General features: G+C 44.1%; 5 protein-coding genes across 5 annotated transcripts; 2 read left to right on the top strand and 3 right to left on the bottom strand.

Moving 5' to 3' along the window:
* Window positions 1–28,709: 28,709 nt before the first annotated feature.
* Window positions 28,710–29,855, bottom strand: LOC132473878 (olfactory receptor 51E1-like). The gene has a single exon (XM_060074162.1). The coding sequence runs from the start codon at window positions 29,853–29,855 to the stop codon at window positions 28,938–28,940; it is 918 nt and encodes a 305-aa protein (XP_059930145.1). The 3' UTR covers window positions 28,710–28,937.
* Window positions 29,856–44,920: 15,065 nt separating this feature from the next.
* On the bottom strand, window positions 44,921–50,095 carry LOC132474846 (uncharacterized). Its single transcript, XM_060075732.1, has one exon. It carries the CDS (start codon window positions 49,954–49,956, stop codon window positions 45,400–45,402), a length of 4,557 nt encoding a protein of 1,518 aa, XP_059931715.1. The 5' UTR covers window positions 49,957–50,095; the 3' UTR covers window positions 44,921–45,399.
* A 2,574-nt stretch (window positions 50,096–52,669) lies between these two features.
* LOC132474141 (uncharacterized) lies at window positions 52,670–54,837 on the top strand. Its single transcript, XM_060074690.1, has 2 exons — window positions 52,670–53,801; window positions 54,017–54,837. Exons 1-2 carry the CDS (start codon window positions 53,520–53,522, stop codon window positions 54,659–54,661), a joined length of 927 nt encoding a protein of 308 aa, XP_059930673.1. The 5' UTR covers window positions 52,670–53,519; the 3' UTR covers window positions 54,662–54,837.
* Window positions 54,838–57,281: 2,444 nt separating this feature from the next.
* LOC132474666 (putative nuclease HARBI1) lies at window positions 57,282–58,922 on the top strand. Its single transcript, XM_060075490.1, is given in 5 exon segments — window positions 57,282–57,683; window positions 57,685–57,905; window positions 57,987–58,099; window positions 58,180–58,291; window positions 58,404–58,922. Coding segments are annotated over 5 exon segments (936 nt in total). The 5' UTR covers window positions 57,282–57,564; the 3' UTR covers window positions 58,775–58,922.
* A 2,736-nt stretch (window positions 58,923–61,658) lies between these two features.
* mylkb (myosin light chain kinase b) lies at window positions 61,659–143,282 on the bottom strand. The gene is made up of 19 exons (XM_060074660.1): window positions 142,502–143,282; window positions 141,660–141,776; window positions 140,801–140,857; window positions 136,151–136,198; window positions 134,740–134,867; window positions 134,143–134,299; window positions 127,705–127,895; window positions 126,906–127,020; window positions 104,680–104,715; window positions 103,931–104,021; window positions 95,864–96,067; window positions 71,271–71,488; window positions 70,799–70,922; window positions 67,452–67,604; window positions 67,233–67,356; window positions 66,740–66,830; window positions 66,337–66,465; window positions 64,329–64,441; window positions 61,659–63,998 (listed from the first exon to the last, which is right to left on the bottom strand). Exons 1-19 carry the CDS (start codon window positions 142,917–142,919, stop codon window positions 63,873–63,875), a joined length of 2,640 nt encoding a protein of 879 aa, XP_059930643.1. The 5' UTR covers window positions 142,920–143,282; the 3' UTR covers window positions 61,659–63,872.
* Window positions 143,283–144,179: the final 897 nt, after the last annotated feature.

The raw sequence follows: 144,179 nt of genomic DNA, 5'->3' as shown, positions 1-144,179 counted from the left end.
GCCAAGAAGGCGAACACACGTCACCAAGACGGGGAGAGAGCGCCGGGCGACTTACGCCACTATCTGCCGATGGATCGTGGATGTCTGGGCTGATATAACAGTCTCAATTGTGGTCCAAGCTTTCACGAAGGCAGGAATAATCACTGAACTGCCAGGCAACAGCAGCGACACTGACTCGGATAATGACGAGAGGGATCCGGGCATGTTGGATGCTGTACTCGCCCAGCTGTTCAATTCGGACACACAAGAATTCGAGGGATTCGTAGACGGGGAATGAACTGAAAAAGTGAGCTTATTGTTAAGCGATATTGATATTGATCAGATATTGATGAGATATTGTTAATATGCACATTAACGTTTGAACATCGTTACCATGGGAGTGACCGGAGTTGTCAGAACGCTTAATAAAGTTTGACTTTATCTGACTGTTTTGTTGACATTCCCTTTAGCACAGCATGGTCTAGTCGATGCATAACGCAACCCCAGTCAAACGTTTGACTGCTGTATCTTCTATTCTATGCGATTTATAATTCGGTGCGCCCTATAAATGAAAACAGTTCTAAAATAGGCCATTCATTAAAGGTGGGCCTTATAATCCGGTGTGCCTTATAGTGCGGAAAATACGGTAGTCCTCGTTTGTATTTCTTTCGAAATGGTGAACTTTTGCATGGAGCCATCTTCTATGTCAGATCCAGTACCCTCCGCCATTGTACTTCAGTTTTATCAACAGCCTCTGTTATCTTAGCTTCAGGCGCTGTGGATGTTATGGTGCGTTTTAATATCCATCCGTCTCGGAGGTCCGAGGACGTTGCCTAGCGACACGCACAAACACGCCCCTTTTCCTCGGACGGCGATCTCGCCATCTCGGTTGAACTCAGTGGTGACCGAGCGAAATTCCAAGACAGAATTCAAGATGGCTGCGTCCATTGTGACTTGAAGTATGAACTGTTTTCATTGTGCTTGGACCACTTTGGTGGTTTAAATGGTAATTTCAATCACTCGTATTACTGCAATACCTTACTGCGTCCGTATCTCTGCCTATGTACACAAATATATTGTATTTGTGTACAGCACTTTGGTCAACTACTGTTGTTTTAAATGTGCTATATAAATAAACTTGACTGCACCTCACCCAGCGAGCCGCTGGGTGAGGTGCAACGAGATGGAGCACTTGCTGAGTCATTTCCTGTATGGCTGGAGCCACGGGTTGAAGCGTATATGCGTCCTTTGAGACCCCCTTTGATATATAAGAGATCCCAAGGTACAGCTTACTTAAATGTTGTCACCTATTGCATCACTTCCTTTAGGGCTTCGGCCTCCTAATTGATCATAATTGAATGCCCTCTTTCATATATATGATACCACCACCACTGGGACGTGGCAAAAATTATCCAAATCCATATGGGGAGGGGGGGGGGGGGGTACTTGTGGACAGTAGGGGTGTACACTAGACATAATTAGGAAGCAAACTCAGGAGATGGAATGACCTCTCGCAAATATTTACTTGATAAATTGTTTCAAATAACCCTGCCTCGTTAAATCAATGAGTTTGGTGTTTTGCTTTAAAAAATAGATTATCGAAGAAGTCTAAACTGCAGAAAATAAAAACATCCAAGGTGCCTTTTAAGGATACCTTGGAATATCTGTCATTTTTCACCGGACCCTAGTTTACGACAAAAACAATACAATTGACGGCAGCTCCTTTGCCGCGTGGTTTTTGGAGCCATAAGGATTAGAGGGGGCGGTCGATAGCAACCACCATAGCAACCATGACGGTCAAGTGACTGGATGCAGCCCCGTTGAAAGAAATAGAATACCACCCTACACACTCAGGAGATTAATGATTTTTAAATGATTATGACCATGAAGTCTTTATTTGTATGGGTTTACATTTCGTTCTGTGTAGCATGGAAAAATTTGAGAAACACTCCCATTCAGAATGCATTGGTTTACATTTCGTTCTTTGGAGCATGGTTATTTTTATTTATTTATTTATTTTCAGTTTTTGTGGAGGTGCTGCAAAGATGCTAATTTTTCTGCAATAATCCAAAATCTTATGGAAAAACCCGTTGGCTTTTTGTCAAGGGAAACCCAGGTCGACGCTCACTTCCGGGTTGGCCAACATACGTCATCCCTCCACCACTCTATACTCTATAAACACATGTTCAAGTTGAATGATAATGCATGAATTTATTCTTTATTCTGCCATAGTATTTAAGGGGGGGGGGGGGGGGGGGGCATGCAATTATTTTGGCCATGGTGGATCCAGATCTGTTCCGGAGCATTTTAGCACCTCAGGCAACAGCGCAGGGTTCCCAGGTCCTGCCTGCGAAAAACGTCCTGCCCACATACCGTTCAAAATCCACCCAAAATGTCCTAGAAGCAGCCCAAGTTGTTGTTTTAGCAGCGAAATGCATTGTGTGTGTGTGTGTGTGTGTGTGTGTGTGTGTGTGTGTGTGTGTGTGTGTGTGTGTGTGTGTGTGTGTGTGTGTGTGTGTGTGTGTGTGTGTGTGTGTGTGTGTGTGTGTGTGCTTAACACGCGATTTTATGTTGAAATGCGACGTAATCCAGTGTTCATGTAGCAGGTACATAAGATGTATGTATGCATTCCACCAAAATTCCCTCATGTTTTATTTATTACTTTTATTTCGTGATATTCTCTGTAAATAGATCGTTTGGGAGCTTTTGTTATTTTATTTTGAAGTTTCGATCGTGACGTCATTTTCTTCCGTTGCGCTCGCCATTCCTCACTTGTTGTTTTAATGCTGTGAGGAGGTGAGTGTTTTTCCTCTGCTCTGTGCAGCTTTCTGTTCTAAAATTGTTAATGAGAAAATAACCAGTGTAAACGGTGAGATAGAGTTATGGTGTGATTCTGTGCTTGTTGGTGTTGTTCATGTGTTCCTGTGTATTTGTTTAGCAAGAGTTTTGAGTGTTTTAGCGAACTATTTAGCTAGCGCACTGTTTAGCAGCACTTGAGGATACACACACAGTGACGGCAGCCTGTTCATTGTTCGTTTCCCGCCATTTCAGATTGACGTGCTGCAGTGTCCTGTGTACTAATGCTGCTGCATTATTTGTGCATTTATTTCATTCAGAAATAAATACGCCACTGTCGCTACAGTTCGGCTAAAGTGACACACCAAGTCCCTGTGTCCTACTCCATTTCACAACACACAACGCAGAGCCAGACCGGTTACATTGGTGCCGTGACCCGGATTGACGTCGTGGACCAACACCAGCTTGGTCACCGGAGGTTGTTGGACGACAGAACAACGACGAACGAAAAAAAAGGTTTCCTTAAGAGGGTTACATTAGAGTGACTTTGTCACGGTTCAAGGACATTAGGGGGATTTGGTTTATTTTATTTTTTTGTTTCATTTTCTTATAAAGAAAAGAAATGTACAGTGTCAAATGAAGGAAAGGAATACAGTACTTTCCGTGGTTTATTGAGTCAGTATTTTCATTGTTTTTTTTTACTTTCCAATGTTGAAAATGGGACTGCTATTCGTACTGTTGATTCTATTTCCGGGAGGGGGGCACAGATGTTCACCTCTCCAGTTGCTGATTCGGGGAGGAGAACACAGCTATTGAGCTCTTTTGGGAGGGGAACACAGCTATTGAACTCTTTTGGGAGGGGGGTACAGTTGTTTAACTCTCCAGTTGCAAGTCCAGGTGACGTGAGGTCACCAGCGTTCAGCTCCATCCGTCGAGTTGATGTCCCAGACAATGTGGCTTCCTCAGTTTTCACCTCCACCCATCTACCTAGTCACACACCACTTACTCACAGACCTACTCTTTCACTTTCGGCCATCCCAGACAGGAGTGACCCAGCTTTGAGTGATCTCATCACGCATATCGCCCAGCAAGTAGGACAGTCTATATCAGCTCAGTTGAAGGGAGTGAGTCAGGCGAATGAAGGTGCTCAAGCACAAGTTGAGAACTCAGGTGCAGGCCAGTCGTTCGTTGACTCCACACTTAACCTGACTGGTGTGAAGTTAGTCATGCAGTCCGATGTGAGAGAGCCTCCTGTGTACAGAGGGGATGGGTCCGACAAGCTTTCGGTACATGAGTGGGAAGAGCTCATGTTCACCTACTTGAGAAGAAGACATGTGGAGCTGGGAGAGCAGCACCAGGAGATGTTGTCTAGATTAATGGGGAAAGCCAGGGACATTGTGAAGATAACACTCCGTAGCAATCCTTCACTGAAGCCTCATGAGAACCCAAAAGTAATTATCAACATACTGAAACAGCATTTCAGTGGTGTGGCGTGTTCCAGTATGCCTCTTGCAGACTTCTATAGCACTGTGCCTGTAGCAGGAGAGAACCCAGTCGAGTACTGGATCCGCCTTAACAAGGCTGTTGATGCAGCTGAGGAGGGTTTGAGCAGACAGGGGCGGCATATTGATGATCTCAGTCGAGAGGTAACCATGATGTTTGTCAAGTACTGTCCCGATCCCTCCCTTGCTGCAGTGCTACGGTTCAAGGCGCCAGAGAAATGGACAGCTGGTGAAATACAGGAGCACGTTGACCGTTATCAGATTGACATGAGAGAACAGCTGAATACCAGACCAAACCTTCATGTCCCAGCAAGACATGTGGCAGTTCATATTCAAACACCTGTGTCTGAGGAGGTGTTGTTGGCCAGCCATCCGGAGGTACCCCCTGTGCAGGCCGAAGTGAGTGCCACGTCTACCACTCAGTTTGATGAAAACTGCCTAAAGACCCTGATTGGCCTGCTTGACCGCACACTTTCTCAGAACAGCCAGGTGATGGCTCAGAATAACAGGCCGATGTATAGACAGCACCCGTCTGACCAGTCACAGAGAAGATACTGCAAGGTTTGCAAGTCTGCAGAACACACTACCCTAATGCACTGCCGGCGAGATCGCCTGTGTTTGTCTTGCTTCAAGCCGGGTCATATCAAGAGAGAATGCTCAAGTTACACTCCCGGACGGGAGGACCAGGCCACACATCTACCTCAAGAGCAACAGCATTTAAACTGATTGGCCCGCATTGGGAGAGGGGATGTGCGGGTGAGGACAATCAAACCTTCAGAAGTGGGAGTGAATTTGAACAGTGTTATGTGAAAGTGTGCAGTGCAGCACCGGCTGGTGTGAAGATAATAGCACAGAACACACACAGAGTTGAGCCATATGATGAGCTATTCTATGCTCCAGTCGATGTGAATAATGTGTTCCAGATGCAAGGAATGCTTGATTCAGGTTCCATGGCCTGTACTTTCAGTGTAGAAGCAGAGGAGAGGATGCTGAGTGAGAAAGTGCTGTCAGATCCAAGACCGATGACACAGGAAGTGGTTTTAGTGGGCTGTGGAGGGAAGCTCACCAAACCAAAGTGTATGCATGAGGTTGAACTGAAGGTGTATGGGTTGAGCTGTATCGTTCCAGTTTTGGTGGTGCCAGGCCAGCGAGATGATCTCATCATTGGCATGAATGTGATCAAGTTTCTCATGCGCCAGTTGAAGAACAGTGATGATTACTGGCGGCTTATCTCTGTTCGCAGTCTTTCTTTATCCCCTGAGTGTGAACAGTTCTTGGATCTCATGGCGAACACGTCTCGTTGGAGGGGTGAGGAGCTACCGGACAAGATTGGCACAGTCAAGCTCCAACAGTCAGTTACTCTTCTAGCGATGCAAGAGCACCTGGTCTGGGGTAAGCTGCCTAACAATGCGCCCATGTCACCGGGAAGCACTGTGCTGGTTGAACCAACCTCATCCAAGTCCATGCCACGTAACATCATGGTTGGCCGTGTCGTGACACCTCTGTGGGGTGATAGGTGGGTCCCCATGAAGGTCACCAATCTGTCTGATAGACCAGTCACACAGAAGAGGAACTGTAAGCTGGCAGATGTGTCCCCTTGTCTAGCTCTGGAAGATTTTGAACTCCTCCAAGGCTATAGCCAGATCGACACAGCTGTTCCAGGCAAGCGTCATACACCACTCAGTCCTTCAGGTCTCGAACAGAGATTGCGAGATGTTGGCCTTGACAAACTTGACATACAGCCTTGTCAGACTAGCCCCGCAGGAACTGTGAAGTTAGTCCAGCTGCTCGAATGCTACAACGATGTCTTTTCCAAGCACGAAATGGATTGCGGTGAGGCAAAGGGCTTTGTCCACCGCATTCGACTAACAGATGATCGTCCATTCCGCCTCCCCTACCGGAGAGTACCGCCTGCTCACTACCAGAAGCTACGCCAAGTGTTGACAGATATGGAGGAGCAAGGGATAATTCGGAAGTCAGTGAGTGATTATGCATCACCGCTAGTGATGGTATGGAAAAAGGATGGAAACTTGAGGATCTGCACCGACTTTCGGTGGTTGAATGCGAGAACACTCAAGGACGCCCATCCCCTTCCACACCAGTCGGACTGCTTGGCTGCCTTGGGAGGGAACACCTACTTCAGCACAATGGATTTAACGTCCGGTTTCTACAACATTCCCATGGCAGAAGAGGACAAAAAATACACTGCCTTCACCACACCGCTAGGCCTGCATGAGTATAATAGGATGCCGCAGGGACTGTGCAATAGTCCGGCCTCATTTATGCGCATGATGCTCAGTATATTTGGGGATTTGAACTTCAGCAGCCTTTTATGCTATTTAGACGATTTGCTCGTCTTCGCATCAACTGAAGAGGAGGCTCTATGGAGACTGGAGGGCGTGTTCCAGCGCCTGCGAGAGAACAACCTGAAGTTGAGTCCTAAGAAGTGTCATCTGATGCGATCGTCTGTCAAGTTTCTGGGTCACATTATAGATGGAAACGGGGTGGCTGTGGATCCTGCGAAGGTGGATGTCATATCCAGTATGTCGAGGTCTGATCTTATGGAGGATGACGGATGTACACCTTCAGTGCGGAGGATCAAATCCTTTTTGGGCATGGTTTTCTTCTACCAGCACTTCATCCCCAACTGCTCTTCCATTGCCAAGCCACTCTTTGCTCTGACTGCTGTGCAGAAGAGAAGAGGAAGGAAAAAAATGAATGTGAAGGCAGGAACATTCAGGAAACTCAAGCCTGATGACTGGATTCCAGAGTGTGACATTGCCTTTGCCGGTCTTAAAGAACGTCTGCTGAACTGTGCGGTCCTTGCACATCCTGACTTTTCACGTCCTCTGATCCTGTCGACTGATGCTTCCTTGGATGGGCTCGGTGCAGTGTTGTCACAAGTCCCTGCTGGTGAAAGTAAAGCACGACCCATAGCGTTTGCGAGTAAGACCCTCAGCAGCTCTCAGAAGGACTACCCAGCTCATCGGCTCGAGTTTCTGGCATTGAAGTGGAGTGTCTGTGACAAATTCAGCCATTGGCTGAAGGGCAATTCCTTCACAGTATGGACGGACAACAATCCACTCACATATATAATGACTAAGCCAAAACTCGACGCCTGCGAACAGCGATGGGTTGCGAAGCTCGCTCCCTACACATTTAGTCTAAAGCACATTGCGGGAACCAAGAACATAGTGGCTGACGCTCTCAGCCGGGACCCGTTTGCGAAGACTGCTGGGCGTAGACTTGTCTCAGAGTCCTACAACGATCTGCTTGCCGAATCTGATGGGGTTGGAGAAGATGGAGTTCAGAATGTCTTTCGTTTAAAAGTCCAGTATCAGGCGATGGGGACGGAACAAGATACTGCGACTCAGTCCTGTTGTCCCCCACTTCTCTGTGACAGCATTGTAGAAGCTGTCCTTGATTCTCACAACAACTGGGATGCGGCTGCAGAGTCCAGGGCGACAGGGTTGATCCAGTCTGTTCAGCACTTCCTTCCACCAGGGCAAGACCTGCTGCCTGCCTTCTCCGTAGAAGAGCTCCAGCGAAACCAAGAGCTTGACCCTGGCATCTCTACGGTTATGCCATTTCTGAATCGGCGGAGGAGGCCCTCAAGGCGGGAGAGGGATGGTTTGGACTCAAGTGCCTTGGTCCTTATCAGACAGTGGGAGAGACTTAAAGTCGTGGATGGAGTGCTCTACAGAGTCGTTAAGGATTCCATGAGCAAGCAGAAGAGACACCAGTTTGTCTTGCCCCGGAGCCTGGTGGAGAAGGCCTTGCGTGGTGTGCATGACTTGGCCGGTCATCAGGGGCAGGCGAGAACAATTCACCTCGCGAGACAGCGCTTCTTTTGGCCTGGAATGGAGCGTCAGATTAAAGGCTATGTCAAATGCTGTCAGAGGTGCATCCTGGCCAAGACCCCAGATCCTTCTGCCAGAGCTCCGCTTGAAAGTATCAGGACATCTAATCCTATGGAGCTGGTGTGTTTGGATTTCTGGAGTGCAGAAGATAGCAAGCAGTGCTCCGTGGATGTTCTTGTCTTGACAGATCATTTCACAAAGTTGGCCCACGCCTTTCCCTGCACAACCCAACAGGCGAAGCAGGTTGCTAAGAAGTTATGGGACAATGTTTTCTGTGTGTATGGGTTTCCAGAGCGCATCCACACAGATCAAGGAGCCAACTTTGAGAGTGAGCTCATTGCAGAGTTGCTTCGGCTATCGGGAGTCTCCAAGTCGCACACTACAGCTTATCACCCCATGGGGAACGGAGGAACTGAGAGATTTAACAGGACTCTGGGGAATATGCTCCGTTCGCTGCCGCTGAGAGAGAAGGCCAAGTGGCCCCAGCAAATCCAGACCCTGACATTTGCATATAATGCGACGGTGCATGAGACAACTGGGTACGCGCCTTTTTACCTCATGTTTGGTCGGGTCCCAAGACTCCCTGGTGATGTGAGGTCCTGCACGACCCAGTGGTTGTTGACTACGGCAGCTATGTGACATCGCTTATGTCTCACCTCCATGAGGCAGCAGGCATCGCTCAAAGGCATGCCATCAAGGAGCAAGACAAGCAAGCGAGAGGTTACAATCGAAGGGTCAAGGGGACTTACCTGAACGTGGGAGATAGAGTACTGCTCGCCAATAAAGGCGAAAGGGGAAAGAAGAAACTTGCGGATAAGTGGGAACCGACTGTTTATACTGTCATGGACAGCAAACCGCAGACTCATATCTACAAGTTGGTAGATGACAAGGGGAACGCAAAGGTGGTACATCGCAACCTTATCATGGATATCAGTTTCTTACCTGTGGAGTCTGCTGATGGAGGATTGTCAGGATCGGAGGACAGTCTTGGTGATTCTGAGGACAAGTCCCACATGGAGGATCTCATCGACTCTTTGAATGAGGAGGGTTCGATGGATAGGGCAAGCGCATGGGTTCTGAGTGGGGCGGAGGAAGCTGCCAGCCTCCGGTCCTGTAGCGAAGCTGATGCGGATGAAGATCAGTCTGATGCGGGGCACGATCCGTCTGATGCGGGGTCGGAACAGTCGGCTGCACCAGATACAGCGTCAGTGATTGACGCGAGTAGTATCCAGTCGTTTCACCCAGTCACAGTGCCAGCAGTTGACACATCAGACACAGTGCCGATGGTTGCCGCAGGCCATGTCCCAGCAGTTATCCCTGACGCAATGTCACCGGTTGGGGAATGGGGCAGAGTAGGCCAGGCACCACCTATGCAGGGAGACGGTGTGGTCAGGACACGTGTTGGCAGGGTTGTTGGGAAAGTCAACCGTCTGATCGAAACGATGGCTCAAAAGCCGTGTGACATGACTACCTCATTTGGTTAAAGATCAAGGACTCTTTTTGCCCTGTTCTGTTCAAAAGGGGTTGATTTGTGTCTTTTCCACTGTTGTTTTGAGTATTTGCTTTACACTGTGTCTCACTAAGATGGTGTGCTTATGTATGCTTACGACTATGGTTTGGGACTTGGGTAGGCCGGGTGGTTTGGTGTACACGGCACCAGACAATTCTAGGAGGGACTAAGGCTTGCACGCCCTTTGATTTCTCTGAACCTGTTTCCCAGGTAGCTTTTGAGCTGGATGTGAAGATTAGATCTTTATGTGAACCCGTGCCAGTAAACCAGTATTGTTTGTCCCTGTAAGTTTTATGTCCTGGCAGCCACTCAGGATTTTGGTGTAATTCAGGAGGGGTGAATGTAGCAGGTACATAAGATGTATGTATGCATTCCACCAAAATTCCCTCATGTTTTATTTATTACTTTTATTTCGTGATATTCTCTGTAAATAGATCGTTTGGGAGCTTTTGTTATTTTATTTTGAAGTTTCGATCGTGACGTCATTTTCTTCCGTTGCGCTCGCCATTCCTCACTTGTTGTTTTAATGCTGTGAGGAGGTGAGTGTTTTTCCTCTGCTCTGTGCAGCTTTCTGTTCTAAAATTGTTAATGAGAAAATAACCAGTGTAAACGGTGAGATAGAGTTATGGTGTGATTCTGTGCTTGTTGGTGTTGTTCATGTGTTCCTGTGTATTTGTTTAGCAAGAGTTTTGAGTGTTTTAGCGAACTATTTAGCTAGCGCACTGTTTAGCAGCACTTGAGGATACACACACAGTGACGGCAGCCTGTTCATTGTTCGTTTCCCGCCATTTCAGATTGACGTGCTGCAGTGTCCTGTGTACTAATGCTGCTGCATTATTTGTGCATTTATTTCATTCAGGTATGTTAATGTTGCTCCCTTGTTGTACTTTATTTTAATATAAAATATTAATTAGCCGGTGGTGTATAGTTTTCAGGTGGATTTGAATGTGTGTCTGTATTGTGAACTTTTGTGACTTCATATATTTGAATATATGTATTGTAAGGCACTTCTGGCCAAGCTCACTTGTTGTTTTAATGCTGTGAGGAGATTGACGTGCTGCAGTGTCCTGTGTACTAATGCTGCTGCATTATTTGTGCATTTATTTCATTCAGAAATAAATACGCCACTGTCGCTACAGTTCGGCTAAAGTGACACACCAAGTCCCTGTGTCCTACTCCATTTCACAACACACAACGCAGAGCCAGACCGGTTACATTCACGAAAACGTACACTGTCAACGTATGCTTTTGCCGACTGGGTTGGCTCTCAGATAAACGTGTTTCTCAGATGATATTGTAGCGTCACAGGGTTTGGGAGGAAGGGGCGGGCCTTCTGAGAGGGGGTTCCGGGGGTTTCCTTCCGTGCGGGAGTTTTGGTTGTTGTAGTTTTCCGGTGGAGCTGTGCCTGCCTGTCCGATTGTGGAATACAATAAACCTGCTATCAAGCTTACTTAACTCACAACCTCGCCTGTGGTTATTACAATATCATTAAAAGTTACATAAAGTAACGGTTTAATAACACAAACGCAGGAAACACGTGAGCTGCTAGTTTAGCGAAAGCAGCGTCCATAGCAACCTGACATCGTTGAAACATGCGAGCGAGCCGATAAAATCTTCCGAATAACTATAAAACTAAAGATCAGACACAATCACTGACTGAAGATTATGCAAGTAAGAAATTATATTTCTTGCTAGAAATGTTATTAGAAACACGTTAAACGGTGAATCGGTCCTAAAATATTGCATTTCCCATTCAGATAATAAAGATTAATAAAGATCATACACATTCACTGACTGAAGATTATTCAAGGAAAAAGTACATTTCTCACTAGAAATGTCATCAGAAACACGTTTAATGGTGAATCCGTCAAACAAATCAATCGACAATAGTTGCATAACGTGACGGCTTCACCGTTGATAGACATTGATTTCCTTTCGTCCATATCCGACGGTGAGGGATTAACATGAATGTCTACCTGGCGTTGAAAAACGACGAAAAAGGTACCCATTTTTCGTCGGAAATTGACGCCAGGGATCCTTGGCCATGCGTCACACATTTGACGAGTAGGGAGTGAGACTGTGTTGTCCAAATCAGCACGCTTGAGCCTCCGTTTTTTCAAAGGCGAGCAGAACACCTAGTGCACGTTTTAAACCGAACGCAAGTTTTAGCCAATTGGGGACCGTAGGCAGGCTAGGGGAACTCATATTTATGTTAGAAAACCTCATAAAGTGAGATTGTCATGCCATGGCACCTTTTTAAGGATTTTAAAAACTGATTCTTATTCTTTTTTTTCAAAAATGCATTCGGCAGAGAACGGAGACTAGCGTTGCTCACGGGTTGTAATGAAAGGGAGAAAAGGGGACAGAGTTGCCTGCGGATGCGATGTCTGAGATGCAGAGACAGCTTCACGCTACCAGTGTCTGTCTCGTACGCTGTGGAATAAGAGATTGTGAAGGTTCTATTGCGCAAGTACGCCTGCGTGCTTGTGCAATAGCATACTGCCCGAGAATGCAGTATCGCTGTCAAATCTGTCCCTGGGAAAAGTAACGTTGGGTTGCCGCGGTATACGGTATTGCCGGTGTTACCGGTGTTGAGGACACACCGGCAACACAGAGGGCCCTATTTTAATGGTCTGAAACGCAAGTGGGAAGCGCAAAGCGCAAGTAGCTTTGTGGGTGGTTCTACGGCGCTATCGCTATTTTACAGGCGGATAAATGACACTTGCGTCGCGGCGCAAGTGTCAAAAGGGTTGGTCTGAAGCAGCCTAGTTACCCGTAGGTGTGGTTTGGGCGTAACGTCCAACAAACCAATGAGTGTGCCAGCTCCCATCCCCTTTAAGAGCCATGAGCGCATTTGAATCGGACGAGTGGATATTTTGACAGCGCGTCTGCAGTCTCCGATGAGACAGATGCACATGCATTTCAAACTGCAAATGGCTCAGTTTATTGCCAAATAATATGGCCTAATTCACACATGGAATAAGGGGTTTTCTTCCACAACTTCAGAAATACTGAGTCCTCAAATAAATTTCGGCAAAGAAAACGTATATGATATAACATATGATATGCGGTAACTGTGGTTCTATTTAATGATATACGCAATACATTATAAACATTGTTTCTTATCAGTATTGTATGCTATCCTAATATGCATGTGTCCCCGCGGTAATAGACATTGCCATTGATTGTATTATGCGTTACGTGTTTAGTTTGCGTGTGTTTAAACAGAGCACACACGCGCGCCCGCATTCATTCATTCTTTTTAACACTCACTCGCGGTAAAACAATGTTTTTCACTATCAAATACTCATCAATCCTAAAAGTTACGGGCATGTAGGCCTACACGATGTCTGTGTCAAGAAAATATGTGTTTGCTGTACGGTGTTTGCAGATGCATTGATTTGAAAGTACAACTTATTACCGCTGCATCAGCTGTTCTTTCCCAAATAATTTACCAAGAATGTGCGGCTAGGTAGATGGGAGAAGCAAAGTGTATGCGCGAGGTGCACAAGCAATCCGTATGCATCGCATGCGCATGTATGCATCGCATGCGCATGTATGCATGCGCCCTTAAAATAGCATCTGAACAACGCGCCACTGACTTTAAACCAGGTATTTCCTGGTCAGTAGCGCAATGGTATTCAGAAACGGCAAAATACCGTTTGTGCCAGAACATGCCTCCTCCTTCCGCCGAACCGCCCCTTGGGGCGCATGATCAATCCCTAATTTACCGGCGAGTGGCGGTGGTAGGAAAAGAACGCTCGGCGCCAGTTGTAAACTAGCAACGACACATGCGCCAGTGACTAAGTCACTTGCGCCGGATGCAAGATAGGGCCCAGAGTTTTTATTATTTTTTTCCAGTAATAAAAAAAAAAATCAGAAGAAATTAATAATATAATTATAATTAAGAAAATAAAAATATAATAATAAAAGATAGAAATAGATAGGCTACCTAATGAAGCGTTGGACCACACATGACTGGTAACCATAGCAACGCCAGTAAACAAACCCCGCGAAGCCCAATCCCTATGAGAGCTCTACGGCCATCCGGAGGCGCACAGAGCTTTTGGCCGTGATCAGGAATGTAGTGGAGGGTAAACGCACGTAAACGCCATTAACGCACCTCTGGAATTTAGGAAATAGCGTTTACGCACCTCTAAATAGCGTTTACGCACCTCAAAGTTCCATGTGCCTTGTATTCTGCCGTTGGAATAATCGGAAATAAATTTGGTAAGACAAAGTTTCATATTGTTGAACAAATAAACGCTGTAATCGGAATCATTTTCATCTGCGCTGTAGGCCTATACTATTATGGTCTGTGACCCTCCAATCAGTGCCTTGCGGCTGCGGCGGCGACACCAATCAGGATCCAGGAAAATATGTAAACAGGAAGTATGTAAACACATGGCCCTACGCGTTGTGGATTATCATGCCTGCCTACCTGTCATTAATTAGCCATGGATATCAGGCGATTTTTGAAGAGACCTTTGAGTGCTCCCACTCCAACAGATGCCCGAAAAAGGCCTCAAGTACAAAGTAAGACTGAAGTTGATCAATTCACATGAGTTGTTTTTATGATTTATAAATCAATTTTACTTGACAAACTATTAAATGACTACGAGCATTCAGATTGGCCAATGCGTAGTCATGCTATCTGTGTACTGCCCATGTCAAAATAAGCGAAAGTAAGTCAGAGTTTTACTATCCATATCAAACTTCGGTTTTGGCGTATCAACTTCTCTATAGCTCGGTCGCTATGTTAAAGCCTCAATGCGGTACGGTACCTCAATGATGCAAGGTTGGCGGTTGCAGCCGTGGACTCCGCGGCTGAACCGTGGATCGGGCGGATGACGCGACAAAAATATATATTTGAATTAAATTCGGGTGGTTGGCGGTTAAACCAATAAAAATAAATATATTTATTAATATTTTTATTTTATATATTAAAATATATTTATTTTATTATTTATTTTCTTCAAAGTTATTATCCGAGCAAACTGGCCTGTTCCCCTAGAGCAGGGGTTCTCAAAGTTTTGACAACTGAGGGCCAATTTAGGAACCCAAAATTTGACTGAGGGCCGCCAAAGGAAAAAAATAATTGTCGGGAAACGCCGTCAGCATCCCAGTGGTAAAAAAAACATTGTACCGTGGACCTCCGGGTGTGAGGTCAAGTGAGGTCTAAATCACGAAACTGAGGTTCAGCCCTTTCAAAGTAATGTACAGTCGGATTAAAACTAACAAATTTAAAAGGATTTAATTGAAAGCTAGAGAGAGTCGACTTTTCTCTTTATATTTATTTATATTGTTTAAATTAATATTGATATAATAATAAAAATCTCATGGGCCCACCACCTGTGGGAAGACCCGTTGGGGTCGGGTGCGCAGCCACATGGGTGGCAGCGAAGGTCAGGGGTCTCGACGGACCAGACCCGGGCGGCAGAAGCTGGCTCTGGGGACGTGGAACGTCACCTCGCTGTGGGGAAAGGAACCAGAGCTTGTGAGGGAGGTGGAGCGCTATCAGTTAGATCTGGTGGGGCTTACCTCCACGCACAGTCTCAGCTCTGGTACCGTACTCCTGGATAAGGGTTGGACTCTATTCTTCTCCGGAGTTGCCAAGGGCGTGAGGCGCCGGGCGGGTGTGGGGATACTCATAAATCCCCGGCTGAGCGCCGCAGTGTTGGAGTTTACCCCGGTATACGAGAGGGTCGCCTCCCTGCGCCTAAGGGTTGTAGGGGGGAAAACTCTGACTGTTGTTTGTGCGTATGCACCAAACAGCAGCTCAGAGTACTCGGCCTTCTTGGAGACCCTGAATGGAGTCCTGTATGGGGCTCCAGTAGGGGACTCCGTAGTTCTGCTGGGTGACTTCAACGCCCACGTGGGCAACGATGGAGACACCTGGAGAGGCGTGGTGGGGAGGAACGGCCTCCCTGATCTAAACCCGAGCGGTCGTTTGTTATTGGACTTCTGTGCTAGTCATGGATTATCCATAACAAACACCATGTTCGAACATAAGGGTGCTCATAAGTGTACCTGGTACCAGAGTACCCTAGGCCGAAGATCAATGATCGATTTTGTGATCGTGTCATCTGATCTGAGGCCGCATGTTTTGGACACTCGGGTAAAGAGAGGGGCGGAACTGTCAACCGACCACCATCTGGTTGTGAGTTGGATCAGGGAATGGGGGAAATTTCCGGATGGACCTGGTAAGCCCAAACGCGTAGTGCGGGTGAACTGGGAACGTCTGGAGGAGGCCCCCGTCCTAGGTATCTTCAACTCACACCTCCGGCGGAGTTTTTCTAGCATTCCTGTGGAGGTTGGGGGCATTGAGCCGGAGTGGGCGGTGTTCAAAGCCTCCATTGCTGAAGCTGTGGTGGCTAGCTGTGGCCTCAGGGTCTTAGGCTCCTCAAGGGGCGGTAACCCTCGGACACCGTGGTGGACACCGGTGGTCAGGGAAGCCGTCCGATTGAAGAAGGAGGCCTTCCGGGATATGATATCCTGGAGGACTCCTGACTCGGTTGCAGGGTACCGACAGGCCCGAAGGGCTGCAGCTGCTGCCGTGTCGGAGGCTAAGCAGCGGGTGTGGGAGAAGTTCGGAGAGGCCATGGAGAAGGACTTTCGGTCGGCACCAAAGTGTTTCTGGAAGACTATCCGGCACCTCAGGAGGGGGAAACGGGGAACCGTCCAAGCTGTGTACAGTAAGGATGGGACTCTGTTGACCTCAACTGAGGAGGTCGTCGGACGTTGGAAGGAACACTTTGAGGAACTCCTGAATCCGAATAACACGCCCTCTATGTTGGAGGCAGAGCTCGAGGTTGATGGTGTTTCGTCGTCAATTTCCCTGGTGGAGGTCACTGAGGTAGTCAAACATCTCCGCAGTGGCAAAGCCCCAGGGATTGATGAGATCCAGCCAGAAATGCTAAAGGCTCTGGGTGTTGAGGGGCTGTCATGGTTGACACGCCTATTCAACATCGCGTGGGAGTCGGGTACAGTGCCAAAGGAGTGGCAAACCGGGGTGGTGGTTCCCCTGTTCAAAAAGGGGGACCAGAGAGTGTGTGCCAATTACCGGGGTATCACACTTCTCAGCCTCCCTGGTAAAGTCTACTCCAAGGTGCTGGAAAGGAGGGTTCGGCCGATCGTCGAACCTCAGATTGAAGAGGAACAATGCGGTTTTCGCCCCGGACGTGGAACTACGGACCAGCTGTTCACTCTCGCAAGGAAGAAAATGAGATGAGGAGATAATAATAAAAATAGATATTTTAATTTTTTCATTTTTTTTTTTTTCATCTCATCTCATTTTCGTCCGCTTATCCGGGGTCGGGTCGCGGGGGGAGCAGCTCAAGCAGGGGGCCCCAGACTTCCCTTTCCCGGGCCACATTGACCACCTCTGACGGGGGGATCCCGAGGCGTTCCCAGGCCAGTGTTGAGATATAATCTCTCCACCTAGTCCTGGGTCTTCCCCGAGGTCTCCTCCCCACTGGACATGCCTGAAACACCTCCCAAGGAAGGCGCCCAGTGGGCATCCTTGCCAGATGCCCGAACCACCTCAGCTGACTCCTTTCTAAGTAAAGGATCAGCGGCTCTAATCCGAGTTCCTCACGGATGGCTGAGCTTCTCACCCTATCCCTAAGGGAGACGCCAGCCACCCTTCTGAGAAAACTCATCTCGGCCGCTTGTACCCGCAATCTCGTCCTTTCGGTCATCACCCAGCCCTCACGACAATAGGTGAGGATAGGAACGAAGATCGACCGGTAGATCGAGAGCTTTGCCTTGCGGCTCAGCTCTCTTTCCGTTACAACGGTGAGGTAAAGCGAACGCAATACCGCCCCCGCTGCTCAGATTCTCCGGCCAATCTCACACTCGATAGTACCCTCACTCGCGAACAAGACCCTGAGGTACTTGAACTCCTTCACTTGGGCTAAGGACTCATTTCCTACCCGGAGTAAGCAATGCACCGGTTTCCTGCTAAGAGTCATGGCCTCAGATTTAGCGGTGCTGATCCTCATCCCAGCCGCTTCACACTCGGCCGCCAGCCGATCCAGTGAGTGCTGAAGGTCACAGGCCGATGATCCAATGAGGACCACATCATCTGCAAAAAGCAGTGACGAGATCCTCAGACCACCGAACTGCAACCCCTCCCGACTACGCCTCGATATCCTGTCCATGTATGTCACAAACAGGATTGGTGACAAGGCGCAGCCCTGGCGGAGACCAGCACCCACTGAGAACGAAACTGACTGGCTGCCGAGGACGCGAACACAGCTCTCGCTTTGGGAGTACAGAGATTGGATGGCCCTGAGGATAGACCCCCTTTACCCATACTCCCGCAGCTCCTCCCACAGTTTCTCCCGGGGGACCCGGTCATACGCCTTCTCCAGATCCACAAAACACATGTAAACCGGATGGGCATACTCCCAGGCCCCCTCCAGGATCCTTGCAAGAGTGAAAAGCTGGTCCGTAGTTCCACGTCCGGGGCGAAAACTGTTCCTCTTCAATCTGAGGTTCGACGATCGGCCGAACCCTCCTTTCCAGCACCTTGGAGTAGACTTTACCAGGGAGGCTGAGAAGTGTGATACCCCGGTTCCTCAAAGTGTTCCTTCCAACGTCCGGCGACCTCCTCAGTTGAGGTCAACAGAGTCCCATCCTTACTGTACACAGCTTGGATGGTTCCCCGTTTCCCCCTCCTGAGGTGCCGGATAGTCTTCCAGAAACACTTTGGTGCTGACCGAAAGTCCTTCTCCATGGCCTCTCCGAACTTCTCCCACACCCGCTGCTTAGCCTCCGACACGGCAGCAGCTGCAGCCCTTCGAGCCTGTTGGTACCCTGCAACCGAGTCAGGAGTCCTCCAGGATATCATATCCCGGAAGGCCTCCTTCTTCAATCGGACGGCTTCCCTGACCACCGGTGTCCACCACGGTGTCCGAGGGTTACCGCCCCTTGAGGAGCCTAAGACCCTGAGGCCACAGCTAGCCACCGCAGCTTCAGCAATGGAGGCTTTGAACACCGCCCACTCCGGCTCAATGCCCCCAACCTCCACAGGAATGCCAGAAAAACTCCGCTGGAGGTGTGAGTTGAAGATACCTAGGACGGGGGCCTCCTCCAGACGTTCCCAGTTCACCCGCACTACTCGTTTGGGCTTACCAGGTATATCTGGAAAATTCCCCCATTCCCTGATCCAACTCACAACCAGATGGTGGTCGGTTGACAGTTCCGCCCCTCTCTTAACCCGAGTGTCCAAAATATGCGGCCTCAGATCAGATGACACGATCACGAAATCGATCATCGATCTTCGGCCTAGGGTACTCTGGTACCAGGTACACTTATGAGCACCCTTATGTTCGAACATGGTGTTTGTTATGGATAATCCATGACTAGCACAGAAGTCCAATAACAAACGACCGCTCGGGTTTAGATCAGGGAGGCCGTTCCTCCCCACCACGCCTCTCCAGGTGTCTCCATCGTTGCCCACGTGGGCGTTGAAGTCACCCAGCAGAACTACGGAGTCCCCTACTGGAGCCCCATACAGGACTCCATTCAGGGTCTCCAAGAAGGCTGAGTACGCTGAGCTGCTGTTTGGTGCATACGCACAAACAACAGTCAGAGTTTTCCCCCCTACAACCCTTAGGCGCAGGGAGGCGACCCTCTCGTCTACCGGGGTAAACTCCAACACCGCGGCGCTCAGCCGGGGATTTATGAGTATCCCCACACCCGCCCGGCGCCTCACGCCCTTGGCAACTCCGGAGAAGAATAGAGTCCAACCCTTATCCAGGAGTATGGTACCAGAGCTGAGACTGTGCGTGGAGGTAAGCCCCACCAGATCTAACTGATAGCGCTCCACCTCCCTCACAAGCTCCGGTTCCTTTCCCCACAGCGAGGTGACGTTCCACGTCCCCAGAGCCTGCTCTGCCGCCCGGGTCTGGTCCGTCGAGACCCCTGACCTTCACTTTTTACAACTTACATAATTATGTATGTCATTGCGGGCCGCCAGAAATGATTCCGCGGGCCGCACTTTGAGAACCAATGCCCTAGAGGAACCGTATGTGGAATCCAAGTTGAAACAACTTGCCCAAAGGTTCAGACTTGAGACTGAAGGCTGTATAGGGATTTTAAGGATAACTCAAGCATCATTCCAGAAAACCTTGCACCACTCCTGAATATCGACCATCTCATTCCAGTTAGCACTGCTGAGTGTGAGAGGGGGTTCAGCTTAATGAACATCATAGTTTGCCCCCTGAGATGCAGTCTGCACTTGGTCACAGCGTCGTCCTTGATGTTTATTCAACTGAAAGGCCCACCACTCACAAAGTTCAATCCAACACGTATGTGAAGTCCTGGCTGGTGAAGCACAGGGGAGCCATGAACCCCAGAACACGCCCCTGCAAGGCAGGACCTGACGTGGAGGACAAGGAGGCCCTCTGGGCCTACTGTGAAAAGCATGCATACTAATACACACACATGTCACATGCCATAGATAGATAGTTCTTAATCTACACATGCTTGTCTTTACTGTTGAAATTTGAATTACTTGAATAAACTACAAACACATTCATTGACTGTCATTGATTGATTTAATATGACTTTAATTGATAACATAATGGAATATAGCCAGGCTAGCCTTACAGAGTCGCAAAACTTTGCGTTGCGTTGCGCTGCGTTGTGTCGAGGTCGGTCTGATCACAAAATTCATAGTTTACCCACCTCTAATTTGACCACTACAGCCCTGGCCGTGATAATATAAATTATATTATACTATTATGTAGAGAACGTTATAAGACGCTGTCTCCGAGAATTGGCGCGCTGCCAGACGCTGTCACCGAGTGTGAGAGGAGGGTTGGAGAGGAGAGTTGACGCAGAAGATGGTGGTTGACCTAGTTTCAAAGTTTATACCGTTTATACTCGGTAATACCGGTGTTGACACGAGTGTATTGCTCGTTGTGAAAATGTCCACACCGCGGCAACCCATTGCGCTGCTACGTAGTTCTTCAGGGAAAGAGGGGTCGAATCCAAAGGAATAGCTTTAAAGAGACTTTATTTGTATAAAGTATTTTCGGTATGGTAAACTGATACTCTGAAGCAAAGAGAGATTGAAGATGTGCCTTAGCACGTGCGAGCGTTCTCCCAGCTGAAAAATAGACCTTTAACCCATGTCCAATCGCTACCAAGAGAATTCTGGCTTGCTCTGGCTCCTACCGTCTGTTATGGTATGGATCCACAAGCCCGGAAGTAGTGGGAGGAGCCGGGGTGACTATTACCCTCGGCCTCCTTACCTGTCTGGTGCTGCCCTCTGTGGATGGAGCTGTTATTGCAGCCTTCAGTAAGGTCCCGTTTCCCTGTGGCTATGTATGGTATATGTATGGTCTATGTGTGGGTAGCTTAGATTCTTTAAAATACGTAACAATCCCTCCTTGGTCATCTTAGATGACCATACAATAATATTTTAAAACATAAACACCATTTACCACACCGAAAATATAGTCAAAGTAGGATAATTCATCAACACCACCAACCGAGTGGGAAAACTCGGTATTTACCGAGCAAAAACCATCACGGATTACCATAACACTGTAACGGCATTCACCTTGTGGGTCTCATTGGAAATACAGGTCATTATTAAACAACACAACAATGAACATATATCTTGTTATCATACTATCACATGGCCAAACAGCACACAACTATCCATAGAAATCCTGAGCTAATACTTTTGGTTATGTGCAACAAGGTCATAAAATATTCAACAGGTGCAAAAGTAACGTAAAAATTGGTGGTCATAATACAATTTTAAAATTTCAAAATGATTGATAGGCTAGCATGGATTTGGGGGGTTCAGGTGATCTTCGTGTAATGGTGCGCCGGTTCATGTGGGTGGTTTGGGCATGGATTTGGGGGGTTCAGGTGATCTTCGTGTATTGGTGCGCCGGTTCATGTGGGTGGTTTGGGCATTGTTATTATCATAGTCATTGTTTTTATTTATTTTTTTTCTGTCGTCGTCGGGCCTGTGATTCATGAATCCAAGACTCGTCCCTCCTTGTCAAGGGCTCAACTCAGAGAGGTTACTCCTACATCATGGGAGCCTCCAAACAGGTTCTCCGTCTTCGTCGTGTCAGTAACAGGTGGCCTGTAAAACAACCGTCTCAAGGAAGATCAACAGTACCATTATCAATGCAGCGATTCAGAAATAACGGGTTGCACTCGCAACCAAACAATACTATATAATAACAAAGACAACTCGTCTTGGTGGTTCAATAATTAATTATTCAAGTAAATCCAGGATATTGATTATCTTAAATACAGTAGATTCTACTAGAATAGTATAGGTGTGACTATTCTAGATATTACAGCTGGATAGGGTCGGGCCCCTCAGGTAATGTAAGCCTGGATGGCACTTGGCACTTCTGTAGCGCCCACTGCTGTGGTGGTCAGCAGATGCAGTAGCCCTCGTGCGCAGGGAATACAACGGCAGCCGGTGACAATTAACACGGTCTCTGCATTTATTCCCGCGACGGGCACTTACTGCATCAAGTCTTTCCACTTCCCAAACATATTCTCCATCCATCCTGTGAAAGGGTCATTAATGCCGGAGTTCTCTGCCAATTCTAACCTGAGGGATTGTAATCATACCAGCGCCCTGGCCACCAACCCATCCGGAGCGATTCAAATCCTGCTGTTATTTGATCTCCTCATGTGACTGTTGGTCCTTGCTCGGCGGTGGTAGTTTGTAGGCTCCAGGTGTGTCTGCATCTGGTTCTGGAACTTTTGTTTCTATTGCAGAAATACAAACTCATGTAGGCCTACAGCAGTTAGTTGTTCAAAAACATATTTCCATGAATTCTAATTTTAATTGTTTTACAGTATCTACTTTGATTTAATTTCACACTACATCCCTCCTTGCGCATGCTTCAGCCATGCGCATTGAAAGATGTAAAAGGGAAATAACAATGTTAAAATTTGCATGTTCAATATCACTTCTGTGTTAACCGTATCTCATAATAACAGTTACCTTCATCATACTACCTGATTGTCCTACACTAACTATGTATATTGGATGACCTAATCTTCATTTATTCTACCTATTGCTCGCATTTGATGTTGTCCACACTTTTGATTCACTCCTATGTACATCGCATACCACATCAAACGTGAATACGCCTTATTCTCCGACATTCACCATATAACAATTAAACCGCAGGTAATTCGTCTCCCACGCGGTACAAACATTAGATGGCTTAACATCCGTTCTGCATACCACATCAAACGTGAATATGTCTTAGCAAAGTGAAGTAAAGTAAAACCCAGTTTTGTCTTTACTTATTTTATAGCTATACATGTCCCTGACACGTTCATTACTATTTCCAAAACAGTTTTTTTTAGCTACGCAGGTCCCAGACCTAACTATACCATTACATGAACAGTATTTATTATTATAATTATCTAGTTTTTTGTTGGTCAACATCAAATCGATACATTAATTCATCTAAACTAGGCAGAACAAAGAGTCATCCAAACCTACAACAATTATGCACATCTGGGTATTAAATATATGGTGATATTCTATAAACAAAACAAAAACTGAACCTAAAAGAAAAATTCTGAAGTTATTGGATAAAGCAAAGTTATTGAAAGTTAATTATAATGAACCATTTTCTAATTATCTTAGTTTTATATGTGGTATGCTTTCAATATCCCCTCGTGTATGTAACAGTCGAGTAACCTCCATTATTTTGGTGGCTCTGGCACACACAAGAGGACATTCACACATGGTATATGAATCCACCATTTGTTTTCATTTTATATTTTATCTCTATATACACATTCTTAAGAAAAGCACGAACGCAGATTAATCATAATATGCATCAACAGACCTAAAAATAAGCATATTATTCAACAATTTGAGACCTCAGATGCGATTTCTTCCTGCGGAGCCCTTCATTTTCTAAAGGGTCCGCAGAAAGGTCCGCTGAGTGGCCAGGAGTTCTTACACCTTCAGAAGTGTTGCTGAGGACAGCTGCCTCACAACAAACCAAAAGCCTTTGTTAACCACATGGTCATCTAAGTCATCATTCCTTAAGATGTCATAAATATGGGGTTGGCCGTTCCTTATCACTTGCGTCTCTGCGCTTCTCTGGGGATCAAGGATAACGGGCCCAAACCAACACAGGACAACATAGGAACAGAGTGAGAACTGATTTCCACTAACCTAAAAGGATTTTGAACGACCCTGCAGAATAACAGGGTGACAAGACCACATGGGAAAATACAAACATACAAAACTTAAATTTGAACATTATCAAAATATCTTAACATTAAAAATCTGCATTTCAATATTAGGCATCATACTTCTGTTGTTACCGTAACGTTTTTTATAGTTTGAAATATATATTTTAATCTTTCTTATTTTGGTATTTTGGACCTCGTCAGGTCTGTTGAACTATGCATTTCTACCGCTTGTCCTCAGGATCCTCTATTGGGGGGGACTCTTCTGCTCTCCTATGAGGCAGGTTATCCCAAAATTCTTCTAATAAGAATTCCCAGGCCTGGTTAATCCCCGGACTTCTGTGGACGAGCGGTATGCATGCTATGGACAACTTTAAAGGCTAACCGTTCATGATGCGGAGTTTAGATAATTATTTCTATTTTAAGATTATCGTGTAACTGTCGTATAGGGATCTGGTTTGATGCAAGACCCCTGGGTTGGTGTCCTTTTGTAGGACTTCTTTCGGTTCTGGAATCCGGCATTCCTAATTGTTGAATACAAGATATTGCATGCATATTGGTGGTATGATATTATATCTATTGCAATCGCTCCAATGGAAGCAATAGTTGGCCTTTGAACATTTCACGCAGTGTTTATTCGTATTTAGTAGCTGATTATAGTAGAATTTAACCCATGTAGATTTAATATTCGCAAAAAACGTATTGTAATTGTGTCTACAGCAGTTGAGCTAACTCCCTCCTTGGGCACTGTTTAAAACCATGTGCACCATTTATCAATTCGACATATTATTCTAGCAGTTGAACCCCGTGTCTATTTGAACCAGCCTGGTTCTCTACCTGTCTTGCTACACAAAACGCATGTTGAATAGACAGAAGGGCTCAGCAACCTGAAAAAACTAATTACTGTCAGTGTTTGGCATTCGTTCTTATACTGTCATTTCCTGGAGAGAGAAAGAATTAAGATCAATGCAGAGAAGTAAAAAGATGAGTGTTTGGCAACTATAATGCTTGTGTTGCCACCTCCTAAAGAGAAAAGAGAATTAATATTTTATGCACAGAAGTAAAATGATGATCGTGGGCAACTGATCGTTGTGTTGCCACTCCCTGATTAGAAAAGAGAATATTTGTAGTAATGTTAACGATTAAAAATGATGAATGTCGGGCATCCATTACTGCTCGGGTTGCCAAGGCCTGACGAGAAAAGAGAACAAATTTAGTACAAATGCAAGAGATCGGCTACTTGGAAAGCTGGGGGTCGTGTAGTTGGGACTTATAATAGTACATTTGGAGATGTTGAGATGTAATTGGGAATAATCTCGTGTTAACGAGTAGGGGGCACTACCAAGAACTACAAATATGGCTGCGGTGCATACTACATACGTATCAGCCGACTACAGAAACTTCTCTGAGTTCTATCTGTCCGGCTGAAAACGGTGGTATCTTATGGCATAAGGCTACCACTTAACCGCAATTTGTGTTCTTAATACACTCTGTTCCTGTGTTTTGTGTACATTTATATGTACACAGATAGCCCTATGAGATCCTTGGATGATAAGGGGAACTACAAATAGAAGTTATCATTGTTAAAAATAGCGACAGAGAGAGAGAGATAGAGAGAGGTGATGTGGGAAGGGTCGGGGTTCATTCTATTCTCTGGGGAAGAGGGGGGGTCTTTATGAGGGGGGTCTTTATGAGGGGGGGTGGGAGATTGGGACTAAAGGATGGGGAATGAATTTAAGGGGTGAGGGAGGGCCTATCTTTAGACAGGCAGGCAGACAGAGAGAAAGAGCGAGGAATTGGGAGTTACAAGATTGTACAACGTTAATTACTTTTCAATATTCCATATTGAAACTGTGGAACAACCTTCCTGGTTGCCCAAAAGCAATATGTCTGTACAAACAAAGTGGATTTACAGATTTATCACATGTATACATAAATATTGTTCTCCCATAGATGTTGAATTCTATTAGTTACAAAATTATAGCCAAAATATTATGCGTCAGAAACTATTGCTTTACCGATGGTTTTCAACTTATTGCTATGGATTTATTGATTTGTAGAGGATGAGGATGAGGGCACTTAATGAGCGTGCGGAAACTGTAGTTATGAACTAGATATTGATATTTAAATCAAAATCAAACTAAATACCTCAAATATTGGAATGAAATATACAATATAATACTTCCAGCTATTGACTAGTGAAATGTGACAATGATACACATTTGCTGAATAAGTAACTGCCAAAACATTGTTATCATTTGAAACAGATGGATTTTTAAGGGAATATTTTTATGGAGAGAGAACATATTTCTAGAGGCAGATAGACAGATAGAGGGGGGGGGGGAGAGGAGAGAGAGAGGGGGGGGAGGAGAGAGAGAGGGGGGGGGAGAGGAGAGAGAGAGGGGGGGGAGGGGAGAAGAGAGAGAGAGAGAGAGGGGGGGGGGGGAGAGGAGAGAGAGAGAGAGGGGGGGGGAGGAGAGAGAGAGGGGGGGGGAGGAGAGAGAGATGGGGGGGAGAGGAGAGAGAGAGGGGGGGGGAGGAGAGAGAGAGAGAGAGAGAAGGAGAGAGTGTGGGCTCTAGCCTTTGGCCCCCTACATAGCGCAAGATGGCGCCTGTTTTCACCAAAGGCAGTGACTACTGGTGAGGGTTGATAACAAAAGAAACCGACGTCATGAAGACGTGCCGTCTCTTTAAACCGTACACTCGTAGTTACACTCAAGACTCGCGGAAGAAGCAAAATATAAGCAATTTGACCCTGATTATTGGTCAAACGCCTTCATGGATCTCTATAAGAATATTGAGATTGCGGTAAATCTGCTTCCACGGCGGGTTAGCGAGGCACTCACAGCAATTGGGTTAAAACTGCCCGAGTGTATAATTACCTCTACGGCTGCGTTTTACACTATGCGAAATTGCACATTTGATTTTCTCATGAACTGGGCCGAGAGGAATGAATCCCATTCTAACTCCAGGTCAAACAAAGGCCTAGCCTTCGGTCCAATATGCAATTAAGCTAGATTAACGTTAAAAACCTGACCTTTCCTCCCCCCACCGATCTAGAGTTTGGAAGTTTATGGTCGGTAATAAATATACCTTATGGTGGCCCGGCTGAACTCGAAGCTTATCACCATACAACACTTAATACCACAGGTAGTACGTCTCCCACGTTGGTACAAACATTTAGATCTAATCAGGATTGGATACAGTCTATCGACAAACCCATATAAAACACACTCCTAGCTCTTTGCTTCGTGAGCTAGATTTAATTTCAATCTGTTAGCGTATCCGAGGCCGTTTATCTAACCGGCTGTATGAATTTAAACCAGTCCGAGATTACACGTCCCCGCAGCCTGACGGAGGCAGTACAAGCTATTCACCTAATGTTACTAATCTAACTATACAGAGTTTAGTCATTGACAACAGGTTCTGTTTACCTTTCTTGTGGCGCCTGTAAGTAGCTTGTACTGTTCCCGACGGCCTCGCGGTCGCTAGGCTCGGTCCGGGACTTTCCAAGAACGTCGGGGTCACCAATTGCTACGTAGTTCTTCAGGGAAAGAGGGGTCGAATCCAAAGGAATAGCTTTAAAGAGACTTTATTTGTATAAAGTATTTTCGGTATGGTAAACTGATACTCTGAAGCAAAGAGAGATTGAAGATGTGCCTTAGCACGTGCGAGCGTTCTCCCAGCTGAAAAATAGACCTTTAACCCATGTCCAATCGCTACCAAGAGAATTCTGGCTTGCTCTGGCTCCAACCGTCTGTTATGGTATGGATCCACAAGCCCGGAAGTAGTGGGAGGAGCCGGGATGACTATTACCCTCGGCCTCCTTACTTGTCTGGTGCTGCCCTCTGTGGATGGAGCTGTTATTGCAGCCTTCAGTAAGGTCCCGTTTCCCTGTGGCTATGTATGGTATTTACGGCTAATATGTTTGGTCCTGCATCATTGAGTCTATGTGTGGGTAGCTTAGATTCTTTAAAATACGTAACAGCGCCAAATTGAAAAAGGAAACCGCTATAATGAAATAGCGACACGAGTGTATTGCTAGTTGTGAAAATGTCCACACCGCGGCAACCCATTGCGCCAAATTGAAAAAGGAAACCGCTATAATGAAATAGCGACACGAGTGTATTGCTCGTTGTGAAAATGTCCACACCGCGGCAACCCATTGCGCCAAATTGAAAAAGGAAACCGCTATAATGAAATAGCGGTAATATTTCAACATGAATTGATAAAATAACAGGGGATGGGAAAGGGGTATGGCTGTTTCAGAAGGGGGATGATTTTGATCATTTAAATTCCAAAGGGGGATGCCATCCCCCCTCAACTTGAGTGCTGAGTATAATAGTTATTAGTACAGTATATGTTTGTATAATACTTATTCCAGTGTTTCAGTTCACCCGGACGTTGTAGTTTTCCATTACAAAAGGCCTGACTATTCAATTTTAGTCTTTCCGAGGTAGAGAAAGATGCGTTTTATTATGTGCAGTATAACACAGATAAAGATCTGTTTCATAATCAGATATCAGTAGGCCTATAAATCATTATTGCCATTTTTTACATTGACAAGTAACACAACTTTGCTATGAAGCAAATGCATAGAGTAAACAACATGCTTCATACTAACTAATACAAGCTTAATTACATAAACGGGTGGAGTCTAATAACCTCCCCTGGTCTCTCTTAACCCTCAAACCTACAGCAGCCTTAAGTTCATTAGTTGGTATTCAATAATCATATATCATTGAATGTGCGGGAACACAACACTGATGATTGGTGGAATTAACTGAATTAAACAAAATAAGAAATCAGTCAGACAGCAGCTCAGTAGCTCATTTACTGCTGGTTCATTACACACACACACACACACACACACACACACACACACACACACACACACACACACACACACACACACACACACACACACACACACACACACACACACACACACACTCTGTGAAAACAATGGCTGGACCAGGGAGGCTCAGAGTGGGAATGTTAAGCTAAAAACATGACAACATAGATGCTTGAATACATGCATCATGTTTGGAAGCAGCAGGGTGAATAATGTGCGAACGGTCAATGTGTGTTCTGCAGTCTATGCAGCCGTTTGATTTGCCTCGAGATGTCCTTCATCTTCAAGCCATAGATGATTGGGTTACACATGGTGGGGATGATGATGACGAGCAGGGACACCAGGGTGGGGGCCATGCTGCGAGGGTCGGCCTCCGTTCTGCTGCCGATGATCTCGTAGGAGGTGGTGATGAAGTAGTTGATGAAGACCAGCAGGTGAGGAAGGCAGGTCTGAAGGGCCTTGCCAATGAAGACTCTGGAGCTCTTCATGCAGACGGCCAGGATGCAGGCGTAGGAGTAGAAGACGAAGAGGCTGGGCAGGTACACGGTGAGGAAAACGCCCAGCATGCCGTAGACATTGCTTAGCAGGATGTCCCCGCAGCCCTGCTTGGCGAGTGAGTAGATGTTACAGTACAGTCGCTCCATGCCCAGCCTGCACAGCGGCACCCTGCTGGTCAGCAGAGTGGCTCCACCGATCAGACAGCCAGGGGCCAGCCACGCCCCCACCAGCATAACCCTCACCCGGGCCATGGTGATGAGGGTGTGGTACTGCAGCGGCCGGCAGATGGAGACGTATCGGTCGTAGGCCATGAGGGACAGCAGGGTGAACCCCGAGGCGCCGATGAAGTAGATGACAAAGGCCTGCAGGATGCACATGGAGAGGGAGATGGTGGGGTCCGAGGCGGAGAGCAGGTCCACAAGGAGCTTGGGCAGGATGGTGCTGCTGCCCACCAGGGAGTTGAGCAGCAACGCAGCGATGAATATGAACATGGGCTGGTGGTGGAGGCTGCTCTGGGAGCAGATCACATACAGGACCACCAGGTCGCTCAGCAGGATGAAGCTGTACACTAACAGCAGGATGAAGAAACACACAGAGTTATACCGCCCTATTCCCCGGAACCCCAGCAGCGTTATGAGTGTCATGTTGGGACTGTGGCCCACAAGCTGGGACGCATTTAAGGCCATCAGAAGTGGGCTGTGCCCGCCTCCAGCATTTATGATGGGAGATGGACGTCTCTCTGGAGTTCAGATGTTTTGATGACCTCATCACCAATCAGTCCCGCCCCCAGGGAGGGTCGGACCGGTCAGGGACACCTGGTACCCTGATCAAAACATCTTCTGAGTGGAACTCAAAGAGAGCTTTAATAACTCAATAATTGGATATTTGCCATGTCTCTCTCTTTCTCCTGCTGCCCAACCATTTACATAATGAAGATGGCAAACAACTTACACACATGTGACCCCCAGGGGTACTTGAATCTATAGTTTAGAGAATGATTAAACTAGACTATCAAACTATATCCAGGTGTGTCCAATGAAGGCACAGAAATGGGACTGATGCAATCAATAAACATTTATTATACAATAATCAATGAACATGCTGGTTAGCAACAAGTGCAAATAAAACCCATGCAGTTAGCAGCAAATGAAAATCAAACACTAAAACACTGAAGACAAATACTGTTCCCACAAGAGATGACGTAAAAAGGCCCATGGGCCACAAAAGAAAGATATAATAAACAAAACAAACAAAAGACAAAACAATTTGGGTTAAAGGGCTACCACTAGCCGGCCTTCCCCCTAGTCTCCCAATTAGCCCACGATACGGGTGACAGATGTTTATAGCACTCGTAGGTTACATTCAAATAGATACAAGTAGACAAATTCGGTCCTGGGAAAAACAGTGGCTGGTCGAACAGACGACGGCAATCCTCGTGTTTGGGCCAGCCTAGATGAACTAGACCTACAACTCCAGTACCAATGCGTTCACGTGTGGATGACGCGAAGCAGTGCACTCTCACCTGACGTGAGCTTTCTGTCCCTACACAAATAGCGAACATGAAATGATGAATGCTAAAAACACTACTCCATACATTTGTATTAGAACGGGAGCCAGCACACTTACTTGCTGCTACCCCGTGTGACTCACAAATCGCTGTTATGCGATCACGCGTCAGTAGACTCGTGGTTGTGTGCACCATTTACTGGTCACCATATGAAAAGACTCCAAGCCAGGGTTACGTGCAGACACCAGGCTGAAGCTACAAACAGACAGTAGACTGTGTTAGGCGCTGCTTAATAAGAATAAGTTTGCATAAAAGGATAAAACGAACATTTCAAAAAGACTCACGTTCTGTTTAAGCAGCTGCTACGGAGGCTTTTACTTCCACCGTCTTTGCACTAATACTGAGTTCGCACCTCTTTTAGGTGCGAACTCAGTACCTAAAAGAGGTGCCACATGTGCCACCTGATCTAGATTATTGCCAGTGGGAGGGGCCAAGGTGCATTACCCATCACTACCGTCCTACCTGCTACACACACATCAATTTATCTTTATTAACACATTTTTAAACTACATACATACACAAGTGAACATTTAAACTTCATGCACACCAAGTTAAATTACACATATATCCTGTATCTATTCTCATATGGGTTAATGCTCGTCTTAGTCAACATTCTGATTTATATAATAAACAACCCAACAAACATATATATTATATTTTGACATCGTTTTGTTGGATCCCGCATAGATTATGGTGCTTCTCCTGTATGTATCCTTTTGTTTGTATGTCTGCAGAAGATACCTGCTGAAGCTGCTGTCAGACCTTCAGATGGTGGAGATATCACTAATACTACCGTAGTACTGTAGTACTAGGACCTTTCATGTGTAACATGCAGTCTGCCCTGGTCCTTTGGCAGTGATGAAGCAGGTGGGGAAAATTCAATGACGCAGGTGTAGAAATGCACGATCATTTGTTAGGCAGATTGAATTTCCTCAGCTGCCTCAGGAAGCATAACCAATAAAAGTTTATATTTATGTTTACATGAACATTTAGTAATCAAGTCGTCCAATTGCTGCGATCACAACTTCAAATATAGCTGCGAGCAGCAATGTGGGGGTCAAGCAGAATGGGACTCAGTAAACTGATTTTGCTGGACAGACGTAATCGGTTAGGTGGCTACATGATGATATTGACAAATTGTTATCACAATGAAATTACATTGAAGTTGCTTTGTAAGGGCCGGAATAGACTTGCTGCTAACGCAACCCTAGGCGTTGATGATGCCCAATTATTTGGGCATCATCAGGATAGGGTCAGAAGACTATGACCAAGTTTGGTTTGGATGCATGAAGGCCTTGCAGAGAAATTAGCTCACATCCTATTTGACGTCCCGCTGAGGACAAAGGTCACCAAATTGTTTGGATGTCCCAAGAATGATTTCATGAGTCTATGTACCAAGTTTGGCTATGAGATGCTGAGAACAGGCTTACTTCCTGTTTGCCGGCTTTGCCGTGAAGTTGGATTGGCTGTCACGGCAAAACGGTTTTGAATTTGAAAAAGCTGTTTGGCATCTTTGTTCAGCTCGGTCTGAAAATCATATTTGGCAAATTTCATGATGATTGAACATAATTTGTTTCCTGTGGATATGTACTATTGATTTGGACAACTTTCAACATGGCGGCCAAATGCTGATGTTGCCATTGGAAATATTTTATTAGCTACATGGGGCGGTCTGATAGTATCACCAGACATTGGACATTTGTTCGAAATATACTCATGTGAAGAGAGAAGAGTTAAAACACATCTTCGTTAATTACAGCACCCCCTAGAGGTCGACGGTCACTAAATTCATAGAGTGTCTCCATAATGATGTCATGGGTGTATGTACTAAGTTTGGCTATGATATGTCAAAGGGCTGCTGAGATATTGGCTTACTTCCTGTTTGGCAGCTTCACGGTCAAATTTGATTGGCTGTTAGGGATGTTATCTTTCGATGTTTTTTATCAAGCATGGCCTGACGGTCATGCGTTCCAAATTTCGAGATGATTGGACAAAATCTGTGACAGGAGATGCATTTTGAAGGTTTTTGACATAAACCAAGATGGCGGAAAATCCAGCGTGGCGCAAATCGACGACATAGAGTGCGTTGAACTCGGCTTGGATCAAGGAATCCAATGATACCTTGTTTGTGAATATTGAATGAATGGGTTGAAATTTATAAACCTGAATGCATGTCCAACTTTGACCTGTTGGTGGCGCTAGAGCTGATGAGCTAGCGACCTCAAATTTAAGGTTAAACAAATTTAAGGTAAAATAATAACAATAGGAATTCATACGAAAACAATAGGTAGTCTCGCAGCTTCGCTGCTTCACCCCCAATAACTGGTTGTAGCAAGTACAAGCAGGTTTGCATAGTTGTTTGAATCAGAGTGAGAAGTGAGTCCTTTTTAATTGATATAGAAAACAGTCTGGTTGACCACAGCCGCACTCTCTCCTGCCACGATGCCATCTGGGGGGTTCAGGGTCAGCTCTGAGGAACACAAAGAACACAAGATGAGGACTCATCAAGTAGACTGAAGAGTCTACTTGATGAGTCATGCAAACTATCTCAGAAGTTTGTATGGAGAAAAAAATCGTGCTATTTTTTCTGAATGAACGAGATACCTCCAAACGCCAAGGGCAGCTCTAACCTCAGGGAGCAGGTCGCTCATCATTCTGAACCCCGAAGGTCTTTCCAATAGGGGATGGAACTGGAGACCTGAGCTATAACATGTCACATGTTACATGTCAAATTAGGATTCACCACTTGCTTGGCTAGATGATCTATGTTCAAACCTCTGCCCTTCTATTTCAGTTTATAGCAGTTTATAATATCTGAGGCATAGTGCTTAAGGTCTGACGTTAGCAGAGAATTATGTGGAATCTTAATCCTCAACTGTCAGCGTACCTGAAATACACACGTTTCCATTTACAATTACCACTGTTGAGGTGCTCAATGTGTTTTATAATGAGAGTGGATCAGACTCAATGTTGTCAGAGTTGGTACAGATAAAGGAATAGCACATCAGCAGGGGTCTCATTTATAAAACTGTGCGTGGGATCGTTAATAAAAGTGTATGTACGCCCAAAAGCCAAGTTTTGCGTGCGGCAAAAAATATTCTGACTCATAAAACCCTGCGTACGCACACCTCTAAGAAATCTTTGCTTTATAAATCACAGAGTGCCTAAGTGTGCGCAGCTGAATCGGCTTCACGTTCCGCCCTGTACACGCCCCTTTTTAACCATAAATGGTCAATGCAAACGACCTCATGAATGCGATCTGCATATGAAACAGACTATGATGTCTTGTCGGAAACAATGGCAGAAGGACTGAGAAAAACAAAAGAGCGCAATTTCACGGAGGTTGAAGTGGAGACACGTGTGGGTGAGGTGGAGGCCTGAAAAGTAGTTTCGTTCGGCGGTCACGGGATTAGGATCACTAACAACAAAAAGCAGAGTGAGTAGCAACATGTTGCTGCAGCAGTGAACTCTGTCAGTAGCACGGAGCGTACAGTTCCAGAATTAAAAAAGAAGTGGTCTGACATAAAGGTACATATTTTTATGCACCAATAAATCGTTATGGTCCCTGAAGACCCTCTCCCTCCGAATCCTGCCATTTGCATGGTCCTCCAGCAGTGCCAGCAGTGCCATGGTGCAGCATTATGTACGGGGCTCACCGCTGTATTTATAGGGTTACGGTAATAACACAGACCGAGAACACCTTAGATAATCAGTTTGTAATTACCCACGTAAAATGTTCTTGAACATAACCCCTTTTTAATGCCTGATTTGTCATGAAAAGCATCAAGAGGAACGGACAATAATATAACGATTGTGATGAGGAGTATGTGGCTTGGCTTTCCACACTTGGGATTTAATTGACATTTGATTACATGTTTACTATGTGTTTACTAGCTCAGGAGGTAGAGCGGCTTGGCTGGTAACCGCAAGGTTGCTAGTTCGATCCCCGGCTCCTCCTAGCTGAGTGTCGAGGTATCCCTGAGCAAGGCCCCTAACCCTAACTCCTACCGACGAACTGCTGTCGCCTTTGCATGGCTGACTCCGCCGTCGTTGTATGAATGGGTGATTGTGTGGCAATATTGTAAAGCGCTTTGGGTGGCCACATGGTTACAGATAAAGCGCTATATAAATGCAGACCATTTACAGTGACACATACATATATTATGTTATTGACACATGTTGGACAGATGTTTTATTCCATGAAGTCGTGCTGTCAGTGGACAGTATGGAGTGACGGGATTAAATATAGAGGATTTTGAATAGGTATGAAATAACGCAGTTGACTTAAATTATTCCGATTACATAGATTTAACGCATGATACGGGTTGAAATTAAACTTATGAAGGCCGATGATAAAACATAATTGTTCTTCTCACTCTACATTTCTTCAGTCTGACTTCAGTTCACCACCACACCGTCTGTGTCGCCAATTCTCCTATTCACACAAACCATGTGTACGCATGGGTCAGAGTTTGCTTAGGGCTGCGCACATTCTCCCGTCAAGTTCGTTTTTTATAGATCACAACCTTGGCGTGGAAAGTCACGTACGCCACTTTCAGCCCCGTTATGTGCGTACGCAACGGTTATAAATGAGTCCCCAGGGGCTGGATTCACAAAAGTGTTCTTAAGATAAAACTTAAGATAAAAGTGTTCTTAAGATAAAACTAAGATAAAAGTGTTCTTAAGATAAAACTAAAATATAAGAAGTTCCTAAGAATCTTCTTGAACACTATTCACTAATTTTTTCTTAAGAATTGTCGATTGTCTTTCGAACTTGAGAAGGTCTTAGATTGTTAACGTAGTAGAGGAATGCATGTAATGCCATGTTTCCACTGCAGGGTGCGGAACGGTTCGGTTCGCAAAGGTGCGGTAGGGAGGGGGCGGTATAGCCCAGCTCAGTTCCGAGGTCGCGTTTCCACCGCCGACAGTACCCTTTAAGGTAGGCCGGATGTCGATCGCCGCGGCAGCTACGTAAACATCGTAAACAACGTCTTCCTCCCCAAGAATGCAGAGGAACTTCTCCACCTCCTTGATCGCGCAAGCAAGCGTTTTACGCGACATGTTAATTGTAAAGAATAATACCTCGAGGCTACTGTTTGTTTGTTTTTATCCCCACGTCGCCCCGAAGTGATGATTATGTCGACCAAACAACGGAGGGGATGTGCAGCTAGAGCGTCTCGTCTCGTTTTCAGTACCCCAACGGAGGAGTACTGAAAACTAGGCCAAAACGAGTACAGCTAAGTCCGGGTCACGCCCACTTTTGGCGGTGGAAACGCAACCCGTACAGCACCTTTGCGAACCGATCCGTTCCGCACCCTGCAGTGGAAACGCGGCATAATGTTCATCCTTGCGCGCTCTTGTTGTTGCTGGAGCAGCGGAGGGGGCCGGCCCCTTTGCTATGTTACCTGTACTTTGTTGATGTTTATGGTTTGGGTTTCACGGAGAATAAACAGTTAATTAATTGAATAAATAAATTAATGGAGGACAACAGTGCCAAGCGCAGCAAGAACTTCTCAATGCAGGAGTTGCTGCTGTTGGTGGAGGAGGTGGTTTCAAGGCGAAAAATATTGATGGGGAAGTTGGATAACGTAGTCACGGCAGATAATAAGAAGAAGGCGTGGGCGAAAGTTGCCCAATCGGTGTCCGCAGTGGGGGAGACGGAGCGCGATGCGATTGCAATAAAAAAATAATGGGAAGACGTTAAATCCCTCGTAAAGTAAAAGGCTGCTGAGAGGGCGAGGGAGACGAGGAAGACAGGAGGAGGGACGTCCTCTGTTAAACTCAACCCTTTGGAGGAGAACATTTTGGGGATGATAGGGGAATCTCTGGTAGGAGGCGTTCAAGGAAGGGTGGACACTGGAGACCACAGCTGTATGCAGCTGCTACAGCAGACACAAACGGGTAAGCTCACAAGCGACTCTGTATACGGGAGTAACATGTAGGGTACATCGTATGTACACTCAAATTTTGGGCATTTTAAGTGCATTATATAGTGCATGAAATTAACCACTGAGAATTCGAACACCACTACAAAATGGCGAGCACCCTATATAGTACACTATATCCGTGATAGGGAACGATTTCGAACACAGCTTATGGCTGCTTTCGATGCTTCCCCTGCTTCCCCTCCTTTTCCTCCTCTTCTTTTCCTTCTCCTTCTTTAGGTTCTGGCAGGCTAGATGTAGCAAAGGCGCATTACTGCCTCCACAGGCAACAAATAGAAGTTTGGATAAATCACAAATCTCGCGAGACAGATTTTTAACGCGACGGGTAATATCGTCGAGGTTAATCTCGCGAGATCTCGTGGCACGAGATCTCGTCACACCCCTATCCAGTGTTGGGCATAATGTGTTACAAAAGTAGTGTAATTACAGTTATGTATTGCTGTTTGCTGTAACGCAGTAAACCAGTAGCCTAGGCTGTTACTGGAATTTGATTTCCTAGAGGAGATGACTGAAGAGATGGAAATCTCAGTTCTCACCATCATTGAAAGGCTTTCTTTGACCTCCTCTTCACAATCTAAGTCCTAACATTTACCCCTGTTGGTTTTTACAATTGAATTGAACCTTCTGCTGTTCTTTTTTTTCTTACAGAATTCTGAAGAAGGTCTTACTCTGTCACAACTCATTTCAGAGTCCATCCTCCAGCCAACACCAGTGACGACACACAGCATGGAGGACATGATCTTTATTCAAGGAGACCTTTTGGAGGAAGTGCGGCAACTTAGAAGAGTCCAAGAGCAACTTCTACTGGTGGAGAGAGAGAGACTGCTCTTGGCCAAAGCCAAATTATTAGTAATGTATTAGTATTAATAATAATATATTAGTATTTTAGAGTATTATAGAGTATATTAGAGTATTATATTATATATATATATATTAGAGTATAATATTATATTAGAGTATTATAGAGTATAATAGAGTATTATAGTATTATATTAGATATATATATAGAGTATTAGAGTATTGTATTATATTATATTATAGTATTATAGAGTATATTAGAGTATTCAAGTATTGTAATTGTATTATATTATATTAGAGTATTATAGAGTATATTAGAGTAATATATTATATATTAGTATTAGTAATGAATATTAGTAATATTAATAATAAAAGAAATTGCTCATAGAATTTCAGGTGTTGTTTATTATTTATTTACATGAATCTCCTCCTTACAAGCTCTTGTCTCACTTGAATGCCGGTATTACATGGAGCGGGGACGGGGCCATCTCCCTCTGGTTCATGGTTGTCTGGAACATCTGGAAGAGGCAGCCGGTACATCATGCAGAAGTTGTGCAGGATGAAGGCACAGGTGATGATTTTACACCCCTTTTCAGGGGTGTATTGGAGCACTCCACCAGAGCAGTCAATGCATCAAAATCTGGATTTGACAACCCAAAGGCACCTCTCCACAACACATTTTTTGTTTTGCGTTGTGCACGGCTGTAGCGCTGTTCAGGCTCTGTTGCTGGGTGGAGGATTGGAGTCATCAGCCATGGTCGTAGAGCGTAGCCACTATCACCTTTTATTGGTTAGGAAAGTAGTTAGGTAAATTATTGAAGTATTATACAGTGAATGATTTTGTGTAGTCTAAATTAAAATTCATCACTATTTACTCACCTAACAACCATCCATCTGGCATTTCTCCTTCATTAAATTTTATGCCTGTTCCCGAATTCATCGATATGAAGGAGTCGTGGGTAATACCTGGCCACCTTGCCACAAGGTCAGTAACCCTTTGTGTTGCATCACAGATCACCACTCCAGTGTTAATTGAGTGGAAGTTCTTTCTATTGACAAAGCCATCCTCCTCATCACTTGGTGCCAAATGAATATAAGTTAGTTAGCACATTAATCCCCACGTAACACACACACACACACACACACACATATATATATATATATATATATATATATATATATATGAGGAGCTCTTTTCCAAAACGCTATAGATCCATTTGAATAGTTTTTAGGATAATTACATTTTTTACCTAGACCCAGATATTTTGTTAATATTCAATTTATCCTGTTAAAATGGTTTGTTGACTCAGTCTGAACATGTTGTACAATGATTTTTAAATCAAACCACAACATTGTTGATTATAAATTCAAATATATATTTATTTTTTTCAAAACGCTTTAAATCCAAATAAGAGAAAATACAACATACGATATCATCATCTCATACTATAAATTAATATAAATAAATAAATAACCGCCAAATAAAATAAATAGTAACATAAACTAAATAGTAAAATAAATACAATTTCACGTTTATTGTCCACCACATATAATAAAAAAACAACACACATACAAATACCACTAATTAATAAAAATACAACAATGTTAACAATAAATTCATATCATTTAGTAACGCATTTAGGCTAATAGTCATTCAGTGCCGAACCTGTAAAAAGTAATGATAGTATTGATAATAAATAGGCAAGTTATTTAGTACATTCATAGTTCTTTTTTTTTTTGTAAAAGTATCAAACCTGTAACAAGTGGGACCAATTTCTCCAATACATGAAAACCAGTAAAATTTAAAGCAAGTCAATCAATAATACATTGACATTAATTTAAGTGTTGAACCCGTAAAAAGTAGGACCATCGTCCGCTATACATAAAACAAATCACATGTGTGAGAGATGTTCTTTGAGTCTGTGAGAGGACACAGAGTGAGAGAGTGAGAGACAGAGAGATTCATCACTTTAGCATGAATCACTCTGTATCTTCATCACTCTGGCCAGCATTGTCAGTCACCTGATACAGTGCATCGTCATAAAAAGCCCTCACCACATCAGACACACCTATTGCTCCTAATAGTGCCAGCACATCGCACTTCTTTGCGCCTTTCACAGAGGTCTGCTTTGGAAGTAACGCAGGTTTCAGGCAGCCCATCGCTTGCCCCGCTTTAATACGCTATGGCAACAATGCTCCCCATTGTAAGCCATCTTTAAACCAACCTTGTTGGTACTCAAATCAAGCATGCGTGCTTCGCTGATTTTAAAGCTCCTCTGTGACTTAACACACACTTTTGTGGCTGACCTGTAATCAAACGCCTTCCAGTCTGTGCCATAAATGTGAACTTTGCCGAATTGCTGCAGGATGGCATGGTATTCCTGTGGTAGCAGAATTGTGTAAATTTTCCTGATCTTCTGCTCAATTCTGCCAAAGACTCGGTCTGCTGGGAGATAGCTGTGACCCCTTACTGGAAAAGTGTACTCTATGCCAAGGTTGGGAAAAGACTGGCGAAGTTCCCTGAGCATGGACACCATGTTCATGTTTTTGTTTTGCCCGTAACATGAGTCACTGAACAGCCGAAGTCCCCTTGATCTGCTGACTTTGTGCCGAAGTCGAACCTTGAGGCAGTCACTCAGCGCGGATGCAATCATATTACTGTCCTTTCTACCCTAATTTTCCTGCCACACATAGAGATGGACATCATCTTTTATCTGGTGACTATTCTCTCTGTGGTGCACAACCACACCAAACAGATACAGATACATCTGCTGTGAGTAATAGGCCTGTCCTATTGAGGTTTTTGGAAGGACCATGTTTTGCATCATATCGAAACAGAGGGTCACATGATCTTCAGCAACCCTGCCTAACAGGTCATAAAACACACGAGCTCTGCGACGATGCAAGATGAATGATGCAGATTCCATCCTCCGTTAGGTTTGGATCTGTCATCCTGATCTTAAACTTGGCACAATCAGAGCATGCATCTGTAGCTGGGTGACCGAAGCCAAGATTGAAATCCTTGGAGAACACTGAGTAATAGAGGGAGTAGCTGGTCTGAGCATGGTTCTGAGCCTCAAAGAGCTTATGCATCTTGTGCACATTCTGGTCACTGGGGAGATACTTGCGGCCTGGTGCTCCTCTCCGCCCATAATGGCTGGCCCTGCAGGTAAAAGACTGGATGTGCTCAACAATGAGTTGCCTTCTCCTGCTGTGCTCCTCACTGTGCCGTGCACCACCTCTTCTCTCTGGGCGAGCCTCAGCAGTCTCGGCATAATATTGGGCCACCCGGGACACACGGTCTTTGCTGATGCCTGTGAAAGTAATTATTTAGATTGTTAATACAATGAATGGAGCCAGTGGCGGTTTTAGGTACGGGCGAACCAGGCAGCCGCCCGGGGCGTCATATTTGTGGGGGGCGCCAAGTAACATGGGGGGCGCCAAGAACAGTAAAAAAAAAAATCCGCTGCGTAGCGGTTATCAATGAAGCACTACATAACATTGTGTTGGGAATAGGTATTTTGGCGCCCCCTCTGGCTGCAGGCGCACACCTGCTCGTTGAGAAGGTGCCGTGCGCAGACGGAATGAAACCCCCACTGAAGTCCGTAGGTTCACGATACAAACTTGCTGGAAACTTGATGAACTGCCGTGCTCTTCTACAGAGTGCATTTGTAACATCACTGACCACTCGGCTAACGGATGATTGACTCACACCCAGGGTGCCCCGGAAGGTTCAAGAACATTCGCAAACTCGTTCATTGAGCGCGACAAGACAGATAACACTTATTTTACAAATTACATTTATTAGCATTCCTAACTTTATATTTGTATTGTATTGTATTGTATTTATCTATTTCCCTACACATTAATAGCTAAATGTTATGGCGATAACGTAAATAATAATAATAAAAAACATTTACCAGTTAGTAAATGCCTGCTCACCTATCTACCCATCTATCTATCTAATATCTATCCATCTATCTATCTATAACCTATTATCTATTCTCTAAATAAAGGAAATTAAATTAACACAAGCTAGCTAGGCTATGATACACTTTAAACACTCAGTTTACTAGCTAAATTCGATTAAACAATTAAATGCAATACAAATATAAAGTAAAAACAAGTGTTATGTAGCGATCCGTTATCTGTATTATGTTATTTCGTCTTTGGCAACATGAGCGGGAATGTTTTTTTAAACCTGCCTGGCAACGGACAACCCCTTACGTAATATGTTGTTCATTGCCTGGCAACGGACAACTGATTATGTACCCGGTAAAAATTTGGCACCCGGTACAAATTTGGTGTGACAGCAGCACTGTCACTTTAAAATAGTACCGGGGGCGAAAATTTTTACCAGCCTACGTCATCAGTTTTCCGTTGCCAGGCAATGGACAACAGATAACGTAAGGGGTTGTCCGTTGCCAGGCAGGTTTCAATCGCGCTCATGTTGCCGAAGACTAAATAATATAATACAGATAACGGATCGCTAGATAACACTTGTTTTTACTTTATATTTGTATTGCATTTAATTGTTTAATCGAATTTAGCTAGTAAACTGAGTGTTTAATGTGTATCATAGTCTAGCTTGTTTTAATTCAATTTCCTTTATTTTATTTAGAGAATAGATTATAGGTAATAGATAGATAGATAGATAGATAGATAGATAGATAGATAGATAGATAGATAGATAGATAGATAGATAGATAGATAGATAGATAGATAGATAGATAGATAGATAGATAGATAGATAGATAGATAGATAGATAGATAGATAGATAGATAGATAGATAATAGATGGGTAGATAGGTGAGCAGGCATTTACTAACTGGTAAATGTTTATTATTATTATTATTCACGTTATGCCCATAACATTGAGCTATTACTGTGTAGGGAAATAGATAAATACAATGCAATACAATACAAATATAAAGTTAGGAACGCTAATAAATGTAATTTGTAAAATAAGTGTTATCTGTCTTGTCGCGCTCAATGAACGAGTTCACGAATGTTCAAGAACCTTCCCACGTCATTCGACGCCAACGGGCGACGCGATCGTCTGTTGCCAGGCAGGCCTACTATGGATGACGTAGGCCGGTACAATTTTCGCCCCCGGTACAATTTTAACGTGACAGCCCCGCTTCTCGTCAGTGCCAGTAGGCAGTGGCATGATATCACCCCTTTAACTCTGACTGCTGTTGGTGGCGCTGTCACACCAAATTTGTACCGGGTGCCAAATTTGTACCGGGTACGTAATCAGTTGTCCGTTGCCAGGCAACGAACAACAGATTACGTAAAGGGTTGTCCGTTGCCAGGCAGGTTTAAAAAAACATTCCCGCTCAAGTTGCCAAAGACGAAATAACATAACACAGATAACGGATCGCTAGATAACACTTGTTTTTAATTTATATTTTAATTGCATTTAATTGTTTAATCGAATTTAGCTAGTAAACTGAGTGTTTAAAGTGTATCATAGTCTAGCTAGCTTGTGTTAATCTAATTTCCATAATTTAGAGAATAGATTATAGATAATAGATAGATAGATAGATAGATAATAGATAGATGGGTAGATAGGTGAGCAGGCATTTACTAACTCGTAAATGTTTTTTATTATTATTATTCACGTTATCCCCATGACATTTAGCTATTACTGTGTAGGGAAAAAGATAAATACAATACAATACAAATATAAAGTTAGGAACGCTAATAAATGTAATTTGTAAAGTGTTATCTGTCTTGTCGCGCTCAATGAACGAGTTTGTGAATGTTCTTGAACCTTCCCACGTCATTCGACGCGATCGTCCGTTGCCAGGCAACGGACGACGCGATCGTCTGTTGCCAGGCAGGTGTGGAATGGATCACGTAAGGATGACGACCCGGTACAAATTTGGTGTGACACCGCCATCTTGGAATGGTGATCCGCTCCACCCAGTAGCCGCGTTTACATGGACACATCTGTTCCGCATAGATTTCTATGCGGAACAGAAAATTATGATATATACGCCTGATCTGGAATACAATTATCTGTTCGGAATAGATTCTATGCCGAATTTTAATCGGCATGTATACACTTATTCCGAATAGATTGGGGTGCAGCCGCAGTAGTTCGCAATTGGTCCACTGAGGCATGTATACACTTATTCTGAATAGATTGGGGTGCAGCCGCAGTAGTTCGCAATTGGTCCACTGAGCTCCGTCTGTACTTTTAAGCACACCGAACTTGACTGCTGTCAAGGAAAGTGGATTTATTGCCTGATTCACGTCTTTGTTGCCACTCCGTAATAGTAGTCCGGTAAGCGTGTCCGGTTGCCAAGCGACGGGACATGGGTATTTATTATTGACGTGTTTGCGTATCGTAGTGTCCACGCGCGTCCGGGATAACTGTAAATGAGTAGGCTACTACTAGTAATTTTGCAGGCTGAACGTTAAAATACTTCTTAACTTAGAGAGACCGCTCTCTCTCACCAGTCTTGGCTGCGGACTCGCATCCAAATTCCTCTTGTTTGCGGCGGAGCTGGGGGTAAATATAAAGATCTGACGAGAAATTGACGTAGCTGCGCTGTCCTCCTCCTTAATTGAAGGAGCATGCAGAGAAAAGCTCTCTCCCGCTGTGCTTTCATTAAAATCAAATTTAAAATCCCCGATAGCGATAAGACATCCATTATGTCGCCGCCAGTCCAGAGATGTGTCAGGTGTGCACGAGAGACATAACGGACACTTTTGTTACTGCCATGTACATTCGGATCACATTTTAGGAACAGATCTATGCCGCATAGAAATCTATGCGGATCAGATGTGCCATGTAAACGCGGCTATTGTAATCCGTTTGGCAGGAGTCTGTAACAGTCTACTGAGTCTGACACGGTGCTTAAATGGGCTCTGGAGACGCAGGAATGTTGTTGGATTCAACTATTTGTGCATGGAAGCAAAAAAATATCTCCCCATCAAGGCCAACAGCAGAGTAGCCTACGAAAAGAATAGACTGATATGAATGCTTCAAATATTAAAACCCGATTGATTAGGCCTATGCCGACATAATATCAGTCCTAATCCTGAACGCACCGTGCGTACATTTTTCACGGCATTTTCCCCCAGACAGACAGACAGACACTTTATTTACCCAAAGCTAACTTTCATAATCCAGCAGGTTACACAATACAAATAACTCTTACACAAATACAAACAGCCTATACAGTAGGCTAATACAGCGCCCACCTCAGCAAAAGGTAAAATGTAAAAAGAAGATATAAGCTACATTTAAAATACAGATGCTGTAGCCTACATAAAAATACAGATGCCACATTGTGAAAATGAGCCTCCCGACTCACTTCCACTTCGGGACGTAGCGGTTTAGGACGCAATGAAGGTCTTTGAGTAGGCCGCAAAAATTTAGCCAGCAGCATAAATTAGTTGAAAAACTGTGATTTATTTTCCACGCTTGAAAAGTGAAATGGCAAAGCCAAACAAAATACTTGATAAACAAAACAAACAAGCAAAGTTCCATTAACCTGAACATTAACCAGCCTCACAGCAAGCGGTCTCTCTATCCTCCACCAACCTTGAACGTAGAAAATACCGGGCTTAAATAAAGCCAACCAATTACACAAAATGGTAGATACCAACTGCCATGGGGGTTCACCGACCCAAGTACCACAATACATTTATATTTTATAACGAAATCATAATCAACCAGACACTTCATTGCATATCTTAACAGTTTGCATCTTGATCATAAAGTTCACTGTTGCAAAAATGCAACATAGCACAATAATTAAACATAGAAAAATAACGTCCCCCCCCCTTTACAACCAGTCATGTTACTGCATCCCAATCAGGCAATGATTAAATCCCAGGTGCTCATGTTCGTGAAAAGGAGGGCTACCTTTTCACATTTCCCTCCACCTCACGAGGCTCGACACTGGGGTGGCGAGACAAGAAATCGGCCACCATGTTTTGCTTACCCGCCCTATACTGTACATGAAACTTAAAAGGTTGCAAAGCCAAAAACCAACGAGTTATGCGCGCATTAGTGTCCTTCATTGTACCAAGCCATTTCAAGGCTCTATGGTCTGTTTCTAGCACAAAGTCCCGACCCAAAAGGTCGTAACGAAAAGTGTCCAACGCCCACTTCACAGCAAGGCACTCCAGCTCAATGGCTGAGTACCGTGTCTCTCGGGGAAACAGCTTACGGCTGATGTAGGCCACCGGCCGCTGCTGTTCTCCCTCCCCCTGAAGTAGGACTGCCCCCAGCCCAACTCCAGAGGCATCAGTCTGTACAGTCCATGGCTTTTCAAAGTCCGGGCTCTGGAGCACTGGACCGCTGCAGAGCGCTTCCTTAATGTCCATGAAGGCTTTCTGATGTCGCTCCTCCCACGGAACATTCACCGACCCTGACTTCCTAGTCAGGTCCGTGAGTGGCGCTGCTCTGGTGGCAAAGTCCGGCACAAAGCGCCGGTACCACCCAGCTAACCCCAAGAAGGACCGGATATCCTTTTTTGTCTGGGGCTGTGGACAGTTGCGGACGGCCTCAATCTTGTCCCTCTGAGGCTGGATCACCCCACACCCGACCACATGCCCCAGGTAGCACACCTCCTGCTGAGCGAAGGCACACTTCTTGGGCTGGACAGTCAGCCCCGCCTGATGGATGCGCTGGAACACCTCAGCAAGATGCTGCAGGTGCTCTGCCCAGGTGGTGCTGTAGACAACAATGTCGTCCAGGTATGCCCCCGCGAAGGCACCAGTCCCCTCCAGCACACGGTCCATTAGCCGCTGGAATGTGGCTGGCGCCCCATGCAGGCCAAAGGGCATCACCGTAAACTGGAACAGTCCATGCGGTGTTCTGAAGGCTGAGTAGGGTTTGGCCTCCTTAGCCAGAGGCACCTGCCAGTAGCCTTTGCTAAGATCCAGAGTGGAGATAAAATGCGCCTTCCCCACACTCTCAATGAGGTCCTCCAGTCTGGGCATGGGGTAGGCGTCAAAGTGCGACTGAGCATTGACCCAGCGGAAGTCGATGCAAAAACGCATGCTGCCGTCCTTCTTTGGCACCATGACCACAGGGCTACTCCAGGCACTACTGGACCGCTCAATCACACCCAGACTCTGCATCACCTGCAGCTCCTCCTGGAGAGCAGGTAGCAGACGCTCCGGGACCCGGTACATCCGCTGCCGGACTGGAGTGAAGTCCTTCAGGCGGATGGGATGTTCTGCCAGGGAAGTTTTCCCGGGCTGTTCACTGAACAGACCATCAGGGATGATGGCCCGTAACTCCCGCTGCTGTTGTGAGGTGAGGTGGGTAAAATCCAGCTCCCCAGCTGGACGGTCAGTTGGGAAGAACTGCTCCGGGGTGTCTTCCTCCTCCCTCACGGCTTGCACCAGCAGCTGCTGAATGGGCGGCCGCTCCCTCTCGTGCCACTCTTTCAGCAGGTTTACATGGAACGTCTGCCGCTGTTTCCTCTTGTCAGTCATTTCCAGCTCGTAGGTTGTGGGCCCCAACTTCCTGCTGATGCAGTAGGGTCCCTGCCATTTGGCCAGCAACTTGTTCTCCTCTGTAGGCAGGAGCAGAAGAACTCTCTGGCCGGGCTGGAAGGTCCGCCGCCTTGCTGACTTGTCATACCAGCGGGTCTGGGTGTCCTGGGCGTCCTGAAGGTTGTCCCGGACTAGGCTGGACATCTCCTCCATCTTCTCCCGCATGGCCATGACGTAGGTGAGAATGTCGGTGGTGGTGGACTTTGGTGACTCCCAGGCATCTCTGAGGAGATCAAGAGGCCCTCGGACCTGCCTGCCATACAGGAGTTCGAAAGGCGAGAACCCTGTAGAGGCTTGAGGAACCTCCCGGTAGGCAAACATCAGGTAGGGAAGCCACCGGTCCCAGTCCTTGCCATTAGCAGCCACAAACTTCCTCAGCATCCCCTTCAGTGTCTGGTTGTACCGCTCAACCAGGCCATCGGTCTGGGGGTGGTAGGGAGTGGTCCTAATTCCCTTTATACCTAGCAGCCTATATACCTGCTTAAGGGTGTTGGAGAGGAAAACTGTTCCCTGATCAGTTAAAATCTCCTGGGGAATCCCTACTCTGGAGAATAACTGTAGGAGTGCAGGGGCAATCGTTCTGGCTGTGACCTTACGTAAGGGAAAGGCTTCAGGGTAGCGGGTAGCGTAATCACAAATTACCAATATGTATTGGTGGCCTGTCTGTGTGCGCTCTAGGGGTCCAACAATGTCCATACCTATCCTGGTGAATGGCACCTCTATGATGGGGAGGGGCTGAAGTGGAAAAGGTCTAACCTTGTGTTTGCTGAAGAGCTGACAGGTAGGGCATGTTCGACAGTGTTTATGTACATCAGTATACAAGCCTGGCCAATAAAATCTGCTGGCTATCCTCTGCAAGGTTTTCACATTACCCAGATGACCAGACCACGGAAGATCATGTCCTAAACTCAGGATCCTTGACCTTAAGCCACAGGGAACCACTAGCTGCTCAGTACTATCACCCTCAGGTTGATGATATAGCAAGCTCCCACGCACAAAGTAATACTCCCCACTAAGTGCTTTTGCCAGGCCTGTGCTTACTCCCTCAACCTCAGTAGCCTTCCCAAACAGCTCTTTAAGGGACTCATCCTGCTGCTGTAGCTCTCTTAGATCACCCGGGATATCCCATATATCCTCCCCCGTGCTAGGAATAGCTTGGTCGTCTACCCTAGACATTGCTTCAACTGTGCCAAACAGCTTCTCCCGTCTGCGTTGACTGCGACTCTTTGGCTCCCTGACTATCTCAGGTGGACTAATCTCTTCTTGTCTAAAAGGCATGACATCTAAAAGTGTCTGGGGGTCTGACTCATCACCCAACGCCCTCTTAGTCTGAGCTCTCGTAGCAACCATACTAACAGGCCGCGTAGACCGTACTAGTTCAGGCAAGATTGCGACATCCTGACCTAATACCACTGAATGGCTCAACCCTTTAACTATCCCAGCTTTAAGCCTATAGGTTTGGTCATGCACTTTTACACATATATCCGCTGTGGGATACTCATGCTCATCACCATTGACACAGCATACCCTGACTCGCCCACCTTTCAGCATGTCTGGCTGACCCACCAGGAAGGGCCGCACCAGGGTCTGGGTGCTGCCAGTGTCAAGAAGAGCCCTGACTGGTCTGCCATTAACCGTAATGTCAATTATCTGCACTCTACCAGCACACACAGTTTCTTTCCCAAGCTCAGGCACAACACATACACCAGCAAATTTACCTCTCTTCCCTGGGCAATCCCTGGCTAGGTGACCTGGCTTACCACAAGTGTAACACACAAAACTGTCTCGGTTGGTGAGGGTTCGGGTTGTAGCGGTGTCTGTGGGTCGAGGTGTTGTGGAGTGTGGTGTGTTCGGTTGAGGCTGATGTTGTCTGTGGCTTGGGCCCCTACTCTGCTCGCTATTTCTAGGACTAGCTCCACTCCCATAACCCCCAGACATACCCGTCACCACAGGTCTGCTGGAGCCTTGCACGCGGAAGTCCTTTGGTCCCAGGCGGGCAGCCAGAAAAGTGTCGACCAGCTCTGCGGCTCGGTGTCCTGTTTGCGGGTCGTGCTCCTTGACCCACACCCGCACTTCTGTGGACAATGAGCGCATGAACTGCTCCAAGATGAGGATCTCCTTGATCTCTTCAACTGTCTTGCCAGCCGGTTTAATCCATTTGTGGAATAAATCCTTAAGTCGGTTGTAGAACTCTCTCGGGGTCTCCCCTCTCTCCATGTTTGGATCCCGGAATCTTTGACGGTAGACTTCGGCATTTATTGCATACTTCGCCAAGATGGCTTCTTTGACCTGGAAGTAGTCCATCGCATCATATGGATCCATGGCCACATATGCGGACCGCGCTCTGCCCGTCAGATAGGGCACAAGGAAGACAGCCCAGTCAGCTGGAGGCCATCTGTAGGCTGTAGCCAGCCTCTCGAACGTGGTCAGGTACTGCTCCACATCATCCCCTTCGGCCAATTTGGGCACGGCTGCCCTGGTCCAGGATACTGGGGACGGTGCTGCTGGGTGCAGTGGAGCTGCCGGCGGCTCGTCGGATGGTGCTGCAGGCGGCTCGGCGGGTGGCGCTGCAGGCGGCCTGGCTGGTGGCGCTGCAGGCAGCCTGGCTGGTGGTGCTGCTAGCGCTGCAGGGCCCGCTCCAGCCCCATCACCGCTTCTCCGGTCCCGCCCCAGCTCATCATGAACGTTGTTGAGCTGCATTTGGACACTCTGCCACCTCTGCTCTTGCTTGAACGCCTCACGCTCCTGGGTCTGCAGGGTCTTCTGTAGGAGGCTATACAGAGATGATAGGTCCAGCAACCCGGGGTCTCTTCCTGTGCCAGCATCCTCCTCTGGCTCACCTCCCACAGCTCCTTCTTCCTGCTCACCCGGCTGGACTAGGTCATCCAGTGCGCGCCGTCTGACTGGCATCGCTCGTCGAATCAGAGCCCGTCTCGTCGGCTTCCTCTTCACTGCTCCAGGGGGCGCCACGATCCCACCACTGCCACCACATGTGAAAATGAGCCTCCCGACTCACTTCCACTTCGGGACGTAGCGGTTTAGGACGCAATGAAGGTCTTTGAGTAGGCCGCAAAAATTTAGCCAGCAGCATAAATTAGTTGAAAAACTGTGATTTATTTTCCACGCTTGAAAAGTGAAATGGCAAAGCCAAACAAAATACTTGATAAACAAAACAAACAAGCAAAGTTCCATTAACCTGAACATTAACCAGCCTCACAGCAAGCGGTCTCTCTATCCTCCACCAACCTTGAACGTAGAAAATACCGGGCTTAAATAAAGCCAACCAATTACACAAAATGGTAGATACCAACTGCCATGGGGGTTCACCGACCCAAGTACCACAATACATTTATATTTTATAACGAAATCATAATCAACCAGACACTTCATTGCATATCTTCACAGTTTGCATCTTGATCATAAAGTTCACTGTTGCAAAAATGCAACATAGCACAATAATTAAACATAGAAAAATAACGTCCCCCCCCCTTTACAACCAGTCATGTTACTGCATCCCAATCAGGCAATGATTAAATCCCAGGTGCTCATGTTCGTGAAAAGGAGGGCTACCTTTTCACACACATGAAATATGAAAATAGGATGCAATGTATAAATATGCAAAACTAGGATATAACTAGGCTATAATGAGAATACTTGGTTAACTTACATCTGTGCAATGACTATCCTCCTAAATTAAATTAGTTAGATGGTAAGATTTTTGTCTATGGAATGATCCTGTCACTTTACTGCCACACATTGTGTGTGTCAGTAATGTGATGAGGTAGGAGAATCCGGGTATGGTTCGTTCTTTGAATATTCCGATTTATAACAAAATCAGAAAAAACAATTAACAGGATCGTTTTTTGGTTTTTCTGATTTGGTTTCGAGACTGAAAAAGGGCTAAAGGAATAAACAAATAAACGGCATTTGATTTTGTGTTTGTGTGTTGGTTTTTAAAACCCGAAACAGAAAAACAAATAGGGTCTACAAAAATAGATACATTTATAGTTATAGGCTACACCAGAAGGCAGAACGCAGCGAAGAAAAAAGAGCCAACCACCTAAACCAACAATAGACTGTCTAATTATATTTAGCCTTAGTTATGGCCGCACTTGAACCTTATGGTGATTTTTTTCGTGAACTATTTGACACTGGAAAGACACGACGCGATCAGTACCGCTCTAAAGCATTCTGGTGCCCCGAAGTACTCCGTTATGATGGTGAGGAGGTTCTGTGTGGAGCACAACCTTCGAAGAAGAAATCTAGTTTTGCCGGCTCCCATGGGAAACAATAAAGCTGCCCATTGTAGAATGCGAGAGACTCGATGGAACGTTTGAAACGTCTATGTATTATTATTATTTATTTTTAAACAACCTCTTGCCTACAGAGCAAGCGTCTCTATCGATTGGGCCACGGCCACGGTGACCACACTGTAGGAACTGGATTTACTAATATATATCGATATGACGCTACAACTAACAACAAATGAGAGGAGAACTCCTCAAATTGGGCGCAAACACTTCAAATGCATTGGCTGAGAGAAAAGAAGGGCAGAGATTATTAGCATACTAGAGAGACGCCGTATTTTACAGCGTTGTGATGTGCACAAAAGCGCCGTATTTTACGCACGCTCTTGAAAGGATTAATTGTGGCCTAAAAAGCGGGGCTTTTTTACGCATGACGGCGTAAAATACGGCGTTTTTCTACATTTTCCGGCGTTTTTTCCGGCGTAATGAAGGTGATATGCGTCTAAATGATGCCGTTTTCTGGCGGGGATGGCTTGCCATACTAGAGTGGAGGTAGCGCGTCAGTCTTGAATTTCTGCGCGGGGGGTTCGACTCCCAAGTGACACAAATTTATGTGAAGCTTAAAAAGTCCCAATTCTCATGCATATGGAATACTTATTCACTAAAGCTTATGGAATTATATTTTTGTGCTTATTTCGAACTTGAACCCATATTTTCAAGGCCGTGCAGGCATGGGGTAAAATGCATGATGATAGACCGGCGAATTTGAACCCCGGTCGCTTGTGTTCGCGCTACAGCAGCTACCTCTCAGTGGTTGAAAACATGCAATACATACATACATGCAAACTTACATAGGGTGTATTTAAAGTGAATTCCCTAAATGATAGAATGAGGCAGGATGGACGTTGCTTATGCATTTATAAATCATCATCATTCTATTTGGATTAATGGCGAACAATTCTGCATTTGGCATAGTTATTTTATAGACAATATGCAGAATCTTTCTTTTCACACACCTAGGTGGCACTAGGTCAAAGGTAAAGGCATATTTTCAAACGGCTTGTAACGGCTAATCAAACTCACACCTGGTGGCATGATATCACCCCTTTAAACAATCAGCCCCAGTATTCAATCAATTTCAGATCAAACCCTGGACCCTGTACACTAGCCCTCTGAGGGCCTCTCTCAATCAATCAAGAGTCACACATCTGAACAGATAAACAACCCAACATATTACTCCATTATACTACTACTATCGTACTACGATGTACTATATGTACGATATGTGCTTCTGACAGCACTCTGCAGTCTTTACGATGATAGAAACCATATTATTACTGTGTAAAATGTGTTTGAGGTCTTGCCTTAGTATACAGTTTTTTTCAATTGCTTGAACACTATCGACACATGCTTAGACCAAAGCAACACAACTTGAAGTTTTTGTTTCTATACCTTAAACACATGTAACCATTCCTTAAACAAAAGCGCTGCTTTGCACTTTAGTTGCAATTGTGCAACACACTTGCTCCTTTCTGCAACACACTTGCTCCTGCACACTACACAGTATTTCATACATAAGACACTTAATTCAAAAAATGACGTCTCATTGTACCATTGGGAAAACACATCTATTCAAAATCCTAAACACATTGGTTAATTGAGAATACTTACTTACACACCTGAAAACACTTTCTTCCAAAACTGAACACCAATCAGCCACCTACAAAAAGGCCTCAGTTAAGCCATTTTGAGAACTTTGCAAGCATGGATGCAGCAAGAGCAAGAGGCAGAGGAAGAGGAGGAAGAGGAGGACGTGGTGGAAGAGGCCGTGCACGGAACATTATTTCAGATGATATAAGAGCAACTTTGGTGGACCATGTCATCAACCATGGCCTGACTAATGAGGGAAGCTGGGCAGAGAGTCCACCCTCATCTAAGCCGTTTCACAGTTTCATCCATAATAAGGACATTCCGACTGGAAAACAGGTATGTCTTCAACTCTCTACTTTCTACTCTACTCAGACTGTATCTAGAGTATTTGCAGTACTGTACCATATGTATCACATGTACTGTATTGCAGGGTGGCTAATGCTCCTTTTTGAACGAAAGTGGTAGTTTTGTGATAACCTACATTGAGATGTTTCAGTAATTTCTATGGTATATACAGTACTGTAAAAAATAAGCAATCCAATACAGTAACATTTCGTGGTTGCTTTTTTCTATAGAATGACTAGAAGACATTCTGGGGGCGGACGCCAACGCCTGTTCACCCAACAGCAGGAACTTGCCATTGTGGACCTGGTCAGAGCAAACAATGCAATCCGTCTCAACCAGCTAAAGGAACAAATACTTGCAGATAGAGAAATGTTCAATAACATAGAGCGAGTGAGCATTGCCACTATCAGACGCATCTTGGTAAAGCACCAAATTACCATGAAGCAATTGTACAGGGTCCCATTTGAGAGAAACAGTGTCAGGGTCAAAGGACTTCGACGTGAATATGTACAGGTAAGTGTTACAGTCCTTCACATTTACAATACAGTATTGGTGTCATCCAGTTACAGCTGAATATGTGCCATTGGATCAGTACCACATAGATACATTCAGAGAGGTACCAGGTACCTGTTCGATGGGGTGGGGGTTCTGTATGTGTAGTACTGTAGTTGAGTGTTTTGAGTAATGCCATCTAAAATATGTATTGCATGTATTTTGTTTTGTTACAGCGCATCTTGGAGATGGATGGAGCTGCACAGCCTCATGAATTTATTTACATTGATGAGGCTGGATTCAACCTCAGCAAAACAAGACGACGGGGTCGTAACATAATTGGCCAAAGGGCAATCGTGCAAGTCCCGGGGCAGTGCGGGGGAAATATTTCATTGTGTGCTGCCATAAGCCTTCAAGGGCTACTGCACCATCAAACAAAACTAGGTCCCTTCAATACGGAACATATACTAACATTTCTGGATGCACTTCACGATGCAGCTGTACAGGACAGACCAGAGCAGCCCAGGTTTGTTGTTGTCTGGGATAATGTTAGTTTCCATCGGACTGCTCTTGTCCGCAACTGGTTCACCAACCATCCTCAATTTGAAGTCCTCTACTTGCCCCCTTACACACCATTTCTAAACCCCATAGAAGAATTATTTTCGGCTTGGAGATGGTGCGTATATGACCGCCAACCTCATGCTCGCATGCCTCTTCTGCAGGCAATGGAACAGGCCTGCGGAGACATCAACATGGGGTCAATCCATGGATGGATTCGGCACACAAGGCAATATTTTCCCCGATGCTTAGCGGAAGAAAATATTGCTTGTGATGTTGATGAGATCCTATGGCCAGACCCCAACAGACGGCAGGATCCATAAGCCCACCCATGCACAATTGCCATGTTTTTCTGTGTTCACAGTACAGTAGGGTTTATTTATTTATTTTTGCTCAAACTGTATTTACTGCACTGTAATGTACAGTACTGCAATGTACAGTATTTAGTATTTCTTTTGGTTGTGGTGAAAACGTGCCCTCTGTGAACTGAATAAAAACAGTGAACATGAAAGACTGCAGTGTTTTATATAAAGTAGACCAGTGTGTTGCTGCTGATCTGAAAGTGTATTCATACGATGCAAGTGTGTTTCATTTTGACATCAGAGTGCCATTTTCACAAAGAATTGTTAGGTTTCGATAGCCGAGTTTCAATTTGACATAGATGTGAATGGTTTATTTCCCAGTGTTGTTGTCTTATTTGCTTGTGTGTTGAGTTTTGACACAATGAGCCAAATTTTGCAAAACGTGTTCAAGCAATTGAAAAAAACTGTAAATACTCTTTTATAATTTATAATTAGTAATCTTGCTTTTTTTTTATTAATGGATTAGTCATTCTCCAGGAGTAAATTACAGCGAATAGCCATATGTTAGAAATACCCCGTACTATTCTCACACTGTTCAATTCTGAAAACCATTTCAGAGTCTTTCAAAAACAGTCTGTATTGTATCATTCCACTTTAAGGCCCCCCTTCCGAGTAGACCAGCTGCCGTGATTAGTCCAACGCTTTGCGCGTGCGTCGGCAAATTCACACCCCCGAGAGGTTGTGAACTTGCAGGTAGCCAAGAGGTGGGACTTCTGCACTTCAGCACCGCCCACAACTTTACGTAAGTAAAGTTTGACCTCAAACGAGCCGTTTCACACACTTATTGTGGGGCGTTCTCGGTGGGTGGGAGTACTCCCCCTGGCCCGGAATTAGATTGTTGGCAGAAGCTAGCTTAGCAGAGGTAAATCATGTAAACCTACGTCAAATAACAGTAAAGCAAAGGGAAAAGTTGAAAAAGCATGATATCACCCCTTTAAAGGTGGTCTGATGTAGAGGTGTGGTTTCCATTATTAGCGGGCTCTGGCAGGATACAACAACCAGCCCGTCCTGCTGCATGGTGGACTATTTTGCTCTCTCTCTCTTTCTTTAGTACATAAAACAGTAAAACAAAACACATGACAGGGACGGTCCCCTTTAACAGCCACTGAGTCCTCTGTCAGGGTGGTGGTGGGAACAAGAGAGTTCCACAAAGACAACTTAGGATGAAACTAAAGGTATTTAATAAGACAACTCAACATCTCTGTTCCTGTACAGGCAGAATAACACGACAACTGGGGAACCCCAAGGAATAAAGGACATGACCAAAAACAGAGAACCGACCAGGAACAAAGGAGGTGAAATAAACTGGGGAGTGATCAGGGAATGAGGTGCAGGTCAGAATATGGACAAGGACCCTCAGGTGAGGGGAATGAGGGGATTGCAGGCTGGAGATGTGGGGGAAAGTTTAGGGACATCTGGTGGACAAGGGTAGAATGAACACTTCACAACACGGACAAAGACAGATCATGACAGTCTGACTGGATGGCAATACACTGAAGTGCAAAGAAGAGATAAATTGGTAAGAATAAGTTCATGCACCCATACTTAAGTTGACTAAAAGAGGAATAAAAAATCATCTTTTGGAAATCGATCTTAAAGGAGACATATTATGAAAACAGCACTTTTCCTGGGATTTGGAGTGTTGTTGTGGGTAGATAGTGCTCCCACACGCATACAAACTTCGAAATAAGTCTTTACATGATCTTTTGAGTGAGATCCGCATTTCTGGAAGCAGCCCGCCTCCAGCTACCAAACAAGCGAATCAGTTTCGGCGCCCCCTCCTACGTAAGAAGGGGGCACATTTGAATATTACCTCCCACTTCCCCACTCCCCTCCAATCACAGCATCGCTAAGATTTTGTGGACCAGCGGAAGAGCAGCTCCGGCGGGGGGAACTCGGCGCTAGCCCTGCAGCTAAGCTCCGGGAGTACAATCCCTTTCTCTGGCGCCGAGCTCACCCCGCCGGAGCGGCCGCCGAAGGGAAGTCGGGAGGAGGAGATATGGAGTAGAAAGGGATGTAGGGACTGCCGCCGAGCTACCCCAGCCGGAGCTACTCGTCCGCCGGAGCTGCTAGTCTGCTGGAGCTGCCACCTAGCTTCGGCGCCAGTTCAGCTTCCGGAGTACACCGCCCGAGCTGCCAGACTGCGGCCGGACGGCTTCGATGGCGGCCGGCAGCTCCGGCGCGGGGAGCTCGGAGGCAGTCCGGAAGCTCAGCTCCCGGAGTACAATCCTTTTCCTCTCCATGTCGCGGTTCATGGACTTCAGAGAGTCAATGCCAAAGTTCCTTCCTCCCAATTCTGAGTCTTTACTTGTGGAAGTACCAGAGACGTCAGACACAGTCTTTATTATTCATAATATCATCCGAGGCGCACATAGCTTTTGGCCGTGATATTAGATAGATTATATACATACCCGTACATAATATTATTATTCTGTTATATTATATAGATATAGAGCTCCAGGAGTCAGGAAACGGCAACAATCCCTTCTCCTCCATGCTGTGGTTCAGTCTGACAGCTCATTGGTCAATGGGCAGTAGCTCATTTGCATCAATGCTACACACACCAGAAACAGCACATTCAGGGGCCCGTTTCAGAAAGCAGGTTTAGTGAAAACTCTGAGTTAGTTAACCCTGAGATGAGGGAAACTCTGGTTTTTCAGTTTCACAAAGCCAGTTCAGCTTTACTCTGAGTCAGTTACCCTGGCAACATACTCCGTGAACCTAACCTGCTCGCTGGCAGGTTTTCTTCAACTAACCCCGAGTTTCTCCTGCTCTTAAGTTGAAGCCTGCAGACTGAAGGCAGTGGCAGACATGGCGTGTCCTTTTATTGAAGAGCCAGTTGATGTCGAGGCGCAGATATTTGGATGTTTTATCATTCCCTGATGAGTAGCTACCTGTTTGAGCGTTTCCGTTTCTCTGCATCATCAATAATTTATATAAACAATATTCTCAGCCCTCACATCGCTCACATGACACATCGTGGACACGCTCAGTTCCGAGCAAATTCTTTGTATTGCACTTCGTTTTTTTGCCAACGGCAGTTTTTTGTATAACGTCGGTGATGCAGAGCATGTGTCCAAGGAAACTGTCTGTCGGGCTGTCCGAAATGTGACACTTGCACTGAAACGGCTACTATGCACGTTTGTAGTGTTCCCAAGTCACAGACCCACCAGACTTCTCAAAGAAGAGTTCCACAGAATTGCAGGTATCAGTCTAAGCAGTAATTCATTTATGTCATAAAGCTTTGAGACTTGAAGCACTAATCAGTCAATTTGATATATTTTAGGGTTTCCAGGTGTGATTGGCTGCATAGATGGCACTCACATTCCTATCATAGCTCCTTCAATAAATGAAGGAGATTATGTGAATAGGAAATCTGTCCACAGCATTAATGTACAGGTAGGCCTAAATAGTAGCCTTTAACATTCCAAATGAAATATGCTTCACTATACAGCTAATTACTGTTCTCCACTGTGAAGATCATATGTGACGCAGCCCACATGATAAATAATGTGGAAGCGAAGTGGCCTGGGTCTGTGTATGACTCACGAATGTTTCGTGAGTCTACACTGAGTGCCAGATTGGCCCGTGGTGAGTTTATATATATAGTTTATATATCCAGTATATAGTTATATCCTATGATCAATATTTTGTTTCCTCCTATTACAACTGAAACAATAAAGTGTATCTTGTATTATCATAGGGGAGTTTGATGGTTATCTACTCGGAGACAGAGGGTACCCCTGCCAGCGCTATCTGCTGACCCCTTACCCTGACCCTGACCCTTGCCCACAGCAACACTACAACTTGGCTCACTGCAGGACACGAGCCAGAGTGGAGATGACCATCGGCATACTCAAGGCCCGGTTCCAGTGCCTTCGTAGGCTCAGGGTCACCCCGGAAAGGGCTTGTGACATTATAGTGGCATGTTTGGTTCTCCACAACATTGCCACTATTAGAGGAGAACAATGTCCTACTCTTTCCCCCAATGATCCAGATAATAATCCTGACCCCCCTGCTGATGCACGAGATGGAAGAGCTGTTAGAGACATGATATGCTTCAATCATTTCTAACTGACTCTGCCTTTTTTCTGTTGGCTATAATGGAGGTCAAAATTTAAGATAACCAGAAAACACAAATTTGGAGACTTGTATGTATAAAAGGCATTTAGGTGTTGCTTTCATATAGACAATATTAAATACTGGCAGTGTTGGGATTTTTCTTTGTTTAGCAGATTTCCCTAATTACTTAAATATATCTATCACATATTGAATGCAGCCACAAAATGCTGTTTAATGAGGGCAGGCTAAACAACATCACAATTGCTTGTACTTAAATTATACCTTATCTGTTTTAACTACATTTTTATATTTCATTTTTAGTTGCAGCCAAGTCCGTTTGGGGCCTGTTGGGTTGCACCTGTGCGCACAAACACACATATGGAATATAATTGTTGAATAAGTGGAACATTCAAGAGAAAACATTTTCTTTTTCTGAAATACTCTGACTCGGTCAGCTATTTTTTTTCAAAGCGAGTTCCCGCTTTTTGGCTGCTGCCATAGTATTGCTTTTTAGTAAAAAGATATGCTCGCTTTCTGCATATGCAGTCATTAAGATTTGCAACTCCGCTGGGGAGAAGTAGGAGGATCGAAGCTTGTTAGTACTTGTTGCCATGGTGAATCATGTTATCTGTGTTCCATTGATGAGGGCTTTTTATATCCTCATGCACGAGTAACCTTGACTCAGAGTTGATTGAACTAAGCGTTATCACCTGTTCTGAAACCGAAAATTCAGAGTTTTACAGCTCAGAGTTGGTCAACCTAGAGTTAAGGTTTTAACTTCGAGTTTGTTGAACCTGCTTTCTGAAACGGGCCCCTGAAGGGACTGAAACAGAGCGGAATAGCGGTAGACAATATTTTTTTTCCTAAAAGCTATTTCCAGCAAACAGCTTCAAAAACATGTTTTCTGGAACTCAAATACTATGTTTACTTGTTGGGAAAACACCTAAATATGTCTCCTTTAATGCCTTAATCACACAAATGATGAAAAATCCAACCTTTTAGGCCACCAATGTTCTTTGTGAATGAATAATGTACCGTAAATAAATAAATGTTAAAATTAAAATACAGGGTGCATAAGGCTAACTGATATCCATGCCGATCTCTAGGTATGGTGAAGGGTAAGGGGTGAGGATGTGGGGCTATTTTAATTCCAAAGGCTTAGGTCACTTTACAGGATGCATAGTATCCTGGTTCCATGAAATAAATGGCCTTTAAAAATATCTGCCTGCCTCTATGCCTGCCTCGGGTTCCTATACTTATGTACCCTGTATTTTAATGAAGAACATTTGTTTATTTACGATACATTATTCATTCACAAAGAAAATGTGTGGCCTAAAAGGTTGGATTTTTCCTCATTTGTTTAATTAAATTTAAATAAATAATTCAAATAAAGATCAATTTCCAAAAGACTATATTTTTATTACTCTTTTTAGTCAGCATGGGTGCATAAACGTATTCTTACCACTGTAATTAGTAGCGAAAGCTTGGGGCAGAGAGTCCAAATAAAATCAATAATTCTAATGTCAACCATGCAGAAAGTACAATACAAATGTGATGTCTGATATCTGGAGGAACCCTTGTTCAACGGGGACGTTTGACCTGTTCAAGGTCAGGTGGCGCCTACTAGAATCAAGACACCAAGACTCAGGTCAAATATTACATACACTGATGTCCTCTGTTTCTTTTTAACCACCTCCCTTGACCTTAATGGAAAACGTCATGAAGAGATATTAAGGAGAATTAGAAAATGAGAAAATCCAACAGTTACGCTCGGCTACGTCGTTACTACAAGGTTCTGTAGATTATAGTGGAAGCATCTTACATACATAGCTCTATGCCTTCTTACTGTCTGTAGAAACGTGGACAGTCCCGTAAAAAATAGTACTTCATTACAAAGGTGGGAATTTAACTAAGATAAGTTGTAAAGGTTTACCAGTCACAAAATTGTAATTGTAATTGTAGGGCATTTTCATTGTTTGTTCTCCTGGTCATCCGAATGGTGCGTTGATTTAAATGTTTTTGCCTTAAGGAATTATTCGTTTATTTTGTAACAACGACCAGCTCACAGTATATTATCCAGCTTATTGTCAGCTTACAGCTAACTGTCTTACACAAAAAATAACAAGAAACAATTCTTACAGTGGTTTCACAATAATTGTATTGTTTTCTCTAAAAAGATTAGGCAGTTAGATTCTAAGGTTGGAACTGTTTCCATAGCAATGGCCTGTTATTCATAGCAGTGGTTTGCTATTCAGAATTAAAATACTTGAAACAAGTGACAGATAATTTACAACAAGCCGTCATTATCGTGAAATATCCCCTTGAATAACCTGAAAGAAGTTTATTCTGCGATAATGCGAAGCTTGCTGTACAGGATCCACCTTATCAAACGGCTACTAACTTAAGAAAACAACAAACAAGATTATTGATTTAAATTGCATTGCATGAAAAAAATATTGTTGGTTAGATTAGACGGTTTGGAATAGTCCAAAGCCGCAGTCTGCTAAATATAGCCATGGCCTGCTGTCATGGAGGCAATAAGACGCTGTTTGTTCCCTATGAGTGTCCTCTGGGGGCAGCAGTCCCTTGAGGGGAGGGAGCGGCCTAATGACCTCCTGTTTACTGCAGCCCCCATCATTGACGTACACTGGTTGTGTGGTCAGTAGACAGGGGGTCCTAATGAGAAGTGAGAGGACAGTGGTTCCCTGGGAACTCATTAGTGATGATTTGTAAAGCTAATACGATAACAGAGTTAGGTCAACAGTGTAGTTGGATAAAGATAATATTACACTTGATGCTTTCATGGAGTTCAGGTCCCCAAACATTGTTTTCCATCTTTGGTGAGAGTAAAAACTCCTTCTGGAGGATCTTCTAAACAAGAGGAGGACCAGGGATGTTGGTTTTGTGACAATACGTTTATTAAGTAACTGAATAAGTACAGCAACGGTGCTCTCCTATAAGCCAGATGAAAACACGGGCTACATACATCAGGAACAAACAGAACCTCAGAGTGACAATTAGCAGATAATATCATATCATAAATCTGTGCTTAAATAAGTCAAAAAAATAAATCCTTCTTTATAACATCAATTGAACAGTCTGTGTCAACCAAAGTGAGTAATACGATCACACCAAGAACACCTGTGACATTCCAAACGGATCTAAACCAGAACTCAAAGCATTTAAATAAAGTTCAGAGCCCACGCTACGCTGGAATGTGGCGTTACCATGGGGATCTCATAAGGCATTACTGGGACACATGGACGATGTCATACCTCAGGCACATCGGATGACTTCAGCTCACCATACACAGCTCTTGAGTTAGTCTGTGCTATAGTTCTGTAATCTAGAGAACTTCCAAAGGTTCGATCAACCTGGGTGGTTGCTGGGTTTTATTTTTAAACTTCAACGGCCGGACTCCTTAGGAAGGAATGTGCTTGTTTGAATCTCTTGTGGTAGAATCATTAAATAATGAAGTATAACTTAAGCACATCTACTTTCTAAGAGTTTTGCCCAGAAAACGTCAGGTAGGATCAGACACGCACTAAAGACCAGGGGAATCTCCATGGCGATCCAAAATGGTCCTTTTGGTAAACTCCTTTCTGCAGGCTTGCTGCTGAGCTTGTAGCTAGCTGTATATGTATTAAACTTAGTAACTCTAACCAAGTAGGCACTGATAACCACATGGGGAAGTGTAGTTTGGCTGACTAGTGTGTGGTAGGCAGAGGACAGCCCATAATCTCCTTTTAAGGGTCGGACGGTTGCTACCCAACTCAAACCCTAGCGCTAAACGTTCTCACCCCCTTACGATGCTTAAAGTTATAGCTCAAGGTTAATAACTTGGCAATAACTAACTCCATGACTGTATAAAAACATAGTCAACGGGTCAGAAGATGAGAGACAAAGTGGTAAGCTGAGAAACAAGTCCTGAAGAGCTATGGCTCTGAGCAGTGAAACATCGAAGACCTTTTTCGTCACTGTTATCCTTGTGATAGTCAAACGCAAGACCCGTTATTCATAAACAATCCTCATTCATTTCTACATTTGATTTTAAGGTGATATTATAAACCATTTGCTTTGTGCCAAAGGTCACTACCCACAAGGCCACAAAACCTGCCCATGATGAGTCTGCCTCTGGGGGAGGAGTGTGTGTGTGTGGGGGGGGGGTGAACGGGCTGAGGTTGGCTCTGATTGTCGTGTAGTCTAGTCTCGTCGAGTATCTCAAGAAACGTGGTTTTGCTGCCCCCTGCAGAGTTGAGACTATCTGGCACAACTTGGATAGTGTGGCGGGGACTGAAACCAGCCACCAGCCACTTATAAAAGCTTGAAATGCTATTACCAGTAGTGAATAATGATGTGCCAGATAGTGAAACTTTAATTTGAGCTAAGTGACAGCGCCATTCATTTGAGAGGTGTGGATAAATCAGTCAGCCATTATTCAAATATATCTAACGGACCTAGTTCGCTAAGTGGGAAGGATCAATAAATGGTTACCTTTGGGATGTAGGACACTGGCCTCACACTAGGAACACAAACACCAGTAGTCACACCTGTAGTCACACATGTGGTCACACCTGTAGGCAAACACCCGTAGGAACACTTGTAGACACACTTTTAGGTAAACCTCTTGACACACTTGTAGGCACACCTGTAGACACACGTGTTGACACACCTGTAGGCCCAGGTGTGACCATACCTGGCTCAAATAGCCCGCAACCCAGTTACAATTACAATTAGGGCATTTAGCAGGCGCTTTTATCCAAAGCGACACATACACACATTGACACACCGACGGCAGAGTCAACCATGCAAGGTGACAGCCAGCTCGTCAGGAGCAGTTAGGGTTAAGTGACTCGCTCAGGGACACATCAACACTCAGCTAGGAGGAGCTGGGAATTGAACTAGTGACCTTTTGGTTACAAGGCTGCTCTACCTCCTGAGCTAAGCCGACCCCAGTTCCCTTGTTGTAGAGCTGGGTGGTGGGTGGATTTGAGCCGGGTGAGTGGGTCTGTGATTCCGGTTGTGGTTCAGGTCTGGACTGATCCCTCAGGAGAGACATGGGAAGATCAGACCTGACCAGCACACCTTCCTCCCCTGACGGTTCCATAGTTTACTCCTCCTCCTCCTCCTCTTCCTCTCCAGCCATCACCTCCACCAGGAGCTCTGCGGTGCAGGTGGCTTCTCCCAGACTGTTGACCGCCTTCACCGTGTACTTAGCATCATCATCCCCAGACACCTGCACACACACACACACACACACACACACACACACACACACACACACACACACACACATACACACACACACACACACACACACACACACACACACACACACACACCTTTACCTGTCTGTCTACACCCTCACACACATACACCTGTCTGTCTGCCTGTCTGCAGAGATAGATACCTTACCTGTCTGTCTTTCTGTCTACCTACAAAGAATCCCATGTTCCTCATAGCTATCTATAGTAATAATAGAGATACTAAACCTCAATCAATATAACAATGAAATAAATAAATATAATCTACCAATTTTAACCAGGATTATATTATGGGATGTCACCTCAGATATGACCAGGCTACAGTTGCCCTCTTCATCGTAGTCGATTTGGAAGTGCCGGGTCTCTCTGATTGGCTGATCATCCTTATACCACACCACCTCCGGGTCCGGGTAACCTAGGAAACCAACAGATACACTTAAACTGGCAATCTGGTAAACCAACTCTCCACGGGTAACCTAGGAACCAATAGTTCTCACTACTGGTAACCTAGGAAACAAACAATACTCATTACTGGTAACCTAGGAAACCTTCACTACTCACTACTGGTAACCTAGGAAACTGAAAGTACTAACTACGGGTAACCTAGGAAACTGACAGTACTCTTTAACTATAGAAACTATTGTGTAGATGAGTTATCAATTCTGTAGTCATCTTATGTGTAAAGGGGACATCTTCTAACATACTCACTACTGGTAACCTAGGAAACCGGCAGTACTCACAACTGGTAACCTAGGAGACCAACAGTACTCACTACTGGTAACCTAGGAAATCAACAGTCCTCACTACTGGTAACCTAGGAAACCAACAGTGCTCACTACTGGTAACATAGGAAACCAAAGGATAAACAGTACTGGTAACCTAGGAAACCAACAATACTCGCTACTGGTAACCTAGGAAACCAGCAGTACTCACTACTGGTAACCTAGAAAACCAACAGTACTCACTACTGGTAAGCTAGGAAACCAACAGCACTTGCTACTGGGAACCTAGGAAACCATGAGATAAACAGTACTGGTCTACAGTACTAGTAGCTGGTCAGTACTAGTCTACAGTACAGTTCAGTTCTGGCCTACTGGTAACTGGTCAGTACTGGTCTACTGGTAACAGGTCAGTACTGGTCTACTGGTAACTGTTCAGTACTGATCTACTGTTAACTGGTCATAACTGGTCTACTGGTAATGGGTCAGTAATGGTCTACTGGTTTACTGGTTACTGGCCAGTACTGCTCTACTGGTAACTGGTCAGTACTGGTCTACTGGTAATGGGTCGGTACGGGTCTACTGGTAACGGGTCAGTACTGGTCACTGATCAGTAGTGGTCTAATGGTGACTGGTCAGTACTGGTCTACTGGCAACGGGTCTGCTGGTAACTGGTCAGCTGGTAACTGGCCAGTGCTGGTCTACTGGTATCTGGTCAGTACTGGTTACTAGTGATGGGTCAGTACTGTTCTACTGTTAACGGGTCTGTACTAGTCAACTGGTAACTGGTCAGTTCTGGTCTACTGGTAACTGTTCAGTACTGGTTACTACTGGTAACTGGTCAGTACTGGTTACTAGAGATGGGTCGGTCGCGAACGATTCGGTCAGAACGAACGAATCCCGAAGGAGAACGACGAGAAATTATTCCCAAAACAAGAGAACTGATTCTTTTTTTTTAAACATATAACAAAAATATGGTCACGTAAATAAAATATACAAACAGAGCTTTGTTTCCCCGTGACCTTATATTGATCGAGTCTAAAACGTTCTCAACGATTCAGCCAATAAGAGTACTACAGCAGGTAGCAATCGCGTTGCCATGGCACATGGGTAAACAAATGATAAGGCACCGCCACACTAGCTTCAATATCTTGAAAGCACTTTGTTTTATTTTTATTTTGTTCTACATCACAATTGCATGCTTTAATAAAGTATTGTTTTTACCTACCATTACGAGTCTCGTTTTGTCTAGTAGGGAACACAATGGTGATTCACTGCTTATTAGCACTACTTGGAAGACGCCATTTAATTCTTACTGCACCCCATTATGTATTAAGGATATTTACGAAAAAAAGGCACGTATGTGCTTTATATATTTGCTTAATATTTACACTTAACCTGGCTAATTTCCCCAGAACATTAGAAAGTAGTAGGCTACATGCATGTTGACATTTATTCCATAATTTCCGATTCCCTGCCAAATGAAGTAACAGACCATCTGACTCAACGAACGAATCAAACAAAGAATCAAACAAACGAATCGTGAACTGATTCTGGGAAAATAACCGTTTTGCCCATCCCTACTGGTTACCGTCTATCTTGCAGTGGAAGCGTGCGGCACTCCCCTCCACCACCTCCACGTCCTTCATGACGGAGCTGAAGGTCGGCTTCCCCTCAACCTTCTGGTCATATTCTAGACACTCCAGGAACTGGTTGTCCTCTGCACACGGATACAGAATACACACACACACACACAGACAAACAAACACACACAAATACACACACAAACACAGATGCAGGTCACACACACAAACATGCAGATACTGGATACACACACACACACACACACACACACACACACACACACACACACACACACACACACACACACACACACACACACACACACACACACACAGATTACACACGCACACACACACACACTAAAATGTAACATGAGCAAAAGTGTGTAGAGCATCCAGTAACACACACACCTTCTGTCGGGGAGCCCTTCTTGGCACTGACTCCAGCCAGCATGGCCATGGAGGACAGCCTGCTGATCGCACGCACAGCATGGCCCGTTTTCTACACGCACATACACACACACACACACACACACACACACACACACACACACACACACACACACACACACACACACACACACACACACACACACAGATACACAAAAGACAACACAAAGGTCACCTTTGCGTCAGCTTTTATCCAACGGGACATTTTGGGCATCTTGCTCTCGCGTGCCAACTGGCAGATCGAGGGAACAAACCAAGTGCCTCCTTAAGCACTAGACCATTATTTCCTGTCTACCTGCCACAACCTGCAAAGGATATACTTCCTGCCTAGCTGATACCTGTTACGTCCTGTGGAGAATATACATCCTGTCTACCTTTCTCCACAGGAAGTGTCAGATGCACTTCCTTTCTAACTGCCACTTCCTTCAAAGAATGTACTTTACTTTGTGTGTACCTGCCACTTCCTGCGGAGAATGTACTTCTTCATCCTCTCCTTGGACAGCTTCTTAGCCTGCATGGTATTGGTGTCCTGCTTCAGCCAGGGGTGTTCTACACAGCTGGCACAGGTCAGACGGGCCCTGGGGGGAGGCTGGGGATTAGGGCCTGAAGCAGAAAGGTTTCTAATGAATGACTGACCAGCAAGTCTATATGAGATGTTGTGAGGGTTCAGCACTTCATGTTCTTCTTCAGCAGGTTGGTGATGAAGTCCTTGGCGTCATCAGAGATCTCGTCAAAGGCCTCATCCTCAAAGTCCCAGGTGGCCGAGGTCACGTTGGACAGGGTCTCGTTGTCGTTGTCCCCCATGAAGGGAGAGAGACCGCTCACCCTGGGGGAGAGAGCTACGTCAGCCAACCTGGACCACACTGGTCTAGTCTGGTGTGGGCTACAAGTACAGTCAGGGGTAAGGGTTAGAGGTCAGGGGTTAGGGTTAGAGGTCAGGGGTAAAGGTTTGAGGTCAGGGGTTAGGGTTAAGGGACCTTAACCTGTCTGTAGGGTTAGGATCAGGGTTTAAAGGTCAGGGGTAAGGGTTATAAGGGTCTTACAAAAAGTAATATATCTCCTGTCTTCCACATGTCTGTAGGGTCAGAGGTTAGAGGTCAGGGGTTAAGGTTAGGGTCTTACAGTAGTTCTAACGTTATAGTTATAATTATGATGCCTACCATGTCACATCTCTAGCTGTACATTTGGTTATTTAACCTGACTCTTTTACTTTTTTTACTTTTGCTTGTTAGCTTTTATATACTGGAGAGGTTAGGGTCAGGGGAGGGGACAGGGGTTAGAGGTCAGGGTTATATATTGTGTGTAGTCCCCAAGGTCCTGGAGAAAGTAGTTTATGAACAATTGTATCAATATGCTGTGGATGCCAAACTCCTCTATGAATTCCAATCAGGGTTCAGACAGTCACATTCAGCTGACTCATGTCTACTGTACCTAACTGACTCCATAAGGGGCGAAATAGATAGGGTCATGCCACATAGCAAACTATGTGGCATGATCCTAATTGACTTACAGAAGGCCATTGATACGGTCAAGCATAGCTGACTGTACAACAGGTTGTCATCCTTGGGCATGTGCCCTTCCGCCTTAAGATGGTTTGTTTCCTACCTCTCCGGTAGATCCCAAAAGACTGAATTCCAAGGTCATATAACCAAAGTACAACTGGTAATTTGTGGAGTTCCACAAGGGAGTGTCATAGGGCCATTACTGTTTTTAATCTACATCAATGACATGAAGTCCGCCTGCAATGAGAACTTGTTTTTAGATGCTGATGATTCAGCTATTATAGCCTCCAACAAAAATGAGCTTGTGCTGCATGCCATTTTGCAAGAGGAATTCAGTAAGATCAGGGTCTGGCTATTCAACAATAAATTATCTCTCTGCCAAGACTGCACAAGAAAGAGTTGTCAGGTATCAGCCTTGGTGGGCAGCTCTTCCCTGCCAAGCCCTCAGTGACCTATTGAGGATGCTGTTTAGACAGCAACCTAGATGGGGGGAGCATGGCTTCAAAGGTCATGAGCAAGGTAAATGGCCGATCCAGATTCCTAGCTACGAAAGCTCCATTCCTTGATGCAGTGGGCCTCAGACTGCTAGCTAATTCACTGGTTTGATGCTGCTTTGATTACGGCCTTGGCTCATGGTATGGTGGTCTTACTAAGGCCCTAAAAGACAAACTGCAGGTTTCTCAGAATAGGTTAGTCAGGGTAGTGCTGGGGCTCACACCAAGGGATCATGTGGGTAAGCTCCAGTTCCAACAGCTGGGCTGGCTCCCCCTCGAGACTAGGGCAGTTCAGCTCCAGCTCAGGGTGGTCCATAATGTTTGCAATCACAAGTCACCGGCATACCTTAAAAATCACTTCATAGGGAGTAGGGATGCCAATGCTTACCACACCAGAGCTAGTAATGCAGACTTAATTCAAAACAAACATTGGTAAGTCTACTCTCAAATATAGTGGTGTGGTGAACTGGAATAAATTACCTTTGGATATTAGGAGCAGAGATACTGGCTCATGGTGAATTTAGATCCCTAGTGACACTAACATGCCTTCCTCAATGTGAGTCGTTTTATGTTGGTGTTTGTCTATGTATGCACTTTGCACTTTAATCAGACCCTCCAGGATATCGCGATGTTGCGATTTGCAACTTCAACGCAACATCAACCAATCACCGCAACTTGAGGGCGGTGTCGCAATTTTAACCAACCACCGCAACTTTCCCGCAAATTTGACCAATCAGTGGCGTCGTCTTGAACTGACGTTGACAAACTACCTTCCGCCTTACTTCCGTATTTACTACTTCAAGCGATTCAAGCTTTCATGCAGCATGTGCGCGTCCAACGCTTCACACTTGCCGAACAAAATAACTGCGAAAGATCGCGAAAAGGATTCGGCTTAGCTCAGGAGGTTGCTAGTTCAATCCCCAGCTACACCTAGCTGAGTTTGATGTGTCCCTGAGCAAGACACTTAACCCTAACTGCTCCAGACGAGCTGGCTTTCGCCTTGCATGGTTGACTCCGTCGTCAATGTGTGTATCAGTGGCGTAAATATCGACGGTGCAACCGGTACAGCTGCCCGGGGCCCAGTCGGCGTCAGGGGCCCATTGACGAAGGGAAAAAAATAATATCGCCCTGGGCGGCAAATGTGTCAGGGGCGCCCTCTGGTGGCTCCCTTAATTAATTAACAAAATTATATGAAACCCTCACCACAGTAAGCAGGACAACGCGACTACCCTGCCCGCTCTGAAGTCCTGTCGAGGGGCACAAAGTAAACATTTGCACCCGGGCATATCACAGGGGGGAAATTATTTTGCACAGCATGCAATATTGTGGTGGAACATAAGCGGAAATCTTCCATTGATAAGCATTTTTGCACCGCGAAACATAACTACAGAACTGCAGGCAGGACGTCAGACGACGAGGCAGATCACTATGACACAGGCTGCTGCATCCAAGTAAATTGCCAGCGCGGAAAGAATAAAGAATCAATTATTCATAGGACCATTTCTCTGTGTTTTTGTTCTTTTAATTAAGGTTTTTTTCAGTGATAACTTAATATTTAACATCATGAAATTGCAACTTTTATCGCAACTTTCACTTCCTCTCGCACTGTAATCAAAACAAAAACATTTAAAAACACCGCAACTTTCATCGCAACTTTTTGGAAAAGCTCATGCAACATCAGGCATTTAAGGCCGCAACAATCTTAAAAAAGGCCCGCGAAATCCTGGAGGGACTGAATTTAATTCAGAAAGTAAGGGTTAGGGAAGATTCTTTTGTATGTTTAGCCTCTCATAGTCTATTTTTTTATGATGTTTAATGTACATTTTTTGTTTCATGCGAATATATGTCCTGTCTGGTAACATCAGGGACTATGATGGAAATAAGTGCTTGCACTTTGTCATGTTTTTCTTCTATCCCTTGGATATGTCTTTATTCCAAATAAACCAAATCGAATAAAAAATCAGGGGTCAGGGTCAGGAGAGAGGTCAGGGATTAGGGTTAGAGGTCAGAGGTTAGGGTCTTACAGGATGTAGCAGATGACTCCTATGCTCCACATGTCTGTAGGGTAGCTGATGGCCTCATAATTTATGACCTCTGGGGCCACAAACTCTGGGGTCCCGAACAAAACCTTCAGGGTCCCTGCACTCTCTGGAGGAGGGGGGGGAGAGTAGTAGTACTGTCAACGCTGGCAACATCACGCCTGTACACTGTCATAGTAGTAGTATTAATACTCAATACTTTAATAGTATTACTACCGTACTGTGGATCAGTAATAGTACTATATACTGTATTATTATCAGTAAGGTTTGCTGTGGTAGTGATAGGATTACTTAATTATGTATTGCTAGCATTATACTGTTAGTGCACGACTAGCAGTCAGCCTAGTAGGTTTGAACCAGCCTTGCTGGAATGTTTCTTACTCTATTTATAACAAAGGGGTAATAGTTTATAACAAATGCTTTGTATTGAAGTAGCCATATATGAAGTCTGCATTACCCAGGCGTCGTGCCAGGCCGAAGTCGATGAGTTTAATCTTGCTGCCAGTCTTGTTGACACACATGATGTTCTCGGGTTTGAGGTCCAGGTGGACGATGCCCTGGCTGTGGATGTAGCTCACCCCATCGACGATCTGGAGCAGGTACTTAATCACTTCTCGCTCTGTCAGCTCAAAGTCCTCATCGATGATCCTCTCAAACAGCTCCCCGCCAGAGATCCTGTTCACACACAGTATACACTCATTATACATGTTACACACCTCATATACAACGTTATACACACGCCTTGTGCACAACGTTATACCATTATACACAACATTATACATATCGTACAAGCAGTATTCAGTGTCTACATACATCTCTAGCACCATGATGATCACGGAATGGTATGTGTTGTATAGTTAAAGCTATACTGTACGATGTGAGAGAGCTAGCATGATTTGAAATGAGCTTCTCTTCGGAGTTCCGTTTAACTCCTCCCCCACCCTTCAGGACTCCCTGCCCCAACCCCTCGACACAGAGCCGTGCACGAGCGCTAATGCTGCTTACGGCTTACTTCAACGGCAACCATTGCGTCACTTTTCAGGCCATTCAACTCCCTCAGCTGTCGCCATCGCTGAAAAGCGAATCCAATATTTATTCTCGTTTTTCCTCGAGCATTCTCCAACTTTTTTTTTGTTGCTGCCTTTTCATTTTCTGTCTTTCCTTTTCTTGCCTTTTTAAAAGGATGAACCGGGGCAAGTAACGGTGGCAGTGGTAACTTCTGTTTTTTTTCTTCCATCGTGTTAACGTTGTAGGCTCACTAGGTCTAGTCCACTGTCATGAACTACTATGATAACTTAGGGTTAAGAAATTAACCAAGGTTTTCTGATATATGAGTGAGGTATCTCACTATGGGACACGCCCCTCGCGCTGTCCCCCAGAAGCAATTTTACACTACGCCAGTCGTGACTGGCCAACAGACGTGACGTCTGCCTGCAGAGGAGGGGCTCCCTCCTACTACATAAGCCCCGTCGTCACGTCATCTCTTCAGTCTAGGCAAAACACCTCTTCCTCGCTCCGGGCAAGGAGGGTGGTCTGGTGAGATACCTCACTCATATATCAGAAAACCTTGGTTAATTTCTTAACCCTAAGTTTTCTTTCAATATTCATTCGGTATCTCACTATGGGATATAGTAACTCCCGTATTGCCAAAGAAGTACCAGTGCAAACCCATCAAACAGGCATGTTCACCGATCCAACGCTCAAGACTGTGTGAGACAGATTAGGCGCAGTAACATCCAACCTGTAGAATCTAGCGAAAGTGTGAGGCGTCGCCCAGCTGGCAGCCGCACATATCTCTTCCACTGAGACCCCCTGAAACAGTGCCCAGGATGCGGACATGCCGCGAGTCGAATGTGCGCGCAGGCCGATAGGGGGTTCCAAACCCACGCTACTATAAGCCATGGCTATAGCCCCCACGATCCAGTGTGATAAACGCTGCTTCGAGAGAGGCTTCCCCATATGTGACGTAGCACATGATACAAACAGCTGCTCCGATTTCCTGAATCCAGCCGTCCTATCAACATAGACGCGTAAAGCCCGCACCGGGCAGAGCGCATTCAGCCGCTCCTGCTCCTGGGAGGAGAAAGGGGGAGAATGGAAAGCCAACAGCTCAATAGGGCGGTATGACAACGCAGAGTCGAATACCTTGGGAACAAACGCAGGGTTCGGCTTTAATAGAACCTTTGAGTTCCCCCGCAAAAACTGCATACACGTCGGGCTAACCGACAGCGCATGGATGTCACTAGTGCGTTTAGCCGAGGCCAACGCGAGCAACAAAGCCGTCTTAAACGAGAGCGTCTTAAGCTCTACCTGTTGTAAGGGCTCAAACGGTGGGCGTGACAGTGCATCAAGCACCGTAGATAAATCCCAAGGAGCAGCCAAGCTCCGCAACACCGGCCGAAGACGGCGTGCACCTTTCATAAACCGGCAAACGATAGGGTGCTGACCTGCCGATTTGTCCCCAAAACCTATGTGACAAGCCGATATAGCGGCCAAGTACACTTTGACAGTGGAGAAAGCCCGGCCTTTATCCAGCAAATCCTGTAGAAATGTCAGAATAACAGGCACGGGACTCTGGAAAGCTATTTCCCCAGCTTTCGCGCACCAATCCTCGAACGCACGCCATTTCCCTTCATATGCGCTACGCGTGGAGGAAGCCCTGGCGCCCTGGATAGTCGTAATGACATTCAATGGGAGTCCAGCCGTCGTTAGGTTCATCCTTTCACGGGCCAGGCCCATAGAGCCATGCGCTCCGGATGAGGATGGAAGATTTCCCCCTGCGCTTGCGTCAGGAGGTCCCTTCGTAAAGGCAGAGGCCAAGGCTGGCCGCACAGCAACTGGACTATTTCCGCCAACCAATATTTCCCCGGCCAACGGGGGGCTATAAGGATCAGCGCATGACCCTTCTCTCGCACCCTGGCGAGAGTAGGAATGATCAGTTCTAATGGGGGGAAAGCGTACAGGAGGACGCGCGGCCACTCGTATGCCAAAGCATCCAGCCCCATTGGGGCGCTCCGACCGGTTAGGGAATAGAACAGAGGGCACTGAGTGTTCTCCTCTGATGCAAAGAGATCGACCTCTGCTCGACCGTATTTCTCCCATATCTGGTTCACGACCACGACGTGGAGTTTCCAGTCCTTGTAGCGAGGGTCGCCCCTGGACATTAAATCTGCTCCCCAGTTCCGCGCGCCCGGCACGTGTGTTGCTCTCAGCGACAACAGGTGGGCGTTGCCCCAAATGATCAGTCTGTGTGCCAACGTGTGCATTTGAGGGGAGCGCAGCCCCCCCTGACGGTTTATATACGCCACCACCGTGGTGTTGTCCGTCCTGACTAGAACATGTTGCCCTCTCAGAAAGGGAAGAAAATGTTTCAGCGCCAGTGACACCGCCTGAAGTTCCAGGCAGTTTATGTGAACAAACTGCATATGTGAGCTCCAAGTGCCATTTACTGATCTGCCCTCGTATACGGCTCCCCAGCCCGCCCGAGAGGCATCCGTTGAAAGGACCTTCCTCGCCAGGACAGTTCCCATGGTAACGCCTGTAGTCAGAAAGTACGCGCGTCCCCAAGGGCGCAGCGCCGAGACGCACGCCATGGAGATCAAAACCCGGCGATGGCCATGGCACGTCGGGTTCAGTCTGAGTGATGCAACCCATCGCTGAACCGGCCTCATATGGAGGCGGCCAAGTGGGACTACTACCAGCGCCGACGCCATCAGACCCAATAGTCTGAGGCACGTTCTGAACTTCAACATCGTCCCCCTGCGAAAAAGTGCCAGACAAGCCTGAAAGGCTTCCACTCTCTCCGCGGATAGACGTGCTTTGAACGTCACTGAATCGAGGCACAAGCCTATGAACGTTATGCTTTGAGTAGGGACCAAAACACTCTTTTTCACGTTTATTGTGAAACCCAGGGACACTAGGTGCGATATGAGCACGCTGGTCTGCGCCTGAGCCTCCTGGGGCGACTGTGTGGCTAGAAGCCAGTCGTCTATGTATGTTGCCAAACGCATTCCCTTCAACCTGAGGGGCGCGATGGCAGCCTCCGTGCATTTCACAAACACCCGTGGACTTAACGAAAGGCCGAACGGGAGAACCAAATACTCGTACGTTACGCCCTGGAAGGCGAACCTGAGATATTTCCTGTGAGGGGGATAAATGGCGATATGGAAATAAGCGTCCCTCAGATCTATGCTTGTGAACCAGCCTCCCGGGCGCACGAAGCGTATGAGAGCGGCGTGTGTCAGCATCCTGAAACTGTACTGTCTCATGTATCTGTTCAGAGCGCGTAAATCTAATATCGGCCGGAGGCCCCCTCCCTTCTTCGGGACTAGAAAGTACCTCGAGTAAAAACCGCTTTGGTTTTTCTCCGGTGGCACTACCCGAATTGCCCTTTTGTTTCTTAGAGAGGTGATTTCCTCCTGTAGAACCTGAGCTTTCTCTCCACGGGCCTGCGACTGCAGTATCCCGTTGAAACGGGGAGGAGTGGACGCAAATTGGAGCCTGTAGCCGGCGGTTACAGTTTTTATAACCCAATCCGACGCACCACATGCCCGCCACTGTTGAGCCCGGCCAGCCAGCGGTCCCAGCGTCGCTGGTTCCGCTGTCGTGCCGGCCCGAACGGGCGTGGTGGGTTGCGCACCGGAGCGCACGCCCACCAGGCACCGTCTTATTACGTTCTGTTCCTTTTTTATGTTTATCATTTTTTTCATTTTTTTTGTTTTCACAAGCAGCTGCGCCCTCGGCTCGGAGCCTGGATGCGCGCTGGCAAACATTTTTAATGAATAATGATTTGGGGAAGGGGGACACATGTGTGATGTTGGGCACTGGTGTGTGCTTGAACACATGCATGTGTCTGCGAGACACTGCTGCGGCTCCACCGAGCTCTCTGCAGGTCCGACCCTTCTCTCCTTCGCGTCGTGAACTGTGAAGGCTGTATGGCCTTCTGCACGCCTTTTGCAGGGCTTGGAACATGCCCTCTGTAACCCTTCTTGGAACCGGGTTTGGAACAGAACACCTAGGGGGGACGGCGACGGCGTCTGGCCGGGCCTGCCGCACCCCCCTGGTCGCAGCGCCTCAGGTAGCGCGCCGTTTCTTCCCGGCCCCCTGAGTAGCCGAAGGGGCTGCACGGCCACCTGGCGCCACCCCGGGCGCGGGTGGCTTCCTCGCCCACGCGCCACTGTGCTCCGGCGGCTTGTTCTGGCCCCGGCCGGCCCCGTGGGTTGGGTGGGGCTGACGCTTCTGGCCGCGGTAAGCCGGCGGAGGAGCGCGGGGCTGGGTGAACACCTGGCCGGGTGCGTTGGCGGGGAAAGGCGCTCTTCTGGGAAGACACAGTCGCAGCGCCTCACCCTCCCTCTTTTTTTCCTCCCAGCGTTTCAGCATGACATCATACGCCGGGCCAAACAGGCCTTTCGGGTCCACGGGCACGTCTAGGAGTTGGGTTTTCTCCCTCAGAGAGAGACTGGAGAGGTTCAGCCACCTCGCCCTCTCCTGAGCGACCATCAGCGCCATGGCCCTTCCGGACGCCTGGACAGCGCTCCTGTGAAGGCGCAGGCACAGGTCCGTCACCACGCACAGTTCATCCCAAAGGGCTGGGGTGGGTGACGAGGACATGTCGAGCTCCAGCTCAGCCTGGTAGGCCAGCAGCAGCAGCGACGACGCGTTGAGCGCCTTCACCGTCGTCGCCATCGCCTTGTAGCCCTTCTCGGTCATTGATGACTGGAAGGAGTCGGCTCTGGACGGCAGTGTAGGGCTCGCTGAAGTCATGGCGGACTTCTGCGTGGGGTGGAGGTGCGACGCCAGCAGTGGTTCAACCGGAGGAAGATGGGAGAACCCCTTTTCCTCCATACCGGCCCAATCCAAACCCGATCCACCCTGGACGGGGATCTTGGCTGAGAGAGGCTTGCCCCAAGACCGGGTCGCTTCCTCCAGGCACTCGGGAAAGGCCGGAAGTAGCAGACTGGTTGAAGCCTTCGCCTTCGGGAGTCGCTTGCCCTCGTACCGAGATGTGGCGGTCTCCACCGGGGCCTCCGGCCACTCGATGTTTAGCCGCGCAGCCGCCCTCTTGCAGGCCTCGTGTAGGTCCATGCTCACGGCCGGGTTCGGGGAGGGGGTGCACGCACCGCCCACCACCATAGGCGACGCGGTGCGCGGGGAAAAGGAATCATCATCCTCGTCCTCATCAGAGCCGAGGCTAATGGATTCCCCCCCCGACTCGGAGTGATCGCCCTCGGCTTCGTCGGGCCCTTCCAGCAGGTTAGCCTCGAAAGCGTCGGGCTGAATCAACTCCAGCGGCTGGGAGGCGTCGGTGAGGTCCACCTCCGATCCCCAGCTGGTTCCCAGTGGGGCGGAGAGCCCCTGGGAACCTCCCGCTAGCTCCGGTAGTGGAGGGTCGGTTACCCCCATTACCGGATCATCTGTGCTGAGCTTCGCCTGCTTAGTCAGCCGGCGTTTGCGGGTTTTATTTGAAAACCGTGCGCAATGCTCGCAGGTAGGCGGGAATGCAAGGGCAGCCTTGGCATGTTCCAGCCCAAGGCAGCGAATGCAGGCGGTGTGGCTATCCGCTCCCGACATTTTGTTCCCGCACGCGCAGAACTTTGTCGGAGGCTTCCCCGAGCCCTCGGTTAGGGTAGGTTCAACCTCTGACTGCATGTTCTCGCCTTCCGTTTATGCCGGCTGCTGTTTGGTGACAGGTCAGCCTGGACACGGGTGTAGCTAGTGTAGATGCTAGCAGCTAGTATGGATACTAGCAGAGGCTACTGTTTGGTGACAGACTAGCTTACTTCTTCAATCTCACAGAGGTCAGAGGTAGCGATAGGCTAGCGTTCGGTGACCGAGGGGTTAGCTCGCTCAGTGAACAGTGTGCTAGTCCGTCTACGACTTCTGTCTGCGAGGTGCTTCTAGGAGCGAGAAGAGGTTAAAGACTGAAGAGATGACGTGACGACGGGGCTTATGTAGTAGGAGGGAGCCCCTCCTCTGCAGGCAGACGTCACGTCTGTTGGCCAGTCACGACTGGCGTAGTGTAAAATTGCTTCTGGGGGACAGCGCGAGGGGCGTGTCCCATAGTGAGATACCGAATGAATATTGAAAGAAAACAACGCTTTCTTTGCCCTCCGTGAACGCGCTCAGGCCGGCTCAGGCTCGTACACAGAGGGGAGAGAACGCGCAGGCTTGTGATTGGTTCTTTAGATTCGGGTACAATGTCTCAGATTGGTAAGCATTTTAACAGGTTTATAGCAGATACAGAATTCGTTTTTTTAGGGGTCCAAGCCAACAGGTTGTTTGCGCTTCTTTTTCATTGCCCATAAGTTATTTATTGCTGTCAGGATGTATAAACCAATTTCAACAACATATTAAAAAGTGCATATCACTGAAAATCGTACAATATGCCTTTAACAATTATTCGCCGAAGGCGAAGTGAATAGGTAGGGGGCTATTCCCCAATATTCACGGAGCCTGAGCTCAATAATTGTTATAGTATATACTACAAATGAAAAAAAATAGACAAGATAAAGGTTTTTGCCCGGATATTTTTGTTTTTATTAGTGGTTTATTTGTTTTTATTAGCGTGACGAGACGACCGATACTCGATTCTGATTGGCTGCAGGGTGTACATTAACCCCTGATATATGGACACCTGCTAAGTAGTTCCAGTCAAATTGTCTGTTCAGCCTTCAAAACGAGAGCTGGTAAATTGTAAAAAATGCATTAAACTGTAATCAGAAAACGCGGTAATATGCTATACACAGTATAGTATCTGTGGTATAAAGGCTGGGACGATTTTCAAATTATAAATATGTACATTTTACACTTTATGTTGAAAGTATAGACCGTCGCGATTCTGATTAAGACAAATGACTGTGATTAGTCTTCAAAACGAGAGCTAGTAAATTGTGAAAAATTTATTAAACTGTAATCAGACAACGCGGTTATATGCGATATAGACCCTAGAGTATCTAAAGGCTGGGATGAATTTCGAATTATAAATATGTACAATGGATAACATTAGCTCTCTGGCTCATAGCTGAGCGGACTAGAATATCTCCCGTTGCAAAGTTGTATCTAAGGTCTGTCCTATTTACTGGAGGAGTCAACAACGTTTCCGTTGCATAAGAACCTTACGGGAGGGTTATAATTGTTCCAGGTATTAGTCAAACCCTGAGGCGTTACCAGGGAAACTAAACTATGGCTTGTGAAAACTTTATATTTGGATTGTAAAACGCATGAAAATATAAATTAATGGTCTTAATTTCTTTTTCTTTGGCAAGTGACCATGGTATAAGCGGGATAATGCCCTTCGAGGTATCTATTATCAGGAATTAATGGACGAAGCAGAGTCAGGCATTATCCCTTACTTATTCTAATTTGCTTAAGAATGCTTGATTCTGATTGGCTGGGAGGAGGGCATTAACCTGGCAAGTTGTCTGCTTACTTGATATCCGTTCACTTGCATGGGCCTTCTCAACTTCTGGCAGTCAATTCTTTTTTGATAATTGACCGTGGCTAAGCATAATTGACCACTATCAAGGAAATTGGATTTTTTGCCTCTGATTCACGTCTTTCGGATCTATGGAAGTATATCTGTCTCATCAGATTTTGAAAATAAAAGCCATTGAATTTTAAGCATTGAATATTTATGCATTGAAATAACGGATCTGATTTTTTTTGCCTCTGAATTGAACTCTTTAAATTTTCTAACTTTTTTTTATAATGTTCACAAATGCAAAATCTAATATTCAAAGTAAAAACTACTATTTCCACCCAGAATAAAGAAAGATGTCGGCCGTATGCTTCTGTGCAAGCGTCACTACTCTCTGCCAGTGACGTCGGGTCAAGCTCCACGCTGATTTGTTCCATTAGTAGATGGAACAAGGAGGTGTCCGATAGGCGGAGATGATCAGCGGGAGTGGCCGCCAGCGAAGATGTGCATCGTGGTGCATGGTGGGAGTTGTTGTCTTCAATCCACAAGCGCCAAAAAGTCACTTGCTGCCTTTTCTCGGTCAAGACGGCCCCAAATTAGAATTTTATTTTATTATTCGACTACATATAGGACCGAACTTCAATACATATTCATGCTCCTTTAAGCAGGATAGTTTTGGGGCCCTGCAGTTGATAGAGTAGTTTTGCCACAGAGAACAAGCAACTGTATGCATTCATAACCCTTACGTTTTTTATCCGTACCTTTTGAAACATGATAAGCCGCAATTATTTTACTACCTATTAAGTATACTTAGTGAAACAGTCAAAGTAAAGCTTACACACTGCATAATTGTCAAGCTTTACATACATAATATTGATTCTCAAAATGAAGAGGTCTAAACTCTCTCGTGCGCAGGGATGAAAACGCAAAAACTAAGAAAAGAAAGCCCAGTATAGAGATAAGTGACCTCAGCCATTATAGTGTCAAATTAAATAGTATTGTGCATCATCTAATATTGCTGCCACTCGGGCAGCTACCACCAGTGTTGGGAGTAACGCATTACAAAAGTAATGCATTACTGTAATGCATTACTTTTTGCTGTAATGCGGTAATGTAAGGCATTACAAAAAAAAAGAAGGTAATATTTCATCTAAAAAAAATCGTACTCTCTTACTGCTAGAGGAGAAGATCACGGCAGCAGCGGAGACCAGTGTAGTCTTTTCGGTCGGTTCTCCGTATCAACAGTAGGGCTAGAACAGAGCGAGAAGACGACAACCGCCTTTCCATTTCCGGTCAAGGAGCAATGAGTCATCAATGGATCGAAATCAATGGATTTACAAAATGGCAAATAAATCACGACAGAAACTGTATTTCGCTACGATACTTGATTTGGAACGTCAACGAACACCACTAACAACTCGGTGAGTTGCACATTTCTGAAAACAAACGTTTATGGTTGTTTTAAGGACAGTTTTGTGAATACCCATAGCCAGCCATTGTGAAGCAGGCAGGGGCGATTCGAAATGAGCCAAATACCCGAGACAGGACCAACAGTCAAAATGTCGGTGTCAACCACTCTATTTCATCCTAGATAAACCAGAAAGGTAAGCTCAAGGTAGGCTCAATGTTTTTTTTTTTTCTTTTTACAATCTACCGTAGTAGGCTCTAGCTCTATTGATTTCAACAATATGAATACCTAAAGTTAAAGTATTGATATTATAAAATGTCTTGCACCATGAGCCATAACTGCGACCACTATATTGTACTTTTGTTAGCCTTAAGCCTAGCTTAGTCATTATGCCATACCATATCACCTCCTGCTGTGTAATGAGCTGCATTGAACACAAGAAGATCTATTGAGAACACCAAATCCAGATTTCCTTTTATTTTGGTGAAAGTAATGCAAAAGCAATGTAAAAGTAGTGTAATGCCTTACAATTCCAAGACAATAATATTGTAATGTAACTAATTACTTTGAAAAGACAGTAACAAGTAATAAATAATGCATTACTCTTTTGAAGTAACTTGCCCAACACTGGCTAACACTAGCTAGTGCCTGTTAACCTACTTTGCTAGCTCGCTACATATTACTAGCTAACATAACTTCACTGATAACCCTACATGAATGTGAATGTAAAATGACAAGTGTTTTTTTAATTGGCCAGGCCCAGTTTCCCGATAACGACGGATCCTTGATCGTACGATCATTCTCACGATGGATCGTTCGAACCATCGTTAATTTCTTTGGAGCGTTTCCCGAAACTCCTCTGAACATTAACGCACATTCGCTGCACTCACGACGTTCATAGGATTGTACCTGTCCACTGACATGGTGCTGAAACGGGCTATGATGCAGGGGAAGACCCAGGAATGTCGTACGAAAAGAGTAGCCTACGAAAAGAATAGATTGCAATAATATGAATACTAAAGATATTAAAACACAATTGATTAGGCCTAGGCCGACATATACATCAGTCCTAATCCTGAACGCACTGTGCATACATTTATTCACGGCATTTCCCCCCCTGAAATAATTCCACATTACAAAAATCCAAAACAGCTTGTGTGACAATTACATTTATCATTTATCAAATACATATTGGTGGTGGTTAGTGAGGTCCCCCCTTCACTTTAGGCGTCTTTGAGTGTTATTAATTATTATTATTCTTCATGTTTAACCTCTGTTTTCCTTTTATTCCTAGTCTGTTTTACATAGTTTTGAATGATGACTATATGCTCTGTAAGGTGACCTTGGGTGTCTTGAAAGGCGCCTCTAAATTAAATGTATTATTATTATTATTATTAATGTGCAGATTATTTAAACATATATTTTGCGCAGCAAGAGAGCCGACTTTTTCTGATTCCGCATAAGGTTGCATTGATTGTCTCTCTAGTATAGAATATTTGTAGACAATAAAAATGCAACGTTCCATTCATACATTATCATTCAAACGCGGCTATTGCTGACCCGATTAGGAGAGCTTGGTCTAGATCCTGCCCATAATGTTGGGCAGGATGAAGTAGGCTATATGCAGGGTTTGAGTTATGATTCCATCTCTGTGGGGGTCTCTTAAAGTTGTTGACGGTGGGGGGAGACCGTACCGGCCGTGCGCTGAATTTTGACGGGGGGGGGATATAGGACGTAAATATGGGCTATTATGACACGGCTCTTCTCAATGCCGCGGAACGCTCCTGTTCACTTGCATGGGCCCTTCACAACAAGGCCAGCTTCTTCGTTTGCTAAGCGACTTCAACGTCTTTGGCTAACTATTTCTCTGCTGATCAACACTACGTATGGTAAGTTGGTAACAAATAAATTGTAAAAAAAACACCTTGTGAACTTATTTTTTCGTTCGGCAAGTAGCCGCTCATTATCGAAAATAAGCCCCTTTAGGTCGAAGCACCTCCGTTTCGCGTCGGTGTCCGGTTCGCCCTGTCTGGGCTTATTTTCCCGATAATGACTGGCGTTCTATTATCCCACTTAACGTCAATATAACTCTGCATGTGGAAGGGAAAATAGCTTTATTTGTAATCACAGACCCCCACAGATATTTGAGTTTGCTGCTTTCATGGGAGCCAGACCTCTCTCAATGGGAGCTCAGCTCACACTGGCTCCCACCGAACCCGAATCCTGGCTATAGGTCTTTCTACACTGCCAAGCTGGTTCAGTCGCAGCTTGGCACGCCCGGCGATTTCACCTTCTTATCTCGTTTCCTGTGTAAAACCGAGGGGGTCAAATCCCCCGTTTGTCACAGCGCGGGGTTTCTTGGTTCACAGGGGAAGGCGGGGCTGTGCACAGAGTCTTTTACCTCTTTAGAATAATTTGTATTATTGCATACTTCCGAGTGTTTTCATTTTTTTCGTTACCAACGATGCTTTCGGGAAACGGTGTGAAAACTGTACGATGCTCGTACGACGCACTTCACGATCCACTTAGGCTAACGAGGCTTTCGGGAAACCGGGCCCAGATGCACTCAGGCAATACTTTCAGAGCCCAGCCCCTGCAGGAGAAATGACATCTGGGGCAGTATTCACAAAGCATTTTATCTTACCGCTAGGAGTGCTCCTAACTCGCGCTAAAACATTTTACGTAGGAGTTTTTTCTTAAAAGTTATTCACAAAGCCGCTGAGACCTACTCTTACTAAGGATAAATCACAAAGAGCGAACTAAGAGTGATGCGCCGTTGCTATGGATTACGTCAATTCTCGTGCACGAGTTTAGAAGCGGTCAGTTCGGTGATTGGTTGTTCAGACGAGCCCACTGAATCACCGAAAAACAAGGAAATAGCCTAGGCTAGAAATGAATTCCTATTAAGTAGTTATAGTGCAGTTAGCAGAATACACGCATGATGACAATTTTATGCAGACCACGATAATGACGTTGTAGCCTGCACGTTCAAGAGAGAGAGAAAGCAAACAATAAAAATACGTAAAATTTAAAAGAAAATAAATGTTATGAAGTGTTGACTGATTTGTGCCAAGGTGTTTGCCTAAAATGTGTTCAAAGTGATCCCTAAATGCCACTCCACTCGGTTCCACACGGCCAAATTCATTGTCATGTTGATCACCATCATCATCATCATCGTCTGGCTGTGGAATGTTCCTCCGCTTGCAGAGGTTGTGTAGAATGGCACATACAGTGAATACTGTGCTTGCCCTCTCTGGGGTGAGGCGTATTTCGCCGTGGAGGACATGAAACCGACGTTTCATCTGCCCAATTCCTCTCTCCACAACATTTCGTGTATGTTTGTGTGCTCTAGCATATATGGAAGAAATCAGTAAACAATAATAAATATGGATTCAACAAATAAAAGGCGTCAAAGAGCCAATACGATGTGTTTTACACATAGGGCTAAGCCTAATCTGCGTAATCACTTACATGTTATACTTTAACTGTGCTCCCGGTTGTGGATTGAGGTAGGGTGTCTAGAGCCACGCCTTGCATGGATAGTCACTGTTTCCCAGCAAGTGACACCCAACTGGTACATCTCAAAAAGCTGCCTCAGACCGCTCACCATTAAAATGCGCGAATCATGGGTAGCTGAAGATCCAGGCCACTTTGCAACAACATCCAGTAGGCTATGTTAAAATTTGCATCAAAAACAACCTGCGTGTTGATGGAATGCACTTTCTTCCTATTGACGAACACGTCCTCGTCTTTTTATGGCGCAATAATTTTTATGTGCGTCCCGTCAATAGCACCGACCACACCGGGCATACCTGCAATTGCCATGAAGTTGGCTTTGATCCTGTGTAATTGTTGAATGTCCAAAGGAAAGTTTATGGCACGGCTGACTGATGGTTGCGATATTTTTTAATCGTCGGCATTGCAAAGTTGCATTTCCCCTGTTGCTAAATAACGTAGTGTGGCCAAACATTTTACTCTGGACTAATCTGATTATTCCTGTTAGTCGGGGATGTTATTGCATCGCGCATTAACTCCACAACAAGTTTAATACCCTAACATTTCGTCTCGCAGGCATTTACGATTCTTTGTGAATAGGTCTTACTGAGTTAGGAGTCCTCTTGAGGACTTTTAAGCTCTCCAAGACTTATGGTGCGGCCACACCAACCGCGTTACTCGCGTTGGATAACGCGAGTAACGCGCCTAACCTGACCTGACGCTTGATCAGTGTGTGGTGGTTCAACGCTTCCAACGCGCCAACGCAGCTCAATGAGTCCATGTCCATGCAAGTGAACGGAGCGTTCCCTCTTCGTCATAACTATCAAACCAAACATCCTTCACATTCACCGAGCGAACATTATGAAAGTAAAAATGCACATTTCTCGCTAAAAATGTTTCCATAAACGCATTTAATGGCGTAACGATGTAACTATTTCCACCCAGAATAAAGAAAGATGTCGGCCGTGGCTGCGCTGGAGTCCGAGGTAGGAAACGCCGCCGTGTTTGGGTGCATGATAGAGTTTAGATCGGGTTAGATTAAATAATCTCGGATATAAATAACAATAATCGGGTTAAATAACTTCACATGGTGTGTCTGGTGTGTTTCCAGCATTCGTAGTGTTGATCAGCAGAGAAATAGTCCGCCAAGACGTTGAGGTTGCTTAGCAACCAGAGACTCTGTCCATGCAAGTGAACGGAGCGTTCCCTCTTCGTCCTAACTATCAAACCAAACATCCTTCACATTCACAGAGCGAACATTATGAAAGTAAAATGCACATTTCTCGCTAGAAATGTTTCCATAAACGCATTTAATGGCGTAACTATGTCACTATTTCCACCCAGAAAAAAGAAAGATGTCGGCCGTATGCTTCTGTGCAAGCTCACTACTCTCTGCCAGTGACGTCGGGTCAAGCTCCACGCTGATTGGCTACCGCGGCTAAGCGTCACGCGTTGAAGCGTTGAAAGTTAAATTTTCTGAACTCCGGGCGTTGGTGCGTTGGGCGCGTTACTGCGTTTACGTGCGTAATTACGTGCAACTGCCGCGCCTAATGCCCCCAACGCAACGCTTCAACGCGTGTACCGCGCCTAGACCAATGGTTCCCTATACAAAAATGCCGATTTTCAACGCCCCTAACGCGAGCAACGCGGTTGGTGTGGCCGTACCTTTAGGTGCTACTTTTAGGCCTAAAATACTTTGTGAATTGCTCTTAATGAAAAAAGTTAGGAGTCCTAAATTTAAGAGTGACACGCCCATTATTTTTAGGAGTTACTCCTAAATTCGCCAGTTAGGACCTACTTTTAGCCCTAAGATCCTTTGTGAATACGGCCCCTGATCCTTCATGTTCACCTCTCTCTGAACTTTGTAAGTAGAACTAGTACTATTGTTGCTGTTTTTGCCATTAGGAAGTCTAGATGAGTCAAATTCTAATGCTACATCAATTTGGTAAATAAAGTCCCGATACAACTGTTCAACTATAATTTGAGATCGGCAAAAAAAAAAGTAGTGGTACGATCCATAAAAAGCACCTTTGTTTGTGGTTTGAGTGTATAGTTAATCCAGTTAATGGGAAATAACTGGCAGTGTTAGGAAAGTTCACTTTCTACGTGAACTAGTTCAAAGTTCAGTTCACAAATTTTGAAAAGAACTAGTGCAGTTCAACGTTCATAATTTACAATTTTGAACTAAGTTCACAGTTCCAAAAAATTAACTAGTTCTTTTTTTTTTGAATATGTTGCTGTGAGCTATTATTTGTTTCCGGTATTTTGAACATTGAGCCTCCTTTGTGGTCTCTCTAGGATGAAATAGAGTGGTTTAATCAAGTATCGTAGCGAAATACAGTTTCTATCGTGTTTTATTGGACATTTAGCGCATTTTGTAAATCCCATTGATTTCTGTTGTAGGACTCTTTGCTCGTTGGCCGAAAACGGAAAGGGGGGTGTTCACATTTGGTTGTAGTCTTTTCGCTCTGGCCCTACTGTTGAGTCGGAGAACCGAGCGAAAAGATTACAACCAAACGTTAACAACCCCCCTTTCTGTTTCCAACAGGCAATGATTCTAGGAGGTATTCTAGTCTGCTGAGCTATGAGCCAGAGAGCTAACGTTATGGATTGTACATATTTATAATTCGAAATTCGTCTCAGCCTTTATGACGGATACTCACAGATACTCTAGGGTCTATAGCATGTAACCGAGTTGTCTGATTACAGTTTAATTCATTTTTCACAATTTAACAGCTCTCGTTTTGAAGAATAATCACCGCGCCATTCGTTTCAATGGAATCAGGAGGGTCTATACTTTCAACATAAAGCGTACATATTTATAATTTGAAATTCGTCCCAGCTTTTATACGACAGATACTATAGGGTCCATAGCATATTACAGTGTTTTTCTGATTACAGTTTAATGTAACAGTAAGCTGACAACACCGCAACTGCAAATTAAACACACGGATATAACAACACGGCATTCTGCGTGCGTTTCCGCCGTGTTGATAAACAAATAACCCCCCTATTGAACGAAGTTAAACCGAGTGAGCGTGCCGTTCACAGACCCCAGAAAACGTAACGTTCGACCGCAGTAACGTTCATCAGGCAGTTATACAGTACGTTCAGTTCACGTTCGCCCAAAATATGAACGAGTTCCTCTACTATCGTTCAATGAACGCGTTCATGCACAACACTGATAACTGGCACGCATAAAAGTGTACTTACAGTGTGCTTAAGAGCTTTGCACAGTTTATGGAGTTCATCCATTGTCATAACTTGTTAAATATCCTTGAACATTCTTTGTAGCATTTTAGTATGTGTAATTTATTAGACTTGATCCTTTTTTGCTTTTAGATAAGGTTACCGAATCAGGATCGCTTTTATCTCACTTTATTTGGTAAAGTTTCGGTATGGTAACTATGAAGTAAAAGGAGGGGAATACGTATATACATGCGTGGAGAGATGTTTAGCGGGTCATTGGTCTAATATTTTAGAAAATGATGACATCGAGGCCAGCTCAGATAGTTTCTTTAAAAAATTAAATGACATTGTAACGCACTTTACAAAAAAAGGTAATTGCAAGCAACGTAAAAATTATCTGCCCTGGTTGAACAAAGAAATTATTAAATTAATGAAAAATAGAGCGCTTTAAAGCAATCTCTAAGAACAAGAACTGCAAGTGACAGATACATTTTTACATCACTACGAAACAAAGTTCTGAGGATGACTCGCAAATTGGAAGCTGAGTTCTACATTGAGACGCTAAAAGGGGCAAATGGTAATGGAAAGCTAATATGGAACAATTTAAATCAATTATTGAGACGGGACAAGTCCAACAATCTAAGTGATCTACAGCTCCAGGTAAATGATAAGCTAACTAACAATCTAGACATCATTGTAAATTATCTCAACAGATTTTTCATTAGCTCAGTTGAGGAACTGACAAAGCACTTTAACTGCTCACAGAATCCTCACAATCCTGTCGATGCAAGCAAACCAATGTTTAGCATTGAAGAAATATCTGTCCTGGAGGTAATACAAATAATCTCATCCCTAAAAAGTTCAAAGGCCAGAGATACATTTGGTCTTACTAGTGACTTTTTGAAAACCCATAAAGAGGCTCTTGCTGACCCAATTGCACATCTTGTAAATCTATCCATAAAACAAGGAGCGGTACCATCAACATGGAAGATTGCTAGGGTCGCCCCAGTCTTTAAGGCTGGGGACAAAACAAAATCTGAGAACTATCGACCAATAAGTATCTTGACCATAATTTCCAAAGTAGCAGAGAAATGGGTTACAACAAAACTGACAGAACACTCAAATAATGGCTATGCCACTCTTCATCCAATGCAGTTTGGATTTAGGAAACTTCACTCAACAGAGACTGCTACTTGCTATTTCCTGAAAAACTTAAAAAGCCTGCTGGACCAAGGCGGCTTTGTAGCTGCGGTATTTCTAGATTTAAAGCGTGCTTTCGACACCATTAATCATGACTTGCTTATTGCCAAATTAACCCATATTAACTTCTCAAACAGCGCCCTCTGTTGGATGAAATCATACCTGTCAGACAGGAAACAGGCGGTAAAAATTGGTGATTCATTATCTTCATATCTAACTTGTTCTGCTGGAGTACCACAGGGCTCAATATTGGGCCCTGTTTTATTCAGCCTGTATGTCAATAACTTACCAGATGTCTGTAGAAATATTAAAGTGCAACTATATGCTGACGATACTGTATTATACTGTCCTGCCAGCTCAATCAAAGAAGCTGCTGCAGTACTATCAGGAGCCATGGTGCCAGTGTCCCATTGGCTCCAAAACTGTTGTCTACATCTGAATACAAAAAAAACTGTCTGTATGTTGTTCTCCCGACAGCCAACTGCGGGACAGCAACCATCAGTCATGGTGGGTGGTGAGAGACTTGAGGTGGTTGAATATTTTAAGTACCTCGGGGTCATCTTCGATTCTAACCTTAATTTTAAGCAGCATATTAAGAAAGTTAAAAACACAATTTAATTTAATTTATCAAATTTCAAGCATATAAGACCTTTCCTGACTATGGAGACAGCAAAGACTTATATGCATGCAATGATATTTACTCACATCTCGTACTGTTACACAACATGGTCACATACATCTGAGAGCACTTTAAAACCAATCAATACTTTTTTCAAGAGAACTCTTAAAACGCTAGACAAAAAACCTATATACTACCATTATTGTAAAATTACAAATAAACACAAAATCATGGAATTCGATAGTTTTCAGCTGTTTTTGGATGTCCGTCTAATCTTTAAGGTTCTGAACGGTCTAGCCCCTCCACCATTACAGAACTTTATAAAGAAGAAATCCTCTAGAATAAATACCAGAGCACTAACTAGAGGTGACTGTGAAATACAACGCCGCAAGACCAAATTTGGTCAAATGGTGGTGTCCATCAGAGGAACACAGTCCTGGAATATATTACCATCTCATGTTAGAGACTGTGCCACTTACACCACCTTTAAAAAGACCCTTAAACAGTGGTTAGTAGCAAGCCAGACCTGCTCTCATATATAACCTTTGGTCATTCTACTTTTCTACATGGACTCTTGATGTGAATTGGGACCTATTTTGTGTGTAAAAGTGTTTTTTTTAATCTATTTTGTATACTGGTATGTTGTTTTTATGTTCTTGACTTGCCTTAGGACAACGGATGTAAATTAGCAACTAAGCTAACTCCGGCATATTTATATTGATGCTCTGGCTGACACGTTAATTAATGTGCACTGTCCTAATCAAATAAATAAATAATAATAATAATCCGAGGTTTCCTTGCCTGTAGAGTTTTGTCTGTTCTTCTGCGTGCGCGCTGTTTAGATACGAAGTAGGCGTGGCCTATATGACGTAGTACGTGCTCTGATTGGCTATGGTTTTGAGAGCCCGCCTCCCGTTTTACTCATGTGTGATGGTGCTGCCATCTTGTGGCTTTGTGCAGTTATTACAGCTTATATGCTTATTTGCATCACAATTGTTAATAGGTAATTTCATGTAAAATATTCATGAGCATCTTTAATTTATTGATGGAGTTTGTTTATGTATGTTTATGTGTTTATGTATGTATATAAGTTATTTAAAATAATTTAAAATAATTATTTTAAAAGATTCAAAAGTTTGTTGTCCATGCAAGTAAAGGTAAATCAGTTATAGTTTTTCTCAGTCGCTTTGGTACATTTCTCAGATCAGAATTGAAATTTGAAAAACAGTAAGTGCATTTCTCAAAACAATTCGTACAAATAGCAAAACACCATGGATTTCATGCAAAAGCAAGTCTCTTGCTCAAAATCCTTAGTTCGTTTCTCAAAAGTAAATATCTGTGTCAATGAACATGTCAGTGCCTTGTGTCATTGTGTACGGATAAAACAGTCAAATTGCTTAGTCATGTTGTCAATATAACAGTGTACTCCGGAGGGATGTTCTGATGTAAACCATGGCTAAAGTTTTGAAGACAATTATTGTAAATTGTAAGTTACACCTTAGTGTATGTGGGAGATTGATTGCAAGAGACTGGACAAGATTCACATTTACACTTTGACTGTTTGTACTGTCATGTGTTGACAGACCATGTCATTGCATAGGAAAATCTCCTTAGGGTAAACTGTACATGCATTGCTGTAGGAATTACAGTGCAGTCATCCTACACCTCCTGACCTTCCTGTCTGTTGGGCCACAAATTCTCAGACAATCTAACATTGTGTTGTGCTCCAGCTATATATATACTTGCCAGTTCATGGTTCAGGAGATGCACCTTTGAGCTATTCCAGTAAACTGGTTGATCGTTGGTTGATCTTGAACACTTCACACATTTCCCTTCTTTAGAGAAAGTCAAGATTTACCTGTCCTGAATTTACCAATTCAGGACAGATTTAGAAAAAAAGTCTAATGGAAATGTATAGAAATATGCTTGACATATTACGACAACTTGTTCAACCATTTTGCATGTGAAGACTTATGCCATAAACTAATGCCTAAATGTTGTGGGGGTGAGACTATTCAATAGAGACCCATTACAATAAATGTTGATCAACATGACATAAGCAATTGATAATGTAGGAAAGAGCAGAGAGTTGTACTGAATCATTTGCATGAATGTACCACAGCATTTGCAACTTGTTCAAAGAAATGAGAAACTGCTTTTTTGATGTGCACAAACGACACAATGATGTGAAGGCTGAACAGGTAGTTTTGAGAATTTCAATTCTAATCTGAGAAATGTACCAAAGCGACTGAGAAAAACTGTAATATGTGTCTTCAGTGATGTTTAGTAGTAATGTAAATTAACAGGGCAACGCTCCGCACGCTTTTAAAACGGGGGACGCAAAACTCAATCTCGCCTAGGGCTACCAAAGGGCTAGAACTAGCACTAGGGGAGAGAGCGGGAGAGAGGCGATGTCGGACAAAGGTAGCGAGCTTCGTTTAGCTTTGTCATGTACTGTATCGTCATCGTCGTGGTTGCCAGTTTGGGATCAGTCAAACCAGCACCTGCGCTGAATCAAAGTTCATGTTCCTTGCTTGGTGCCCTCTCAGCAACACGTGTAGGGTTGTCAGGTCAGTCGGAATCAGGTCATTTTAGGTTATCATGATCAGACCTTTATACACAGTAAAAAATCTTAATTCCACCATTGTTTTCTTATACTAACATGAACTGTATGTTTAGAATGTTTCCTTTCTTATTAAATAAATTGCTTTGTGAAAAAAATAATATATTTGCAAGTAACCATGAAGGGTTACCTGGACTTAATTTAAACCAACACAGCTCCTTTTTTATTTGTGAACATAGGATCCATTTAGTTTCTTACTTTTTTCTGTTCAAACTGGCTGAATGTGTTAGGCCCAAGTCTCCCTGAAAGTGCACTATTTTATATAATTTGCTGTAGTGGAACAAAGACTATAGAGGTATGTTCATGCGAAAGATATCTGCTATTACATCTCAATTTTTGCACAAAAAAAATTGTGCAAAAGCAGCACTGTATGACCGTTTGACTGTACGACGACAGTATGACCGTATGACCAACAGAATAACTGTATGACCGACAGTATGACTGTATGACCGCCAGTATGACCATATGACCGACTGTCTGACCGACAGTCTGATCGACAGTCTGACCGTATGACCAACAGTATGACTGTATGATCGACAATATGACTGACAGTATGAACGTATGACAGTATGACTGACAGTATGACTGACAGTACGACAGTTTGACCGACAGTATGACCGTATGACCGACAGTATGACCGTTTTACCGACAGTTTGACTGTATGACCGACAATATGACTGTATGACCTACAATATGAAAGTATGACCGACAGTATGACCGTATGACTGACAGTATGATTGTTTTACCGACAGTATGACTGTATGACCGACAGTATGACTGTATGACCGACAGTATGACCGTATGGCCGACTGTCTGACCGACAGTCTGATTGACAGTCTGACCGTATGACCGACAGTATGATTGTATGATCAACAGTATGACCGACAGTATGACTGTATGACTGACAGTATGACCGTATGACTGTATGACCGACAGTATGACTGTATGATCAACAGTATGACAGTATGACCGACAGTATGACAGTATGACTGGCAGTATGACTGACAGTATGAAAGTATGACCGACAGTATTACCGTATGACCGACAGTATGATTGTTTTACCGACAGTATTACTGTATGACCGACAGCATGACCGTATGACCGACAGTATGACCAACAGTATGACCGTATGAACGTATGACCGACAGTATGACTGTATGACCGACAGTATGACCGTATGACCGTAGACTGCCAGATTAGAGTATATTTTGAGAAATACATGTCTTCTGTACGTGGAGGTATGGTGAGCTTGGTCGGTATGGTAATATGGCATTCGTATACCTTAAAAGCTAAACAATCACCAACCATGTTTCTAAAGCACTTTGTCAAAATCCACTGTCAAACAGATGTTAGCGAAATAATTAGTGTACCGCTTTAGGGCCCAGCCTGCATTGTAGAGAGGCAGCGGTTCAGAAGGGAGAACTTCAAACAAACCATTTTTTGTTGTTTTTTCAGTTATAGGGCCCTATCTTGCATCCAGCGCAAATGACTTTATACACTGACGCATGTGTCGTTGCTAGTTTGTAACTGGCGCAGAGCGTTCTTTTCCCTCCACCGCCACGCGTCGGTAAATTAGGGAATGATCTTGCGCCCAAAGGGGCGGTTCAGCAAAAGGAGGAGGTGTGTTCTGGCGCAAACTGATTGATGAGTATTTAATCGTGAGAAAACATTGTTTTACCCTGAGTGAGAATGCATGAATGCGGGCGCCCGTGTGTGTATGTGTAAAATAATTAATGACTGCGGGCGCACGTGTGTGCGTCTATCTGTTTAAACACACGCAAACTAAACACGTAACGCATAATACAGTCCATGGCAATGTATATTAACGGGGGACACATGCATTTTAGGAACACAAGTCGACGATAATGCATGTAATAATGGTAAGAAACTATGTTTGTCAATGTATTGCTATACAGCGTTGGGAAGGATACTTTTCAAATGTATCCAGTTACAGAATACAGAATACATGCCCAAAAATGTGATATGTAACGTATTCCGTTTCATCACTCAATCTGAGTATTGTATTCTGAATACTTGGATTACTTTCACATGGAATTGCATTTCATAAGTGAAGGGATGCGGCATCAAATCCTGCTTAACAGGCCTATTCTGGTATGTTTTTCTGTTCAAACTGGCTGAATGTGTTAGGCCCAAGTCTCCCTGAAAGTGCACAATTTTATATAATTTGCTGTAGTGGAACAAAGACTATAGAGGTATGTTCATGCAAAGAGAGAGAGAGAGAGAGAGAGAGAGAGAGAGAGAGAGAGAGAGAGAGAGAGAGAGAGAGAGAGAGAGAGAGAGAGAAAGAGAGAGAGAGAGAGAGAGAGAGAGAGAGAGAGAGAGAGAGAGAGAGAGAGAGAGAGAGAGAGAGAGAGAGGGATTCAATCATTGGTTCGTTCAATCAATGGACAAATAGGTTTTGGGCGGTAGTGGACCGGTAGAACTCCTTCTCACTCGTCCTGGTGCTAAATCTGTTAAATGCATCGGCATTTTTATGTGTGTTTTCCAGCATAGGTTTTATTTGGGTGTCTGTCCAAATTCCCAGACGGTCAGACAATTTGCTGCTAGTCTTATAGTTACCGCTTATCAAACAATAATTCCCATAATGCGAGCGGCTGAGCGGGTGCCTGTTACGTCCAAAGAGGCATTTGCTTTTCAGAACTGGAATGGACCGATGTGCGTTCGCTTTCACATCTCAAGCGAACCGTACCAGGGTTTGTTTGGTAGCGAACCGAGGCCAGCTGTTCAGGGAGGTCTCGGTCGGCTGATTTGGTTCACATCGAAGTGAGGTGGTTGCATTCACGCCAACGCAAACGTACCGAACCAAGGGACCAAACTCGTTTAGTGCGCACTAAATGCTGTTGGTGTGAAAGCACGAATAAACTGCTGAAACAGAAGTATCGGCATGTAATCCATTGATTTCAACAATGTAACTGTATTCTAAATACCAACTATTTAAATTGTAACTGTAACGGAATACAGTTAGCTATGATTAATATTCTGAATACGTATCGCCGGTACATGTATTCCGTTACTCCCTAACACTGTGCCTATATCATTGAATACAACCACAGTTACCTCATATCAAATGTGTGATGAGTTTCTTTGCCAAAATGTATTTGAGGATTTGTGGAAGAAAACGCTATTCCATGTGTGAATTAGGCCATATTATTTTGCCATAACCTGAGCCGAAGTTTGAAATTAATGTGGTCATGCATCTGTCTCATCGGAGACTGCAAACGCGCTGTCAAAATATCAACTCAGATTAAAATGCGCTCATGGCTCTTAAAGGGGATGGGAGATGGTACTCTCATTGGTTTATTACACGTTACGCCCAAACCACATCTACGGGTAATTTGGCTACTTCAGACCAACCCTTTATAGATTTGCGCCGGGCGCAAGAGTCATTTATCCGCCGGTAAAATAGCAACATCGCCATAGAACAGCCCACAAAGCTTCTGCCGTTTGCCGCTTCTCACTTGCATTTCAGACCACCATATAGTCCCACAGTCACCTGGTACATGTGTGCCGAGTTTGCAGCTTTAACCACTTTCGGCACCAAAGAAGTTAATGTGTGGGTGTTTGGTCAAGTTGTGGTCACTGCACTATATTCAATGGTCTGACCGTGTGGGATGCATCATGAAAGTTGTTCATCGTGACAAATGGTGCAAGTATAACAAGTTTCATATATATTGCACTTCTAAGGTTATAGCGCCACCTACACTTCATTCTGGCTCATCCTTTTTATCCCTAACTCCATTTACGAGTTTTACAAGCCTGGCAATTTTCGACAATGTCGTTTTTGAGACATGGCAGATTTTGTCAGGAAAATAATTATAATACTATGATTACAATACAGTAGGGTTCCTACGGATTTCGTAGGACCCCTAATAATAATACTAACGAAACCAATAGGGTTACAACGGATTTCGTAGGAACCCTAATAATAATAATACTAACGATTACAATAGAGATCCTACGGATTTCGTAGGACCCCTAATTATATAGATATAAAAAAAAATACAGCACTCTTGGGGCCCTAAGCGGCCGTTTAGTTTGCGTATAGGGAGGGCCAGCTCTGAGTGTAGCATGATACGTACATCTCCAGCACCATGACGATGTCGGACTTGCCCTCGAAGGCATCGATGCACTGGACCAGCTTGGGGTGGTGCAGGCTGTTCATGATGAGGATCTCCTGCCTCACGTTCTCCTTCTCCTTGGCCGAGAACGCCTTGATGAACTTACCGGCCCACGTCTTCCTGGTGGCTTTCTCCACAAGCTTAAACACCTGGCCGAACTTACCCCTAGACACACAGGTATATAGACATATATACATCAATATTAACATAGACATAAATATATAGACATGAATATATACATACATATAGACAGAGATATATAGACATGAATGTATACATCAATATAGACATCAATACAAACATGAATGTATACATAAATATAGACATACATACAGTATATTTACATGAATATAGACATAAATATATACATTCATATGAATGTAAATAAATACATAAATATATACATACATATATACATAAATATTAACATATATACATTAATATATGCATACATATATTCATAAATAAAGACATATATAAATATAGACGTAAATATATACTCACCAGCTCAAGCATCTGGCCAAACCTTAAAACACATGCATTTATATAGACATACATATATAGATATACATACGTATATATAGATATGCATGTGTATAAAGACAAACATGTACACAATGAAATATACATATCTATATCCTCTATTTGTATATTCATGTAAACATATGTACATCTATATACCTGCATGTGTTTTAGGGTAAGTTTGGTGAGATGCTTGAGATGGTGAGCACATATGTATGTATGTATGTATGTATGTATGTATGTATGTATGTATGTATGTATGTATGTATGTATGTATGTATGTATGTATATATATATATATATATGTGGAGTTGCTGTACGGCCTGCGGGAAAGATACAGGTGGAAGGCGTTGGATTGGTTGGACTATATCATAAAGGAGGTTGATGACCCTTTTCCCACCCTGGTGGTTGTATTTACGCGGCAAATAAACCATCTCTTTGAACTGCTCTGCGTGTGTCAGAGTGCTGTCAAGCGATTCAAATATTTATTCGCATTAATGTCATAGTTAACTCGCGATTAATCGCACATTTTTTTCTACTATAAATATCCCTTGATTTTGTGCTGCTAGCCTTTTAGTGAGATCAAAGAGTGTTGAGAAGGACAGTAAGAAGAGAGAGCTGCAGTGAATTCAACCCGGTCCACTGGACATCGGGTAGGTGCATGACAGTGGTAGGCCTACCGTTAAACTTCAATAGCCCAGGCTTTATTTGTTTCAATCACTGAACTTTCGAACAAAACTCTTGCTCAGCAAATACAATAAAATGTATTATTTAAACCAGTTTGAATATTCCTACCGTACGTAGGGCTATACACATTACCCGGCTATCGAATAATGCCTTCACACACGCAAACGCACACGCACACGCACACGCACACACACACACACACACACACACACACACACACACACACACACACACACACACACACACACACACACACACACACGGTGGCGGAGTGGTAATCGGGAGAGTCGGGAGAATTCCCGGTGAGCCGTTAATGTTTCGGGGCTGTCGGGCTGATTACTGAGGGATAACTATATTGCATTTATAAAAGTTCCTTGCAGCGCCGTCCGGCAGGCGGCAGCCTGAGCTGTGCACCCGCATCCTCTCACTCAGACGCAACAAACTGTCAACGTCGCAACCATGTCGATTTTGTCTAGAGGGGAGTAGTCTCGCAAAGCCAGACCAAACTACAGCAAGTAGATTGGTCTGGAACCACGCTACCTCGAGCCGTCTATCCTTGGGGAAACTGGGCAGGCCTGTTTTTATTTCTTTATTTCTTTAAACCAATCACAATCGTCTAGGGCGGGGCTACGCCCAGGAAGCAGCAGCGGTGTCAGAGCCATGGACGTATTATAGAATGGACAACGGATTCCAAAATGGCGCCTATTCATTCCTATGTAAACTCATGGACATATTATCGATATTATTAGACATTCTCTAAGGTGTCGAGACTCAAGCACTTAACTTACCTTAACCGATTGTTCCACACAAATTGTTAGTTAACGATTTAACAACTTCAACATCTGCTATTACAGTCGTTATTTTTTTGTAGGACTTGGGCCAATGACCTTGCACAGAGGTAAAATCATCTACACCACTTGTCATTGATTTCTATGCATTCACTGATCTTTACAGATGGGTTTGTTTTAAGCCATTGAATATAATTGCTCTGCCCTGCAACACATTATAAGCTATACTTGTTTGTTAAATGAGAAATATGGTCTGGGTCACATTGAAACAGTAACAGTTGTATAACAGTAATTATACAAACATTATTCCATCATTGCAACAGGCAAGTTTATTCAAACATCACACTAACAAGAACACAATAAGAACAGTAACTAATAGTAACTAATGAAAAAAAAAAGAGAAATGATTTAACAACACGGCATACTGAACAGAGGCAGGGAAAAAGGACAGAGGAAGAAGACTTGTCCATTGTCCCAGCATCAAGGTCCAACTGTAGCGATCAAGAAAGGAAGATGCGTGAGGAGGAGTACAACAGAACACTGCTCTCTAGGAGATTGTTTACTGATGTAAACTAAATTGATGCAGTCTTAAAATTATGATTCTAATCCAGGTTTCTATTTCAGGAGAAAGAAATGGCTCATGATCGTTGACCATAAAAAAAAAGCTTTATCATCGGCACTAGTAAGGATTAAAAAAAACACTCTGTAAGTAACATACACGTAAAACATTCGCGCATTTTTTTTTTTTTACATTAGCTCACTAAAACTCTGTAACTAGTGTATTAAGCAAAAAAAAACCTTACCTCCAACAGCTGGTGTTATCGTTGCGGGAAAAGGGAAATGCGGAAGTGCCGAAGTACTTCAGAAACTGCCGTAAAGCAGTACCTCTGACAGTATGACAATGTGTGACGTCATCGCATGTTTTTAACGCCTTTTTAGAACAGATACATGACCTTAAAAAATTAAATATTCAGAGTTTATTATCTTAGCGGCTAAGATAATAAACTCCTCTGAATATTTCATTTTTTAAGGTCATGTATCTGTATCTCGTTTCGAGAGTTCGCAGATTAACGCATCCGTAGGCTGCACAAAAGTCTGGCATCTTCACTTGTCAGCAATTTCCTGTAGAATTCATAATGTAAGACAAACAAACCCGATTGGAAATCATGTGCAACTTCAGTTTAATCATGTTCAACTTAAATTATATTGAAAATAGCAATTCTGCCTCTCATATCGATGTAAAATTACTGGGTAGCTAGTAGCCTACCCGTGATACACAACTAAGCTGCACGATTAAGTCGTTTTTCGAAGAGAAAAGCTGCAATTTAAACATGTTCAAGCTTTCAGCGAGATAAGAGTTTGTGCAGATCACTGATTTACGTCCGCTACAACAGATTCCACCAGAAAGCTTTACTGTGGTAAGATGGCAGCCCATGGTGACGTTCTAGATGCCACCGTAGGTCATCTAGTTAATATATATATCTATGGGGGCAAGCAAGGATACGGAGCTACGGTGGCGCATTGCATTCACATCAAAAAAAAGAAATCTGGTTATCTCATAATTATGAGAAAATATCTCATAATTACGAGATCTTTATGTCATAATTACGAGATCAATGTCTCATAATTACGAGATCTTTATCTTTCCCATAATTACAAGATAATTATCTCATAATTACGAGATAATTATCTCATAAATACGAGATATTTTTCTCGTAATTATGAGATAATTATCTGAGGTAATTATCTTGTGATTACAACATCAGAATCCCATAGCCTAGTCTTCCACCACATTTTTACGAGATAATTATCTCGTAATTAGGACATAAAGATCTCCTAATTATGAGATATTTTCTCATAATTATGAGATCTTTAGGTCATAATTACGAGCTAACCTGATTTTCTTTTTGTGATGTGAATGCAATGCGCCACCGTACGGAGCGGATGAAAAACTCCTTAAAAGTGTGTGTTTGTGTTTGTGTCACTCTGTTCGAGCCTGCATGAGAGTTCAATGCTGTTACGTCTTTCTGACCAATCGCAGTTCAAGGCCCACCTGGGCTGTACCACTTCGGAAGGGGCCGCTCAGTTGCTCCCCTCTTATGCCGCGTTTTAATATCCATCCGTCTTGGAGGTCCGAGGACGTTGCCTAGCGACACTCACAAACACGCCCCTTTTCCTCGGACGGCGAACTCGCCATCTCGGTTGAACTCAGTGGTGACCGAACAAAAATTCCGAGACAGAATTCAAGATGGCTGCGCCCATTGTGACTTGAAGTATGAACTGTTTTCATTGTGCTTGGACCACTTTGGTGGTTTAAATGGCAATTTCAATCACTCGTATTACTGCAATACCTTACTGCGTCCGTATCTCTGCCTATGGCCTATAGCCTACTTATTTTGGAGCGCCTGGTCCTCTGCCAATGCTACCGCGACAACAGCTTTCCGGGTGGCGTCCATGTTTGGGACACGTGTGTGGGCGTGGCGTGGCATCAGATTGTGGGCGTGGCGTCAGATCCGAGATCCGAGTCGGTTCGCAGAGAATACTCGAACGCAGCATTAGTCTGGCTGAACGGAAGTGGACAGCGTCTATTGCCTAGCGTCGGATTTCACCGCTACTCCTCCCCTTCCGGTTGCTGGCATTTCCCCCCGGCACTATTTTGCATGGACACCGCCAATGTCTAATATGAGGAGAATGGGCACTCGCTGGTTAGTTCTGGTTTTCAGCCGCGAGCTTCTCTGCAAAGTGCAAAACTGAAAACGACCACAATAGCGTCACCATTATTGACTCTAGAGTCCCACAACTTGTTCCAGATAGTCATGGCCTCTATTTGGTCTTACTACAACCTTTAGCTTTGAAAAATATATCTAAACTTATTTTTAAGGATTTTCTATTTAGCAACAATTTCGATAGCGTCGCCGTTATTAACTCTAGAGCCCCATAACTTGTTCCATATAGGCATGGCCTCTATATGGTCTCGCTACAACCTTTAGCTTTGAAAAATATATATCTTCTTATTTTTGAGGAATTTATATTGGGCAAAGAATTCAATAGCGTCGCCATTTTTTACTTTATAGCCCCAAAACTTGTTCCATATAGGGATGGCCTCTATATGGTCTTCGTGCAACCATTAGTTTTGAAAAAAATATCTGTTCTTATTTTCGAGGAATTTCTATTTGACAAAAATGTCAATGTCCATTTTATTTTACAACAATTTCAATGGGGTTGCCATTATTGATTATAGAGCCCAACAACTTGTTCCATAGAGGCATTGCCTCTATATGGTCTTACTACAACCTTTAGTGGTGAAAATATATCTCTTCTTATTTTTGAGGAATTTTTATTTAGCAACAAATTCAAAAGCGTCGCCACTATTGACTCTAGAGCCTCAAAACTTGTTCCATAGAGGCTCGTGCTCATTATGGTCCTACTACAACCTTTGGTTTGGAAAAATATGGGCCATGCCTATATGGAACAAGTTTTGGGGCTCTAGAGTTAATAATGGGGACGCTATTGAAATTATTGCAAAATGAACAATCCTTTAAAATAAGAGATATATTTTTCAAAACAAAAGATTGTAGTAAGACCATAATAGAGGCCATGACTATATGAACAAGTTGTGGGGCTCTAGGGTAAATAATGGCGACGGTATTGAAATTTGACCATTGTGGTCGTTTTCCGTTTTGCACTTTGCAGACGATCCCTAAGCTCGAGACTGTGTAAGCCGACAGCTAAAGACAGCTTGTTTGGATGAAAACAATGTTGTAGCTGGGTCTCTAGGTTATTTAGCTAAAGGTGTCATTTGTGTCACAACAAGGTTTCACTGACGATCTATTGAACCGCAAACTCCGAAACTGCCAATTACTTTCCATCTTTACGGAAGTACCGACCAACAATCAACTGAACAACATGTGGTGGAAGACTCGGCTATGGGATTCTGATGTTGCAATCACGAGATAATTATCTCATAATTACGAGAAAAATATCTCGTATTTATGAGATAATTATCTCGTAATTATGAGATAATTATCTTGTAATAATGGGAAAGATAAAGATCTCGTAATTATGAGACATTGATCTCGTAATTATGACATAAAGATCTCGTAATTATGAGACATTTTCTCATAATTATGAGATAACCAGATTTCTTTTTTGTGACGTGAATGCAATGCGCCACCGTAGCTCCGTATCCTTGCTTGCCACCATAGATATATATATTAACTAGATGAACTACGGTGGCATCTAGAACGTCGCCATGGGCTGCCATCTTAACACAGTAAAGCTTTCTGGTGGAATCTGTTGTAGCGGACGTAAATCAGTGATCTGCACAAACTCTTATCTCGCTGAAAGCTTGAACATGTTTAAATTGCAGTTTTTCTCTTCGAAAAACGACTTAATCGTGCAGCTTAGTTGTGTATCACGGGTAGGCTACTAGCTACCCAGTAATTTTACATTGATATGAGAGGCAGAATTGCTATTTTCAATATAATTTAAGTTGAACATGATTAAACGGAAGTTGCACATGATTTCCAATCGGGTTTGTTTGTCTTACATTATGAATTCTACAGGAAATTGCTGACAAGTGAAGATGCCAGACTTTTGTGCAGCCTACGGATGCGTTAATCTGCGAACTCTCGAAACGAGAACCCGTGGGATCACCTTTCACCTGTAGGATATTACAATATTATGACTTATTTTTAGGATAATCGTTAGTTACTTAGTGGAAGTATATACAATACAGGTCCTGTTACACAGGAACAGCGGGGCTAGTATGACATAATAGTATTGCTAGATTGTTGTTGACACAAGGCTTTTTAGAATATGTTTGTTAACACAATCACTGAATGGAATTGGACACTTTTTTTTATTGTTTTTAGTGTGGTTAATCTTAAATACTGATTGAAAATGATGACAATAATCAATATAGCCTACCTAGGTGCATTTCTCACTTTTTTAAGTTTTCCCAAAGCCAGAGCGATGAGGATAGAGTGGGAAATTGGTAGCATCATGCCTTCAGTGTGCATATTGTAAATAGTTCTTTGCAAACCAATGGTGGCATCATGCCTTCAGTGTGCATATTGTATATAGTTCTCTGCAAACCTATGGTGGCATCATGCCTTTAGTGTGTCTTGAACAGCCACAAAGGTTGCACATATTGTATTCATATTTTTTATATTTGTCTAAATGCATACTTGACTGTAGATAGATTTGAGTGAAGTCACCAACACAATAGATTGCTGAGTTAGGGTTAGTAGCCCATATATTGATTTAACATAAATAGCATGAATACCTTGTGCATGTGTGTATTTATTGCATCTACCGGTTCTGTTTAATGTTAATTTCATATGAAAATGCATGGTTATAATTACATAAATACATCTCTGTACAGGGTGGGGATTTCAACATGCAGCCTTTCTTGATATATATTTGCATAGGGAAATCTTGTACCTATTTTAGAACATTATCCATTATTCAATTATTCATAATTATGTACTGTCATACCTACATCTCTGACATTTATAACAAACCAAACCGTTTGAAAATCGGTTGAAAATTATATATCTATGGCTTGCCGAAAACAAGTTTGTGCGACGTGCTTGTTGTTTTGTTTCCGGTGTAGCTAGATCCGGTATGGTGTTGTAGTTTTGCTAACGTGACTAGGTGCTGCTAGACAGCTGGTGAAAAAACTAGTGTTTGCCAAGCCAAAAGAGCGTGAATCACGTGGTAAAAAAATTAACGCAGTTTAAATTGGTTTGCGTTAACGCCGTCAATAACGCGTTAAACTAGTATATATATATATATGTATATGTATATGTATATGTATATATATATATGTAGGCCTATGTATGTATATGTGTATATATGTATCTATGCATATATGTATATATATGTATGTATGTGTGTGTGTATATATATGCATATGTAGGCCTATGTATATATATATTTGTATGTATATATATGTGTGTATATATATATATATATATATATATATATATATACACACACACACAACAGTACAGATGTGTGTCCTTACGTCCCCAGTCTCTCCTCCACGTCGTAGAGGTCCTTGACCTTCAGGTCGGGTCTGATGCTCACGTCTCGGTAGTCAGGATCCTTCCCTGATTCTAAAACAGGACGAGGTCAAAGGTCACTCTTACTTAAGTCACTACCATTATTATTGGTGTCATGTTTGGTTCTGTTATGTTGAGAGGTGCCCGGTTGTGTTTGGGTGGTGCTAGATTGTGTTTGGGTGGCGCTGGGTTGTGTGATGCCTGATCGGGTGATGCTGGGCTGTGTTTGGGAGGTGTTGTGTTGCGTTTGGGTGGTGCGTGTTGTGTTTTTTGGGTGCTGGGTTGTGTTTGGGTGGTGCTGGGTTGTGTTTGGGTGGTGCTCAGTTGAGTGATGCTGAGTTGGTCGGTGCTGGGTTGTGTTTGGGTGGTTCTGGGCTGTGTTTGGGTTGTGCTGGGTTGTGTTCGGCTGGTGCTGGGATGAGTGATGTTGGCTTGTGTGTTGCTGGGTTGTATTTGGGTGGTTATGGGATGTGTTTGGGTGGTGCTCGGCTGTGTTTGGGTGGTGCTGGGTTGTGTATGGGTGCAGCTGTTTTCGGGGATGCCTGGTTGGGTGGTGTTGTGTTTGGATTGGGCTGGTTTGGTGCTGGGTTGTTTTTGAGTGGTACTGGGTTGAGTTATTCAGAGTTGGGTAGTGCAGGGCTTTGTTTGGGTGGTGCTGGGTTGATGGTGCTATGTTGTGTTTCAGTAGGATGGTGCTGGTGGGAGTCAGAACCTTCATCTTCCTCCTCAGCCTCGTCTTCGTGTTCCTCTGTTGAAGTAAAACAAAAGGTTGGATCTCTGCTCAGAGCTTCACAGCGTGGCCAGTTTTGACCATCAGACTGAACCAGACATCTAGGTCTGGTTCAGTCTGGCTGAGAGCACAGGAGGACCTGCTCTAAGTACATCTGCTCTAAGTACACCTGTTCGAACTAGAAATGCTCTAAGTAGACCTGCTCAAACCAGACCTGCTCAGAGCAGACCATCTGTTGAGGGCTACGTTCTGGCAGAAGTCCTTTTATTGGAGTAAAGGCTTTTATTGGAGTAAAGTCATAGGTTCCAGGCTGCTTCCTGTATAAAGGTAATATGGAAGAGGTTGTATCTGATGTCTGTTTTTTTTTAGCCCAGGTTGAACACATTCTTCACCCTAGAAGTCAGACATCTATTGAGGTCTGTGTCAATTCTCTTTTGTTCCTTTATCATTATGCTGTTTCATCCTGCTTTGGATTTCCTCTTCTTGAGCAAGCAAAAGGTCTAATGTCATAAGGCAACTTGGTCTTACAGGAATCCGTGAAATGACCACGGACCGTTAACTCAAAATCCGTGGAATCCTGACGGAAACGCACCAATTTTCATGATATGGCCACGGATTTTGCTCCAATGCAAGTTGACACTCGTATTCCGTGGCCCACACACAGATCCCCGTTTCAATGAATGAGTCGACCAAGGGTGCTTAACTCAAAATCCGTGGTGGCCTCACGGAATCACTTAAATTGTCCGTGATATGCCAACGGAATTTGCTCCAATGCAAGTTAATGACACTCATATTCCGTGGCACAAACCAGGTACGGTGCCAGGATTCCAGTTGTGGATGGGACAGAACAATTGTGGGTGGTGCTTAAATTAAAAATGTTATCAAATCCCTGTTTAACCTAACACAAAAGACTATACTGTTAATAATATAATATATATTATATACTGTAATATACTGTTATTATCTGTGCATAATAGAGATTTGAATAGCTTGATGCTCTTTAAATATTTTGTTGCATTGTAAAAAGTTTCGGTGCATAGGACGGACCTATCAGCGATCGCTCCATAGGCCTTTCTACACCGCGGCTTGGCACGCCCGGCAAATTCACCGGGCTTTCTTGGTTCACTGGAGAAGGCGGGGCTGTGCACGGAGTATAGACCTCTTTGGAATAAATTCCATACTCTCAAATGTTTTTAATGAATGAAGACACCCGCATGCAAGAATGTGTTAATGTCTGAGTAGGCTACAAACGTGATTAACAATTTACAAGTGCAAAAACACCAACATATTCTTTATATTGCTGACCACATTTTTCCAGACAAAAGACTCGTAAAGAACGTTCCTCTGCCTCTTTCTCGTAGATCGCACCATCTTTCAACCTTTTTGTTAAATGCGACTGCATCACCTTCTCTCCCATGATGGTCAGCAGCTCCCAGATTTCACAGTCTCTCGAGTTAGAACTGCTCAAGTTGATATTGCTGCATTATTGTCTCTGTAGAGACAACGCAGCAACTCCTCTACCCAAGCCCCCCTCTCTGGAACCGCGGAGCGTCTAATTGCATTTAGCCTACATCAAAAAGAAACCGCCAGTGTGTATAGGGTCCGGGAGTGTAAAAACGTCTCTTGGTTCTGACCAAAGTCTGACCGCTTTGGAATCTCCATTACGCACCATACCTGGCTGTGCTTTAGCGCGTCACTCTATAGACCAGGTCTAGTAGGCTATGACTGTAAAAGTCGTCAGGAATCGAATATTTCCCTATAACATGAGGCCGACTATTTCAGAATTCTGTTCAATTGTTTTAAGTTTTCAACAATATTTAGATATCATTAGCATCAGACTGACCTCCAATTCACGGTCATCCATGAGGATAACAGCCCTTTAACGCAAATCAAGCATAGGCGTCGATTACACCGGGGACGCTGGGGTCGCGTCCCCACCAGATTTTGTCAAGATCCATTTTGTACCCACCACTTGTAAAAAAATAAAATAAAAATATATATATATATCAGAGTTGAATAATTATGGATTATTACACGGGTCTTCTCAATGCTTTGGAACACTCCGTTCACTTGAATGGGCTCTTCACAACTTCCGGCTGTGAATTATGTTTGAAAATTCACCTTGTAAAAAGACACCATGTGAAGTTATTTTTTCGTGCATGGGCCTTCCTAACGTTCAGCTGTCAATTATTTTTGTTTATTACAAGGCTCTTCTCAATGTTGTAGTGTAATGTAGCTTAGCCATCTCATGTCGCCATGGGCGTCAGTTTGGTTTGAAATGTGCTGGGGACAGTCAGAGAAGCATTCGGAAGTGCATTTTTAGAAGCGCTGGGTACAATGAGGATGCACTCTTTTTTCTCTCTTTAGTGCCGGTAATGAAAGGTTCTGAAAGACGGCATAACCATGTAGCTAATTACTAAGGAATATAATGCATACAAAATCGTCTTTTTGAAAACGTTTTAAGAAGAAAACGTTTTCAAAAAGCATCGGACATATGACCCACTATGTTCTGCTCCACGTATCCAATGTTGACAACGTGACATGATATGGCTAAGCTAACAACATAAACAAGAGGAGCTAGGAAAGGAATTTAACTGTGTGTTTAAGGTCAGAAGGGCCAAAGGTGTGGCTACACACAGCACTACAAAAGTCGTCAAGATTGAAAAAGGAAAAAATATTTGTTGCACAGCTGAACGCTGTATCAGATCATGAGCTGGCTGTTCTCAATTCACAACACGGATTCCATCAAAACTAGCCTACATCAGGCATTCTGACCAAAGCTCAGGCACTCCCCCCCACAATTATTCCAGAATTCAAGCAAAGCAAGAATGACCAAAAGTCACTTTGTCTCAACAAGAGACTGACTCCACCGACTATCAATTGCAAGTTAAAACAGCCGACCACTTGAGTGCAAAACACACAAAAGACCTCGCCACAGCACCAGCAAATCTTAAGCAATAAATATCGCGTCTTACCTTTATTTATGTGGCAGTGGTCTGCAGATGCATCCCGTGGTGTAGCCAACCAGATCCGTTAAGTTCAACAGGTTATCGTTCTGATACTGTCCATGGTACTAGCAACCTGCTCTGGTGCTTCTTACCTATGTATTCAGGCTAAAATGACTTGATTGTCTGATGCCTCATCATCCCAGCCAAAGAGTATTGGTATTATTAGTAATGGCTACTTGCCAAATCGAAAAAATTACTTCACACAGTGTGTCTTTTTCCAATGTATTTGTTATCATTCGTAGCGTTGATCAGCAAAGAAATAGTTCGCCAAAGTCGTTGACGTCGCTTTGCAACCGAACAAGAATGTAGTCTACAGCATTGAGAAGAGCCGTTTAATAAGTAAGGGATAATGTGTAGAATGCCGGTCATTATCGGGAAAATAAGCCCAGACAGGGCGAACAGGACACCAACGCGCAGCGAGGGTAATTGCTTCCCACTGAAGGGGCTTAAATTCGACCGGCGACGTTCTATACATTATCCCGCTTATTACACGGCTACGTGCCAAAACGAAAAAATGACTTCACATGGTGTGGCTTGTTACAATATATTTGTTACCAGCATTCGTAGTGTTGATCAGCAGAGATAGTCCGCCAAAGACGTTGACGTCGCTTAGCAACCGAAGATGCTGGGGTTGAAAAGTTACCGGACTACTTTAGGAGTGATACCAAAGACGTCATTATAGGCAAAAAGTCCTTTGTTTTCCTTGACAGCGGTCAATTTATATCTAGCATTCACCGCAAAGTTGTGAAGAGCCCATGCAAGTGAACGGAGCGTTCCACGGCATTGAGAAGACCCGTGTAATAATCCATAATAATTCAACCCGATTTTTTTATTTATTATTATTTTTATTTTTTAAAGTGGTGGGTACAAAATGATTCTTGACGAAATCTGGTGGGGACACGTCCCCGGCGTAATCGACGCCTATGCATGTCACGTTGTCAACATTGGATAAATGGAACAGAACGTAGTGGGTCATATGTCCGATGCTTTTTGGAAACGTTTTCTTCATTAAACGTGCCAGACAGATTTTGCATACATTTTATTCCTTAGTAATAAGCTACATGGGTATGCCGTCTTTCAGAACCTTTCATTACCGGCACTCAAGAGAGAAAATATAGTGCGTCCTCATTGTACCCAGCACTTCTGAAAATGCACTTCCGAATGCGTGTGCGTCTCTGTCCCCAGCACATTTCAAACCAAACTGAAGCCCATGAAATCAAGCATCAATATCAACAAAGTGACGGTATGGCACTATATCCCTGTTCTCGCCCATGCACCCATCATGAATTTAATAGACCACTCTCGTTGCTTCGAGGATGTCTGGTGGTCTCCGTATATAATAAATAAATAAATATCTATATATAACGAAATAAATAAATATCTATAAATATATATATATATATATATATAGACATGTATGTATATATACACATACATATTTATACATGGACCTATATATTTATTTATTTTGTTGCTTCGAGGTCTGGTGATTTCAGTCTATAATAAATAAATATAAATAGGAATGTATATACCTATTTACATACATACATATTTATATATATTTATTTATTATATACAGAGACCACCAGACCTACTCGCAGCGATGAAAGTGGTCTATTAAATTCAAGAAGGGCCGGCGAGAATAGGGATATAGTGCCATACCGTTAATATGAATTTCATTCATTTCTGAGAGGATGGTCAATGGTCAGATACAGATCTTGTTATAACGATAATAGTTACATGGTCTACTTATATTATAACTAGGGCTGTCAAAATTAACGCGTTAACGCAGGGTGATTAATTTGTGGAATTAACGCGTTAATTTCTTTAACGCATGCGCAAAATGACCCGCCCAATATTTCCCGCTCCAGCACTTGCCGCCGCTATTTGCCGCTCTAGAGTTTTGACTGAGACACAAGATGGATACAGAACCGAAAGAAGTTGTTGGCCCTCTGGATGGAAAGTTTGAATATAAAAAAAACAAAGATGGAACACTTAATAAACAAGCAGTGATTTGCACACTCTGCAAGAAGGAGTTTTCGTTTCACCGAAGCACTTCCAGCCTAAAGTACCATATCAACGCATGCGAAGGCCGTGCATTAAGTAAGTCTATTTCTGAGAACTTGACCCAAAAAATTGCCAAATGGAAGACTGTCGGCCGATTAATATTGTCGAGGACAAGGGCCTTGCGGAAACTTGCTTCACGCGACGCATTCTACAAGCCACCGTCAAGAGGCACAGTAATGACTAAAATCCACGACCTCTACAAAACGGAAAAGAAAAAGAAAGAAGAGGACTTGGCTGTAGCTGACTATGTCGCCCTGACAGGAGACCACTGGACCTCTGTGAGTAACAACAATTACCTGGGTGTAACTGCACATCATATCACTAAAACATGGGAACTGAAGTCGTTTGCGCTAACTACAATGAAAACAGAAGGGGGCAGAACAGCGTCACTTTGCAGAAGCATGTGCAGAGCAGTTCCTAACAGTAGCACGCAAGTGGGAAATAGAAGGAAAAGTCACAACTATAGGGACCGACAGCGCACGCAATATGATCGCTGCGGCTAGACTTTTGACATTTGAGCATAGCTCACATCCTACAGAGAAGCATCACGGTGAGCCTCTCTGACAGCGGATTTGTGCATGCATTGTCCAAGTCTCGCAAAATTGTGGGCCACTTCAAACACAGTCCGGCAAACACTGCGGAGCTTCAAGCACAACAAGCTGCCCTTGGACAGAAGCAGGAGCCGCTGGTCCAGGACGTTCCAACACGTTGGAATTCGACGGCGGATATGGTCAAGCGTCTGAACCGCAATCAAGCAGCAATAAAAGCAACCCTGGACCAACAGCAGCACAAACTCATTACGCTGACACCACCAGAAAGGTGCAAAGACTTGAGACTCTTCTAGAGCCCTGTCGGTTAGTAATCCATATATTCAGTATTAATAGGCCTATAGTTTGAAATAAAATGTAATTAATTAAATTGAAATTATATGTTACCTTTTTGTAAACTACCAACTTCTGTTGTAATAACTTAGTGATGTGTGTGTGTGTGTGTGTGTGTGTGTGTGTGTGTGTGTGTGTGTGTGTGTGTGTGTGTGTGTGTGTGTGTGTGTGTGTGTGTGTGTGTGTGTGTGTGTGTGTTTCATTCAACTGCAGGTATGTAACTGAGATCCTGGGTGGGGAGGCCTATGTATCCTGCTCTGTTGTACTGCCTGCCCTCTGCCACTTGCGTCGTGTAATGGAGGTCTCTGATGAGGACCCTGCATATGTGGTGCGATTTAAGACGGCATTCAAAGAAGACCTAGCCTCCCGCCAAGAAAAGACCAACAACGCATGGCTCAAGCTTGCAACGGCCCTGGATCCACGCTTTAAAGACTTGAAGACCCTGCCCAAGAGTGAAAGAGAAGAGGTGTGGACCACACTGGGAGGCATGCTGCATGAACAATCACCAAGAAGGTCTCCACAGACTTCTGAAGATGGGCCACCCAAGAAGAAAATGAGCCTGCTCCTACAAATGTGCTCAGATTCAGATTCTGATGAGGAGGTGCAGCCTGGCAGAGACATACACAGGTACAGGGCAGAGCCCTGCATTAGTATGGAGGACTGTCCATTGCAGTGGTGGTCTGCTCATTCAGGAGCCCATGACAAGCTGGCCCTGCTGGCTCGCAAATATCTAGCGACTCCTGCATCCACAGTTCCATGTGAAAGACTCTTCTCAGTGGCAGGCCACATCGTGCAAAAAAACGGTCAGCCTTACTTTCAGAAAATGTCAACCATTTAGTTTGCCTCAGCAACTGGCTAAAAGAAGAATAGCCAAGAGAGACACATTTTATTGTATGAAGGTGTGGTAGTTTGTTAATTTAAAAAAGGGAAAATTTACAACCAATGTTTAACCATTCTAAACTTAGCAATGGCTAAGATGCCCATAACGTTTGGGATGACTGTTATCTTTAAGTTTGATTAAAACAATTAAAATGTTATATGCTCATAGGCATTGCAAAGAGACTGGCACAAAACAAAAATTGAAATATGGTGTGGTATGTTTAAGTTCAATTTTATTTTTCATTATTAATAACACCATCATCTGGATTCTTTCATGAAAAAAAGAACATGCTAAATGCCTATATATCCACCTTCTGTCATTTATCTTTACGTTCCTACAACAATATACAGAGAAATTCAGAAATTCCGGGCATATTTATGAATGGTAATTAATCGTGATCAATCCACAGCTACCCTGTGATTAATCAGATTAAAAATGTTAATCTTTTGACAGCCCTAATTATAACTAAATAATTGTATATTTATTTAGTTATAATATATATTTTAATATTTAATTGATTCAATATTAAACCAATGCAACCAATGATTTTTTTCGACGGGGGAGGGGGGGCGGGCTGCGCAGGATTCGTCAAAACGATCCGATTTATCCGATTTTTGAGCAGACCCCCTCAAAAACTGAAACTAACCACGTTCCTTAAACCCAGTCTCACACGAGATTGTAGTAAAACTGCCCTCAGCGGAAAACACATTACAATAACGGCTCTAAACATGTGACACGCCTACCTTTTTTGGCCTATTCTTTTCAATGGGCCTGCGTCCACGTCACGTGACTGTCATGGTTGCTATGGTGGTTGCCATCGACTACCCCCCATATCTTTAAATTTTCCACAGTTTAGACTTGTAATTAATAAGTTACTTTTGAAATCAACTTGACTAATTTTTTTTAATCACTGTCTGGTTGCTTGTTACGTCACTCTGAGAGATGCGCACGGTCATATTTAATGTGGTTCTATTTAATGATATTTAATGAGATACGCAATACATTATAAACATTGTTTCTTATCAGTATTGTATGCATTATCGTTATCGACTTGTGTTCCTAAGATGCATGTGTCCCCCCGTTAATATACATTGCCATGGACTGTATTATGCGTTACGTGTTTAGTTTGCGTGTGTTTAAACAGATGGACGCACACACACGCGCCTGCATTCATTCATTCTTTTTAACACTCAAATGCGGTAAAACAATGTTTTCTCACGACCAAATACTCATCAATCCTAAAAGTTATGGGCATGTACACGATGTCTTTGTCAAGAAAATATGTGTTTGCTGTACGGTGTTTGCAGATGCATTGATTTAAAAGTACAACTTATTTCTGCTGTATCGGCTGTTCTTTCCCAAATAATTTACCAAGAATGTGTGGCTAGGTAGATGAGAGAAGCAAAGTGTATGCGCGAGGTGCACAAGCAACATTATGCATGCGCCCTTAAAATAGCATCTGAACAACGCGCCACTGACTTTAAATCAGGTATTTCCTGGTTTGTGGTGCAAGTGGTTTCTGAAACGTCAAAACAGCACCAGGGAACGTTTGCGCCAGAACACGCCTCCTCCTTTTGCCGAGCCGCCCCTTGGGGCGCAAGATCATTCCCTAATTTACGCGTGGCACGGGAGGGAAAAGAACGCTCTGCGCCAGTTGCAAACTAGCAACGACACATGCGCCAGTGATTAAGTCAATTGCGCCGGATGCAAGATAGGGCCCATCATGTGTGAGAGGTCATTCCTCCCCCTGAGTGTGTATTGACTATTTCTGGTGATTGAAATGCTCATTGCAAGCTTCCTATTTATTTATGCCTGTCCACAAGCAGGGACGCAGGAAGTGGGGTGCTCCGGGTGCTGCAGCACCCCCCTAGTGGACAACAGACGCAACTACAACACTTGAACTCAGGCAATGCCGCGTTTTTTTTTTTTTTTCTCCGTCATTCGATTACATACAGCACCCAGTGCCGCCGCTCTTATAACGTGCGCATCACGCTGCGCGTTATAGGAGCGTTTATTATTCCCCCCCCCCCCGTCAACAATCGTTTGCACCCCCCCCCCCCCCCCCGTCAACAATCGTTTGCACACCCCCCCCCCCCCCGCTCAACAATTCAGTAGTCAGCACCCCCCCTTCATATGACTTCCTGCGTCCCTGTCCACAAGCACCCCTCCTCCCTCCCCATATGGATATGGAGAGTTGTTGCCATGCCCCAGTTGTGGTGGTGTCATATCTATGAAAGAGGGCATTCAAATATACTACAATGATCAATTAGGAGGCCGAAGCACTAAAGGAAGTGATGCAATAGGTAACTTCTGAGTTCAGGACAGTAACAAGTAAGCTATAGACCTGGGGTCTCTTTTATATCAACAGGGGTCTCAAAGGACGCATACGATCATCAATTAAGGGATTAAATTGTGGAATAAGTTAAGTGCGGAAGTACAGAAAAGCCAAAGCATAAGTCAGTTCAAAAACAAATATAAAGACATCGTATTCACAAAGTACAGAAATTTAGAAAAGCCTCTGTAACATTGACATATGTAGACTGTAGTTTGTAATATACATGGTATTTGTATTTATATTTGTAATATCTATATATATAGTAACTTATAATATACATGTATAGGTATTTATAATGTAATATAGATTGTTTATAGTATATATATACATATATATAATTGTATATAATTGTATACAATTATATATGTAATTGTTTACAATATTTGTGTGTGATTATATTGACTATTTATAAATATACGTAGATATATATGCGTAGATATATATATATATATACACACAATTATTCTGTATTCTGTATTCATATTTGTATACATTATTATAGCTTGCATTTTACTGACATGTTGGTGACATCTATCCAAGCTAAATTGATCTATTAAGGGGTAGGACTAGATACGTTTTTTTTACTTCCTCCTACCCCCTTTCGAGCATGTAGAAAGTTCTTTTGTGTGTTTTTTTTTGTCTCTTTTATTTTTTATTTCATCTATCAATAATCAATTGATAATCATTAATTGATTAATAATCATGTTTTTTTTTATTGCTTGCATGTTCGAAATAAAGACAATCAATCAATCAATCAATTCCAGCCCTACAAGAAATTATTCAGCAAGTGCTTCATCTCGTTGCACCTCACCCAGCGGCTGGCTTGCAAGATTTTTGGCCTGAAGTCCTTCCCAGACCTACACCCTAGCCATACAACATTCATATCTTAGAATCAGGCCTCTCTTTAATAATGACAAAAAGTTATGAGAGAAATTCACATTAGGTTTTGGGTTAGGGTTAGGGCTGGCCTTTTTCCAGAGACCCAACATTTTCACAGAGTAATCCCAAGATACACCCTGGTTGAAGATCTAATGGACAAGATTGTCAACTAATTTAGATTAATTTCTAGCAAACGGCTTGTTGCCAATGCGTTTCAATGGAGCAGTTGATGATGCTCTGTGAGCCTTTCCTGTAGGGCTAGAGCCCCCAGTTGATAATCGTGTGTGTTCTTTGAGACCCTCTAAAGAGATAGCAGGTCTATAGCTTACTTGTTAATGTCCTCGCCTCAGTCACCTATTGCATCACTTCCTTTAGGGCTTCGGCCTCCTAATTGATCATTGTAGTATATTTGAATGCCCTCTTTCATATATATGACACCACCACCACTGGGACGTGGCAACAATTCTCCATATCCATATGGGGAGGGGGGGGGGATTTTGGGCAGTAGGGGTATGTACACTAGACATAAATAGGAAGCACACTCAGGAAGAGGAATGACCTCTCACACTTGATAACTTAATTAATTGTTTCAAATAACCCTGCCTCGTTTAATCAATGAGCTTGGTGTTTTGCTTTCACTAATAGGTTATAGGCCTAGGCTGTGTCACTACTAGGGGTGTGAACGGTTACAAAAAAATTGTTATTTGTTTATCAACACGGCGGATGCGCAAGCAGAATGATCGCAAAAAGAAAATTTGTCTGACCGGTTGCCAAGGTTATCTCTGTGTGATTCATTTGAGTTGCGGTGTTAATTAGGATATGGTCAGCTTACTGTTTCATTAAACTGTAATCAGAAAAAGAGGTTATATGCTATAGACCCTATAGTGTCTGTGGTATAAAGGCTGGGACGAATTTCAAATGATAAATATGTGCACTTTATGTTGAAAGTATATACGTTGCGATTCCCATTGAAATGAATGGCGCGGGGTGATTATTCTTCAAAACGAGTGCTGGTAAATCGTGAAAAATGAATTAAACTGTAATCAGACAACGCGGTTATATACTATAGACCCTAGTGTATCTGTGGTATAAAGGCTGGGATGAATTTCGAATTATAAATATGTTTACTTTATGTTGAAAGTATGGACCGTCGCGATTCCCATTGAAACAATGGCTTACTAACTTACTTACTAACAATGATTTACTAACCGGTTACACGTGTACCTGTGCACACCCCTAGTCACTGCAAAATCTGTGAACGGTGCATACATTGTGTACATAAATGTTCCTCATCAAAGCATCCCACTCCTATCACAGGAATCTAGAATCAATATGTTCGAGGCTTTGTTCAGAATATTCTGCATTAAATGCAGGATATATGCGTGGATATATGCGTTACAGAAAATGAAATAATGGCCAAAGTTTGTAAAGAAGTGCACATGGATGTTTACGATAACTGTGGGAAAGGGGAGGGGGGGTTGGGTGGAAGGGGGTGGTCGATGGCAACCGCCATAGGATTGTTGTTTTGACGAATCCTGCGCAGCCCGCCCCCCCTTCTGAAGTCGAAAATAATCTCCCGATTGAAATGCATTGCTTTAATATTGAATTAATTAGTAGTAGACCATGTAGCTATTTTAATTATAACAAGATCTGTATCTGACCATTGAAAATCGCCTCACACCAATCCAATCAACGAAGAGGGTTGTAACACCAAGTAACACAGTGTACTTTTTCCATGGGGAATGTGGTTCAGGTATGAAAATATTTAAATATTTATGATATAAAAAACTAGCCTATACGTAGGCCTACAGCATATCTTACATTTGACATATAGAGTTAGGCTACGTTTACACTATGACGGTCTGAACAGAAGACGCAAAAGTGGCGTCGCGTATTCACTTTTTATTCTGTGTTTAGACGAGCGTTTTCGGGAGGAAATCTGCGTGCATACGGTGACGCAAAAGTGTGCGGAATTCGATTGGGTATGCATGCCAGGCGGCTAGGTGATGCTGTGATACACTATCACACAACACCGCCATGTCTGAGCGCATGCGTAGAATCTTCCTTCTTCTCTTATCCGTGCCGCAAAAAACAAAAAGATCCATCTCTGTGTAGTAACACTATCTGTACATATCCTGTACATTTCGTGGAAAGATCCTGTACGCTTGTTAGAGCTGCCAGAGCAGCTCTAACAAGCGTACAGGATTTTTGTTTATTTCCTTTTACTGGCACATGTATGTGACGTAAACGCGCACGCGACGTGAGCAGATCTGAGCAATGTTTTGCGTCTTGGTAGTGTAGACGGAAACGCTACGGCGGAGCGTATTCAACTTTCCACTCTGGAGGGTGGTTTCAGATTTATGCGTTTTCATGCCCTAAAAACGCTGTCACCGTCTAAACAAAAGGCACTTCCGATAAAATATTTTGTCGTTTTCACCCGCAAGCGTCCTCGTGTAAACGGGGCCTTAGACTATTCAGTCCCTCCAGGATTTCGTTGGCCTTTTTTGAGATTGTTGCGGCCTAAAATGCCTGATGTTGCGTGAGGTTTTCTGGAAAGTTGCGATGAAAGTTAGTGTTTTTAATGTTTTGGTTGTAATTACAGTGCGGGAGGAAGTGAAAGTTGCGATAAAAGTTGAGATCTCCTGATGTTAAACATTAAGTTATCACTGCAATTTTCCCCGAGTAATTTGTCAAATATTAAGTTATTACTGAAAAAAACATTAATTAAAAGAACGAAAACACTGAGAAATGGTCCAATGAATAATTTATTCTTGATACGTCACCTGACGTCCTGCCTGCAGTTCTGTTTTTATGTTTCGCGGTGGCAAAATGCTTATCAATGGAAGATTTCCGCTTATGTTCCACCACAATATTGCATGAAGTGTAAAATAATTTTCCCCCGCTTTCATGTAGAATACAGGATACAGCTTTTACAATTTACACTTAGCACACGCTTTTATCCAAAGCGACTTTAATACACACATTGACACACCGACGGCAGAGTCAACTATGCAAGGAGACAGCCAGCTCGTCAGGAGCAATTAGGGTTATAGTCTAGTCGTAATCCCCATAGGCCCAATAGTAAACCCAGAAATGTTGAGTACCCCAAAGTTTTATTGCAGAAATGTCATCCATAGACCTAGTGGATGGAATTCGACTTGGTTGCTAAAAGTTGCACTTTGGGCAATTAGCATAATTAGCATAAATTGGCAATTAAGGCGAGACACTACAGGTGAATAGGGTAAAAGAAATGAATAAATAGATATCGCCATGAAACTTTCTGAGTTGATTACCTATATTAAGATGAGAACGTTTTGTTTGTATGTTTTTTTTATTTTTATGTTTACATATGCAAATGAGGCCCTATAAGGCCCCTAAATATGCTCTAATTTGCATCAACACAAAATCCGATCGTAAAGCCAGGCTCAAAATTATTTTTCCAAGGGGGACTAAGTTGGTGAAAACCTTTAATGAACCTTGTAGGAACCTGTACCTGCTGACCAGTTTGTTGAGCAGACCTACATTAAAGAAGGGAAAGGACAAGGTGGACTGAAAGGCATCTCAACCAATGAAGTGCAAGTTGCAGTGTGGATCAATTCCCATCCCATTTGCTCCCACCTGTCCCAGACAGTGGAAGAAATGTATGTAAATCAGGACATTCCAGAAAATTCAGAGGAGGAGAAAATTGTTCATGTGAATGGAAATGTGAAGCTGAGTAGATGGAAACATAAGGAGGAAGGTGAGATAAGACAAGAAATTGATCGAGGAGATCGCAATAAAATCATGGAGGAGTTTCAGCCTCAATCTTATCCGTTAAAAGAGAACCAGCAAATTCTTTACAACATCGTGAATGGACAAGTGGCACCAGACTCGGTGAACGTGCAGAATGCTCTTCACATTGGTGAACAGCAGAGCAAAGATTTTTCAGATTCTCTTCCTGAAGGCTTCCATAGCCCCATTGGTAAGAGAATCACAACCATGGAGGTGATGAAGAAAGTTTGACTGTGAAAGGCAAGCCTATCTACGACATGGAGGCCCTCTTTGCTCGACTCTTAGTCGTGGGGCAGCAGCTTGGCATAGAGTTGAAAGATGTTTTTGATCATGAGTTCAGTCTAGTTCCACCATCACTCATTGATCAATTTGGTTGCCTGAGGAAGGGTGACAAGTCTTTCCTGGTCAAAAGATTGGGAGTACCTGATGAAAATGTTCCACTTCCCAATGTTGTTCTAGTTGATGGAAGTCAGTTGCTCTATCACATTGTCTGGCCAGTGGCAGGTTCGATTAAGGACATTGCCACAAGCATCAATACACGCATCTTCAATGCCTATACCTTAGCTGGAGTTAATGAGACCCTCGTCATCTTTGACCGGTACAATGATGAACCTAATGCTAAGGATCAAGAGAGGAGAAGGCGAGGAGGAATTGGTGCAATTGATTATAAGCTGACAGTCAACACACCCCTTCCTTGTCGAGAAGCTGTGATGAAGAGCACATCAACTAAGACCCAATTATCGCACCTTCTGTGCACATTTGACCTCACCACTAATAACATCTTATTTGTGAACCACACAGACTGCATTGTGAAGCATGAGGAGGCTGACATCACCCTCATTAGCTACATGCTGCAAGCAGCTGAAGCAGGGGCTCTGACAATACGTATCCTAAGTGATGACACTGACGTATTTGTTCTGTTGGTGTACTGGGCATGGAAGGCCAATGTTCAATCAACAGTGCAGATGGAGAAGTGGAATGGCACCATCCTGGATATAAATGCCACCATCAGAGGATTGGGTGACAGATGTCAAGGTCTCCTGGGGATGCATGCGCTGTCGGGATGTGACACTGCCTCCTATCCCTGTGGGAAGGGCAAGACATCTGCGCTGAAAGTACTCCTAGGAAAAAACATTCCTGGTCTCAATACAGTACTTGGGGAACCTGATGCCACTCATAGTGACCTAAAAGATACTGGGACAGAGTTCTTTATCGCACTGTATGGGCAGAAGAAGGCCAAGTCGATGAATAACACTCGCTACCAGATCTACAGTCGCAGCAAAAAGCCTCCCAAACTTAAGAAGCTTCCTCCAACTGATGCCAACCTGATGCTGCACATACTGCGTGCTCATCTTCACGCCATGTTGTGGAAGGCTGCAGGTCAGAGAGGGAATCTCCTGCAGAGGCCAGAGACATCAGTAAGTTTGGGTGGGAGGTTGCTAAAGAAAGGGCTGTCATGCCCGCTCTTGCCATCCAGGCAGTGGCTCCAATAAATCTGCTTGATGTCACCAGCTGTAGCTGCAGCACATTGAAGGCCTGCTGCAAAGGAAACTGCAGCTGCCATGCTGCAAGTATCAGTTGCACTGACTACTGCAAGTGTGAAGGGGGTGAGGTCTGCTGCTGCAACCCATTCACAATACATGTACATACCCAAAAAGACCAAGAAGATGAGACTGAAGGGAATGAGGAAACAAATGATGAAGATGGTGAAGGCTATTGAGTGGGATTGTGTGGTTCTTGTTGTAAATATGTGTGTGTGCGTGTGTGTGTGTGTGTGTGTGTACTACATATAGTTATTTTACAGCGTGTGTGTGTGTGCATGCTGTTTGCAGTTATTGTATATAGTTATTGTGTGTATCCTGTAAGCATGCTGTTTAATATAATTTATTTTGCTGTATAATGGTCTTGTATATAGTTATTGTGTGTTTGTCTGTGTGCATGCTGTATAAAGTTCTGTATTTTGCTGTATATAATTATTTTGGTTTGTGTGTATGTGCATGCTGTATAAAGTTATTTTGCATCTTTGTATGAGATTCTATGAGATATGGCCGCCTTTGCATATTTAAACATTAAAATACCAAAAACATGCAATAATTTTTTTTCTCATCTTAACATTAAGTAATAAACTAAGAAAGTTTCATGGTGATATCTATTATTTAATTTTTTTATCCTATTCACCTTTGGTGTCTCGCCTTAATTAGCTTATAATGCTAATTATGCAAATTGCCCGAAGTGCAACTTTTAGCAACCAAGTTCAATTCCATCCATTTGGCCTATAGATGATATTTCTGCAATAAAACTCTAGGGTACTCAACATTTCTGGGTTCAAGAAATTACGAATAGACTTTTACGTGTCTTGCTCAGGGACACATCAACACTCAGCTAGGAGGAGATGGGGATTAAACAAGCAACCTTTTCGTTACAAGACAACTGGAGTGTAAGTCGGTTTCTCGGAGAGACGCTCCATTCTGAGGGGAGCTGTCAGCCCATTGCTCGGTGAAATCCCGGGCTGAAGCGGGGGTCTCCGGTCCGCTGGATCCCGTGGGAGAAAAGCCGCCTCAGCTCTACAGAGACAGCGCTACCATGTCACCAACTTGACTACAGGGTAACTCTGAACTGTGTTTGGTAGGAGACACACGTAGCTTAGCTGTGTAAACAAGTAAGCTTAGCCGCAACACAATATACGCTAGCCACTACTATTTCTAAAAACAATGACAAATCACCTCCTTAATATAGCCGCTGTCTAAACACATCGTATTCCCTGTGGAAAATGGCTGAGATACATCCAGTTAAAGAAAAGGAGCCCTAGAATGTGGTGGCTGGGCGACTTTCACCAAAGGAAGCAGTCCTGCCCATCTTCATCATGGAAAGGGAAATTCTATCTAAGGACGAGTCTATCAAAAATCCTGTGAGAGAAGAAAAGATTTTCCACTGCCTCATACAGGAGGTTCACCCTCACCACCTCAGGTCTGTCCAGAGTTGGAGCACTCTGGCGTATTTACCTGCATGATAGGGATGCAAGAGCTAAACTCCTTATGAGAGGAATCTCTGTTCGTGGCAAGCACATTCACCTGAAAGAAGAAAATCCCTTCAGTCTGAAATCACGCATGGCCGATCTAAATGCAGTTCAGATCACCATCAAAGAGCTACCAGAATCTGCTGATGATAGTGTTGTGATTGAGTTTCTGAGTCAAAGAGGGTGCAAGATTGTTAACAATGTCATGAGACGCATGATTCGCTATAAAAACCAGCTGACTAACTGTTCTAACGGAGAGCGGATGGTCTACATAGAAGCCACGCCCCCCAAGCACATTCCTCGGTCGGTGAAGTTGGGCTCACATTGGGCATGAAAAGAAGACCCATGGTAGAGCAAACGAACCAAACTTCAGTCCTGCCTCCCAAGAGTCAATCAGGGTTATAGAGGACACTTTCAACATGCATGTGGAAAAATATCCTTCAACCTCCAAGTATGAGACAGAGCAAACCGGGTCAAAGGAAAAAGAGCCTGAGATGGTGAAGGAGATCATCTCCCAAATCCCGGAGGGAAAAGGAGATGAGTCCCCTCCTGAAGCTCAAACCTTGACCAAGGAAAAAAACTGGAGGAAAAAGAAGATGCAAGCTACAGAATCTATGAAAATAAACGAGGGAAGACGGAACAAAACTGTCAAAAGGGACACCAGGCCAAACTGTCAACGATCCAACTCTTTTGGAAGTACAACAAAAGTTGAGAAAAAGCCTTACAGGCAAAGAGATCAAGAGATACCAGATCATTAAGTTCTGAATGAAGCATTAGCTCACCAGCAAAGAAGAGGGCTGACACAGTTGTTACTGACATAGTGGATGTTAAGAACCAGGAGGCTTCTCAACAGAGGAAAAGCCAACAACAAGGCCTCCAAGTCTCAACTGGAGCAGGTGCAACACTGGGGACGACCAACAGCCCATCAGGAGTAAACAGTCTGAAAGCTAAAGACACCCAGCATGAGAATTACCAGAAAACACCTGAGAAACAGAGTACCCTGGGGGTTCTTGCCCCTGATCTTAGAGGGTTAACTGACAGTTCTTGAAAACAACTTTAAGACACTCTTTACCACTCTAGAGTTATTGGAAGGAGTTCTGATTTTCATGACCTTGTGTACGTGCTTGTGTACCGCATCCATGTGTCTGCATGTATTGTCTGAGTGTGGGGGTATGAGTGTGTGCTATGGTGTTATGTGTATTTGTGTGGGCGTAGTTTCTGCACAAGTTATTGCAAGTTTGAAAAGTAGACTATTGTTCATTGAATGCCTTAGATTCTCACACTTACATTACACCTTGGACTATAAATGGAATGTGGTCATAACTACAGACTTGACTGAGGAGCTAATACCATTGGTGCATGCCCTAGTCTTCTGTACTGCCTCCTTTACCCCCTGGGCATTATCCTGGTCACTATCCCTAGCAGGAGATCATATGACTCGACCTTTTGATCTGTTGCCCTTATATAGCATAACCTTTATATACAGTGGTTTGGATGTATGTCTATGGGATTTGAATACTTGAAAAATAGCGATGATAGCCATCCTTGTGTTGACTATGTGGATAGTTTAAACTGCAAAAGCTACTCTCCCGACCAGGTGAAACACATCCTTAATAATAATAACTTCTCTCTTCTCCATTTAAACACTAGAAGCCTGCAAAAACATCATGATGATTTAGTTTCCCTCATGACTATTACTGACCATGGATTTGATGTGGTGGGCTGTAGTGAGACATGGCTGAATGAGAGATCACACATAGAATCTCTAAACATTGAGGGATACAGACTCATCAACAAAAATAGATCAGATAAAATTGGAGGTGGGGTTTGTTTTTATGTGAGGTCCAAGCTCAACGCTAGAGTGTGTGAGGATGTGATTATCGATGATGGTCTTTCAGACTCCCTATTCATTGAGATCAAGACTAGTAATACAAAAAAATATGTAATTGGAGTGGTCTACCGTCCCCCTGATTCAGATTTTAACTTGTTTAGGCTGAAACTAGAAGAACTCTTGTTTAATTTAAATAGCAAAAAAAATAAATGCCTAATACTTGGAGATTTCAATATTGATATAGCAAAAAATGATAGGGTAAAAAATGATTTCATTAACACCCTACACACATATTCCTTCTTTCCTACTATTAACACTTTTACCAGAGTCACACAATATACTAAGACCATCATCGATAACATTATCACCAACATACCAATTACGAGCTTAACATCTGGAGTAATCATCTCCGACATTTCTGACCACTTTCCTGTTCTGGTATCCATTGATCTAATGACCAAACATTTAATTCCAACGCAGAAAACAAAAGTTAAAACCATAAATGAAAGAACAATAAACCAACTTTGCCAAAATCTACAAAACAAAAATTGCGACACTATTTATCACTCCAGTGATCCCGATTCTGCATACAATTCCCTTACTGATATCATAACTGATTCTATCCATTGTACCATCCCTGAAAAGAGGTTTGTAAGCAGTACTAAAGTCCATAAGCCATGGCTGACACAGGGTATCTTAAAATCTATCAACCACAAAAATAAACTCTATAAATGCTACATAAAGGACCTTAATGATACTAACAAGGAAATTTACTCAAAATTTAGGAACAAACTCACACATATCATCCGGAAAAGTAAAAGAGAGCATTACACCGACTGCCTCAAACGATCTCTGGGGGATTCCAAGAAAACGTGGCAGGTAGATAGAGCCCTTGGTAGGGACAGGAAAGACTTAGTTCTCCCTGACACTGGTAGCTCTTCTGGTCAAGATGACCTTGCAAACCGTTTTAATAACAATTTTGTCTCCATTGGAGAATCTAGCTAGTAAAATTAGCCCACCCCTGGGAGCGTCTTTTACCCAATATCTATATGGGGAGTACCCAAACTCATTCTTCATGCGCCCAACAGATCAAAATGAAATCCGTACGATCATTGGGAACATGAAAAACTCAAGGACATCAGGAGATGATGAAATTAGTAGTGTTATCCTCAAGGCCATTATAAATGTCATCCTAGAGCTACTGGCTTACTGTGTAAACCTCTCCCTGTTCTATGGGATCGTACCAAAACTTGCGAAAACAGCAAGAATCATTCCCATCTATAAATCAGGTGATAAAAATGACATAAACAACTACAGACCCATATCAATCCTGCCTACACTCTTGAGAAGGTAGTGCACAAGAGGCTGAGTGGCTACCTTAATAAACATAACATACTTGTCCCCTCTCAGTACGGCTTCAAGAAACAAAGCACTACCTGCATGGCTATCCTTGATCTCCTAGAAAACATCAGTCATGCCATAGACAACAACAAACAGGCTATTGGGATATTTCTGGATTTATCGAAAGCATTCGATACTATCGATTTCAATATCTAACTTGGAAAGCTACAGCATTATGGGATCAGAGGTACAGCATGGAGATGGTTCAAGAGCTATCTCCAGAATAGAGAGCAGTTCGTACTTATAAATGACCATAGATCAGTACAGAAAACGGTCACTCTTGGGGTCCCCCAGGGTTCCATTCTCGGACCTCTCCTGTTCACCCTTTATATCAATGACCTAGACTATGTCTCTGATGCCTTTCATGAAGTGTTATTTGCAGATGATACCAACTTGATCCTGTCTCACTTGTCTTGCAGGAAACTGCAAACAAGGAGCTGTTAAAAGTGGACACTTGGTTTAAGTGCAACAAATTATCACTAAATATCAATAAAACAAACTACAATATATTTCGTTCCACAAAAAATACAAGTCATCAATGGCCATGTCATTGAAAGAGTAAAATCAACTAAGTTTTTGGGTGTAGAACTCGATGAATTTATCAATTTTAAAAGACACACTCATCAATTATTAAATAAACTTTCCAAATATGTTGGACTTTTTTACAAAATAAGACACTTCCTCCCACTTTCAACGCTCCTTACACACACACACACACACATTATTAAATAAACTTTCCAAATATGTTGGACTTTTTTACAAAATAAGACACTTCCTCCCACTTTCAACGCTCCTTACACACACACACACGCACACGCACATAATGAGAAATAACGCAGTTGACTAGAATTATTCTGATTACATATGATACGGGTTGAAATTTAATTTATGAAGGGCGATGATAAAACAAAATCGTTCTTCTCACTCTACAATTCTTCTGTCTGACTTCAGTTCACCACTACACCATCTGTGTCGCCATTTCTCCTTTTCCTCCAAACCATGTGTACGCATGGGTCAGAGTTTGCTTAGGGCTGCCCACATTCTCCCGTCAAGTTTGTTTTTTATAGATCACAACCTTGGCGTGGAAAGTCACGTACGCCAATTTCAGCCCCATTTTGTGCGTACGCAACGGTTATAAATGAGACCCCTGGTTTACTTCCTGCGGTGCGGATTGCGTTCTCACTGCAGGTGAGACAATCGATTGCACCAGCGTCCAGTGGAGCTTTTCCCCAAACCACGTTGTAATAAAAATTCACCACATTGTGTGCTTGTGAAATCAACTCTAGGTTAGGTTAGTTTAGCTGATCTGCTTAGAGTTAGTCTAGATACGCCTCTTCGAGTCATTCTATGTCAAGATAGGTAAAGTCCAGATTAGTTTAGTTTAGCTTGCCAGAGTCAAAGTTAGTCTTGTTTAGCTGTGTTGAGTCTAGGCTAGTCTAAGTTTGTCAGGTAGTGTAAACTCCTGGTTAGTCTAGTTTAGAGTCATGGTTGGTAAAGTCTACTCTAGGTTAAGATAGATAGACGCCAGTTTTGTAAGGTTTAGCTTGGTAGACTGATGGTTAGTATGAGTATAGGCTAGTATTGGTTGGTCAGGTAGAGTCAAGGGGGGTCTAGTTTAGTCTAGTTAAGCTTGATAGAGTCTAGGTTAATCTTGCTTATTCAAGCAGGAATTATGTTAGGCTAGTTAAGTTAGTCCTGTTATAATAAGTCTAGGTTAGCTGGTATATTTAGTCTAGGTTAATTTAATTTTTAAAGGTTAATATTATAGTCTAGTTTGGACTGGGTTGAGATTGTATTGTTAGTCTAGGTTGAACTGGTTTAGTAAGTCTAGGTTATCCCTAGTCTAGTTTAGTTGAAATAAGTCTAGTTTAGCCTAGGTTGGGCATGTATAGTTAGTCTACGTTAGGCTGGTATAGTTAGTCCTGGTTAATCTAGTTGACTCTAGGTAATTCTGGTCTAGTTAGTCCTGGTTAATCTTGTTGACTCTAGGTTAGAAAGGTTAGCTGGTTAGTCCTGGTTTATCTAGTTGACTCTAGGTTAGCTGGTTAGTCCTGGTTCATCTAGTTTACTCTAGGTTAGACTCTAGGTTAGCTGGTTAGTCCTGGTTCATCTAGTTGAATCTTGTAAAGCAGCTCTCACCGTCGTCTGCCACCAGGCCCACGGTGACGGGGATGGACTCCACGCTGGGTTCTCCAACTCCATAGATGTTGACTGCACGCACACGGAACTTATACTGACGCTCTGGAAGGAGGTTCTACAGACAAACACAAGATGAACCCATCAGTAGTCTGGCTCCAGACAACACACGATTCTCCATAGGACCGGCTTCCCAGAGTTTATCTGAGAACATTGGGTTCTCCGTAGCAGAAGGTTTTCCATAAGACATGGTTCTTCAACAACACAAGGTTCTTCTCCGTCAGCACAAGGTTCTCCATAACATAAGGTTCTCCAATAATGAACTGGTTCGCCCAAACACAAGGTTCTCTGTAACACATGGTTCTCAATGAATACAAAGTTCTTCTTAACACAAGGTGCTCCATAACACATGATTCTCCATAACACAAAGTGCTCCGCAACACATGATTCTCCATTGCACAAGGTTCTTCGTAACAAAAGGTTCTCCGTAACAAATGGTTCTCAATCAAAACAAAATTTGTCATAACACAAGGTTCTCCATAACACAAGGTTCTCTGTAACACAAGGTTTTTCCAGTAACACAAGTTTCTCATATATCTGAGAGCTAGCCTATCATCACACTCAGATGTCCTTTACTCTTTCACAGAGCAAGGAGGTGCTGTCGTAAATTCTTTGCATTAACCACCAAGTAATGAATAATTGGCTGATTGCTGAATGAATGAATAAATCCTCCAAATCATGAATGACTGCTATATCTAGTGTCATGATGTTGCAGGAGGAGTGTGAGGCTGTGATGGCCTACCTGGACGTTGTAGGAGGTGCTGTTGCAGGAGCCCAGGTCCCTCCACTGGGACCCAAGGCTATCCCACACCTCCAGGTTGTAGCTCTGGACTGCGCTGCCTCCGTCGTAGGTGGGGCCGTACCACGACAGGGTCAGGGTGGAGCGCCGCACATCTGAGACCGCCGGCACCTTGGCAGGGGGGTCCGGTTTATCTGGGAGGACACGTCAGTTCACAGGCAGAGTAAGAGCAACTCAAGTAAAGATACATTTGAACTCACTGTATCAGTGTGTTTGTCCCCATAAAGAAATATGATGCTACTCTTATTTGTGTCGTGCCGCAAAAATAAAATAGAATTTGTGTGATTTATTTTAATTGGGAGAGGAATTTAATTGAATTGAATTGAAAAAGTTTTTATTTCAAACAAGTAAATAATAAAAACTTTTTCAATTCAATTCAATTCAATTCCTCTCCCAATTAAAATAAATCACACAAATTCTATTTTATTTTTGCGGCACGACACAAATAAGAGTAGCATCATACCAGAGGAGCAAGACTGTTAAATGGTAAATCTTACCCACTATGGTGAGGTCGGGGTTAGTAAGGTTAAAGGATTTGGCTAAGGTTTGCTAAGACCTCAGGTTAAAGGTTCAGTTTGTAGAACTCAGTTTCACCTAGCTGTGAGGTAGGCGATTACCACCAACTGAATATCTCACCCCTCCCTTTCCAAAGACTACGGTGGCCTTTACTGGCCTTTATTGTTTCAGGTGTCCTTTACTGGCCTGTGTTGTGTCAGAGGTCCTGTACTGGCCTGGTTTGTGTAATTTGGCCTGTACTACACAACAATGGTATTAAAAAGAATCACAAATGGGTCGAAGCCATGGGGATAACACGCCCCCCTCCTTCCTACAACTCTTAGCTCAAAATGCTTTTTTAAAACATTCTCTCTAGAGGTTATGAATAAAGTGCTATTTTAAAAGAAAAAAAAAACATACACTCAATCAAATATACTCGTATTAATTATATTCTCAATTGATGACATGTCCGTTCTGCTAGATGCCCCTAAACTCAACAATTTAATTGTTGACATTGACTATGAGGAAATGTAAATGAGCCATGATTTCTGTCTCTCAGCCGATTATGCAGTGTAAATGTGTTCTGTAATTGGGCTGTTGGTTTTTTAACACAAGGATGCACGGCCCTGTTTGTTTTCTCCAGTAGTGCCCACAAAATAAGTGTTTCCAAGCCACCTCAGACGCTCAGGACTTCCAGACAGAGGCACAGTGAGAGTTATTATTGCTCAGTGGGGTGAGCAACAAAATACAAACTCGTGGATTTGTCTGTTTGGGGGCACTGTTGAAGAAATCTATCAGCCGGACACTCCTTTAGAATAGTCCTACCTACTGCCCAATATGTGACCACTGTGAGTTAAAGTTAATCTAAGGGTCATGTGTCCCCCCCTATGGTGAGCTAAACATGGCTGCCCAAACACAGCTCTGTGCTAGGAACCGGACAATATCCATGAACCCCGCCCAGTGCTCCAGTGCATTATCCATCACAAGCTGATCCTCTTAAAACATGGACACAATGGAGGACAGGGTAAATGGTGAAGGTCAGGGTTAGATTAAGGCAGGGGTCGGCAACTGGCGGCCCACAGGCCATGACTGGCCCGCCAGACATATTATCTGGCCGGCCAGATTATTCAGAAGCAGTGGCGCAAAAAGTGGTTCTGCACTATATGTGGTGCATAGGGGCGTCGCACCAGAGGGGGCGGCAAAGCGATGGACACATTTGTCACGGTCACGCGTAAGCAGCGAGGGGCTGAGCGGGAGTTCTTGGAAACTATGCAATATTAAATGAAAAGGAACCCCCCTCTATGGCCTATGCAACAACCCTGGCGACCCGACATGACGTATTTTTGATATTGCAGGTAGAGAAAGGCAGGAGCTGTTGTCAAAAGTCCACAAAAGATTTAAGACGCCAAGCTCTGAGACTTTGCTGTTTAATGCAAGCAGAGTCTCTGATGAGGCTACTTCGCCTACAGCTCTTCTAACGGTGAGTAGGCTAGGAACGGAGGTTTGTGTGAGTCAGTAAGCACCCGCCATGGTGCGTGTTAATGTGCAAGTGCGTGTGTGTGTGTGCGCACAGTCAATCACCATCCGCCGTGGTGTGTGTGTGTGTGTGTGTGTGTGTGTGTGTGTGTGTGTGTGTGTGTGTGTGTGTGTGTGTGTGTGTGTGTGTGTGTGTGTGTGAGAGTGCGTGTCTGTGTGTGTGTGTGTGCGGCCAGTCAGCACCCGCCGTGGTGTGGTTGTGTGTTGTGTTTAAAGAGTGGTTGGCTGCTTTTTTAGGTGCACACTACTGCCCTCTCTCCAGCATAGATAGGAAAGGAGGAGTGGCTTTACGCATGGCCTTTGCATACAATGAGACCCTTTCTACGGACACTTTTACCTGGCAGAACCAGGCTGACAACTGCGCAACTTTTTCACTTTATCTTCACATATAGGGTTATGATTAAGAGTTACTGGGGGACGAGATCAGCAAATCAAGTCATTCAAACACCAACGGGAGGCCCCCCGCTCGGCTACATTATGAATGAACTTATTTTTTCTTTTCATTTTTTTATTCAATAATCACAATCGCGTTTGCAGTTTATAACGTGATCAGGCATGACATTCCCGTGATTAGGGCATACACTCGTTTATATGTAGGCCTACGTCTTTCTAGAGTAATCTAGTGTGTGGTAGGCTAGGCATATGACTAAGCCCCAGCTGACGGGCCTGCGTCGCAGTTCCAGATGCATTTTCATTAATCAATTCCTCGGACTAACCTTCAATAATGTTCTGGCCCGCCACCTACTGGCTGGATTATTTATTTTTTCGAGGCCAAATTTACTTGCCGACCCCTGGATTAAAGGGACACTGTGTAAAAATTACTCCCATCTAGTGGTACAATTGTATATTGCATTCAAACTAATAGTGCTCGCTTGTTCAAAAACTACGGTGAGCAGTATGTGCCAAGAAGCTGTGTCATGACATCCAATACTACCTCATCGAGTCATTCGAGTGATGATGAGGTTCGTTATTTCAAACAAATTTTAAACTGCATTGAATCATTAGTGTAAGCTAATGATGTATGAGTAATTACTCCTCGAGCAAGATAGTGAATTATTTCAGTCCTCATTCACGCTGGCTCAGAGTGAAAAACGCGTTTGCATTTTCTGTACCACGTAGTGCTTTTTGTCCCTCTCGGCCGTTCATAGACCGGAAGAACATGGAAGCCTCCATGAAGCCTACCCGTCCTATGTAACTACATATTAATTATTCTTCGCTCAGGAGGATAAGTGAGATTTTTGGCAGATATAATTTTACACCAATGAGGACTTATTTATGAATGAATACGTTGATTTGAGGTAATAAATGACTTAAAATATTACACAGTGTCCCTTTAAGGTAAAGGTCTTACAAACTATGGTTAAGTAGAGGGCAGGGTTAATGGTGAAGGTCAGGGTTAGATTAAGGTAAAGGTCTTACACACTATGATTAAGTGGAGAGCAGGGTTAATGGTGAAGGTCAGGGTTAGATTGAGGTAAAGGTCTTACACACTATGGTTAAGTGAAGGGCAGGGTTAATGGTTATAGTGAGTGATATATTAAGGTAATGGATTTACCCACCATGGTAAGGTTGAGGGAGGGGCTAATGGTTACGGTGACGTTTAGTTAAAGTAAGGGTCAGTTCTCACCAACGATGGTGAGGTTAAGGGCAGGGTTAATGCTTAAGGTAAGAGCTAGATTAAGTTTAAGATCTTACCCACCATGGTAAAGTTGAGGGCAGGGTTAATGGTTAAGGTGAGGATGAGATAAGGTAAGGGTCAGGTCTTACCCACAATGTCGAGATTAAGGTGAGGGTTAATGGTTAAGATTAGGGATGGGCATTCGATTAAGTTGTCTTAGTCAATCGTCTGGAGAATTAACGATCAATTAGTCGATTAATCGTTAATATTTTACATTAAAATTAAAAAATATATTTATATTCAAAATGAAATGAAAATACAAATGCAGCGTGTTTTCCTCATTGGGATCTTTATTATTAGATGAACAACTCAGTTAAACCAGATCCGTTCAATAGTTATGCGCTACTCTGCTCTAAGCAACGGAGCATGCAGCTCGATGCCGGTGCTCATAAACATAACAAAAAATAAACACAACCCTAGTTTCTTCCCAAAATAATAACAATAATAATATCAAAAAAACAATCATGTTATAACTTAACCAACCAGTCTACGGATTTTTGTTCAGAAAGATGAGCATGTTGACATGCTCTGGGGTCAGACGCGACCGCAGCCTGGTGACAGTAAGTCCAGCCGCCGAAAACACCCGCTCTGAGGGGACCGACGTTGCCGTGATGCACAAATACCTCCGTGCTAACTTGGCAAGGCGGGGGAACAACTTTGAACAATCCAGGGGCTCAGAAAGTTCCTTATTTCTGCTTCGATGCTAACCTCGCCTTGAGTGGTAGGCCTATAGTGCTCCCCAAGAAGTCATTTTTTAAATCATAATGGTCCCACACCAGACTTCGCCGTGGCCTCGTCCGCTTCATGATTACATCGCCGTGTTCCAATATCCATACTATCCGTACTTACTAGTCTAAGAGTACGTAGGGCGTTCCGATTCAGATCGGGCGAAAATAAGTGTACTGAAAACGGTCAAATCGCGAAGTGTGTGGCGACGTACACTTTTTCGTACTCAACGGCAGCCATCTTAGCTATGTAGCGGAAGAGGGCGGAGTCAGGCTGAGCCAAAGTCGGCGCATTTTCCACATAGCCTGCATTAATCAGTCCCTCCAGAAAAACGCGATGATGCGATCGCATAATTCAACGCATAATCAGCCTAAAGTCTGCATATTCATGCGGGGGCCGCATTTTTTCAAATATGCTGCACTTTCACCGCATAAACTGCCAATTTCCGCGAAAAAAGCAGCCATTTCCCCCTGTTGCCATGGGAACGTTATGAAGTGACGTAATTAGGCGACGTTAACGTCATCGCAAACCCCGCGACGAAGGCAAGATGAAGCGGTCTAATTTGCCAACAAAGATAAGTGCAAAAGACCGTGCAAAGCAGTTTCCCGGATTGTTACACAGTGGGGGCAAATTATTTTGCACTCCGTGCAACTGCGTGTTGGACCACAGGCGGAAGTCAACGCTGGAAAACCACTTTGCCGCAGCCAAACATGCAAGGATGGTTAAGGAGATGGACGTTGAGGGAGAGGGGATGGAGGATGAGGATGAGGAATGATTGGCTAGTGTTAGAGGCTGCAGTTAGTTTTCATTTTCACAGTGGACTGTTGTAGTTTCATTCAATGAGTTGATTCAACTTTACAGTTGTAAGATTGCACTTTTTTGTTACTCTTTTGAAAAGCTTCCTCTGTAAAACAGGAACATTTATTTATTTATATTTTATTTATTCATTTTTACAGAAGTTTTAGCAGATTATTTTTGTAAAGCTACAGAAGTTGTACTCAATGTTTTGTAAGTTTGAGCCATGTTTTAAGGTCTCAAATAAAACAAGACTAGAACTTAAATATTCCAATTTACAATTAGGGCATTTAGCAGATGCTTTTATCCAAAGCGACTTACATCGTTTAATACACACATTGACACACAGACGGCAGAGTCAACCATGCAAGGCGACAGCCAGCTCGTCAGGTCAAATTGTAAATTGTAAATATTCAGAGCACTTTCTGTGATGTAGTATGCTTGTTTTTCAGAAAGTAATAAGAAATGACTCTTTACATTAAGGTAATAGCCTAGTGAGAACAGGGTGTTGGGGGAATCACTATTTCCCCCTCTTTTTCAAACCACAAATTTTCGCACGTTCCCGCATTTTTTGCAAGTTCCCGCATTCTTTCGCGAGTTCCCATAATTTCATCGCATAAAATTGCATTTTTTAAGAAAATGTGCCGCATAATCAAGGATTTTTGGCCGCATAAATCACAAAAAAACGCCGCATTTTTCTGGAGGGACTGATTAATAGTCATTTTGTAGTTTTTATAGTTTTTATCGCTTTTTATAGCTGCTAGGCGTAAAGAGTTCTCCGTTCAAAGCGGGATGTTTATTGCGGGGGAGGAGCCGCAAATTTAAATATTGCCCACGTTGTGGTTAAATGTTTAATTGCACACTGCATTAGTTTAATCGATGAAAAATTTACGTAATCGACGAAATCCTTAACGATCAATTAGTCGATCGTCGATTAATCATGCCCATCCCTAGTTAAGATAAGGGTCAGGCTTTACCTTTGATTGGGAGGTTTAGGGCAGGGTTAATGGTTAAGTTGAGGGTTAATGGTTAAGGGTCAGGTCTTACCCACAATGGTGAGGTTAAGGTGAGGGTTAATGGTTAGGGGTCAGGTCTTACTCACGATGGGGAGGTTAAGGTGAGGGTTAGTTAAGGTGAGGGTCAGGTCTTACCCACGATGGTGAGGTTGAGGGCAGCCTGGCGCAGGCCGTAGCTGTTCTTCAGCTCGATGGTGTAGCAGCCGCAGTGCTCCTGCTGGCCCGAGGCGATGATCAGCTGACTGCTGCTGTCGCTGCTCTCTATGCTCACCCCCCCGGCGCCCTGCTGGATCTGAGGAACCGGATCAATCAATAGTTGGAGATGATTTATGGATCCATATTATTTATAGATTCATATTAGTTATTGATTCATATTAGATATTGATTAATCATTACTTTGTTTTAGTGTTATTGATCATTTGGTTATTGATAAGTTATTGATCATTTGGTTATTGATGAGAATTGATCATTTGGTTATTGATGAGTATAGAGCATTAGGTTATTGATAAGTTATTGGGCATTTGGTTGTTGATAAGTTATTGATCATTTGGTTATTGATGAGTATTGATCATTTGGTTATTGATGAGTATAGATAATTTGGTTATTGATAAGTTATTGATCATTTGGTTATTGATGAGTATTGATCATTTGGTTATTGATGAGTATAGATAATTTGGTTATTGATAAGTTATTGATCATTTGGTTAGTGATGAGTATTGATCAGTGTCCTACCGGCTTCCTGAACTTGAGCCAGGTGCAGCTGAAGGGCGGAGCTCCGGAGAAGCGGCAGCTGATCTCCACCTTCTCCCCGGCTAGGATCTTCATGTCCTCTGGGAACTGGAGGATCTGAGGAGGAAGGGCTGAACACACACACACACACACACACACGCACACGCACACGCACACACACACACACACACACACACACGCACACACACACACACACACACACACATACAGAGAAACAAAACAGAAACACACAAACACACACACACACACGCATTAACAACATACAGAGAAACAACCCAGAAACACACACACACAAATATGCAGACACTAACACACACAAATCCATACACACACACACACACTACTGGTGGATTTAATGATTCGTTTCCGTGACCCAGTTCGCGCGATTCAGTTCGCCACGAGGAGTCGTTCGCGAATCGTTCGTTCGTTCGTTCGTTCGTTCAGTCGAATTTGCGGTAGCACTAACTCCACTGAGTCTGACTGAATCAGCTGAGAACCGTGCAATGGGGTCCATTCCATGATGCGATTTACCGCTACCGGAAACCAGGCTGAACGAACATACGATTCGTGAACGACTCCTCCCAGTTCAGTCGAGTTTCCGGTGAATCGATTCACCGGAAACTCGACTGAACGTGGAGGAGTCGCTCACGATTCAGCCTAGTTTCCGGTAACGGTGAATCGCATCATGGAATGCACGCCATTGCACGGTTCTCAGCTGAGTCAGTCAGACTCGGTGGAGTTAGTGCTACCGGAAACTCGTTCGTTCGTTCAGTCGAGTTTCCGGGGAATCGAATGGTGAACAAGACGACCGAACGAACGAGAGAGACGAACCGGTTCGGTTTGTGCGTTCTAAAGACTCGTTCATTCGAACCGGTTCGCGAACGAACGAGCCAACACTAACACACACACACACACACACACACACACACACACACACAGAAAAACAAACTCACACACAGTAAAAACACACACTCACACACTCACACAGACACACACACACACACACACATACAAAAATCCGGCATGCACAAGTTTGCATTTTGCAAGGAGGGCATTTAGCAGACCTTCAAAAGCAACTTACAACCATTCACACACAGGCTCACACTCTTGTCACAGCTTGTTGGGGTAGGTTGAGGTGTCTTCCTCAGACACTCTTGCTCAGATACTCTTACCACACTAGGGTTGGTGAGTATGTGAGTATTATTTTATGTGTGTCTGTGTGCCTCTCCCTGACACCGACATGTTGTAGCAATGCAGTTTGGTAACGCAGTGCCACAGCTCCTGTATCTGGAGTCCCCAGCCCTGACCAGATCACCGTGCAGCTCAGTACAGCAGCTCCAGACCCTGACCCCAACACCCCCTCCTCACGGCGGTACGGACACACAGACCGTACCTTGTTTAGGAGGGGTCTTCGTTGTTGGTTTCTTAATCCGGGCTTCACCTGCAGAGAGATACAACAGTCTGATTAAACCTGCTGGACTGGTCATCTGACATGAATCATGTGTCTTATCCCAATAGTGGCAGTAGTAGTGGTCGTTGTAGTGGTAGTAGTAGTGGAAGTAGTAATGGTAGTGGTCATAGTAGTGGTAGTAGTAGCAGTAGTACTATCAGTGGCAGAAGTAGTTGTAGTGGTAGTAGTAGTGGAAGTAGTAGTTGCGGTAGTAGTAGTGGTAGTAGTAGTAGTAGTAGTGGTGGTAGTAGTGGCAGTGGTAGTAGTAGTGGTAGTAGTAGTTGCGGTAGTAGTAGTGGTAGTAGTAGTAGTGGTGGTAGTAGTGGTAGTATTGATCTCTGTATTCTGTGTCTTTAAGAGCGGTGACATATCTGGAGCCATATACTGAAGTATAGCAACCAAGGAGGAGGAGAGGGAGAGGAGAGGATGGGGGAGGAAGAGGAGGAGGCGTGGGGGGAGGAAGAGGAGGAGGGCATGGGGGAGGAAGAGGAGGAGGGGGAGTGGAGGGAGCGGGTGATTAGGAGGAGGTGAAGGGGGAGGAAGAGGAGGAGAGGAGGAGGGGATTGGGGAGGGAGAGGAGGAGGAGGAGTGGAGGGAGGAGAAGGGAGCAGGGAGGGAGAGAGAGGGACGTAGGAGTACATACTATTTGGTCGAGTGTCTGTGGTTTTCATGTCCTTATATGGACATTCTAAAAATACTCCCTGAAGGAATCCAGGATATAACTCCTCCAGTATTTATTTTCCATCTCAGAGCCATGCGACCCTGCCGGCTGAAAAAGTAACCCTCACTCTCTACACTAACCCACAACTCTTTATACTACTCTCTAGCACTTTTCAGAACTATCTATCACCATATCTATTACTCTCTATCACTTTCTGTCACCCTCCATCACTCTCTATCACCATTTATTACACTCTATCTCTCTCAACCAATCAGTTCCCTCACTCTCTCCAGGGGCCACCTGAGTCTTTAGTCCTTAAGTCATGGGGCAGTTATCAACAATGCACAATTTTAGCTCACTAAGCTAGATTTAGGCAACATGAAGCATGCTAGGCTACATGTAGCATGCTATGCTAACTGTACTATGCTAGGCCTGTGACCCCAGCCTGTTGAAGATAGAGAGAGTGAGCTACAACAAAACACCACGATACAATAACAACACAATAACAACACAATAACAACACAACGATAAGTAGCAATGTAGCTCACTAGGCGATATGTAGAAGGTTAGGCTACATGTCGTATGCTAGGATAAATGCTAAATGCTTGGATCAATGTAGCAGGCTAGGCTAGATGTAACATGATAGGCTTAACACCAATGACATCCGGAACTTCCGACCGATATCTCTTATTTCATTCCTTTCCAAAACTGTCCTCCTATCGCTAACAAAACAATCTGCTTGACCCTCATCAGTCAGGCTTCAAGACTGCACATTCCACTGAGATGCACCTATAAGGTCACATGGAATGGTTCCTTGTCCAAACCCTTCACTCTTGACACTGGTGTCCCTCAAGGCTCTGTACTGGGAGCCCTTCTGTTCTCCCTATATACCATATCCTTGTGCTGTCATCACATCATATGGTTTGGATTCCTCAGAGATTCCTCTTTTCCCCCTCCTCTGACAACACCCTGATCTCAGAATGTCTGGCAGACATCAGCATTTAGATGACCCATCACCTGAAGCTTAAACTCAACAAGACTGAGCTCTTCCTTGTGCAAGGGAAAGATTGCCCTCACATAGACCTACTGCTCACTGTCGAGGACATTGTGGTATCTCAATCACAAAACGTGTGAAACCTTGGTGCAATACTGGACATTTACTCCCACTCATCTCATACAATCATCACGTTATGCTACACGACGAACATTCCCGTGGTGGCCCGATCCTGCAGATTTGCTCTCTACAACATCCGCTGGTTTCCCCTCCTCACAAGGGAAGCTGCTCAGCTCCTGGTCCAAACGCTCGTCGTCTCCCGCCTAAACTATGCAATTCGCTCCTGGCTGGACTCCCTGCCTCCGTGATCAAAGCATTGCAGCGTATCCAGAACGCTGCAGCACACCTGGTATTCAAACCTACCTAAATTCTCCCATTTGACCCCCTGGCACTTGAAAATAGCATCATGTAGCATCTTAACATTGCTATTTTTGTTGTATATGGGGAACGGGTTAGCCTAGCGATTGTTAGTGCTTGGCACTTGGCTCTATGAACATCCTTACTGTACCGACAAAGATATATTATTGTTTCTCTTTCATCTGACAAATGTACCTTTTGTTAGTCGCTTTGGATAAAAGCGTCTACAAAATTCCCTCAATTTAAATTTAAATGTAGGCTAGATGTAGCATGCTAGGCTACATGTAGCATGCTGGGCCTGTGGCACCAGTCTGGGGAAGATGTGCGAAGGAGAGAGTGCATATGAGGGAGTCCTCCACACCATGTATGGTCATGGAGCAGCGCACGCACCCTAACATTTAAAGAGAGAGAGAGTTAGAGAGAGAGAGAGAGAGAGAGAGAGAGAGAGAGAGAGAGAAGCACACACACACACACACACACACGCACACCACACACATACGCATACACATAAACCACACGGATACAGAGAGACAAAGACAGAGGGATAGGTAGAGAGGAGAATAAAGAGAGGAAGATGGACAGAGAGAAAGGAAGGATGAAGAGAGAGGAGGAGGGGGAGGAGAGAGAAATAAAGGAGGGCAAAGAGAGGAATACCTTTCATGGGGTTGATAGGAACAGACAAGAGGACCCGAGTAGATCAGGGTTAATTGAACGCACTAAAATGACACATCACTCACTGTCTCTGTATTTGTACTATCTAACCTCTACCCGCTCCTTAATAACCTGTCTCTGTATTGACTGTCTAACCACTACCGGCTCCTAAATTACCTGTCTCTGTTTTGACTGTCTAACCCCTACCTGCTCATGAATGACCTGCCTCTGTATCCACTGTCTAACCCCTACCTGCTCCTTGGTTGCACCGCAGAGCAACCATGATTTTGATTAATGGAAAATGAATATATGATAAAAATAAGTAAGTACAAATATTTGCTCTACCACTAGCACTGCTTTTTGGTAATTTTGGTAGTATAAAAGCTAGGAATACATCGTGTTGAATGAATACATAACTGGAATACGAGACTGAAATTCACACCTTATAAAAAGTAACGTTATTACACGGTGACTGCACGGTGACACGGTGACATGTCGATGACGCTATACACTACATAAAAGACTAACATACACACACACATACGCACACACACACACACACACACACACACACACACACACAAACACAGAACATTTGACACAACTTGTATTAACAATATAAACAATATAATAATGACAAAGGTTATAAGATGCAAGATACGCGCTAAACTATGACTTTGACCACTCTAGTATCAGTGCTAGCATTGTCAGCAGAGACCTACCTACGTCCTACTCATATTCCTATTGAAATATTAGCTTCACTATGCTAATCTTAACGTCACTGTGGTAATGGGGAGCGTGTCTATGTTCCCCGGGTCCTATGTTCCCCTCTTTGTATGAGACTGGGGAACATAGGACCCTTTTTTTTTAAAAGGGTCCTATGTTCCCCGCTTTTCCCAAAAAGGGTCCTATGTTCCCCGATATCATTACTGCCAAATTCCGGCCGCGATAACTACCATTGCATGTCTTTACCTTTTGTGGAAGAGGGAGGCGCACAGAGCTTTTGGCCGTGATATTATTATACAATTATATTATATTATATACTATCATATAAAGAGCTACGGGAGTCGCAAACGGCAACAATCACTTTATCCTCAATAATGCAGTTCACCCCGGAGTTGGCCGGTTGAAAGCTGATTGGCTGTTACGTTACACATGTCACTCAGTGGCCACGCTGTTGAACGCCGATTGGCTGTCATCACGCGAATGTCGCGTCAGAGTTTAAATATTTTTAAAGATTGATAGATTGCGGGGAACATAGGACCCTTTTCCCAGAAAAGGGTCCTATGTTCCCCGCTTTTCCGATAAAGGGTCTTATGCTCCCCGGTATGTATGGCTACAGGGGAACATGGGACCCATTTTGGGAAAAACGGGGAACATAGAACCCGGGGAACATAGGACCCCGGGGAACATAGGGATGACCCCGTGGTAATGTTAGCATCACTGTGGCAATTTTAGAAACACCATGGTAGCGTTAACATCACCGTGGTAATGTTCGAATCATCATGGTTATGTTAGCATTACTGTGGTAATGCTCGAATCACCATGGTTATGTCAGCATCAGCGTGGTAATGTTAGCATCGTTGTGGTAGAATTAGCATGAAATTGCAAACATTAGCACTGTTTCCTTGAGTTACACAGCTTGTTATAGAACTTTCAAGCAGCCGGAATCAATGCTACTTCTATGGCCGATTCTGGTGTGTCCCATGTATACACATATATGTGTGAGTGAGTGAGCGAGTGAGTGTGTGTGCGTGTGCGTGTGCGCGTGCGCGTGTGTGTGTGGTAGCGCAGCAGTGGGCAGCGGCTCCAAGCTGCAGCTCCTTATTGGGACAAAAGGAGAGCGAGGCTGCATAGTTTGGAAACTCACTCTCAGACGCTGGGCCTGAGTTCTTCTTCCTGTCAGCTAGAGTACTGTCCTCTGGGTCTAGAGAAGAGGACAGAGGAGGAGAGAGGAGGAGGAGAGAGGAGGAGGAGAGAAGAGCAGAGGAGAGAGAAAAGTAGAGAGGGGAGGAGAGGACAGGTGAGGAGAGGAGGGGAGAGAGGAGGTGAGGGGAGGAAAAGAGGAGGGAGGAGGAGAGGGGAGAGAAGAGAGGACAAAAATGAGGGGGGGAGAGGAGGAGAGGAGATGCGAGGAGGAGAGGAGAGAAGGGAATGGAGGGGAGAGGAGGAGAGGATTGGCGGGAGAGGAGAAGAGAGGAAATGAGAGGAGAGGAGAGAGGAAAGGGGAGAGGAGAGTAGGAGAAGAGAGAGGATGTGAGGAGAGGACAGGAGAGAGGAGGATAGAGGAGAGGAGTGAGGAGAAAAGAGGAGGCGAGGAGAGGGTAGGAGAGGTCAGGAGAGGAGGAGGGGAGAGTAGAGAGGAGGAGAGGGGAGTAAAGGGGAGGAGAGGAGTGAGAATAGGAGAGGAGGACAGAAGAGAGGAGGAGAGGAGTAAAGGAGAAAATATTATTTTGTGATATTTGTATCACTCCTATCTTCCTAGGTGGTATGAAGGAGGGGTGTTCTTTACCAGACACATAATGTTGTACAAAATGAGAGTCTTTTTGAGATTGAGTCCTGTCATGAACAAGTTTATAGAGTTAATGGCCAGAAACGTTTGCCACCAAACATATATTCCTGTACTGGGGGCCCCAGGTGGTCAATGGGGGGTATTATATTTGTTTTTAAATGTGTAGTTATAAAACCATGGGAATGGTATAGTTGTGTCAGGCTCACGTGGTACTCACCATCCACTAGGACCATGCAGGAGGTCTCGGTCTTCCCTAAGCTGGTCTCCACGCGGCATTTATACTGTCCCTCATCCTCTGGGAGGGCCTTTTCTATGGTCAGGGAGCACAGCCCTCCTGCAACACAGTACATGTCATACATCTCATATCAATACCTCCTATCAGTGTGAAACGCCCTGTTATAGAAGGTATTAAAGAAGGTATATTCTACATATAAACCACCTGCTACATATCATATACTTTATTATTTAAGGTCTTCAACAAGGTATATTATATGTAGCAGGTGGTATAAACATATATATATATATATATATATATATATATATATATATATATCCCTTGCAGCAAATAGTAGTCATCAATCTACTTTCTATACCATCACATGGCATCACAATATGTACACCAGCAACAACCCAAGGCAACAAGCCAACACCATGACCAGGTGTAATAGACTCAAAGTTGCTAAGCCCTCACATGGAGCCAACATGGAGGCCTTTGGCAGTTGTCATGTCTGACCATGACTCCGTCAGATGGTAATGAAGAGTTGATTGGTCTGTCTGTCCTCAACACAAAGACTAGTATCTAGAATGCTAGCATTAGCATCTAGAATCTACTGGACTTCAACTTAGCTATCCGTGCGTTTGTGTGTGTGTTTATGTGTACGCACATCTACACCTAGACAAACACACACACACAAACACATATCCTTGTATATAGCTCTGTATATCGATGAAATCATTAGACATCAGTCTTTGTATTTAGGTAGGCACATATTTATGTTTACATGACTGTGTGTATGTGTGTGTATGACTGCTGTGTGTGAGTGTGTGTGTGTGTGTCACCTTCGCTAGCCAGGACGATGAACTTGGATGGTTTGATGACCTTCCCGTCCAGTGTCCAGGTGACTTTGACATCACGGAGGTCAGAGGTCAGCAGGCAACACTGCAGCCTGAGCTTCTGACCGTCCAACACGTTGATATTACTCAGCTTCTGTTTGAAGTCAGGTGCTCCTGCTCCTCCTCCTCCTCCTCTTCCTGCGTCCACACAGTTCTTGGCCTCCTTCTCTCCGTTCTTGGGGGTGTTCTCCACCTCCTTCTTGGGGGTGTTCTCCACCTCCTTCTTGGGGGTGTTCTCCACCTCCTTCTTGGGGGTAGTCTTCTTACCCAGGATGGACCTGAAGTCCACCTGCTGGGGGCCTTTCTTCTCCTCCTCTGGCCGGGGCTTGACCCCTGACCCCTTCAGGTTGGCTCTGAAGGCCATGGGTGGTGGGGGGAGGGGGGCGGGGGTCTTGAGGCTGGGGGGCTCGTTGGGGGCGGGGGTCTTTTGTCAGGGGGGCCCGTGGGGGGCGGGGAGCTTGCGGAAGTCCACCTGTCGCGCCTCGACTAGACGCTGCTGCTCATCGACGTGCTCCTGCGGCTCTGCGCTGCGCCTAAGGAGGCCCCTTCGATCTGCTGCTCCTGGACCTGTCCCTCCTGCTCCTGCTGCTCCTGCTGATGCTGGGCCTGCTCCTGGACCTGCTCCTCTCTGCCCCAGAGAGACCTGCTCCTGGCCTGGTGTCTCCTGGTCCAGGCTCTTCCGTCCCAGCTGTAGAGGAGTGTTGCTGCTCTGGTCGCTGCCTCTCTCCCCTGTTCCTCTCTCTCTTCTGGCTCCGCCCCCCCCCCCCCCCCCCCCCCCTCTGGGCCCGCAGGACCAGGCCTGGACCAATCACAACGCAGGGAGATGGGAAAGTAAAAAGGACAGGCTGCATGGACGCGTTACATCACAGATGACTCTAATGCCCCAATATGGGCATGGACCCAGAACAGCCTGGAACGCAGTCAAACTCCCTCTCTCTCACAAACCCACACACCCACACACACACACACACACACACACACACACACACACACACACACACACACACACACACACAGACCCTTATATGCACACAAACATGTGCATTAGAAAAAGAAACTGACACATGAGAGAGATAGGGATGGTCCTGTTATCTCTGAACTTCTAAAGGTTTATTTTTAACTTTTAGATGAAGAATGATTTTTACACACACAAACACAGTATATATGTGACATGGAGGGCGATCTGTTGGGATAATAGATATAGACGGGAGCGATGGAGGGAGAGGCAGAGAGAACATAGTGCTAGAGCACCAGCGGTTGAACGATACAAGACAGTAGGAAGAAGAGAGAAGGCTGCTCTCACCTGCCCTCCTCCTACTCCTCTCCAGGGGTCTCATTTATAAAACTGTGCATGGCATCGTTACTGAAAGTGTACGTACGCCCAAAAGCCAAGTTTTGCGTGCGCCAAAAAATATTCAGATTTATAAAACCCTGCGTACGGACACCGTACGCAATCTTTGCTTTATAAATCAGAGACTTCCTACAAGTGTGCGCAGCTGAATCAGCTTCACGTTCCGCCTTGTACATGCCCCTTTTTAACCATAAATGGTCAATGGAAATGACTTCATGAATGCGATCTGCATATAAAACAGACTCAGATGCAAGTATTATGTCTTGTCGGAAA

Source organism: Gadus macrocephalus, chromosome 16 (genome assembly GCF_031168955.1).
Source record: "Gadus macrocephalus chromosome 16, ASM3116895v1".
Classification (NCBI taxonomy): Eukaryota; Metazoa; Chordata; class Actinopteri; order Gadiformes; family Gadidae; genus Gadus; species Gadus macrocephalus.
This window is presented reverse-complemented; position numbering and strand designations above follow the sequence as displayed.

What these genes read in the sequence shown, in the direction of transcription:
- LOC132473878 (XM_060074162.1), bottom strand. Translation starts at nt 29,855, where the DNA reads ATGACACTCATAACGCTGCTGGGGTTCCGGGGAATAGGGCGGTATAAC.
- LOC132474846 (XM_060075732.1), bottom strand. Translation starts at nt 49,956, where the DNA reads ATGCCAGTCAGACGGCGCGCACTGGATGACCTAGTCCAGCCGGGTGAG.
- LOC132474141 (XM_060074690.1), top strand. Translation starts at nt 53,520, where the DNA reads ATGACTAGAAGACATTCTGGGGGCGGACGCCAACGCCTGTTCACCCAA. An exon ending in TTCGACGTGAATATGTACAG is followed by an intron (nt 53,802 to 54,016) that starts GTAAGTGTTACA and finishes GTTTTGTTACAG; the next exon opens with CGCATCTTGGAGATGGATGG.
- mylkb (XM_060074660.1), bottom strand. Translation starts at nt 142,919, where the DNA reads ATGGCCTTCAGAGCCAACCTGAAGGGGTCAGGGGTCAAGCCCCGGCCA. An exon ending in CTGCATGGTCCTAGTGGATG is followed by an intron (nt 140,858 to 141,659) that starts GTGAGTACCACG and finishes CCTCTTCTCTAG; the next exon opens with ACCCAGAGGACAGTACTCTA. An exon ending in CGGCCTGGCACGACGCCTGG is followed by an intron (nt 70,923 to 71,270) that starts GTAATGCAGACT and finishes CCCCTCCTCCAG; the next exon opens with AGAGTGCAGGGACCCTGAAG.